The following is a 144,179-nucleotide window of genomic DNA, read 5'->3' on the forward strand; positions in this document are numbered from 1 at the left end:
CCTTCGAAATGAGACCTCGAAAAACTTTGACTCGGCCCAGAACGAGTAGATCTATCGAACCTCTGGCCTGAAAATCGTGGAGGCGTACTAGTTATAGAAAGGCCTGAATGCCTACAAAACTGATGTCTATGCCCGTCTCTAAACTCACTCATCGGACCCGAAGATCTGGCCCTCTTGCTATTTCTCCTATCATGCTCGCGTTCACTTCTTTACTGCTGTAGGATTTTGTTCTAAGTTCTGAGCATGGGCCTGAATGCATGAAATATCCATATTGTCTTGAAGGGATGCAGTCAAGCACCTATCCATCAAATGTGGCCCTGGGCCTTTCACAAATCGGTGTACCCGGTCACCCATATCCGCTACCATGGCCGAAGCATACCTAGCCAAAGAGTTGAAGTGAAGGCTATACTCTAGAGCACACATGCTACCTTGCCTAAAATTCAAGAATTTATCGGATCTAGCTCGCCGAACTTCTGGAGGCATGTAATGTCGGAGGAAAGCATCAATAAATTCTTGCCATACTGAGGGAGGTGCATTGGCTCCCCGTGAAGCCATCAAAAATGTGTACCAATGGATCGAGACATCCCTCAATCTATATGGCGCTAACTCTACCGATTCGGTGTCCGAAGCATGTATCAAATGAAGCGTCCTTAACATCCCATCAATAAAGTCCTGAGGGTCCTCATCCGGCTTTGACCCAAAGAATTCCGGAGGGTTCAAGCTAATGAATTCACGGGCCCTTGCACTAATAGCCCTATCACCTTGCTCTGTACCTTGCCGCTGAGTCTGGGCACTAACCAATTGAGTAAGCAAATGAATGGCCTCTTTTACATCGTGGCCTGAAGCATCCAGTGGAGGTGCCGGAGGTGCTGGAGCTGGGGCTGAGGCTCTCTCACGCTCCTTGGAAATAGGTACGGACTGGGAGGACTGAGATTGAGTCGCATTCTGGGACTCACCTTCCTCTTTCAGTCCTCTTTTCTGTCACTGTCTTGCCCTTTTGGGCTGCTATAGCCTTTCTCTTTACAGGCATCACTGAAATACACAATACATTATTAAGGAGAACGAAGTTCTTATATCATAGCTCTATCACACAATGTTATGAAGAAAGAAGGTCAATCATTCCTAAAATGCCTGCAAATCCGCAGCGACCCGTCTTTCTTTCTTACAAATAACACCGGCGCTCCCCAGTGTGACGTACTGGGTCTAATGAAGCCTTTTTCTAATAAGTCTTTCAGCTGTTCCTTCAATTCTTTCAATTCTGCAGGTGCCATTCTGTAAGGGGGAATAGATATAGGCTGAGTATCTGGCAGCACATCTATCGTAAATTCTATCTCCCGTTCAGGGGGAAGACGTGGAAGCTCGTCCGGAAATACATCTGGAAATTCATTAACAACCGGAACTGACTGAAGAGTAGGTATATATTCTTTAGTATCATGCACACGGACCAAATGATAAATATACCCTTTCTGAATCATCCTCCTGGCCTTGAGGTATGAAATAAACTTACCTCTCTGCGATACTGTATTTCCTGCCCATTCTATAACTGGTTCCCCTGGAAACTGGAAGCGAACTACCTTTTTCTGGTAGTCTACATTGGCATAACAAGAGGCTAACCAGTCCATACCCATAATAACATCAAATTCCATCATATCTAATTCTACCAAATAAGCCTTAGTGCAACGGCCACATAGAATCACAGAACAATCCTTATATACCTGCCTCGCTATAACAAAATCCCCGACCGGCGTAGCTACCTCGAATGGCTCTATCCGTTCAGGTGTTATCCCAATTTTACTAGCAACGAGGGGAGAAATATATGATAAAGTAGAACCTGGATTAATCAATGCATATACAGCTCGGGAAAAGACCAATAATGTACCTGTGACCACATTTGGCGACGCCTCCTGATCCTGTCGGCTGGCCATTGCGTATATGCGGTTCGAAGGACCGCTAGAATCAGAAACCCCGCCACAGCCTCTACCGCGGCCCGCTGGTGCTGGTATACTTCGCCCCGCAAGGCGCATAGCTGAAGGAGTGGAAGACGAACCAGCATCTGATCTCGTCGGTTGAGCTGCACTACAAGAACCACCCGCCAACGGACAGTCTCTCATAATATGGCCCTGGCGGCCACAAGAAAAACAGGCACCCGTCACTCTATGGCACTCTCCTGGGTGCGATCTCCCACAATAAGAACACCGGGGCATGGGTGGCCTAGACTGACTGGGACCCATGCTCGCCTGCAAACCCGAGGCTCTGGAACTCTGGCCCGCTCTAGAATGCCCTGCACCGTCAAATCGTCTACCTGTAGACTGTGGACGTGTACTCTAGCCTGACTGAGGGGGATATCTACTAGACTGCTGCTGCTGAGGCTGCCCGTCTCGGAACTCTCCTGAATAACTGGCTGATCTAGTCCTCTTGGGCTGCCTCCTGTCACGATCTCTACCCGACTGATCCTCTCTGTGTCGGTCCTCCATCCCTTGCACATAAGACTGTAACCGGGCAATGTCCATACCAGTCTGCGATGCCATCGCCATACAACTGTAAATCAAGTAGGGGTCCAACCCTATCATGTACCGGTGCATCCGGTCAGCCATCTCAGCTACTATGGTAGGTGCATATCTGGCCAGAGAATCAAACTCCAAGCTGTACTCTCGGACACTCCTGCCTCTCTGCCGCAGCTGCAAAAATCTGTCAACTCTCGCCCGCCGCAACTCTTGGGGAAAAAAGTAGCTGAGAAAGGCGGCTACAAACTCGTCCCACACGGCTGGAGGAGCATCCTCGCCTCTGGACAGCTCCCAAGACTCGTACCAATTAGTCGCTACATCTCGCAATCTATGTGAAGCCAGCTCGACAAACTCAGTCTCAGAAGCCCTGACCAGTCTCAGTGTGCGCTGCATCTGTCGAATGAAATCCTGGGGGTCCTCTTCGGGCTTCGACCCGTAGAACTCTGGGGGATTACAGGTCAAGAAATCACGGACCCTCAAACTGTCAAGTCTGTCACCATCATCACCCCCTAGCCCACGTCTGCGAGCCTGTCCTGCTACTAATGTCGTCAACAACTGAACAGCCTCTGTCATCGCCATGTCCTCCGCCCCTGGCTGAGGAGCTGGAGGCTCGGACGCTGGAGCCTCTGGAGCTAATGGTGGAACTGCTCCAGGCTCCTCTGATGGGGGTGTAGCAGAACCCTCTGACTGGGGTGCAATATCGGGCATAATCTGAGCAAGAGCCCGAGTTACTCTCTGTATCTGACTGGTCTCTCCTGCCACCGGTTTGCCCTTCTGGGCCGCCGTCGTTTTCTTCGGAGGCATCACTGTAAACATGACAATCGGTCAGAAAGAAGTTATCCTAATAGCATAGCTCTATCGCACGATCTAAGATTCAAAGAAAGGTAACACCCTAAATGTGTTGTAGCCTCCTGTTTATAGATGTGGTGCACAACACACCGATAAACAAGACTCTACTAGATACGGCCTGTAGACATTCCGAGGAAAAACTGATCTGATACCACTTTTGTCACGACCCAGCCCCGTGGGCCATGACTAGTGCCCTAACTGGACACCCATTCAGACTTACTCACCAGATCGACATATCAAAGATTTATTCAAATTTAGCATACGTTATTCTGAACAAATACTGAAAACAGACATCATCTTAAGCGGTCACCTGTACAGACATATCATACCAAAACCGGTAGGCTGGCGGAATACACATCGCCCCGATATACATACATATACAAACATATGGGCCGTTTTGGCCATAATAGCAAACGGGACCGCTTAAGGCACAAACCACAAACATAATCGAACAAACATGACCCATGACCCACATACATGTCTACAGGCCTCTACAAACCATAACAGAAACATATGACGGGACAGGGCCCCGTCGTACCCCAAATAGTCATATATACAGAACATGTATAACAGAAGGTATGTACCAAGAATATGAGCTCCGGATCAAAAGGAGTACTCCAAACAACAGAATAAGTATCCTACACTGGCGGGTCACCTGAACGAACGTATGCACCTGCGGGCATGAACGCATCCCTCAAAGAAAGGGGGTCAGTACGAAATATGTACTGAGTATGTAAAGCATGAAATACAGTAACCCGAATCATAACCGAATTGAGAAGTACAGAAAATGGATACAGAATTAGTATATCAAAACCTGTGCTGAATATATATATATATATATATAATGCAAACAGAATCATGTATAGGGCTCAGGAACGTGGTCGCCACTCCGACGCTGGCGCCACAACACATCATACTCCAGAAGGTTTGATATCTCCGTACAATCCCCGAACATATCGTATCATCATAACATATCACAACATCAAAACATATCATATGCCATATCACATCATAACACCGTATATAAGCGGTACCCGGCCCTATGGCGAGGTCTCGGGAACCGTAACACATCATACTGTCGAATATAACATAGTGCGCACGATCACAAAACCGGCCCAGGATCCGGCGAACGATATCATAGTAGTATGCATGAGCGGAGTAGTGCGGAAACCATATGCATATAAGTACAAAATTAAATTTCAAAACTCGATAGCCAAATATATTTACAAACATCTGAAGGCTCAAAAATAAGATTCGGGTCAGTCGGAATTAGTATGAGAGAGTTACGAAATTTTGAAGTACGGAACCTTTCGAAAATATTTCACATGTCATGCTTGGAAATTCAAGTATCATTCATATTAGAAGACTTTCGAACATCATTATGGATCACATATTCATATTAGGAAACTTGCGGATGACATTATGGATCAAATCAAATGGGGACTTTAAGACCATATTTTCATATCGAAGTATTCATCAAAGGCTTTAGTCTTCTCGTTTTTCTTTCGAACAACATTCGGAACCTAACAAATAGAATCTTTGAACATCATAAAATATGTATCCAGCCATATGGAATAGCTTATGGAGGTCAAAGATGTTAGCCATCCTAGTGGCTCTAAGAATAGGATTTTATTTAGGAGCATACTTATACGTTATTTGTTCATTCCAAAAAGGTCACGCCAAAAGAAAGAAAGGTAGGCTTTACATACCTCAATCGCTCGCTAATTAAATCCCGCATCAAATCTCGGGCTCTCCAATAGCTACAATAATATTATCAATTACCAAACATTAGCTACAAGTACTTAGAAATTCAATTCTAACTAGTACTTGTCTACAGAAATTTTGGCAGCATCTCCCCTGTAAATTCAACATCCCCGAGAATTTAACTCGGCCAAATTCATCAACAACCTCACCAACAATACCAACAACCATAATAATAGTCATCAAGAATCAATTTAAACACATTCTAACATTAATAACTTTCTTCTCTACATAGCGTATCATATTCGATTCAACTTTCGTACGTTCAAGCCGATATCGACACTTACATATTCACTACTAATTCAAGATTATTCAAACACAATTCCAAGACATTTCAAACAATCTACACAATATTCCGACAATCCCATCAAAAACCATACATCACCCGAAACCTCCAATCTTTGATACGAACATGCACAACCCATTTTTATCTTCCAATTTCATCAACAACAACAACAATTTGCACCTTAACAACTCCATTCCCATAATTACATAAAACTATAATAAAATCACATAATTTCCTACAACAACTTACAACTAATTTTCATGCCAATCTTGAATCATTATTCTTCCATTTACATCACAAGGCCACAACAACATAATTAACATACAAAATAAATTTAATTCCTCTTCCTTCACTAAACCCACACACACGGCCACACACCCACACACCCACAACACACAAATTTCATACTTCACATTCATTTCCATATACTACAATATATATATATATATATATATATATATATGTCTTCCATAACAAAACAAAAAAGATAGAATTTTTACCTTTTCTTCAAATTCTTCACTTGCCACCAAAGTGATTTTCTTGCCTCGAAAATTATACCACGTTAAAGAGGGTCTTGAACTTAGTAGGAATACTAGAAAATTACAATTTTTGGATCAAAGTTGGAAGCCCTCAATTCTTTTCTTTCTTTTTTTCTTTGGCCGAAGGCCTTTCTTTTTTCTTTCTCCTCTCTTGTTTTCTTGGTTGTTCTTGAAACTTCTTGCAAATGAAGACTTGTGACCCTTTTTATTATTTAACACATGGATTAATTTAACACTTGGGCTTGGGCCCCTTATTTTTGACCATGGCCGGCCACCACACACAGATTGGGCCTCATATTTTTTTTCCAAGCCCAATTACCTTGGTTAATATTTTATAAGTCATGAAACTAATTTTTCCAAAATTCCCATTTTGCCCTTAGCCTTCCTCCATATTTCCGCGTCAATATTTTTATGAACAACATATATATTAAATAAAACCAAAATATGGCCTTATTTCTTACAAGTCACAATTATTTCGAATTTTTCGAATATGCAAAAATACGGGATATAAAAGCCTCTGCCGCAGGTTCAACTCCTTTTGCTTGAAAATGTGTTGAAGACTTTTTTGATCTGTATAGATATCAACATGCACACCATACAAATAATGCCTCCATATTTTTAAGGCATGAATAACCGCAGCCAATTCGAAATCATGAGTTGGATAATTCTTTTCATGTTTCTGTAATTGTCTCGAAGCATATGCAATAACCTTACCATGCTGCATCAATACACATCCTAATCTGACACCCGAAGTATCACAATATACCACGTAGCCATCTGACCCTTCTGGAAGTGTTAAGACCGGGGCTGAGGTCAATCTGCCCTTCAACTCTTGGAAACTGCGCTCACAAGCATCATTACTCTGAAATTTGGCTGACTTCTGGGTTAGCTTCGTCAATGGGGCTGAAATGGATGAAAAAACCTCTACGAATCTTCTATAATATCCCGCCAAACCCAGAAAACTACAAACTTCAGTAGGCGTCGTAGGCCTTGGCCAAGTCTTCACAACTTTAATTTTCTGAGTGTCGACTCGAATGCCATCATCTGAACTAACATGGCCCAGAAATGTCATAGAATTTAGCCAAAGCTCGCACTTTGAAAATTTTGCATATAACTCCCGGGCTCGAAGAATGCCAAGAACAATTCGCAAATGATCTGCATGTTCGGATTTCGTGCGAGAATACACCAGAATATCATCAATGAATACTATCACAAATAGATCCAAAAGAGGCTTGAATACATTGTTCATCAAATTCATAAATACGGCCCGAGCATTGGTCAGCCCAAACGACATCACTCGGAACTCGTAGTGGCCATATCTCGTTCTGAAGGCTGTCTTGGGAATATCCGCTTCCCTAACTCTCACTTGATGATAACCCGACCTCAAATCTCTTTTAGAAAACCACTTGGCACCTTGCAATTGATCGAATAAGTCATCAATCATTGGAAGAGGATATTTGTTCTTTATCGTCACTTTGTTCAATTGCCTGTAATCGATACACATTCGTAAAGAACCGTCTTTCTTTCTCCCGAACAATACCGGTGCTCCCCACGGTGATGAACTGGGCCTAATAAACCTCTTTTCAAGCAAATCTTTCAACTGTGCATTTAACTCTTTCAACTCTGCCGGAGCCATTCGATAAGGAGGAATAGAAATAGGCTTAGTGTCCGGCAACACATCAATGACGAAGTCAATCTCTCTTTCTGGAGGAAGTCCTGGAAGTTCACCTAGGAACACATCTGGGAATTCATTCACTACCGGAACTGATTGGAAAGTTGGCGATTTTGCCTCGGTGTCATGAACCTGAACTAGATGATAAATATAGCCCTTGGCTATCATCTTTCTTGCCTTAAGGTAGGAAATAAACCTACCCTTTGGAGATGCTGCATTAACCTTCCATTCCAGCACGGGCTCTCCTGGAAATTGGAATCGAACCACTTTTAATCGGCAATAAACATTAGCATAGCACGACGCCAACCAATCCATGCCCATAATTACATCGAAATCTATCATTTCCAACTCAATCAAATCTGCTGTGGTCTGGCGATCACATATCACAACTACACAATTTTTATACACTTGTCTTGCTATCACGGGATCACCAACCGGAGTAGATACCTCAAAAGGTTTGATTGGATCAGGTTTCACCCCAATACAACCAGCAACATATGAAGTAATATAAGAGAATGTATAACCCGGATCTATCAATGCATAGACATCACGGGAAAATATAGACAATGTACCTGTAACCACATTCGGAAAGGACTCGAGATCCTGTCATCCAGCCAAAGCATAAACACGGGGTTGAGTGGCACCCGAAATAGATGCTGCCCCTCTGCCTCTACCTCGACCCGCTGAAATCTGAGAGGTCTGCCCTACCGGGCGTACTAATGAAGAACCAGCTGCTAAGCTTGTGGGCTGAACCCCACCTCTACCATACCGCGAGGGACAATCTCGCATCAAATGCCCCGTTTGTCCACAAACATAACAAGCATCCGTGTCCTGACGACATGGCCTTGAGTGCAATTTTCGACACTGGCTACATCGTGGAACTGGTGGTCTCCTCTGATTGTAATCACCCCCAAACTGAGAACCCGATGTCACACCCTAACGATGATAGGGCATGACGGGCACCCGACTCTCATCAGAGTCGAGCGAACCCTTAGACATTCGCTCTATTAAAACCTGTCATTTCAAAAACTTTTAAGAACATAAAAATTTTCCCATTTGAAAATCATTATCTCTAAATGATTCAACTAATATCACTTTATCGACATCTCGACAAATATACCACAGGAAGTCTCTAAGAAGTGAACTGAACATTATGAGTCAGGACAGGGCCCTGACATACCCATAATCATACATATCTATACATGACTCAGCACAGCTTCAGAATGAGGTGGAACTTGCCAATCCCAGCAGACGTCCGAGCATCCTAGCTATATACTTAACCTGCCAAGCAATCTGGGGCTGCGGGCATGAACGCAGCGTCCCCAGGCAAAAGGACGTCAGTACGGACAATGTACTGAGTATGTAAGGTGGTGACAAATCATAATCATAATTTGATTTAGGATAGAAGAAATAACAATCTAACTCAATACCTGCAGCCTTCGCTGGAAGAAACATAAATGTATACATGAAGTCTCAAAACAACATTTAAGTAAATAATGCAATCCAACACACATGCCGCTTCCGACATGTTAACAAAATGGTCCCTTCGGACAGCCGCTTCCGGCTAGTATCACAATAGTCCCTTCGGACGGCCGCTTCCGACATAATAATACTGGCCCCTTCGGGCAGCCGCTTCCGGCTTAGTAATGATGGCCCATTCGGGCAGCCGCTTCCGGCTTAATAATGATGGCCCCTTCGGGCAGTCGCTTCCGGCTTAATAATGATTCTATGGAATGTAAACATAAATCGTAAATGAAATGAAATAGTAAAATCTCGCACCCCCTTTGGAGTGGTTTTGAAAATCGAACTTTATGTTCCCTTTAGTATAAAACTAATTTTGTCGAAATCATTAGTAAAACCATATACACAACTCAACTGGCACCTTATGGATGTTCCCTTCGGAACAGAATAGGAGTACAATATCAATAAACCATCACGAGGAACATATAGACCTTACTCGTCTAAGAATTGAGTCATATGGAGTACATATAGAACGAATAGCACAAGAATCATGCAAAAGAAAGAAAGGTTTGCCTTACATACCTTTAGCGCTTATTTGTCACACAATATGTATACGCTGCCCAATAATACTTCAACCTATATTAAGACGCCAACAACTATGGTTAAGCTACGGGGAGATTCAAAACGTATTCTAACGTTAGTAACTCCTTTCTAGATGTTTAGACGACGTTTTCTCTTGTAGTCAAACCAACTACATACAACCAATCCCACATCAATAAGTATACATTCAACACCAATCCGGACAGCCCACACAATATTCTAAAGAACCCACATTCATAACATGCAATAACGATTCACATACGGCTACGACATTCTCAAGTTACTTCTAATAGTTTGTAGCCTTAACGTTTGCATGTAACAACTTATAACAGCCCATCCAACATACAATATGATGTATACTCTTAACTTATAATTAGTCTTTCCAACTTAATGAAAACACAAGTCCAAAACAGTCCCTAACCAACAACACATTCAAAACAGTCCCTAACCGACAACATAACAATGTTCGGAATTCTTGCAAACATTTACGAACATACTAAGCCAACCACATACGATTTTTACACATCATTTCATGTCTTATTTTCATATAATTTCAGTAAGTTATGACCAGCTATTCACACGACAAGTACGACATCAATTCATACGCAACTACGCTATATCGTCATTTCTATAATCCTTACAAAAATTCTCAAACGACTTTAGTTTCAAATCCAATCATTAAACACCTTCATTTCCATCATAAATTTCATGATAATAACAATAAAAATATCAAGTAAAACAGTTCACTAACTTCCTCACAAAACAGTCCACACACTGTTTCAACATGCTTCAACATCACTTCACATAAAACCATAGATTCACTTTATTTTCATACTAACACAACTTCACCTTTAACCTTCCAATTCTTTTCATTATTTTTACCATGAGATCTATGATAGTAACATCCATATTTATTAAATAAAATTAGTTCATTAATTCCACCAAAACAGTCCCCTCGGTCACAACAACATTCCAACACCAACATTCATGATTTTATGCATGCGATTCATGTTCTTCAAGTTACAACCATACTTCAACATCAACACATATAACCTCATGGTTACTATCATGTTCCAACATCATCACACCTTATTTAATACATACAACTTATATCTACTCATCTACATCACCCTTAATACATGAAAAAGAAAGTTAGATCATACCTTGACAACTTGACTTCTCTACTTGGCTAGAGTTGGTGACTTGAGATGAAAATGGTTCTTGTTGCTCCAAAGACTATCTTCACGTTTTAGGGACCTTCTAAAGGGTTGAAAAAACTTGGAAAGTAATTTTTGGATCAAGACTCAAAGAGCTAAAAAATCAGCCCCTTGGCCGAATGCTCTCTCTCTCTAGGCTTAGGTTTTCTTTCTTTGTGTTGTGTATTTGAAATGAATTGTGATGGCTGATTTCTTGGTCATTATTTGGTTCAACTTTTATGCCTACAAGTTGGTCACATTCTCCACTTATGGCATGATTCATTCCATTAACTTTACACTTAAAATTTTCTAATTTGTTTTCTTCAACTTTCGGCTAAGTGTGTTGGCTGATTTTTCATCTTTGTTTCCTTTCTTCTTTCTTTTCAATTGTTTACAAGACTATCTCATGTGTGGTGAATGATTCACACACCACCCTTTGTCCATTGTAATCATTCCAAGATGAATGATCCATATTTAATGTGAAATGATCCCTCCACCATGTTATGTCTTCCTAAAATAATGTATACTTTTATAAAGTAATGCATGCTTCAATATTCAATTGCATGACTAACCTTTTACTCCTCCAAATTTCAGCTCCTTGGCCGAATATACATGTATATTTCTTCCAATTTAATTGTCCACAATATAATGAAAGTGTAGTGGATGAATCAACAATTAATGCATATTTGTATGTCTTCCATAATAGCCTTATTTTGGATGACTTTGAGTCATCTTTTGGACATGGGATGTTAATGTTCATATTGACTCATTGTTTCCACTAATTTTTACTTAACACTATAATTAAATAATTCCTAATTTCCAACAACATTCTTATACTAAGTAAATTTATAACCGATTAGTTCTAGTTTAGAAATTAAAATCTGAGGTTTCTATCTCACGTCGATTCTTTCGCAAATAACTCGATGTATAACAATACGGGGTCTAACATTCTCATGTAATATATCACTAGTCCATAACTTCATTTTCCACACATAAATTATCATTCCCAATCACCGTCGTCACACTTTTTCGTCTTAAATAATTGTGGGACTTCATTCCTTGTACACACCAAGTTATTCGTTTCATGCTTGAATATGATCAAATTCTCCGAGCTTGAGTAAATTTACTCATGTTGGATGGTCCAATTTCCTAGTCCAAATATACGGGGTGTAACACCCGAAGCTCTCGAACTCTGACCCTGTCCCGAAGGAAAAGAGCGATCAAATCCCCTATCCGCGAATCGGGGAGGCGCACTAGTCACTGACTGACCTGAATGTCGGGAATAGGTCTGCCTCGATCCCCCTCTATAATCACTGCCCGTACCCTTTTGCTTTGTCTTCTATCACTGTCGCGATCACCCCTTTGTCGTTGATGTCGTCCCTCTAAGTTCTGGGCATGGGCTTGTATTCAGGAAATATCCATCCTTTTTGCAAAGAGGCCGTCAAGCAATCCTTGAACAAATGTGGCCCCAACCCGCTCACAAACCTATGTACACGATCTCCCGTGTCGGCCACCATAGTCGGGTCATATCTAGCCAAGGAATTAAATTGCATGCTATACTCCCGGCACTCATATTTCCTTGCCTCAGATGTAGAAATCTATCCGTTCTAGCTCGGCGGACCTCGGGTGACAAATAGTGACGAATAAATGCATCCACGAATTCTTGCCAAACCGGAGGAGGCGCATTCTGTCCTCTTGATAATACCTAGTTGTTGTACCATAAAACTGCCACATCCCGGAGTCTATAAGATGCCAACTCCACGGATTCGGTCTCGGAGGCATGGACAATCTTTAATGTCCTCAACATCTCATCTATGAAACTTTGCGGGTCTTCATCCGGCTTTGACTCGAAGAATTCCGGAGGATTTAGACTCATAAAATCACGGGCTTTGGTGCTTGCTGCCAGATCACTTGGGCCCGCATTTTGTCGTTGTGCCTGCCCAGTGACCAATTGTGTCAATAGATGTATGGCCTCGGTCATTTGTTAACCCGAAGCAACCGGTGGAGGAATTGGAGCTGGAGCTCCTCCTTGCTCTTCCACGTTACGCGGGGTAGAAGAAGTATTAGACAAGGCCTTATTATGCAATTATCCTTCTTCTATATTCATCAGAGGCTCTCTTTCTACCTGCCTTTTTGCCGTAGTCTTGCCCTTCTGGGCGACTGTAGCTTTTCCATTTGGCGGCATTCTGAAATCATATCACACTATTAGGGAGGATAAAATCTTATACACGGCTCTATCGCACGATCTCATGAGAAGAAAGATGGTCCTTTTTCCTAAATGCCCTGTAGCCTCTTGTTTATTGATGTGGCGCGCAACACACCATAAACAACACTCTACTAGACACGGCTCGAAGACACTTCCTAGGACTGAACTGCTCTGATACCACTTTTGTCACGACCTAGTTAGGGGCCGCGACGAGTACCCGGGGCTAACCACCGAGCACCGCTCATTCTACTACTCATCATGCTCATTAATTACTCTTTTATCGATTTTTATACTCAAATCATAAGAAAGTCAAGTTTCATTTGTAAACATAAATAGTTTCATATACATATGCCCTTTAGGCTATCAAAATAATATATATATATACAATTATACCATAGTGACTTTATCCGACCACATAACCCACACTGTGTATCTACGAGCCTCTACTGAAGTACAAAACGCATAGACGGGACAGGACCCCGTCGAGCCCAAAATATACAAATATGCACAAAAGAATAATCAAGCACCTCCGGAACAATGGAGTGCTTTCAATCGACTAACAGCTTCTACGAGTCTGGCTCAAGCTCGCCTCCCTGTCTACCTGTGGGCATGAACACGGCGTCAAAAGAAAACGGACGTCAGTACGAATATAGTACTGAGTATGTAAGACAAGAATGAAATAAATATAATAGGAGGATCATGAGCCATAAGAGAAAGATATAAGCTGCAAGAGTGTCATAAGCAAATACATTTTGTACATATATCATATTTTACATAATCATGGTACATATGTCATCACATCACATATCTCGCCACATTACATATCTCGTCACATCACTTATCTCGTCACATCACATATCTCATCGTTATCCCACGTCCGGGTAACCATCATATGTTGCCCACTAGGGGTGATCATGCCCGGCCCTCTAGGCTCGGTGTAACATTGCAGCCCGTCTTAGCGGTGACATGCCCGGCCATCTAGGCACGGTGGAATCATATGCAGCCTGCCTTAGCGGTGACATGCCCGGCCATCTAGGCACGGTGGAATCTCATCATCACAAAATCAATCATAACCCATCATTATAGCACATTTCATGAACATATCATAATCTTATCATAGCTTTGCAATTTCATACATAACATGGGCATATTATAAGCTATCATCATTAATCGTCTTATAAACATATCATTATTTAGCATTATTTCACATTTACCATTAGGAGCACACATTAGACATTGAAGACAACCATGGCTATGTCGGGGTGACGTAAGGTCGTAAACCCTCGATTATATTATGAACGTTTATGAGTATTTTGCCTCACCTTGAAGGAAATAGTGCATAAGGTGAGTGTTAACAACAATGACATCATTAGCGTTATGGGATCATCATTTCATGAACCATCGAACCTCTATACTTTAACTCATTATCATGCTCGTATGTAATTTAGTATATTTAAGGACTCATAAGTTCCGCCATATAGGAGGATCATGGAAAGTTTGAAAGATTCATCAAAACCTTGAATGGAATTACTCCTCTAGCATCAAAACCCTACTTCACTTCTTTTGAGTTTTCTTGAGAGAGATGAACTTTAGCTAGGTTTCATAAACTTTATTTCATGGATTTAGTGTTATTGATCTTGGATTTCCTTTGGTTTTCTTGTGATGAGGAGTAGAGAGCATTCTAGAGTGGTGATCATCACCCTACATCACATCACATACCTCATCACATCACATGTCTCGTCATATCACATATCTCGTGACATCACATAACATATCTCATTGTTATCCCGCGTCCGGGTAACCATCATATGCCGCCCAATAGTGGTGATCATGCCCGACCCTCTAGGCTCGGTGTAACATCGCAGCCCGCTTTAGCGGTGACATGACCGGCAATCTAGGCACGGTGGAATCTCATCGTCACAAAATCAATCATTACCCGTCACTATTACACATTCCATGAACGTATCATATTCTTATCGTAGCTTGGCATATTCACACATAACATAGGCATATTATAAGCTAGGGTCATTAATCATCTTATAGACATATCATGACTTAGCATTATTTCACATTTAGCATTAGGAGTATACATTAGACTTTGAAAACAACCATAGCTATGTCGGGGTGACGTAAGGTCGTAAACCCCCGAATATATTATGAACATTTCTGAGTACTTTGCCTCACCTTTAAGGAAATAGTGCATAAGGTGAGTATTAACAACAATGACATCACTAGCGTCATGGGATCATCATATCATGAACTATCGAATCTCTATACTTTAACTCATTATCATCATCATCATGCTCGTATGCAATTTAGTATATTTAAGAACTCATAAGTTCCATCATATAGGAGGATCATGGAAATCTTAAAGATTCATGCCTTTGAAGGAAGGGATAGACCTTACATATCTTTGACGTTTAACTAAGCTATCGCTTGCGTGTTCTCCTTTAATGCACATGTTCTACCTTCAAGAGAATTTATACCGTCATTAGCTAAGCAATTATAAGAACAGGCTTTCTAAAGCTATGGAAAATTGGACAGCACTTCCTTTTTTTATAATACTCTCCCCATATTCTATATCAACTCCCAACACTCACAATATAGCAATCAACAATCATCATTCATATACAATGACCATAATCCACCATTTCTCTTCATTACTCCACATTCATGGTTTTTTAGCTTACTATGGCGTTTTCTCATATATAATACGTATTTCATGGCCTAAATGTCAATTATGACATATTCATACTCACAACACACCAACATTTATGATTCAATCCAACTACCATCCAAACATGGCACTATTCACTCATTAATGATCCATTTCCTATGTCTTTCTACAATTTAAGTATCTTAATATTCCATTACCTTAAAAAACTTTGTTTAGTCATGAAACTTACCTTAGATGATGGTTGAACAAGTCTTGAGTGGAGTTTCCCCTCTAGCACCAAAACCCTATCTCACCTCTTTTGGTTTTCTTTAAGGAAGATGAACTTTACCTGGGTTTCATACACTTTGATTCTTAGATTTGGTGTTGTTGATCATTGATTTCCTTTGATTTTCTTGTGGATGGATGTTAGAGAGTATTCTAGAGTGTTCTTGTCTTGTGGAGTGGAGGATAGAATGAAAATGAAATAAGAAGGGTCCCTTATATTAAAAACACTAGGCTGGCCATATAATCTTTACTGATCGTATGTTAGGACCGTATATTTGGTCCAGTGAGCCATGTTTTTCTGGACTAGATCTACGGACTGGACATACGGTCCGTGAATATTATACGGCCAGTATGTCTGCCCGTATGTTGTCCAGTTCTCCGGAACTTGTTTTCGTCGACTCGTTTGATCTCCAATCCTTATGGAACCTCCTTGGCACTTGTTTAACATCTCATTACCAATCTAAGGGATGCTATTACTTGTCTCCAAGACATCATTATGCCATCATAGATTCGTTGCTCGAAATTCTTATCCGATACATAACATATGGTTCACTTTCCTTGGCAACTTTCTTTCTTTGCATTATATGCCTTTGGAATCTCGTCGAGGGTCTTCAAATACTATTTCTTACTCATCAAAATATCGTGTATGCTATGTCCTTTGTTAGCCTATTCACTGTACATATACAAGGGATTTTCCAAGGTGTAACATTCTTCCCCCCTTTTGGAGCATTCATCCTCGAATGTTAAACACTCGGTATTCTACGAAAATTTTGCCAGAGTTTTCCCTGTAATTTGGCACTACCAACCTGTCACAGCAACCCATAATATCATCTCCTCACAGGGCTGCATCACCATATCAACATATCTATGGCCACACATGACCAAAAGCATAAAGATAAAGCGTACATACCTTATATCGTTGGCGTTTCATCTTGGATCTCCGCTGGGGGTCGAAATAAGTGCGGGTACTCGGACTTCATCTTCTCCTCCGCTTCCCAAGTCATTTCTTCCCGACTGTTGTTTCGCCATGAAACTTTGACTGAAGCTACCTCATTATTTTGAATTCTTCGCACCTGCCTGTCTAGAATAGCAATAGGCACCTCTTCATAAGTCAGCCTTTCTGTCACTTGCACATCATGTATCGAGACAATATTTGTGGGATCTCCAACCCACTTGCGGAGCATCGAAACATGGAAAATTGGATGAACTGATTCAAGCTCCGAAGGCAAGTCCAATTCATAGGCCACATGACCCACCTTGTGGATAATTCTATAGGGTCCAATGTATCTAGGACTTAGCTTCCCTCTTTTGCCAAATCTCATCACCCCTTTCATTGGCGATACTTTCAAAAATACCCAATCATCAAACCTGGAATTCCAAGTCTCGTCGGCGATTGTTTGCATAAGACTTTTAACGGCTTTGGGCTGTCAATAATCGATCTCGGATCACCTTAACGTTTTCTACTTCCTGCTGAACTGATTCGGGGCCTATTAATCGTGCTTCTCCTGTTTCAAACCATCCGATTGGAGATCTACACTTCCTTCCATATAGAGCTTCATAAGGAGCCATTTGAATGCTGGAATGGTAACTATTATTTTATGCGAATTCGATTAGCGGTAAATGGTCATCCCAACTTCCACCGAAATCCAGCACACATGGCCGTAGCATATCTGCCAAGGTCTGAATAGTACGCTCGGCTTGTCCGTCAGTCTGCGGGTGAAATGCCGTGCTAAGCTTCACTTGAGTGCCTAGACCTTCTTGAAAGGACTTCAAAAACTTGGCTGTAAACTGTGCTCCTCTATCTGTAATAATAGATAATGGTATCCCATGGAGTCGCACAATTTCTTTGAGATACAACCTCGCATAGTCTTCTGCTGAGTAGGTAGTTCTGACTGGAAGAAAATGAGCTGCCTTTGTTAATCTGTCCACGACGACCAATATAGAATCATACCTATCCCGAGAACGAGGTAACCCCATGACGAAATCCATGTTGATCACTTCTCATTTCCAAGTAGGGATTTCTATTGCCTGAAAGAAGCCTCCTGGCTTCTGATGTTCAACTTTTACTTGTTGGCAATTTGGGCACTGCGCTACAAATTCCGCTATATCTCTCTTCATGCCATCCCACCAATATATTAACTTGAGATCATGATACAGTTTGGTTGCACCTGGGTGAATAGAATATCGAGAACAATGTGCTTCCTCAAGAATTCGCCGACGCAATTCTGCCACATTCGGCACACATAGTCTGCCTCGGTACCTAAGAATTCCACCAATAGAGACTTCAAATGGAGACTTCTCCTTTTCATGAGATAGGTCTCTGTAATGGTGTCACGACCCAATCCCGTGGGCCATGACTAGTGCCCAACCTGGACACCCGTATACGTACCTGTTGGACATAGTCAAACTGAATCTAAGAACAATATGGAAACTTGCAAAAGAACTCCAAGGTTCATGATGACATCACATATATATATATCCAGATAGACTGTCTCCTGAGGAGTCACAACTAATCAAATCATAAAAATGATACGCAAGCCGACAAGGCTGCCACTATATATCAATATCATACGTAAGCCGACAAGGCTGCAGCTACAGACGAACATCATATCATAACACATCGTATAGACACAGCTGAACAAAACTTATACACAACCCACACATATGTCTACAGAACTCTAAGAGTATCAACAGTGAAATATGACGGGACAGGGCCCCGCCGTACCCCTGGATAAACATATACATATACAATATAAGATCTGAACCAAAGTCTAGACTCCGGAACAACGGAGCTCTCCGAGACAGCTGAGTAGAAGTCCTATGCTGAAGGGTCACCAAACCGACTGTCTGTACCTGCGGGCATGAAACGCAGCCCCCCGAAGAAATGGGGTCTGTACGGAATATTTACTGAGTATATAAAGCATGAAATACAGTAAAAAGGATCATAACTGAAATAGGGAGTACATGAAACAAGTACAATTTCCATAATACTAAAACACTTGCCCTTTTGAAACATAAATCATGCATGTCAATATCATATATCATACCCGGCCCATTATGGGACTCGGTGAACATGGTCGCCACCCCGTCTTTGGCGCCATAACAAAGCATAACTCCATAATCACACACACACACACACACACACACACACACACACATATATATATATATATATATATATATCGTACCCGGCCCTCTAGTGAGGGACTCGGTGAACAATGCAGTGAAACTGTGCACGAGAACATACCCGGCCCGGGACTCGGTGAAGGACATATTTAGGCATGCACGAGCAGAGTAGTGAGCAACCATATGCAATTTAAAACATTATCAAGACTCAAACAGAATAAGAAGAAGGGATTAACACCTGAGTATCAATAGCGACAATCATATCAAATATCCCTCGAATGTCATCATAAATAATATCAAAAGAGCCTTAGGAATCATAGACATATGTCAATATAGTATGAAATAGCTTATAGAAGTCAAGGACATTAGTTATCGTAGAGTTTCTAAGAATAAGAGCTCATATATATATCGACTACTATCCAACGTATAGAAAACTGAAGAGGGAAGCTCAATCATTTTAAGAGTTCTAACATCAAGAAGTGAATAAGAATCATGAATCACACTCGAAACTTATGAATAGAATTACCCCAAAGCTCATATCATTCGTCACTTAAATCTAAGACATGCCAAAAGAAATAATGGACAGCTTTACATACCTGCTGAAGGTTATTTGTAATCTCGTTCACTTCTTTTATATCCCGTATTTTTATACATCGAGTTATTCGTAAGCTAATCGACATAAGTTCAAGGACAGGATTATTTATGAGATATGAGACAAGGACTTTTAATCCCGATTTTAATAATACACGATTGCTTAGTAATTACAATTAGTGGAGATATTAGTGAAGTGGGATTAATTGACCATGGTTAGAATGTTGAGTGCGGATTTGTTACATCCCACGTTTTCATGCATTGGAAAGCGTGCGAGTTAAATGACATTAGTAACGGAAACGAGGTTATCCCCCAAGCTTATAGGTGGTTAATGTGATGGTACACATGTATCGTAAGGATTAGAAGTTTATCAAATCGAAGAAAATAAGTTTCATCGAGGTTCGAAATTTATTTGAATGAAATACGGTCCAAGATATAATATCTCGTATATTTGGACTAGGAAATTGAATCGTCCAACATGAGAAAATTTACCCGAGCCCGGAGAATTTGATCATATTCAAAGATAAAAAAAAAAAAAGATAGAGAGCTCGGTGTACAAAGAGTTTGAGGTCCTGAAATAATTTAGGATTTAACAAGTGTGACCTCGGTGATTGAGAATAATATTTCATGTATGGAAAATGAGGCTATGGACTAGTGTTATATTACATGATTACGGTAATAGGTGTATGGAGTATGTTAAAGGTGATCACTGTTTAAGTGAATTGAGATAAAAAAAAATTAACTATGTGTATAATTGGCCAATGGGAGATTGTAGTAGAAGACAAAAATTAATGAAGATTATGGGATAAAAATTATGTTGGCATAATCCAGGTGTGCCATGGATAGGTGGGCAGCAAGTGGACTATGCAAAGGTTGAGGTGGCAACTTAAGTAATGAATGGCATTATGTAGCCTTTTATGAAGTAATGAGTCAACAACACTTAAAGTGCATGTTGACACGTGGAAATAGTGCATGACCATTAATAATACTAACACTTATCATTTATATGATAAAGAGGGATTAGCACACTAAGCTACATATATATATGTAGGGATATTGACGTGAATTTGTAGGCAGTGGAGTCATTTTTATTTTTACTCTTGAAAAGCACTCTTCATTGTTCATTTTCTTCCTTTAATACCAACCAAACGTTGCATTTTATCTCTTCGTCAATGAGGACGGATTTTTCATACCACTTTGGTCCCGTTGTTCCGTTTTGATTACGATGTTAAATTCGGGCTTTCTTCGAAGTGAAGTAAGGTGGAAAAAGATTATTTCTTGGCAAATAAGGGAAGAATTATCCTCTACTCGATATATTTAAAGTTCGTGCTGATCATGGCTAAATTGTGGGTTGAGGAATACGAAAGTAATATTGGAAATCGGATAAATTGTTATTGTTATCGTGTGGGCTATTTGGTAATTGTTATGAGTTCGTTTGTAGGCTGGAATATCATGGGGATTTGTTGTAGTTGTAGTTGTTGTTGTTTTATTGCCATTATACTATGTATATACAAAAATAAAGAAGTGTATACAAGCATTGGTATACAAACGTATGTTGGACTGTTTTGGAAGTGATTTAACAAGGGAATTAATTCTAGTTTGATATGAAATTGTTGGTATTGTTATTGTTAGTATTTTGATTGATGTTTTGGCTAAATTGGAATCTCGAGGATTGTTAAGTTTTCAGGGGAAATGCTGCCCGAATTTTGTTAAGTAACGTGCTAGCTTAGGCTTTGGATTTTAAGCGCGCTACAGTTAATATTTGATATCAATAATGTAGTTGTAGATTGGGAAGCCCGAGATCTGATTTGTATTTAGCCTTGGCGGATAAGGTATGTAAAGTTATCCCTTTCTTTCATTTTGGCATGATCCTTATCATATGAACGAACATAGTGAAAAAGGGAGTTCCAAAGACTCTATTCTTAGATAGTGCAGAGATATTTCTATCCTTGGCCTCCTATGTTTTATGTCCATAACTCCCAGAGACTTATCATACTAGCTTCTTATGTCACCAGAGGAGTTCAAAGTATCCTTTTCCCAGTCTTACATGCATTTATATATATTATATTATGTTATATATGGATCGGGCAGTACGTTCCTCGGCACTAACATATTATATTTATGGATCGGGCCGTACGTGCCTCGGCACTAACATATTATATTTATGGATCGGGCCGTACGTTTCTCGGCACTAACATATTATATTTATGGATCGGGCCGTACGTTCCTCGGCACTAACATATTATATTTATAGATCGGGTCGTACGTTCCTCGGCATTAACATATTATATTATATATGGATCGGGATGTACGTTCCTCGGCACTAACATATTATATGATATATGGATCGGGCCGTACGTTCCTCGGAACTAACATATTATACCTATGGATCGGGTCGTACGTTCCTCGGCACTATTATATTATATATGGATCGGGATGTACGTTCCACAGCGCTATCAGTTATATTATAATCTGTGCCTATCATACGCCGTAGAGTCAGTTTCTATCATATAGAGTTATGCAGACATTCTCAGATGTTAGCCACAGATGCATTCTATTATTGAGGCTGGTTTTCATGATTCATCTGTACTTGATGTTCTTATGCTTTATATACTCAGTACATATTCCGTACTGACCCCCTTTTCTTCGGGGGGCTGCGTTTCATGCCCGCAGGTACAGATACTCGATTTGGTGATCCCCCAGCTTAGGATTTCCAGTCAGCTGTCTTGGAGAGCTCTGTTGTTCCGGAGCCTAGACTTTTGGTACAGATCCTCTGATGTATTTATATATGGTTGTCCAGGGGTACGACGGGGCCCTGTCCCGTCATATTTCACTGTTAGTACTCTTAGAGATCTGTAGACATATGCGTGGGTTGTGTATAAGTTCTGTTCAACTTTGTCTAAACGGTGTGCTATGGATATGTTCGTCTGTGATGGCAGCCTTGTCAGCTTGCATATCATATGATATTGATGTGTAGTGGTAGCCTTGTCGTCTTGCGTATCATTTTATGATTTGATCAGTTGTGACTCCTCAGGAGACAGTTTATCTGGATATATATATATATATATATATATATATATGATGACGTTATGGACCTTCGGAGATCTTCGTAAGTTTCCATGTTGTTAGTAGTTTCAGTTTGACTATATCTAACAGGTACGTATACGGGTGTCCAGGTCGGACGCTAGTCATGGTCCACGGGGTTGGGTCGTGACAAAAGTGGTATTAGAGTAGTTCATCCTCGGAGTTTCTACAGACCGTGTCTAGTAGAGTCTTGTTTATCGGTGTGTTGTGCACCACATCTATAAACAGAAAGCTACAGGACATTTAGGATGTTATCTTTCCTTCTTATCCTAAATCATGCTATAGAGCCCAGCCATAAGAAGTGAAATTCCTTATACTAACCCTTGATTTCAGCTGAAGAACGGCATCGACAGAAGAAAGTGACTGATGATATTGAGAGCTACAAAGTACACAGGTAAGCAACGGTGCGAAAGATGCATGTCAGATAAGGTAAGAATATTGATGTATGATTGAAATGTTAAGTTGAAGAATGAAAGGGAAGGTAGATAGGAAGGTATAACAGGGCAGGTCGTTAAAGGATCAGGTACGTCTCGAGGTGTGATATGTGAGGTAAGTTTCAACATCTTTATACTTTTACTTGAAATTGGGAGCCCTATGTGGCTATGATATGATATGATATATACGTATATATGTTGGCCCTGTGAGGCATTGTTGGTATTTCCTGCGTGCAGGTTTTGGGATAAGTAAGAAATACAGAGGAAACTCTGCCAAAATTTTCCTAGAAAGAAAAAGAGGATGACATATAAGTTCCTAATATGTCTTGAAAAGTCATGTCAACAATAACGATACGATTTGACTAAGTTGCAAGTATGTCTGACTTCGAGAAATAAAGTTAACGGTTGAATTGATAGTAATAGTAGTTATGAGGTCGATATCGATATGGTAAATTTATCGTATTGGATTAAAGCTTTAAGAGATACCTTCCACGTCATCCGTAAGAGGCATCATTCTCATTTGGGAAACTTGATTTCGAAGAAGTATATATGAGCAGCAAAGTTTGGAATTCATTTGAATGGACCAGAATACTTTCCAGTCACATTTTACCTTAGGAGAGGCTCATGCCCACAATTAAGTTTCATTTTTATTTGAAGAGTACAAAGCATACAGCAAGCAGTTTATGAACTAAATAGTTCGTTTATGACTCAAGAACAAATCTGAAGGTAAACTATGTGAATCAAGCATTAGAAGTCCCGTGGTGTTTGTCGGATTCTAGTCCTTCTTCTTGTGGTGGTTTTGGAGGATGCTTCATGGTGACGTAATCTTGGAGTTGGAGCGTTCTTGTATTCTTGAGGTAACATTTCATTATATCTTCATGTCCTTGAGTTTATTAGTTCTTAATCAACTAATTGAGATGGAATTTGTAGAAGGAAAACTCAAACTTGTGGGCTGTCTTAGATCATGTGTTTCATGTGTTGTTGATGAAATGCTAGGATAACTTGGAAAGGGCTTGTGACAATAAGGTATGATTTAGGAAAGGTGGCAAATCTTAACAGAACGTTTTATTGAAGTATCAAGTGAACGGATAAGTAGGGATAAACTACGACGAGTTTATAGTTAAAAGGAGTAATAGTATGATTGAGACAAGAGTACGGAGGAGGAAGAATTGTGACAAATATGAAGGTATTGATAAGACAGCTTGTGAGATATTAAGGATAAGATTGACCAAAAAGGGTAAAAGAGCATAAGGCATAAAGGAGTACCGCGTGTATATGATTTCACCTCGGAAATAGTGAAATCCTTAAAGGATAAGGACTGTAAGCCTTGGATACTTATCATCAGAATATAAGTGCTACCTGATTGAGAATTTGGGATGACTACAAGTGCTAATTAATAGTTGATTGGAGTAAACAGAATGTGGCCTTGGGCGAGTTACTACATTGGTTGCATTACTCGAGTACAGATTATCAGATGAGATTTTATACTATATATAGAAAGTTTCTCGTCGCTTCGTGATTTTGTTAAGGTTTTGTACGTGGATAATCAAGTTATAAATTATGAAGAAAGGACATAGATATGGTACAGTATACCAAGTGAATTGGAAAAGAGATCAGATGAATTTGAGGTTGGAAATAGAGATATAGAGCAGAATATAAACAGATAATGGTATAAGTACACCCTTAAGGGGGGAAGCGGGTGAGAGAAATGCAAGTGTAAGCTGGAAACAATTGGTACTGCAATATATTTGATATGGATGCTAAAACTTCAAGCGAGATCCCTGGCTGAAACAAGTTGGTAAGATATGGAAGCCAGCGATGAACGGATAGTAGTCAAGATAGTATTTGAGACAGTGCTGAGAATTATTTATAAAGATCTTGAATGATGTGGCATTAAAAGGTATATGCTTATGAAAAGAAAAAGTACTACAAGAGAATGGCAACGAGTAATTTAAGCGTTATTACGAAGGATAGCAAAGCTATACTAGATTAGAGGCTAAGATTTGGCAATAGAATTGTGCGCTAATGATATTGCGACTTATAAGTAGCAAGGAGAAGGGAAAGGAAAGGAGTATGACAAGAAAGGCTACGAAGGAGTTTTAGTACGGATATGTAAAGCAGAATGAACCAGGAAAAGGGAAGACTCTGAATAAGATTAGATACACTTCATACAAATTTTACAAGAATGGTTATGCAACCTGCGAATATTTGTGTGGTAAGGATGAGACCAAGTAGTAACAACAATGCGGTTGCGATATTTTGGATACATTAAGGAAAGGTGTAAGGTGGTTTGAGCCAAATTACCGAGATAGAATTAGTACTGAGGGCAAATAGGACATGGCCATAGTTGAGCCCCGATACCATTAAAAGATACGAGAGAAGAATGCAAGGTAAAGCATGAAGACTAGTGAGACGACGCTAAGGTATTTCCCGGGCTGATTTGAACACCTACACATACTCTTGTAAAGATTCCAATATGATACGTGATAGGAGAACTAAGAGAAAATTTAAGTAAAGGGGCAATAGAAGAGTTTAAAGTAAAGATAAAGAAATGACACGAGATAATATGCCTAAGATGTTACAAGTTGGATTAAGGGAAGTTGTGAAATGGTTTAACCGAGGCGGTTAGAACAAGCGGGTTACTGGTTACTGGATGACATTGACGTTATAATATGAGGGAACTCTAGCGCTACTTGATGGCCAACCCTAAAGATCGAGATTAAGAGCTAAGCAAAATGACAGTTAAAAAGAAAGTCGAGAAGTGATACTTGAGGCTGAAGATTCCAGAATATAGACTGGAACAGCAGGGCAATATAAGGTTATTGAAGTAAAATTTCACCTTGGAAAATTTCATTTTACTCGTAGAGTCTATGAAGGGTCTACAAGTTACAGGAGGTATGAAATACTCTAAGAATTGTAAAGTCTAATAAACCGATGAGGGATATCTGCGCATTACCAGATCTTGTTAAAGATTAGAAGGTGAAGTGAAGTGAACGATACGTTATCTTAAGGGAGTAACTATAGAAAAAGAAAGAGTCGAGTCATGACTAAGTGCACCATGAATACAAGTCCGAATCAATCAGTGACAGTACAACTGAACAGTATGTAGACAAGGGAAAGAGTAACCCTTCAGTAGCAGAGCTCGCAATACAACTGACAACCGACTCAAAATGAGGACAAGAGTGAAGACAACGATGTGGAATTATTACCTCGCGAGGCGAGAGAAAGAGGAAATATTACAGGAATGGTTACTTAGAGACCTGGAATGCGTTATAGTGAATTATAGCGAATCGACCAATGGAAGAGGTATGTGAAGGGCATAATTAAATAAGAGAACACTTGAGAAAGTATTGGGAGTTCAGGACCAGTTTAACATTAGAGGACGAATGTTCTAAAGGTGGGAAGGATGTTATATCCCGTATTTTTATACATCGAGTTATTCGTAAGCTAATCGACATAAGTTCAAGGACAGGATTATTTTTGAGATATGAGTCAAGGACTTTTAATCCCGATTTTAATAATGCACGGTTGCTTAGTAATTACAATTAGTGGAGATATTAGTGAAATGGGATTAATTGACCATGATTAGAATATTGAGTGGGGATTTGTTACATCCCATGTTTTCAAGCATTGGAAAGCGTGCGAGTTAAATGACATTAGTAACGGAAACGAGGTTATCCTCCAAGCTTATAGGTGGTTAAAGTGATGGTACACATGTATCGTAAGGATTAGAAGTTTATCAAATCGAAGAAAATAAGTTTCGTCGAGGTTCGAAATTTATTTGAATGAAATACGGTCCAAGCTATAATATCCCGTATATTTGGACTAGGAAATTGAATCTTCCAACATGAGAAAATTTACCCGAGCCTGGAGAATTTGATCATATTCAAGGATAAAAAAAAAAGATCAAGAGCTCGGTGTACAAAGAGTTTGAGGTCCCGAAATAATTTAGGATTTAACAAGTGTGACCCCGGTGATTGAGAATAATATTTCATGTATGGAAAATGAGGCTATGGACTAGTGTTATATTACATGATTACGGTAATAGGTGTATGGAGTATGTTAAAGGTGATCACTGTTTAAGTGAATTGAGATAAAACAAATTAACTATGTGTATAATTGGCCAATGGGAGATTGTAGTAGAAGACAAAAATTAATGAAGATTACGGGATAAAAATTATGTGGGCATAATCCACGTGTGCCATGGATAGGTGGGCAGCAAGTGGACTATGCAAAGGTTGAGGTGGCAAATTAAGTAATGAATGGCATTATGTAGCCTTTTATGACGTAATGAGTCAACAACACTTAAAGTGCATGTTGACACGTGGAAATAGTGCATGACCATTAATAATACTAACACTTATCATTTATATGATAAAGAGGGATTAGCCCACTAAGCTACATATATATATGTAGGGATATTGACGTGAATTTGTAGGCAGTGGAGTCATTTTTATTTTTACTCTTGAAAAGCACTCTTCATTGTTCATTTTCTTCCTTTAATACCAACCAAACGTTGCATTTTATCTCTTCGTCAATGAGGACGTATATATATATATGATGACGTTATGGACCTTCGGAGTTCTTCGTAAGTTTCCATAATGTTCGTAGTTTCAGTTTGACTATATCTAACAGGTACGTATACGGGTGTCAAGGTCGGACACTAGTCATGGCCCACGGGGTTGGGTCGTGACAGCTTCGTCGCCCCTTTAGCCTATTTAATATAACAGTAACGCTAGCGTTAGTAACTATACTTCCTAGCTCATAAATCCGTGACCAATCGCCTATAGAACTTATTCTTTAATTTATACTTTCTCGATTAGGGTTTTTCATTAGTTAAGGACTTAACGGAAATCGGGCAGCATTTCCCCTATATATTCGCCTAACCCGAATTTTCAATTATTCTCCTGTTATCACAGAAATACAAAAAATAGAGATATACATACAAAATTCTTACAATTCAGCCTATAACAATTCTAAAAACTCAACAACCTTTTTGAATCCATTTCAACCCACAATTTCATATAACATCAATTTCATGCATTTTCTTAGTTCCAATTTCGTCCAATCCAGTTTTAATCCTTCCATTACAACACCACTAATATAATTATACTATAAAACAAGAAAATCTTACCTTAATTTTCTCGGAGGAATTTCTACACTTAATTGCTCCAATTTCACAATTTCTTCTTCCTCAATTCAATATCCAATGTTGCTATCACCGCCTTAAACTTGTAATTCACTTGAAACTAGATCACAACGTGCAACAAAATTATTTTTCCTCCATCCATGGCTGGCCGAGCAGCCATGGAAGTTGTTACAATTTTTTTTTTCTAAGTTTCAATAAAGAAAGAATGAACTAGTTGTTGATTCATTAATCAACTTTCATATATATGATTCTCCTTATAGTGACACATTTGTGCCACTAACCTTGACCACTTGATGCCAGGTGGCAGCCAACTTGGTGCCACGTGGCAGCCCATTATTATATATTTTTTTTATTATTATTTTCGGGTGGGGCCCACAACCAATAATTAAATTAATTAATCACTAATCCCTTACTTAATAATTTAATCATAATTAATTAGTTCCTAATCTCCAATAATATTTTTACATTAATTAAAATTTATAAACAATTTATGTAATAATTAAAATTAAAAATTAAAGGTTCCTATTTGATGTCCGAAAATAATTCCACCTTTAACTTGAGTCGATTTGCTTGCGAATAATTCGACGCATAAATATACGAGGTATAACATCCTTCCCCCCTTTAGAACATTCATCCTCGAATGTTAAACTGATCGTGAATTCCCAATACTTTCTCAAGTGTTCTCTTATTTAATTATGCCCTTCACATATGTCTTCCATTGGTCGATTCGCTATAAGTTACTATAACGCATCCCCGATCTTTATATAGTCATTTCTGTAATATCTCCTCTTTCTGTTGCTTCCCACGTCCTTTCCTTTACTCTCCTCTTTACTTCGCAGTCCGTTGTCAGTTGTATTGCGAGCTCTTCCGTTGAAATCTTACTTTCTTCTTTGTGCGCTTAGTCTTAACTTGACTCCTTCTTCTCCTATAGTTATTCCCTTAAGGCATCGTTTCCTGTATCTTACCTCTCAATTTTTAAATATGATTTTTATAACGCGCAGACGTCCCTCGTCGGTTCATTAGACTTTAATATCCTTGGAGTATCACATGTCTCTGATAACCTGTGGACCCTTCGCAGGTTCTACGAGTAAAACGAAATTTCCCAGAGGGTAACATTTTTGTACTCCAATATCCTTGCTTTACTCCGCTGTGACAGTCCGTATTGTGGAATCCTCAGCATCATGTGTCACTTTCTGACTTTCTTTTAAAGGTCTTTAACTATCATTTGTTTTTACTTCTTGATCTCGATCTTTAGGGTTGGCTATCAAATAGCGCTAGGGTCCCCTCATATTATATCCTTACATGATCTTCAATCTAGTTCTCTTTTATCAATGTTAACCAGCTTCTTTGCAGCTACTGGTAGTTCTTGAAAGTTATTATTGTCCAGTGTGCCTGCAAAATCAAAAATATGGTTAGCAAAAAAATTATCCAGTTGGTTTCCTTCTCTCATGACATGGCCAATGTGTATCAGTCCTTTCTTCCTCCATTCCAAGATGTTGTGAACCTCCATACGACCATGGCACTTCTCATTCACCTTCAACAATCTTCACCAGAGATAATGAATTTGTCTCTACATATAGTGGCATCAAATAGTTATTAACACAATAAACTATGGCATTGTACATTGCTTTTGCCTCAGCAACAAGATAGTGTGTATCTGCTATTCTCCTTGCACTAGCATGAATGAACTCCCCTACACTGTCCCTAACACAATATGCAGATAAGCTAGGTCCAGATTCCCTTTTGATGCACCATCACTGTTACATTTAAACCATCCTTGAGGTGGACTTGTCCACTGAATCAAAGTAAATATCATCTGAGGTCTATAATCTTCAAGCTGTTGCACTATATGAGGCCATGAATTGGACAAATTCTTCATCCAAGGGTACTTGGTTCTTGCCAGTTGGACTAAATTCAGATTAATGTCATATATCACCTTGTACTTAGACATGAACTTAGACCCATATTTTTCAAAAGTAGTAATATTTTCTTGTTTACCAAACATAGAAAGATTTTTGTTACTAAACGTATACAAGCAAAATAAAAGAAAAGTTACTGGTAAAATTTATACAAGCAAGAATCACGGTATTAATGGATATCGCGTGATCTTCTTCCCAAATGTTATCCCTAAACCAAAAATAGTCGATTATTCCCCTATTTTTCCCAGTTTTGTTCCACAATTCCAATCGCAATGAAGCTGCGTCTCAATCAATTTTGATGCATAATAAAACATCTCCCATTTTATTTCACATACACTATCGAAAACCCAACTAGTTTTCATACAAATTCTAGATGCAAATTCGATAAGAATAAGCTCTACGCAGAGTTTTGGATGGGAACCCACGAATCTGGGCCATTGTACGTTATGGGGGAAGGAGGAAGAACTAAGAATAAATATGTTAATGGTGGGGGATTCAAGTTTTCAATAAATGGTGAGTTGAAGAGTGATGTGTGCTTCAAAGCGTCTAACAATGAGAAGGGAGCTTGTATTTATAATGAAAGGTAATACACGAATTAACTCACTCATATAACTGGAAAGGAAAATTTATTTCCAATCAAAAGGAGATTCAGGATGGGCTAAATTTAAGGGTCATTGAAAAAAATTTATTTCAATCTTAAGGAAAGCTTTAAAAATCAAAAGAAAATGTCAATTCTATTTCAAACATAATTTCGGTTATTAACAAAAAATTAGGAGATGAAGTAAGGGTTTCATAAGTTAGGGCTTTTTCATTTTTTAAACATGTTGCCAGATATAAAGAGAGTAGATGTGAAAAAGAAAAGAAATCAACAAACATGGAGATGTATTAAAATCTAGACAAGAAAAGTTGACATATATGTAACTACTTGCTGTTTGATGAAATATGAAAAGGTCTTACCACATGCCACTCGGATCAACCTAGAATCGATTTGGTTTCAAGAGATCTTCGTCTTTTTCCCTTTTGATTTGGATTTGACTTCGGATTTATCGCATTCAATAGTTTCCACAAACTAACAAGGAGGAAGAGATGGATGGGAGAAAGGAAAGAGATCACGAATTTACCAGCGAAGGCGCCAAAAATCAAAGAGTGGGACGAGAGACGGCTAGGGTTCCGGGCGAGTGAAAGGGAATTGGGTGTGACTGGGGAGTGAGAATGAATTAGGCCTTAGGATTTCTAAATAAGGGTCATCTATTAAGATGAGAATGAATGTGGATCGTTAGAGCAATTGAGATGGAGGGTGGTGATTTAATGAGGTGTTTGGGTATCCATCGGGTTATTCAAATGTTGAAATTTGGGGCTCGAGATTAGGTTGAATTTGAGATTTTTGTGGATTAAATATTTACTTGTAACGACCCGTTTCGTCGTTACTGTGACTTTCGGGAAATTCGCAACCTTGACCCCCTTAAAACACTTTCAGTTCGTTGAGCCCTTAAAAATCGCCAACTTGATCGGACCAGTCGTGCGAATTATGTTGAAAATATGGCATTGGGCCACCGGGCCTAGTCATACCGTCGTGGTGACAGTCCTTCCATCCCAGCGCTGGCGCAACAGCAGTAGGAAGCTCCGTTGAAGCGGAGGTGTGGAATCATTAAAGGACCGCCCCAGCGGTGGCGGTGGGGCTACCGCTGAAGCGGTGCCTCCATAGCGACCGCTAGATCGCCACAGCAGTTGACGGGCAGTTATATCCCTATTTAAAGCTCATTTAATGACTTGACCTAATATTCATTTCCCCAAAATCTACAGCCGCCACTAAGAGCAAATTCCAGCCCTAGGGACTTAAATGTTGGGAAAGCAACTCTTTAAATCCCTCATTTCATCTTCCTTTAATTCTCTCTCTCTTCTTGCACCATTTATGATTATAGTAGAGAATTAAATGTGGGTTTTTTCCCTTATCTTAAGAGACCTTTGGGTAAATGTGGCAATGATTAACCTAGAACAATTAGTAACCTCAAGATAACTCTATTATTGCAAATCTAGACTAAATAGCAAGTTCTAAGCCTAAATCTTTCTATTTCCTAAATGGGTTAATTTGTTAGAGGCTAATAATGTCTTATGTGAATTAGTGAGGTAAGTTTTACTTAGGTAAATCTTGTTTTCCATAAAAGAGGTGAAATAGCATAATAGAGAATCTAGATTGATTATTGCAGAAATGACCCGGATAATATATATATATATACATATAGCTTACTTGATATACCCATCGTTGTTAGACCTCTCAGATCTACAAGTTCTTTGCAAATATGGAAGATGGAATCCAAGTGAATGCTCGCGCACCTGTTCGGCCTCGAGGTAGGTTACGACCTCCCTCTCATGGTAGACTTCTGTTAGATTTTCATATACGCGTGTTACATGAAATGGAGAATGCATGTATAGGATCTTGGAGATTGAGATGGATATTGTCTTAGGTTGGGCCTTGTTGTATGATTTGAGGGCTAGCCACCCCATTGTCCTGTTAACTTATTTGGATCTATTTGCTATTGGCTCGTTGCCACGTTGTGACATCGAATATTGGTGATTAGAAACATATCATGGCTATGATATTGCAGTACTTTACTTGATTGATATTGAGATGAGAATAGTGATTCCATTGTCTCTTATTGTGTTGCCTTATCATTGATATTACTTCTGTGCCCTGGGAGGAGGTACTGTTGAGTGTTGTGATTCCGCTGTGTCTTATTGTGTAGCCTTGTGATTGATATTCCTTGTGTACCCTGGGAGGTACTATTGAGAGTTGTGATTCCAATGTGGCTTATTGTGTAGCCTTACTATTAATATTACTTAGGTGTCATGTGTGGTACAGATTCAAATAGAATTGGTTGTTGATATCACATTTCATCATATTCATACGCATTTCCAAGATACACTAACATAGGCATGGTTCTAGTACTGATAATGATATGTGAGAGAGTGTAGCCTCCGAGGTTTTTATAGGAGAGCATAAAAAAGAGATGAATGTTCGTTGCCCAAGGTTTCTTGCTGGGAACGATGGAGTGTCTATGCCCGAGGTCTTTCCCGGGAGAGCGAGAGCATGCTCGTGATTCGAGGTCATATTCCGGAGCGAGTGGTACACGGACTTTGCGGTTCCCCCATGGGTCATGATTTTCGACACGTGGAGTCAGTCCATCCATGACATGTTGTTCAAAGCTGCATAAGCATTGCATTCATCCTACATACATTATTTCATTGCATTGTATCTCTGTTTCTATTGATTGTTGTGATACTACTATGATGTACTAATTCGGATTGCTATACTAAGACTTGGCATAGTTGGGTTTAGATGCTACAACATAGCTGATGACTTGTTGTGATATGAATTGTTGTACTAACTCAGATTGGCTATTCTTGGGATTCGTTTCTATAATTGTAGGATGTGAGGTAGGCTTTGGAAAGCGTGGTGTCTCTAAATATGGATGTGAATGACTGCTAGAATAACGTGAGGTTTTTCCTTAAAACCTAGTGATAATTGAGCATAATTGTTTATAAATTGGTAAATGAGCTAGAAGGTGAGTGGAATGTAGCTAAGTAGATGGATCTCTAAGGAAGAGTTAATGGAATTAAGAATCTTATATTGTTTAGGCGAGCGGTAGATGATGTGTTTAGTTGACTCAGCTTGCTTACCATGCTTATTTGTGTTTTCTATTACCGTTATGTCTTTCTAACCGTTGTCAGCCTATGATGCTTACCAGTACTAGTGTTGTACTGATATTACTTTTGCTACATCCCTTTAGGGGTGTAAAGTTTTTTAGGATATTGATTGATTGAAGTTTATCGGGAGATGCACGGTGAATATCTTGAAGGCATTTATCATTCTCATTCCGAGATAGAGGTTGAGTCTTTGTATTTATTATTCTATTCAGTTTTCAATCTTAGTCACTGTTCTACTAGTCTAGACCAGGTCATGGGAAAATGAGTAATTGTATTTATTAAATTTTTGTAAACACTTTCGCTTTATTTATATCCATTGGTCTTCATTTCGCATTTCGTCTATGTTATAACTTAAGCTTTGTGAATCTTGTTCTATTACTACAAATAAGTTTATTTTGGGGTTAAGGGTTCACCTACCGAGGTAGGAATGGTAGGTGCATGCGCGATCCTAAAATGGTTCACGATAAGTTGGTATCAGAGCCTAGGTTACTGGTCTCACAAGTACAAGAGCAATGTCTAGTAAAGTCTCGTGGAATGATACATACGCGTCCGTGCCCATCTACAGGAGGCCATAGGACATTTAAGATGAATTTCCCTCCTTTCGTTCTATTCGTGATACTTCGGTCAAAATGGTATCTCGTTGTGTTCAATTGGTATCTAGACAACTCAAATTGGTATCTAAGCGTGTAATTATTATTGTGTTACGGATTTGACCTAGTTTGTGTGGGGGAAATATTGGATTTAATTCTTAGTTACAAAAGTGGTTCAGGCATTGGGTGAATGCCACTGTTCAGTGATTGGCGCCACAGCAGCCAGTCAGTCGTTGTGACGTTACCGTTGCAGCAGATACCGTTATAGCGGTATCCTCTGTTCTTCGATGACCGCTCCTGTGAACCTCCTTACTGCCGAAGCGGGACTGCTATAGCGGTCTAAGAGATCGTAGAAGTGGAGGTACTTGAAACTAAGACCTGCAGTTTTCCCCTATTTTTCATCATACTCTTTTGTTCAATGATTCAGTAAAAAATAGAGCAAACCAGCAAAATTCTACAACCAACAGTCATATAAAACAAGCCCGACAAGGGCGAAAATCATCCAAATCAACATTACAATCCAAAACACAAGAAAAACCAACAAGAAATTGTTCAAACATCCTACCAAACAAGGCAAACCAAAAATAGAAATTGTTCACGAATAACAAGCCCTACAAGGGCAAGCAAAGCAATATCATAAGGAAAGAAGAGTCTCTAGGCAACCATCCTGCTAGTCGCACCCTCATCACCAGAGCTGCCGGCATCATCACCTAATCCACCCTGGCAACCATCACCCCGAGCTACGCTCTCGATGGAGTACTGCTTTGAATCGTCATCATCCTTCACCGGAATCGGCATACCTGGGTACATCGCAGTCCACATTCCCTTGATGCCCCTCCAAGCCTTGATGTGAAGCTTGTCACGGGACTTGTTCTTCACTTTCTCCCTATCAAAGTCCCTGTGATGGTCGCTGTGATTCTTGGCCAGAGTTGTATACATAGTTTGTAGGGTGGGACTCACCCATTTTCTTCTGAGTATCAAAGTAACCCCTCATCTCCTTCTGAGTGGGGAAACCAGTAGCAGCTCCTGATGAACTGGAACAATCAGAAGGCATGGACATCTTTTGAAACATCGATATCACCTCATCAAAGAGCGAGTCCATGCACTCGAAAGGACCCGGGATATGAGGGACCTCACTCCTAGCCTCATGATCAGCCCTATCCCCAGCCTTAGTACCGGCCCTAGCTCCACTCCCTCCCTCGCATACGTCGTCCACCTTCTCCTTCTTTCTACTGATTACCGTAGTGCCATGAACCTTCACCTATAGTGGATGGAACGGATCATTAGAGCTGACACAGTAATCATCACCCTCTCTTGGAACCTTGGCCCTCCGGCATAAGGAAGTGATCAGTGACGGGAAAATCAAGATAGATGCACCAACCTTCAAAAACTCCTTCAACTCCTCTATTATCTACGAGCCCACATTCATCGGTATGTCATAAAGGACGGAAGCAATAACGAGAGCCTTAGAAAAGGTCACATCATGGGAGACGGAAGCAACAACGAGAGCCCAGAATGACGAATCCGGCGGGAGATGATATTCAGCCATCTCTTCGCATCCGCAGTAAAAAGTTTGCTTTGGATCGCAACCTTTCCATGAACCCAAGGAACCAGCCATATGTCATCCTCATGCACCAATTTTGAGGCCAGCCACACAAATCCTTCTCATTTGCTTTGTCTGCTAAGGGCTCCTCTGGATGATCATCTAGTCTATATACCCGGTTAATCGTTCTTGACCCCACTTTCACTGGAACACCTCTTATAATGATCTCCAGCTCGGGAGAAACCGTAGGCAACATCACGTAGAACTCCCTCACCCATGTTCATTGCAGTCACCGAGATCCCTGACAAAGCGAGTTTACTTGACTCTTATCAATCTATCATGGAAGTTCGGAGCACGTGTGTCTATGTTGGTCATATCGAAACCTCGCTCCAACAGTAGGGGCATAGAAATCTGCCTCATGTGTAAGCATTTGTTTTGAGGGGTTGGAAGCTTCTCATATGTGAGAACCTCTTCGTCTTGTGGTACCTCTTCTTGGTTTTGAGCCATCTTCCCTGCAAAAGAGATTGAAACGTGTTAGATTTTGTTACACCCAAGTTCAGTATCAATTCTTGTACGTTACATTGGAATTAACTTAGCAAAACGACAAGTATATCATAATATTTAAGCTACAGTTTCAGGTGACTGATGTTGCAGGCACCGCTAAAGCGGTCACTCAGACCGCTATAGCGGTGCCACAACAGCGGTCACACAGACCGCTGCAGCGATCAAACCAAATTCCTCCCAACACCGCTTCTGTGAAGGCCTGAGCACCAAAGCGAGGTCGCTGTAACGATGGACTAACCGCTGTAGCGGTTTCAGCTTCTTCATGGAAGACAAAAAATTTCAGAATTCTACTTCGATTTTTGACTCAAAAACTTGTTTTTAGGTGCGGATCGCGCAGATATCAAGCAGGCATGATGTTTACAACCTGTGGAAAATAATTTCTAGCAACAAACAACCCTAAATTGATGAATACCAAACACCTTTTTTCCAAAACAAAAATTCTTTACTTTGCTTCAAATCTGTGCACTAACTACGCAACCTTCAATGTGAGGGTTATTCTAGCGTTAGACAAGTGGTGTATTCTAGTTTATCAACACCCATGAAGTTCATCAACCAAAACCCAAACTTTTGAGTTGTAAATGTTATGTCCCGTATTTTCGTATAACGGGAAATCAAGAAATAAATGAGACTTGTGTGTGTTGAGGAAATATTTTGATTCAAGTTGCTATGCTCATGTTGATTATGAAATCATTGACGTCAAGACCTCGGGGAAGGCCGAGGGTGAATTTGGAATTTCGGAAATTTGTTTCGGGAATTACAAAACGGGACTTTTAATGAATTGGGCCAAGAAAAAAATTAGAACACAAAATGAGGCCCAAGGTTAGTGGGTTGGCCGTCCAATTTAGAGGCCCAAACCCATTTTTAAATGTCATGTGCTATGCACATGACACTTAGTAATGGATATATATCATGAACACTTGATAATTATCAAGAAAATAAATCAAAAATTCAAGAACACAAGGAGAGAGGGGTTTCGGCCACTATAGAAAAAAAAAAGAAAGAAAATTTCCAAGCTTGATTGTTGATCCAAAAATCTCAAGTTTTACATAGTTGTGAAGTACTCAAGACGCTCTCCGACGTGATACAAGTAGTTTGGAGAAAGAGCGACGTTTGCGACAAGTCGGAAATTCAAGAAAAAGGTAAGATCTTTATGTTTTAATGCTATGAAATGGATACATATGTGTTAGTGATTGAATTGGCATGAAGATTTTGGAATGGTGTTGTGTTTGTGCATGGCGTGTGTGTGCAAAAAGAGTGTGTTTGGCCGTGGGTTTTATAAAGTTTAAGGCATAAGAATTTGATCTTATTTAGCTTGAATGATGTGTTGTTGTGGTCATTATGTTGTAAAGGATTGATTAAGGAATTGAGTTGGTGTTAGAAAATAATTTCGGACGTTATCGGAAAGTGTATACCTTTGGTATATTTGTGTATATCATAGTATATATATGATACTAAAGACTTTAAATATGATTTATGGTTGATGATAATGAGTTTGGAATGAAACGACGCAAGTTAGAACGTTCGTCGTAATTTTTGGTGTTTTGAATGAAAATTGGAAAGTAGTGAACTTTGGGGATGTTTGTATGTGGTTTGGAACTTGTTTGTTATGTAATGGAATAATCTTGAATGAATGAATACAATAATGTGGATATGAGTTGAAATTGTGAAGTTTGGAAATAGGATTACCAACTTATGAAATAAGGTGCAATTGTGAAGTTAGTGTGTTTGATTGTGATTCGTATTGTGTAATGATGTTTGGGCTGTTGATGTTATTATATTTTGAGCCGAGCTAAGTCTCGGGGGTGTTAGATTTATAGGGGAAGTGCTGCCGAAATTTCGGTAGCCAAATATAGCCCAAGGACTAAAATGTTAATTCTCATGAATAGTAACTGGTAAAAGTGACCATTTGCAGTTTCTGGACGAAACGGGAATTGCGATTTGGGGAGCGTAAGGCGCCAACCAGGTATGTAAAGCCTACCTATCATTCTTTTGGCATGTCCTAGTCCTACTAGGTTAATATCGGAACCTCGGGAATAATCCTACTCTTGGAAAACGAGGTTCAAGTTCGAGCACTATTCACTCAGCGCGATTGAACCCTCTTTGTCACCTTTGGTTAAAAGAATGTTCGTACCTCCATAACTTGTGCTGTTGTGTCCGAAACTCTTCGAAACTTTTGTAGATGGCTCTATGGAGCCGAAAGTCTGTGATTTGTGTCCGCCACCTCAATTTGACTCGAGGTGGGCCCGCGAGCCCCGAGGCTCCCCTTATTCGGTTTGTTTGATTCATTTGTGTCCGTTATGATCCGCAACCGTCTGTTTAGGACCCAAGGATGTGTTTGAAACTTTCTATGCCATTAATGTACGTTCTGTACTTGAATGATGTGAGATTTTCGGAAAATGACTTATGAACAGTTTTCTTGCGAATTTGGCAGTTTGGAACTTCGTAACTTTTATACGCATACTTTGATCAGTCTGATTCCTACTCCGATCCTTCGGGCGTCAGTATATACCTCTACGTAAACTATATGTTAAGTCCGACAAATTCTTTTTGATATGCATATGATTTCTGCACTACTCTGTTCGTGCTGCCTGCTATGACTTCGTTCGTCGGTACCCGGGCCGACTTTGTGATCGTGCGCACTATAATATATTCGGGAGTTATGATGTGTTACGGTTTCCGAGGCCTCGCCATAGGGCCGGTTACCGTTTATGGAGTTATGATGTGATATGGCATTTGATACGTTCTGATGATATGATGTGTGTGTGATATGATGTGTCTGGAGATTGTACGGAGATTTGAAACCTTCTGGAGTTATGATGTGTTGTGGCACCAGCGTCGGGGGGTGACCACGTTCCTAAACCCTATACATGATTTGATTTGCATTTGTACGTTCGCCTCCCGCACAGGTTTGCTTTGTTGCGATGTTGGTGTGTTTGTTCTTTCTGACTCTAGCTGTGTTTGTGATTTCTGTACCTTCTGCTTTACATACTCAGTACTTCTCCCGTACTGACCCCCGTTTCTTCGGGGGCTGTGTTTCATGCCCGCAGGTACAGAAGCTCGTTTGGGTGGTCCTCCAGTTTAGGCTACTCATTCTGCTGTGTTGGAGAGCTCCCTTTTGATCCGGAGCCTACTTTTGGTACATATCTTTTGTTGTGTCTGTATTCTGTATATTTGGATGAGTGGGTACGGCGGGGCCCTGTCCCGTCCTATGTTCTTATGTTCTGTTTTGTTTAGAGGCCTGTAGTCAGATTTGTGGGTCGTGGGTCCGGTGTGTTTGCATGTGAGTCTGTTTTACGATCTTAAGCGGCCCGTACGCTACTATGGCCAAGTCGGCCTCTGAGTCTGTATGTATGTGTATGCATTTGGGGGCGATGTGCATTCCGCCACCCTTCTGATGTGTGTGTGTGAAATTTGGCGATGTACATTCCGCTTCCTTTCTGATTTGTGATTTGTCTGATCTGTACGGGCGACTGCTTAGGATAAGTGTTCGGTAGATGTCTGATTACGATGTTGAGTTCGAATAACGTACGTTGAGTTTGGACGAGTCTGATTACGATGGTCTGGGTGTGAGTTCGTTTGGGGTGTCCCAGAAGGACACCAGTCGCGGCCCACGGGGCTGGGTCGTGACAAAAGTGGTATCAGAGCGGTTTGTCCTCGGAATGTCTACAGGCCGTGTCTAGTAGAGTCTTGTTTATCGATGTGTTGTGCACCACATCTATAAACAGGGAGCTACAGGACATCTAGGATGTTGTGTTGCCTTTTCTTTGGAATCTTAGATCGTGCGATAGAGCTGTGTTATTAGGGTCATTCTGATCTGACCCGTTGTTGTGTTTGCAGTGATGCCTCCGAAGAAGGCAACGGCGGCCCAAAAGGGCAAGGCGAAGGTGGGAGAGACCAGTCAGGCACAACGGGCTACTCGGGCTCGTGTTTATGATTTGCCTGAGGTTACACCTCATTCTGAGGGGTCTGCTACACCCCCATTAGTATAGCCTGGAGCGGGACCTTCAGCAGCTCCAGAGGTCCGTGTACCCGCTCCGGAGATTCCTCAGCCAGGGGCGGAGGATAGGACCCTGCGGGAGGCTGTACAGTTGTTGACCACGATTGTAGCCGGCCAGGCTCGCAGACGCGGGCGGAGGGACGATGATGATGAGCACAGGCGGGAAAGCCTGAGAGTTCGGGAGTTCTTGTTATGCGGCCCTCCAGAGTTTTTCGGGTCTAAGCCCGACGAGGACCCCCATGACTTCATTCGGGGGATGCGGCGTGCATTAGACTTGGTCAGGGCGTCAGAGACCGAGTCGGTTGAGCTAGCTTCGCATAGACTTCGGGACGTTGCCGCGCATTGGTATGAGACTTGGGAGCTATCCCGGGGTGAGGGTGCTCCTCCAGCTATGTGGGATCAGTTTGTGACTGCTTTCACCCGCCACTTCCTGCCCCCAGAGTTACGACGGGAGCGAGCTGATCGGTTTTTGCATCTGCAGCAGAGGGGTCGGAGCGTCCGTGAATATAATTTGGAGTTTGATTCCCTGGCCCGGTATGCCCCTGCCGTGGTGGCAGATATGACAGATCGGATGCATAGATATGTTATGGGGCTGGATCGTTACTTGATTGACGGGTGTATGGCGGTGTCATTGCAGACAGATATGGACATTGCCCGTCTACAGGCCTACGCCCAGGGGATGGAGAATCGGCACCGAGCAGATCGGCCCAGCCGAGAGTATGATGGGAGACGGCCCAAGAGGGCCAGATCAGCGGGGTATTCTGGAGATTCTCGGAGCGGGCAGCCGCAGTATCAGTCCAGCGGGCACTTTCCGCCGTCAGGCCGGGACACACAGTCTATTGGTAAGAGGTTTGATGGAGCAGGACCGTCCAGGGCAGACCAGAGTTCCAGAGCCCCAGGTCCTCAGTCGAGCAGGGGTCCCAGTCAGTCTAGGCCACCCATACCCCAGTGTTCGTATTGCGGAAGATCGCACCCAGGGGAGTGCTTCAGGGCCACGGGGGCCTGTTTTGCTTGCGGCCGCCAGGGCCATATCATGCGGGATTGTCCGTGGGCAGGCGGTTCCGGCAGCGCAGCACCGCCGATGAGATCCGTTGCTGGTTCGTCATCTACCCCTTCGGCCACGTGCTCTACGGGGCGAGGTATGCCAGCACCAGCGGGCCGCGGTAGAGACCGTGGTGGGGCTTCAGATTCTAGCGGTCCCTCGAACCGCATCTATGCTCTGACTGGTCGTCGGGACCCAGAGGCACCCCCAGACGCAGACCCAGGTATATTACTAACCTTTTTGTTTAATGAATATGTGCAATGGTAGGTTTGTACCTCAGTATTATGAGATATACTTTTTTTGTGTGTGTCAGTAAAGGTAAGGTAAGAATCCGAATTAATGAAAATATCCGAGGCAGTTATCTGTACATGTGGGAGGAAAATATATGGGATTTGGAAGACTGGAACGATAGACCTCACAGCCAGAAAAGCAAACGACCTCTTTGGGTCAGAATGGGACCCGCTACGAAAAATTTCCGAAAAATTTGCTAAGACCCCGTTTGGCCTAAAATTACGTGACAAAGGTCGTGCGAGGCAATTGGCGAAATTATATCAGCCCTAACGCGTCAAAATGTGTAAAAGTTTCAGGGTTAAGCGTGCTCAAGCCAGAGCAATTCTGGGATGGGTGACCCCTTGGGAAGTAACGCAAAATTTTGCACAAGTGTAAGTATGATTAACGTAAATGGGAATTTGGGGTAACCAAAGGTGAATAGAATGTGTGGAGAATAATTAGTGCCCTTTCGAGAGTCGCGCGGAACGAGGCGGACTAAATGGGCGAAAAGGAAAGGATACAACACCTCTTGGGAAATTGAACGAATTTGAATAACAGCCAGAGATGTTCGCCGGTAAGGTATGAGTAAACGTGTGTAGGTGTATATGTATGTGTATGTGTGTGTATGATTCTCATTTGGTGCCTAGGAGGGCTAAGAGCTGAGCCCGGCGACTAATGTTGTGATAAATAAAAGATAAGCAGTGTGAGTAATTGGAATTTTTGAAGGAGTCGATACGTAAGACGCAAAGTAAATTGTGTGACGACTTGGTGAGTGAGTTTGCAAATAAAGGAAAATTCTCATGAATTATTGGAGCCTTAATATGAATGATTTGATTCTAAATTGACATCCTATCTGTGGTGCTTCTGCACTTCCGATTCCGATGAGGCTCTACCTAGTACACCTCTGTACTTCTGCGTTCGACTAGGTTCCCGTCCGATGAACCTTTTGTGCGTTTGATTCTGAATCCGTTCCTGTCTGGCACGCCTCTGTGGGTCTGACTCTGGATATAAATCCGTCCGATATACGCATGCGCGTCCGGCCTAAGTTCTGAATCTGTTTAGCATGAAGTGTCTGATATGAAGTAGAGTGAGATTACGACGATGGGGTGAGGGAAACTCAAAAGTGTGACAAGAAAATGATATTGACTATGATGTCTGGAAAGCGTTCGTCTATTACAAGAATATAGCGTATGGTTCGGTGATTACGTAGAGTACGAGAAAATGGATTATGAAGGCATTTGGATTGGTGATGTGAGAAATCTACCCCGAGTATTGGTAAGGGAGCCATGTCGGAGAAATCAATAAAGGACAACTATCAAAAGAACCCCCCCCCAGAGTTGTACGACACCCATGAAGTCGATTCAACATTCGAGGACGAATGTTCTTAAGGGGGGGAGAATGTTATGTCCCGTATTTTCGTATAACGGGAAATCAAGAAATAAATGAGACTTGTGTGTGTTGAGGAAATATTTTGATTCAAGTTGCTATGCTCATGTTGATTATGAAATCATTGACGTCAAGACCTCGGGGAAGGCCGAGGGTGAATTTGGAATTTCGGAAATTTGTTTCGGGAATTACAAAACGGGACTTTTAATGAATTGGGCCAAGAAAAAAATTAGAACACAAAATGAGGCCCAAGGTTAGTGGGTTGGCCGTCCAATTTAGAGGCCCAAACCCATTTTTAAATGTCATGTGCTATGCACATGACACTTAGTAATGGATATATATCATGAACACTTGATAATTATCAAGAAAATAAATCAAAAATTCAAGAACACAAGGAGAGAGGGGTTTCGGCCACTATAGAAAAAAAAAAAGAAAGAAAATTTCCAAGCTTGATTGTTGATCCAAAAATCTCAAGTTTTACATAGTTGTGAAGTACTCAAGACGCTCTCCGACGTGATACAAGTAGCTTGGAGAAAGAGCGACGTTTGCGACAAGTCGGAAATTCAAGAAAAAGGTAAGATCTTTATGTTTTAATGCTATGAAATGGATACATATGTGTTAGTGATTGAATTGGCATGAAGATTTTGGAATGGTGTTGTGTTTGTGTATGGCGTGTGTGTGCAAAAAGAGTGTGTTTGGCCGTGGGTTTTATAAGGTTTAAGGCATAAGAATTTGATCTTATTTAGCTTGAATGATGTGTTGTTGTGGTCATTATGTTGTAAAGGATTGATTAAGGAATTGAGTTGGTGTTAGAAAATAATTTCGGACGTTATCGGAAAGTGTATACCTTTGGTATATTTGTGTATATCATAGTATATATATGATACTAAAGACTTTAAATATGATTTATGGTTGATGATAATGAGTTTGGAATGAAACGACGCAAGTTAGAACGTTCGTCGTAATTTTTGGTGTTTTGAATGAAAATTGGAAAGTAGTGAACTTTGGGGATGTTTGTATGTGGTTTGGAACTTGTTTGTTATGTAATGGAATAATCTTGAATGAATGAATACAATAATGTGGATATGAGTTGAAATTGTGAAGTTTGGAAATAGGATTACCAACTTATGAAATAAGGTGCAATTGTGAAGTTAGTGTGTTTGATTGTGATTCGTATTGTGTAATGATGCTTGGGCTGTTGATGTTATTATATTTTGAGCCGAGCTAAGTCTCGGGGGTGTTAGATTTATAGGGGAAGTGCTGCCGAAATTTCGGTAGCCAAATATAGCCCAAGGACTAAAATGTTAATTCTCATGAATAGTAACTGGTAAAAGTGACCATTTGCAGTTTCTGGACGAAACGGGAATTGCGATTTGGGGAGCGTAAGGCGCCAACCAGGTCTGTAAAGCCTACCTATCATTCTTTTGGCATGTCCTAGTCCTACTAGGTTAATATCGGAACCTCGGGAATAATCCTACTCTTGGAAAACGAGGTTCAAGTTCGAGCACTATTCACTCAGCGCGATTGAACCCTCTTTGTCACCTTTGGTTAAAAGAATGTTCGTACCTCCATAACTTGTGCTGTTGTGTCCGAAACTCTTCGAAACTTTTGTAGATGGCTCTATGGAGCCGAAAGTCTGTGATTTGTGTCCGCCACCTCAATTTGACTCGAGGTGGGCCCGCGAGCCCCGAGGCTCCCCTTATTCGGTTTGTTTGATTCATTTGTGTCCGTTATGATCCGCAACCGTCTGTTTAGGACCCAAGGATGTGTTTGAAACTTTCTATGCCATTAATGTACGTTCTGTACTTGAATGATGTGAGATTTTCGGAAAATGACTTATGAACAGTTTTCTTGCGAATTTGGCAGTTTGGAACTTCGTAACTTTTATACGCATACTTTGATCAGTCTGATTCCTACTCCGATCCTTCGGGCGTCAGTATATACCTCTACGTAAACTATATGTTAAGTCCGACAAATTCTTTTTGATATGCATATGATTTCTGCACTACTCTGTTCGTGCTGCCTGCTATGACTTCGTTCGTCGGTACCCGGGCCGACTTTGTGATCGTGCGCACTATAATATATTCGGGAGTTATGATGTGTTACGGTTTCCGAGGCCTCGCCATAGGGCCGGTTACCGTTTATGGAGTTATGATGTGATATGGCATTTGATACGTTCTGATGATATGATGTGTGTGTGATATGATGTGTCTGGAGATTGTACGGAGATTTGAAACCTTCTGGAGTTATGATGTGTTGTGGCACCAGCGTCGGGGGGTGACCAAGTTCCTAAACCCTATACATGATTTGATTTGCATTTGTACGTTCGCCTCCCGCACAGGTTTGCTTTGTTGCGATGTTGGTGTGTTTGTTCTTTCTGACTCTAGCTGTGTTTGTGATTTCTGTACCTTCTGCTTTACATACTCAGTACTTCTCCCGTACTGACCCCCATTTCTTCGGGGGCTGTGTTTCATGCCCGCAGGTACAGAAGCTCGTTTGGGTGGTCCTCCAGTTTAGGCTACTCATTCTGCTGTGTTGGAGAGCTCCCTTTTGATCCGGAGCCTACTTTTGGTACATATCTTTTTTTGTGTCTGTATTCTGTATATTTGGATGAGTGGGTACGGCGGGGCCCTGTCCCGTCCTATGTTCTTATGTTCTGTTTTGTTTAGAGGCCTGTAGTCAGATTTGTGGGTCGTGGGTCCGGTGTGTTTGCATGTGAGTCTGTTTTACGATCTTAAGCGGCCCGTACGCTACTATGGCCAAGTCGGCCTCTGAGTCTGTATGTATGTGTATGCATTTGGGGGCGATGTGCATTCCGCCACCCTTCTGATGTGTGTGTGTGAAATTTGGCGATGTACATTCCGCTTCCTTTCTGATTTGTGATTTGTCTGATCTGTACGGGCGACTGCTTAGGATAAGTGTTTGGTAGATGTCTGATTACGATGTTGAGTTCGAATAACGTACGTTGAGTTTGGACGAGTCTGATTACGATGGTCTGGGTGTGAGTTCGTTTGGGGTGTCCCAGAAGGACACCAGTCGCGGCCCACGGGGCTGGGTCGTGACAGTAAATCCAGTCCTTCCAAGTATATTTATTCGAAATTCTAGTTCTACTATCTATCTACAAGTTGAAGGGAATGATTTCTTACCTGTTGTTTGATTTTTGAACGGGATTTACTCCTGTTGTGTGTTACCTCAAAGATTCCTTTTCTTCATTTTTGGGAGCAAATTGCGAGTTGTGGGTTTATTTTTGTGGTATATGATGAAGTATTGGAGTAATGGAAGGGTTTTATTTGTGTTTTATGGAGAGTGGGAAGTTGAAGTGAAGAGGGCCTTTTGAGAAGATTTCGGATTTGAGTAGTGGGAGTGAAAGTGAAGAGGCAGAGTGGCACTTTATATATTTCTGATTCAGCGACTACTGCTGCAGCGGTTCCTCATCGCTGGTGCGCAACCGCAGCAGCGGGTTCTCAGACCGCTGAAGCGGTCTCTTACTAAATTTGTATTTCCGCCACAACGTCCCTTTTTATGCCCCAGTGACACCGCTCCAGTAAACTTCTAACCGCTGTAGCTGCTCTAACCTGAATGTTGTTATCAGATTATATTATTCATCACAAGGTGCCCCGAGCCTTACACCCCGACCATGTGGCCCCATGTGGGCCAAGAGCGGTGGACTACTCGATCTCTCGCTTATTGCTCTTTCAGTTTAATCTCAATGTTACTTTGTGAGACGCATACGATCCAACAATCCCTATTCATTCACAACGAAAACTTGCAGTGTGTCCCTAATATATCCGCAATTCGTAGACGTTTGATTTCTTTCACAAACCCGATTCCTTGAGCTATTACCCTTTCAAATTTCCTCGTTAAATATTAGCTGAGCCATCTCAAATTATATGTTGCCAAAGTTAATCTCGCGTATGATGATCCTCGCTGATAAAGTTCGGATAGGAGCGATAATGTAATTTTTGAGAAATTATTAAGTATTACTTCATTCGCGCCTTTTATCACTTGAGCTGATAAATACTCCTCATTTTATGGCTAGCACAGATTTCTGCGAAATAAGTTGTTCCAAATCAATCGAGGATTTTTTTTATCTATTTCACTGACCTAATTTTGTACGTTGCAGTACATATTTCTTTATTACTGACACAAATAATGCATACCGTTGAATTCTGCAAGTTCGATTGATAAGTCCATTTCATTTGCGTACTTTTCCTTTTGCCTTTCCCCGCCCTTGCTATTCGAGGACGAATGGTTGTTTGATCAGTATCTGATGTAATGACCCATTTCGTCATTACTGTGACTTTCGGGAATTTTGAAGCCTTGACCCCCTTAAAACACTTTCAGTTTGTTGAGCCCATTAAAATCGCCAACTTTATTGGACGAGTCGTGCGAATTATATGGAAAATATCAGATTGGGCCACCGGGGCCAGTCATATCGTCGTGGCAACAGTCCTGCCATCCCAGCGCTGGCGCAATAGCGGCAGGAAGCTCCATTGAAGTGGAGGTGTGGAATCATTAAAGGACCGCCCCAGCAGTGGGGCTACCGCTAAAGTGTTGCCACCGCAGCAACCGCTAGATCTCCATAGCGGTTGACGGGCAGTTATAAACCTATTTAAAGCTCATTTATTGACTTGACCTAATATTCGTTTCCCGAAATATGCAGCCGCCACTAAGAGCAAATTCCAGCCCTAGAGACTAAAATGATAGGAAGGTAACTCTTTAAATCCCTCATTTCATCTTCCTTTGTTTCCCTCTCTCTTCTTGAACCATTTATGATTATAGTAGAGCATTAAATGTGGGTTCTTTCTCTTATCTTCTGAGATCTTTCAGTAAATGTGGTAATGATTAACCTAGAACAATTAGTAACCTCAAGATCAGTGGCGAATCCAGGATTTTGACTCAGGGGGTTCGGAAAAAACAACAAAAGCTAAATATAAAAAATAATGTTGTTACTGGGAATCGAACCTAGAATGCTAGATTCAATTTGAACACCCTGAAACACTTGAGCTAACCTTTTGCATTTGTTCAGGGTGTTTAGAAGTTAATATATGTACATAAACACAAAAGATCTACCCTATACATACAGTGTAAATTTTGGCTGAGGGTGTTCGGGTGAACACCCTGGGCAGCCTCTAAATCCGCCCCTGCTCAAGATACCTCTTTTATTGCAAACCTAGACTAAATAGCAAGTTCTAAGCCGAAACCATTCTATTTCCTAAATGGGCTAATTTGATAGAGGCTAATAATGTCTTATGTGAATTTAGTGAGGTAAGTTTGACATAGGTAAATCTTGTTTTCCATAAAAGAGGTGAAATAGTATAATCAAGAATCTAGATTGATTATTGCAAAAATGATGATTTTACCCTTATGACCTCGAATTCCTCAATAATTACATACTTGATATACCCATCGTTCATAGACCTTTCGAATATACAAGTTCACTACAAAGAAGGAAGATGGAATCCAAGTGGATGCTTGCGCACCTGTTCGGCCTCGAGGATGGTTACAGATTCCCTCTCGTGGTAGACTCCAATTAGATTTTCATATACACGTGTTAGATGAAACGGAGAATGCATGTATAGGATCTTGGAGATTGGGATGGATATTGTCTTAGGTTAGACCTTATTGTATGATTTGAGGGCTAGCCACCCCGTTGTGTTGTTGACTTATTTGGATCTATTTGCTATTGGCTTGTTGTCACGTTGAGACATTGGATATTGGTGATTAGAGATATATCATGGCTATGATATTGTGGTAGTTTACTTGATTGATATTGAGATGAGAATAGTGATTCCATTGTGGCTTATTGTATAGCCTTATCATTGATATTGCTTGTGTGCCCGGGGAGGTACTGTTGAGAGTTGTGATTCCATTGTGGCTTAATGTTTAGCCTTATCATTGATAATACCTGTGTGCCCTGGGAGGTATTGTGGAGATTTGTGATTCCATTGTGGCTTATTGTGTAGACTTACTATTGATATTACTTGGGTGCCATGTATGGTACTGATTCAGATAGAATTGGTTGTTGATATCACATTTCATCATATTCATACGCATTTCCATAATACACCGTCATATTCATGGTTCTGGTACTGATGATAATATGTGAGAGAGTGTAGCCTCCGAGGTTTCTGTCGAAAAGTGTAAAAGAGAGATGACTATTCGTTGCCCGAGGTTTCTGTTATACCTAAGAAATTTTCCCGTGAACGTACAACGAATAGACTAACGAAGAATATGCGTGTACAATGTTTCACTAAGAAGGGAATGACTATTTATAGGCTTTGAAAATGTGAAAGTTGCAGATTTGCACTTTGGCCCAGTTGGTCGTAAAATAGAATACAACCCGTAAAGTGGTTTACGGACCGTAAACTGCCATCGTCCCTCAAACTTCAAAAATTTCAACTTTCTGCGAAATGTCTGAATGGTTAAATACGACTCAGAATACGGACCGTAAATTGAAATACGGCCCGTAAACTGCAACCGTAAACCACCATAACTCCAATATACCTTTCTGGTTCTGTCATGCTTAAATACGGTCGTGATGGACGGACCATAAACCAGAATACGGCCCGTAAACTGGGTTTACGGCCACGGTGCACTCCGAATACTGTTCATAAAAATCAGATTTTGTGATTAATAAAAGGGACCCTTTCTTATTCATTTTCATTTTATTTCCACTCTCCACAAGTCAATAAACATCTATAACTCTCTCTACTCTTCATCCACAAGAGAATCAAAGGAAGATCAAGATCAACAACACCAAATCCATGAAATCAAGAGTGTGAAACTCATCAAAGTTCATCTACACCAAGAAATTGCAAATGAGGTGAAATAGGGTTTTTGGTATAGAAGAGTATTGCTACTCAAGGCTCGTTCCTACAACATCTAAGGTAATTTTGATGATCTTCTCATGATGATTGAAGTATTAATACGTTGAAACACTTAGATTATAGAAGAGTGTAGTAAATGGGTCATAAAATGTGAATAGTGCCATAATTGAATGATAGTTGGATTGAATTATGAATGTTGATGTGTTGTGAGTATAGAGATGTTATAAATGACGTGTAGACCATGAAATGGGTGTGATATATAAGGAAATGTGATGATGAGCTAAAACCCATAAATGTGGAGAAATTGGAGAAAAATGGTGGGATGTGGTAGATGTAGATAAATGACGATTGTTGATACAATATTGTGAGTGTTGTTATGAATGTTTGGTAGTTGAAATGAAACATGGGAAAAGTAGTAGAAACAAAGGAAACACTGCCCAATTTTCCTTAGAAATAGTAGCGTGTTCTTATCGTCGATTGACTAACGATGGTATGAATTCTCTCTAGAAGGTAGAGATGTGACATCAAAGGAGATCAAGAAAATGATAGCATAGTTAAACGACAAAGGTATGTGAGGATCATATTTTCTTTCAAAAGGCATGAATCCTTCGAGTTTCTATAATCCTTCTACAAAACGAAGCCTATGAGTCCTCCAATATATCGAATTACATATGAATATGATGGTGATGATAATGAGCTAGAGTATAGAGATTCAAGAAATTGTGGCATGATGTTCCTATAATGCTAATGATTTTATCTTTGTTAACACTCGCCTTAGGCTCTATTTCCTTCAAGGCGAGGCACGATACTCATAAATGTTCATAATACAACCGGGGGTTCACGACCTTACGTCACCCCGACACAGTGTGGTTGCCCTTAAAGATTATGGTATGCCCTTAATCCTAATATATGATATGTCTAAAATATGATTAACAATTCTAGTTGTAATACGATGATGATATGTATAAGACGCTGAGAAATGGTAAAATAATGCTATGCTATTGTTATATCCCGTATTTTGTACGCTTGGATATTTCAAGGTAGTCGTGGTAAGTTAAGGGAATAACCATCATCCAAAATTATTTTAATGTACAACTTGGTTATGAATATTATTTATGAATATTATTGGTGTGAAAATATTGAGAAAGGTTAAGGGTAAAAAGGAAAATTCACAAAGTGGTTCATGGTCATATTCTGGAAAACTAGGGGCAAAATGGGAATTTCATAAAACATCAAGAATTTTTTTTTATTATGAAATGGGCCAAGGTGGCCGACCAAGGTAGATTTGGGCCTTGGCCCATATGGACCAATAATATATGTAGTCGAAAATGACAAATTAGGATATAATTATCCTTTATTTAAAGAAGTTTCAAGAAAAAAGGAGAAGGGGGTATGTGTCCCCTTATCATTTGTTGGAGCTAATTATAAATATAGGCCAATACTTACAAGGCAAGACAATTTCATCTTCCAACTTAGGAATATGAAGAGAGAATTATGGTAGGGTTCGGCCATGGCTCAAAAATGGAGGCCATGGAAATTGATCAAGAAAAAATATTTTCTCCTAGTATTCCAAGCAATTGGAAGCCCCTCATTAACATGGAGTGGTTGTTGGAGCAAGCAAAGCATTTGTTGTGCAAGTTGGAAACCTTAGCCAAGCCAAGAAGTTGAGTGAGAAAGGTATGGGTTCAATCCTCTTTTACATATGTTATGGATGGTTGTGTATTTTGTAGTGTGTAGAAATGGATAAAAATCATGAATTTGGTATGATTGGGTGTTGGTCAAATATAGTTGCATTGTGTAGAACAAATGAATTGATTCTATTTAGTAGTTTGATAGTTGTGTTGTGGATTCCATGATGTAAAATGAGGATTTAATGTCTTGAAATGAAGTTGTAATCATTGTGGTGTCGTTTTGAAAGTTAATGTGACACTAGCATGAATTCTTATATTTGTATGAGTGAAGTTGTTAATGTAAAATGTTGGTGGAATTCATGAATTCTGAACTGAGACATTTGTTTGGAAGATTGTAAGTTGGGTTGTGGTGATTGAATTTGAAAGAAGGAAATAAGTTGTTATTGTTCTTGTTGAATTTGGAAGGTGTCGGGTGAAGTAGTGTGTTGATTGAGTCGTTTTGAATGTTATGTGAATTGAATTGAATAAAAATGAAATGTCGTTGAATTGAATGACAGAGGTTGTTAATGTTAGAATGCGTCTTGAATTGATTGTTGATGTTGTTGGTATGATTGATGGTATTGTTGTTGATAGTTTGGCCGAGTTGAATTCTCGGATTGTTGATTGATGATTTGGGCCGAGTTAGATTCTCGGGGATAGTGTATTTACAGGGGAGATGCTGCAGAAATTTCGGCAGATCATAAGTGAATTTATTTGAAAGACTAAGACAAGTGTGTGTGACGATGAACCTAATGATTATGTAAATCTTCTTGGATGTAGACTAGCGATAACGAGCTTGGACAATTAAGCGTAGCTAATAGGACGTGGAGCAGGTATGTTAAGGCTCGTCCCTCTCTTTCAAAGGCATGATCCCTAGGTTATGACTTTATAAATGTTTCCATATTTTCTTATTATCAAAGGTTAAAAAAATCTAAGATTCCAAGGCATGATTTCTTTCCTATTAACATATAAATGTTTTCCAAAATATTCGTACTCTCCAAACCAAAGGTTGTGATTACGTGTTCTCTTATGATAACAATGATGGATATGTTTTTCAGTGACAATGATGATGTCAAGGATGAGAATATGTCTACGATGACTATGATGAAAATGATTTTATGTTTAAAGGTTTTTGTAAGGGACAATGTCCATGACTTTCTTATACTAACTCGGATTGACTCGAAACGTGATTTTGATCTTATTCTATGTTCACTTAACGCTGTTATTCGTTGCTAGTCTCATCTTATAATAATTGTTCCATCAAGGTGAGACAATGTCGGGATGGTTATTCCATAATATAATCGGAGGTTACGGACCTTACGTCACTCCGATAGATTTGTAGCTTTCACTTGGGCTCTCATGCAGCTTTAATTATGTATGTATTTTAATAACACCGTGCCTACATGTCCAGGCAGTATAACACCGCGCCGTCCAATAGGCGGCCGGGCAGACACACCACTGCAGTGGGCAGTTTATGATTACCCCGGACGCGGGAGGCCTGGACGCAGGCTAATGATGATCACACCGTGCCTAAATGGCCGGGCGACATTACACCGTACCTGTATGGTCGGGCAGTTTACTTGTAAATATTTATATGTTGTTTTTCGAAAGAAAGCTAGCATGCATGGCATCCGCCTAAAAAGGTACTCACATGTACAGGTTATTCTTTTACCTTACGATATGCTCTATATTTCCCTTCGGCTATTATTCATACTTTACATCCCTTATTATGTTACTATTCATGCCTTACATACTCAGTACATTGCTCGTACTGACCCCCTTTCTTCGGGGGCTGCGTTTCATGCCGCGCAGGTACACCCAGATGAGTAGAAGCTATTACAGAAGAGGTTCCAGCGGAGTTGGCAAGCTCCATTTGCTCTGGAGTGTTGCCGGGTCAAAGTACTATGCTGTGATGTCTTGTTCGAAGTTAGAGACTTTGCAGACAGAGTCGTGGGTGTAGTATGTCAGTCTTGAAAGCGGCTTCATCAACCAACGTGTCTTATTGTATTATGTTACCGATCCATGATGACTACGGATTATACTTGATCGGAGTATGATGAGAGAAAATTTTGAAAGCTTAACCATGTTTTTCATTTCTTATTGATGTAAGAGTCTAAGGAGATTAAGTATGTAATAAGAGTCAGCGGGTTCGCTCGGCTCCGAATATGGGGTCGGGTGCCCATCACACCCTAGTAAGGTTGGGGTGTGACAAAGTGGTATCAGAGAAGGTTGTCCTAGGGGTTGTCTGCAAAGTCGTGTCCAGTAGAGTCCTGTTTATGGGTGTGAAGCCGGCCACATTTATAACCAGGAGGCTGCAGGGCATCTAGGGATTGTTGACCTTCTTTCTGTCTTAGATCGTGCGATAGAGCCAAGTCATCGAAAAATAGAATTCCTTATACAAACCTTAGATACGACGGAAGGAGGTAAGTGATGATATAGAAAGTTAGAGAAGTAAGCCTTGATATATTCGTTCTGTTACTTGGAACTGGAAGTTCTGGATGGCTGGAATGTGTCATATAACCGTATGTTCTGTGAGGTATTGTCGATATTTGCTACGTACAGATTTTGAATAGTAAGAATGGTAAAGGAGATTCTGTCAGAATTGTTGGGTATGCTTAACAGGAAAAAAACGTGGAAAGGAAACATCGTAAATAGACAATAAGTGAGATGCGCTGTTTAGAGGAGTTATGGATTTGGATGTGGCGTGAAAAATTGCGAGAAAGACGATTAGTAGTCCGAAGGACCAAAATGGATAACGTTCGAGGTTTAGTAGGAGCAAGGTCTGCTAAAGGATTCAGAGAAAGTCGACAATTAGTTTTGCTGTGGATTATTAGGTAAGGATGGTGAGTGGGAGTCCGAACTGGCTGATAATCGGGTATGCATAAGTAACGGCGACGGAGGTATATTTGTTACCATCAGGAATCTGGGGATCTAGAACGAGAGGTAGTCATACACGAAAGTAAAAGGTGAATATTGAGGGTTAAAAGGGGTAAAATAGTAATTGTAAAGAGGAGGACGTGTTACGAGAATGTCTCGGAATCTGTAAGACTTCGACATGCTCCAGATTATATGATGAAGGTCATGCGAGGAAGTGGACGCGATTATATCAGCAATAATGCATCAGATTCCATCAGAGTTTCGAGGTTAAGCGTGCTAAGGTGGGAGCAATTTTAGGATGGGTGACCCCTTGGGAAGTATGCAAGAAATTCTATATATCCAAACATAAGAGACAAATGAGAAGTTAGAGTAACCTAAGGGAAATTAGAGTACACGGAATGGCTGGAAACCTTAAGAGGTCGCGTAAGACGAGGTAGGCTAGACTGGAGAAGAGACAGAAAGTGCGTCACAGTTCTAGAAATTTGGGTAGGCTTGAATAGCGTTTGGAAGTATTTGTGGGCTAATTGATAGTAAATATATATATATATATATATATATATATATATATATATATATATATATATATATATGAATGTGTAGGATATCCCACATATAATTGTATCGGTGGACATGGGAGTTCCAGCAACCGGCGCCATGGTAAGGAAGGCATTAATCAAGTAAGGGTACCGAAGATCGAGTGACAGCAAGAATAAATGATATAAGTGTTACAAGGTAAATTGATGTTATTTTCACTACAGGTTAAGAATGGAAAAGTCTTAGCACAACAATATAAAAAGAGAAAATAAAGAGTGTAGATGGACGATAAAGAGATCAAAGTGTCGGGAAAGGGTGAAAGGTAAGAAACCTCAGTGAGCGAAGTCCCTGAAAGAAACTACAGGCAGAGCACGAGACGATTTAGGTAAAACATAAAAGATAGACATGTGAGAAGGATAAAGTGCGGTCATGTGAAACAAAGAGGAATGGGTGGAGTTCGAGGACCGGTTCCAATAAGTAAGGCTAAGGGAATAGTGACCACGACAAGGAATATGAAGTAAGAGAAAGAATGATAAAGCCTTGTGACTTTGTTAGGAGGAAAGTAACCGGAAATATTTAACCATAGAAGTAAGAGGGATGTCTTGATAAGTTAGCGGTAGGAATCTGATCACGCACTAAGGAAAGAATAAGGATAATGAGTCGACACTGCTGATTGGGAAGTTAGTGGTATGGAATAAGAATTCAGGTGAGGTTTGAGAGATTTGATCTTAGAGGAAATGGAACGAAATGCAAGGAATGTACATGGGAGACCGCTCAGTCATAGTATCATAAATATAGTCAAAGGTTCGATAAGTAAGGATAGAAAAAGTGTAACCTGTAAGGATTCTGTGATAAGAACAAAAGTAGTGGGACGCTCGAAAAATATGGACGCACAGCTGCAACGCGAACGCGTAGTTAAGAAGCATCATGAGTAAGTGAGCTAAATGGATGAAAGGAACTGATAGTGGATAGGAAGATATGGGCATATTGACAAAAATTATGATATATGCGCAGAATGAAAGGAAAACTTATGATGAGAAGTTCCCGATACTTCCAGCACAGAGCTAGAAAGAGAGATGAGGAATAAGGTATAAACGAAGACTTCATAAAAGGATTGTTGGCACATAAGGAGCCCCTTAAAGGGTGGGGGGGGGGGAACCATATTATATTAGGCCAAAAAGGGATCACAATATTTTCAAGTACCGGAAAAGGAAAACCCATGATACGCATAAGGATTCATGTAAAGACCGAGAAGTTCGATTGTAAAAGAAATGGGGTAAAAGATAAGAAATGGGCGTGAAGGAAAGGACAACTATAAGAGAGACCTCCCGAAGTATTATGACACCCCATAAGATCAATTGAACATTCGAGGACGAATGTTCTAAAGGGGGGGAGGATGTTATATCCCGTATTTTGTACGTTTGGATATTTCAAGGTAGTCGTGGTAAGTTAAGGGAATAACCATCATCCAAAATTATTTTAATGTATAAGTTGGTTATGAATATTATTTGTGTCAAAATATTGAGAAAGGTTAAGGGTAAAAAGGGAAATTCACAAAGTGGTTCATGGTAATATTGTGAAAGACTAGGGGCAAAATGGGAATTTCATAAAACTTCAAGAAAAAATAATATTATGAAATGGGCCATGGTAGATATGGGTCTTGGCCCATATGGACCAATAATATATGTAGTCAAAAATGACAAATTAGGATATAATTATCCTTTATTTTAAGAAGTTTCAAGAAAAAAGGAGAAGGGGGTATGTGTCCCCTTATCATTTGTTGGAGCTAATTATAAATATAGGCAAATACTTACAAGGCAAGACAATTTCATCTTCCAACTTAGGAATATGAAGAGAGAAATATGGTAGGGTTCGGCCATGGCTCAAAAATGGAGGCCATGGAAATTGATCAAGAAACAAATATTTTCTCCTAGTATTCCAAGCAATTGGAAGCCCCTCATTAACATGGAGTGGTTGTTGGAGCAAGCAAAGCATTTGTTGTGCAAGTTGGAAACCTTAGCCAAGCCAAGAAGTTAAGTGAGAAAGGTATGTGTTCAATCCTCTTTTACATATGTTATGGATGGTTGTGTATGTTGTAGTGTGTAGAAATGGATAAAAATCATGAATTTGGTATGATTGGGTGTTGGCCGAATATAGTTGCATTGTGTAGAACAAATGAATTGATTCTATTTAGTAGTTCTATTGTTGTGTTGTGGATTCCACGATGTAAAATGAGGATTTAATGGCTTGAAATGAAGTTGTAATCGTTGTGGTGTCGTTGTGAAAGTTAATGTGACACTAGCATGAATTCTTATATTTGTATGAGTGAAGTTTTTAATGTAAAATGATGGTGGAATTCATGAATTTGGAAGTGAGACATTTGTTTGGAAGATTGTAAGTTGGGTTGTGGTGATTGAATTTGAAAGAAGGAAATAAGTTGTTATTGTTCTTGTTGAATTTGGAAGGTGTCGGGTGAAGTAGTGTGTTGATTGAGTCGTTTTGAATGTTATGTGAATTGAATTGAATAAAAATGAAATGTCGTTGAATTGTATAACAAAGGTTGTTAATGTTAGAATGCGTCTTGAATTGATTGTTGATGTTGTTGGTATGATTGATGGTATTGTTGTTGATAGTTTGGCCGAGTTGAATTCTCGGATTGTTGATTGATGATTTGGGCCGAGTTAGATTCTCGGGGATGGTGTATTTACAGGGGAGATGCTGCAGAAATTTCGGCAGATCATAAGTGAATTTATTTGAAAGACTAAGACAAGTGTGTGTGACGATGATTATGTAAAGCTTCTTGGATGTAGACTAGCAATAACGAGCTTGGACAATTAAGCGTAGCTAATAGGACGTGGAGCAGGTATGTTAAGGCTCGTCCCTCTCTTTCAAAGGCATGATCCCTAGGTTATGACTTTATAAATGTTTCCATATTTTCTTATTATCAAAGGTTAAAAAAATCTAAGATTCCAAGGCATGATTTCTTTCCTATTAACCTATAAATGTTTTCCAAAATATTCGTACTCTCCAAACCAAAGGTTGTGATTACGTGTTCTCTTATTATAACAATGATGGATATGTTTTTCAGTGACAATGATGATGTCAAGGATGAGAATATGTCTACGATGACTATGATGAAAATGATTTTATGTTTAAAGGTTTTTGTAAGGGACAATGTCCATAACTTTCTTATACTAACTCGGATTGACTCGAAACGTGATTTTGATCTTATTCTATGTTCACTTAACGCTGTTATTCGTTGGTAGTCTCATATTATAATAATTGTTCCATCAAGGTGAGACAAAGTCGGGATGGTTATTCCATAATATAATCGGAGGTTACGGATCTTACGTCACTCCGATAGATTTGTAGCTTTCACTTGGGCTCTCATGCAGCTTTATAATTATGTATGTATTTTAATAACACCGTGCCTACATGTCCAGGCAGTATAACACCGCGCCATCCAATAGGCGGCCGGGCAGACACACCACTGCAGTGGGCAGTTTATGATTACCCCGGAAGCGGGAGGCCTGGACGCAGGCTAATGATGATCACACCGTGCCTAAATGGCCGGGCGGCATTACATCGTACCTGTATGGTCGGGCAGTTTACTTGTAAATATTTATATGTTGTTTTTCGAAAGAAAGCTAGCATGCATGGCATCCGCCTAAAAAGGTACTCACATGTACAGGTTATTCTTTTACCTTACGATATGCTCTATATTTCCCTTCGGCTATTATTCATACTTTACATCCCTTATTATGTTACTATTCATGCCTTACATACTCAGTACATTGCTCGTACTGACCCCCTTTCTTCGGGGGCTGTGTTTCATGCCGCGCAGGTACACCCAGATGAGTAGAAGCTATTACAGAAGAGGTTCCAGCGGAGTTGGCAAGCTCCATTTGCTCTGGAGTGTTGCCGGGTCAGAGTACTATGCTGTGATGTCTTGTTCGAAGTTAGAGACTTTGCAGACAGAGTCGTGGGTGTAGTATGTCAGTCTTGAAAGCGGCTTCATCAGCCAACGTGTCTTATTGTATTATGTTACCGATCCATGATGACTACGGATTATACTTGATCGGAGTACGATGAGAGAAAAGTTTGAAAGCTTAACCATGTTTTTCATTTCTTATTGATGTAAGAGTCTAAGGAGATTAAGTATGTAATAAGAGTCAGCGGGTTCGCTCGGCTCCGAATATGGGGTCGGGTGCCTATCACACCCTAGTAAGGTTGGGATGTGGTAGCTATGAGATGTGTAATAGTGATGTGTTATGATTGATTTTGTGATGATAAGATTCCACCGCGCCTATTTGGCCGGGCATGTCACCGCGAATGCCTGGCTGCATATGATTCCACTGCGCCTAGATGGCTGTGCATGTCACTGGTAAGGCGGGCTGCTATGTTTACACCGAGCCTAGAGGGTCGGGCATGATCACCACTAGTGGGCGGCATGTGAGGATTACCTGGAAGCGGGTAATGATGCGGAGTATGATGTGATGATGTACGTGATGAAGTATGTGATGATGTATGTGATGAAGAATGTGATGATATATGGGATGTGATAACACATATACTATGATGATGTAAAATGTGATATATGTAAAAAGTATGTTGCTTATAACACTCAAGCAGGTTATATCTCTTCTTATGATTCATGGTGCTTCTATGACATTGTTCATTTCATTCCTCCCTTACATACTCAGTACAATGTTCGTACTGACGTCCGTTTTCTTTGGACACTGTGTTCATGCCCGCAGGTAGACAGGGAGGAGATCTTGCTCCGGACCCTTAGAAGCTGATAGCTGACCGAAAGCACTCCTTTGTTCCGGAGGTGCTTATGATGATTCTTTTGTGTATATTGGTATATGTCATTCCATAGAGGCTCGTAGATACTCATTGTGGGTTATGTGGTTTCACGACGTGGACATTGCGTAAATGTATTGATATATGTTATTGTATAAAAGCATTATGTTTTGTAATGAAAAACAGCTTCTTTTGTAAAATGAGCATAAAATCGATAAATGACTGTTGAATGGGTCTAAGAAGTAATAGTACGAGCGGTGCTCGGTGGTTAGCCCCGGGTACCCGTCGCGACCCCTAGCTGGGTCGTGACAATTTCATGCCGGGAAAGATGGTGTGGCCAATGCCCGAGGTTTTTACCAAGATCGTGAGAGTGTGCTCATGATCCGAGCTTATATTTTAGAGCTAGTGGTACATGGACTTCCCGGGTCCCTCATGTGTCAAGATCGCCGAGATGTGGAGTCACTCCGTCCGGGACATGTTGTATAAAGCTGCATACGCATTGCATTCATCCTACATACATTATTGGATTGCATTGTATCTTAGTTTCTGTTGATTATTTTGATACTACTGTGATGTACTGATTTGGATTGCTATACCGAGACTTGGCACTATTAGGTTTAGATGCTACAACATAGGTGATGACTTGTTGTGATATGAATTGTTGTACTGACTTAGATTGGCTATTCTTGGGATTAGTTTCTATAACTGTAGGCTGTGAGGTTGGTTTGGGAAAGTGTGGTGTTAGGTGCTCTAAATATGGATATGAATGACTGCTAGAATGACGTTAGGTTTTCCTTAAAACCTAGTGATACTTGAGCATAATTGTTTATAAATTGCTAAATGAGCTAGAAGGTGAGTGGAATGTAGCTAAGTAGATGGATCTCTAAGGAAGAATTAATGGAATTTAGAATCTTATATTGTGTAGACAAGCGGTAGGTGATGTGTTTTGTTGACTTAGCTTGCTTACGATGCTTATTTTTGTTTTCTATTAGCGTTATGTCTTTTTAACCGTTGGCGGCCTATGATGCTTACCAGTACTAGTGTTGTACTGATACTACTCTTGCTATATCCCTTTTGGGGTGTAGAGTTTTTCAGGATATTGGTTGATTGGAGTTTACCGGGAGATGCACGGTGCCAATCTTGAAGGCCTCTCTCATTCTAATTTCGAGATGGAGGTTGAGTCTTTATATTTATTATTGTATTAAGTTTTCAATCTTAGTCGCTCTAATACTAGTCTAGACCAGGTAATGGGAAAATGAGTTATTGTATTTATTAAATTGTTGTAAACACTTATGCTTTATTTATATATATTGGTCATAATTCTGCCTTTCGTGTATGTTATAGCTTAAGCTTTATGATTCTTGTTGTATTACTACAAATAAGTTTATTTTGGGGTTAAGGGTTTGCCTACCGAGATGGGAGTGGTAGGTGCCCGCGTGATCCTAAAATGGGTCGTGACATTACTACTAATATATATGTAGATATATTTACACATACATAGTAGTTATGGCATGCAAGCCAGTTTCTTGTTAGGTTTAACACCCTTTGAGGATCATTACACAATAAGATTTCATGTTCCTAAAAAGGTCCTAATATGCTTGCCCAAAAAATGTTATTCTCAAACACAGGAGGAACTTGTAGGATAATGATTTCTTCAAAAAGTTTCTGCCTTCAAGCTTCCTTAGCAAGCAAGTACGCCACTTTGTTTTGCTCCCGGTAGTTACGCTTTACTATCGGATGTCCTAGTTCTCTCATTAAGGACCTGCATTCAAAGATAATAGGGTTATAGGTATGTGTCCGTTTGTTATCATTGATATTACCTATGTTGAGTCAGTGTTGATCTCAATTAGAACCACGTTATGCTCCAGTGCTAGTCGAAGTCCCTACATAAGGCTTGTTACTTCTGTAAGATTTTTAGTTGTGTGGGGTATCCGTTCACTAAACTAAATACCTAATTCCCTTGGTTGTTTCTGATTACTCCTCCTATCCCACATTGCCCTGGATTTCCTATGCAGGAGCCATCAATATTTAGTTTGTATTTATTAGGCTCAAGAGGTTCCCATTTAGTGGAAATGCTAGTTCTAATGCTAGCATTGATATTGTGAGTGCAAACTTTAGAGAATTCAATAGCTTGACTATATAAGTTGGTGAAAGAAGGATGGTCATGCTTTCCGTTGAATAAGTTGTTTTTATTAAGTCGGATGGCCCAGAAACAAAAAGGTCGTAAGTTTACCCAGCTGATTACGTGGTAAAAATCTTTTCTTCTTAGCCTTTTCCAGCTGCTGATTAGATCACCAATATTACTAAAGGTGGTGCAGTGCTGGGTAACACACTGCCAGAGTTTTTTTGTTGGTATCACATTCAAAGAATGATTGATCTCTTTTTTATGATGTCTACATTCTTTATATTCAGGGTTGACATCAAGGCCAATACAGTGAACAAAAGACGTTGTAGGGAGCCTATTATGATTTAGTAGCTAGAAGAAGTATTTTATTTTGTTAGGGGATTTTCCAAATCCAACTAAAGTTCACAATGTGTGCTTGAGGCTTGTCAGTTAGATTATTGTCAAGGTGAGATTAAGCCCTTCTAGAGGTAAACATTCCATTATTGGAAATTTTCCAGTGGTTATAGTCTTCCTCAATGTTTATAGTGCTCTGATAAGTGTTAGAGATAAGGTCCCAAATGGCGTTTTGAGCTCAAAGAAAACTTCATCAAATTTCCATTTCCCTGTTGTCTCGTATCTAGGACTCTACACTGTTGATTAGTTCTATTAAAAGGTCCTGCAATAAGGTTCCTTAGCCTAGGGCTATTGGGGATCCAGTGCTTAGTACAAAATCTAACATTGTTACCCTTGTTTTCTATCCATTGAGTGGCTTCTCTACCATATTTGTAGCCTTTAAGAATATTGTTCCGTGTTTTGGAATGTAGTCTAGTGCTGGTAAGTCTACAGTTTCTAGCAATTAGAACAGAGGCTCAGAGTGAATAAGGCTTCCTGAGAAGTCTCCAAGCAAGACCTGTTAGGATAGTTTTATTCTTAACCTTAGCATTTTGCATACCTAGTCCTCCATCTTTCGTAGTTCTAGTGATGGTCTTCCAGCCTACTAAGTGCATCTTCTTTTTATCAAAAGTAGTCCCCCACACAAAATTCCTTTGGGTTTGTTATACCCCGCATTTTCAGAGCCTGAGCGTGACATGTGCTTCCTCAGACATTGACAATCACGTTGTTACTACATAATTTAAAGTCACGTTGATAGTATTATATTTCGTATTTTTGCACGTCAGATTAGTCGTAAGCGGAGGTGGGGCCCGCACATCGAGATTTTTTTAGAAACATGTGACAAGTTATATGAACCACATATGTGAAGTTAAACACAACTCAAGAAGAACCCATGAGCCAAATCAAAGTGGAAGCCCTCCAAACAAATATTTTTAAGTTACGTTTTTGGGTGATCTGACTTCGGGAGGCCATAACCCCATCAGCGTTTGGGAATTTGGGAAAGCTCCCAGAATGAAAGTTTTAGATAATTGAATTAGATTTCTAACCATAGGTCGTGGGTCCACAGGTGACATCGGGATAAGGAGATATAGACTTTTTAAGGCAGAAAGGTCAGTGGGCTAGGCCCAATCCGGGCCCAACCGGGTTAGGCCCATGACCCATGCCTATTTAAATGAGATTTCAGCCCTTTCTCCTCATTTTTCAGACCAAAACACCCAGAAAATTCTGGAAAGAGAGAGAAAAAGAGTCTTGGAGAAGATAAACCAATTTTGATCAAAATCTGAGCCCCGAATCCCGAAGCTCATGAAGAGAAAAGTGTTGTATGTCACGTTGTCTTCAATTTGAACTAAAAATCAACCAAAAAGAAGAGGGTGGACGTGGTGGCTGCACACTTGAGGTAAGATTAAGGTTCCTTTTCATTGCTAGCAAGTTTATTTAGAGTTTTAACGAACTAGAACGGAGAAAATAGTGTGATAAATTCGTTTATCGGTGTTGTTGGATTATGGTTTGAGGCATGAGGAGAATTTTGGATAAAATGTATATTTATTTATTCATCTTGTAGGATGTAAGTATTGATGTTATTGGTATTAACTTCGACGTCTTTACGGAAATAAAATTATGAAATAGCTATATCGCAAATTTGGTTGGTTGAGAAATTTAGAAAACAGTGTGCGAGCTGTTTTATGGCATACGTCGGTATTGGAAATGATGTTAATATTATTGGTATTGTTGTTGATGTTGTTGGTTGTTGAGTTGGAATCTCGAGCTAGGCATATAAACAAGGGAGATGTTTCCCGATTTTCGGTAGAATATAAAAGAGTTTAAATTGAAACTTGGGATTGTATGTGACTAAATTGTATGTAAATGAAATGTCGTCGGATTATGTAAAAGGAGTTACTAACGTTAGAATGCATTTTGAATTAATTGTTGAAGTTGTTAGTGTGGTTGTTCGTATTGTTGTTGATAATTTGGCCGAGTTGAATTCTCGGATTGTTGTTGATAATTTGACTGAGTTGAATTCTCGGATTGTTGTTGATAATTTGGCCGAGTTGGATTCTAGGGGTTGGTTGTATTTACAGGGGAAATGCTGCCGAAATTCGGTAGATTATAAGTGAATTTATGTGAAGAACTAAGGCAAGTGTATGACGACGAATCTAATAATTGTGTGAATTCTTTTGAATGTAGACTAGCAAGCTTGGATAAATAAGCATAGCTAATAGGACGTGAAACAGGTATGTAAGGCTTACCCTTTCTTTCTTTTGGCATGATCCTTATGAAATGAACAAATGACGTATATGTATAATTTCAAAGAAATTCCTAATCTTAGAGCCACTAGGATGGCTAATATTCTTGACTTCCAGAAGCTATTTCATATGGTTTGGGTGTGTATCTATGATATCCGAAGATCTATTTGATACGTTTCCGAATGGTATTCGAGAGATAAGTGATATGACCAATGTCTTGATTTTCAAATGATAACACGTTTGATTATTCCATTGAGTCTTTGATGTATTCTGCTACGTACATATGGTTCCAAAAGCTCTAATTGATCTGATCCATAACGATATTCGAAAGGTACCTAACATGATTGTTGCTTTGATTTTCCAAAAATGGCTTCTGAAACGTTCGTAGAAGGTTCTAGGTTCTGTACTTCAAACGCTCATAACTTTCTTATACTAAATCGGATTTACCCGAAACTTGTTTCTAAGCCTTCAGATGTCGGTAAGTATACTTGTCCATCGAGTCTTAGAATTGATTTATATGCATATGGTCTCTTACTACTCTGCTCGTGCATACTATTGTTATATCGTTCGCCGAGTTCCGGGCCGGTTATGTCATTGTGCGCATTATGTTATGCTCGGCACTAATATATGTATATATGGATCGTGCTGCATGTTCCGTAGCAATATATTTATGGATCGGGTCTAACGTTCCTCGGCACTAATATATTATATTTATGGATCGGGCCGAACGTTCCTCGACACTAATATATTATATTTATGGATCGGACCGAACGTTCCTCGGCACTAATAAATTATATTTATGGATCGGGTCGTACGTTCCTCGACACTATTATATTGATATATGGATCGGGCTGTACGTCCCACAGCACTATCAGTTATATGCATATATGATATAGGATGTCAGCATACATGATGACTCCATCCACCGCGTCCCTCACTAGAGGGCCGGTATTTGTTATATGTATATGTATATGATGACATATGATGTCGACACGCATGATCTGTGTTTGGAAAGTAAGTATTTTGGTACTCTGGGGGATTTACTCATTTTCTGTACTTCTTCTAACATATGACATCGGTATGCATGATTTACGTTCGGAAAATAAGCACCTTGGTATTCTGGCTAATGTACTTACTTTTTGTACCGTTGTTCCGGTTATGTTTCTGTTTTCTGTATTTCATGCTTTACATACGCAGTAAATATTCCGTACTGACCCCCTTTCTTTGGGGGCTGCGTTTCATGCCGCGCAGGTACACCCAGATGAGTAGAAGCCACTATAGAAGATGTTCCAGCGGAGTTGGCGAGCTCCACTTCCTTTCGGAGTGTTGCCGAGTCTGAGTACATATGTTATGATTTCTGATTAATGTTAGAGACTTTGCAGAAAGAGTCGTGGGTATAGAAAGTCAGTCTTGTAAGCGGCTCTGCAAGCCGATGTACTAATATGCTTTATGGTACAGATTCCATGTGATAACATATTTTACTTGACTTAAGAACGATAAGGAGAAAGTTTATGAAAGTCTTTCCTATGTGTTTCATTCTGATTTGATTTAAAAGTCCAAAGAGATTATGTGTGTACTAAGAGTCAGAGGGTTTGCTGCTCTAAATAAGGGTCGGGTGCCCATCATACCCTAGTGAGATTAGGGTGTGACAGGGTTCTATTAATTTCTTGGGTGATCTTGCTAGGAAATTGGATGCACTATATGACATGGTTTAGAATGCTACTCAGAGAGGCCTTAGCAAGAGTAGTCCTGCCAGCAATGTTTAGGAACTTGGTTTTCTAACCCGGTAATCTAGAGTTGAGATTATCAACGATGAATTAAAAATCAGCATTACAGGTTCTCTTATGAATGATAGGAAATCCAAGTTCCCAAGCTTGGACTTGCTTTTATAGTGCTACAGTTCTTTGAGAAGAAGACTTTAGATTTAGCATGGTTAATATTTGTCAGAACTATGATTAAATCTGTGAGGGTATTGGTAATGGTGTTACAGTTCTTAATATTAGCCTTTGTTTAAAAGAGTCAGATCATCAACAAAGAACACATTAGATAGTTTGGATCCATTTCTGCAGGTAGATATAGGAAACCCGTTGAGTAGATCAACTTCGTAGTTTATATTCCTAGATAGTATTTCAATGAATGAATAGGTATGGTGATAAGGGATCTGTTTATCTGATTGAAGGGTTGAAAGGTTTTGTCTTTCTTCCATTGACTAGCACAGATATAGTGGAAGTGTAAATGCATGATAAGATTAGCTTGATCATATTAGATGGGAAGCTAAATAGGTCAGAGTATCTCTAATGAATGACAATTCTAGTCTATCAAAGGCTATTTTCAGATCAATTTTTATGATCATGTTAACATTTCTACCTTTCATGATAACAACATTGTCAGCAACCCTTATCCTAACTAGGAAGTTTTTTTGATTAGGTCCAATAATATTTTGGAGAACAGACTTGATTCTTTGGACAATGATCTTAGTGATGATTTATACTGAGGGTTGCTCAAACCATTTGGCCTAATATTTTTAAAATGGTAGCCTTAACACACTTAGGGATAAGACAAAGGTAAGTGTGATTAAAATTCTCATCCTTACTTTTGGAGTTGAAGACTCTTTTGCAGAATTGTATTAGGGGTCTTTGGACAGTACTCCAAATTTCTTATAAAAAAAGGGTGCATCCCATCAGGTCCAGGTGCCTTTAGGAGATTAAAGGAGAATACTGTTACACCTCGTATATTTACATTGATTGCGTCATGAGTAAATTAACGTAAGCTCGGAGAGGTGAGGATACCTCTATAATGTTAAGGAAGGCTTTAAACAAGAATTAAGTATGTACCATAAGGTTTCGGGGTCAAACGAATCGAATATCTTATAATCCGTACTTTTGAGGTAAGACTAGGAATGATTAATATGATAAGAAGGTCATGTTATGAGGTATTTGAACCTTATAATAGTGGTATGTTAAGTTTTGATGTCCAGAAAATTGTAAAATAAAAGTCGGCAAAAGTTGTCAAGTTACGTTCATAAGTTTGCTATAATTTAGGTCTAATATCACCGAACTTTTCTCCCAATATACAGGGAGTTACGGGGTGATCTACCCACAAAATTGACGGTCTACAAGTTTAGTTTCAAATGCATTGAACCGCTTATCTATAGAACGTCGGAGTAAAGAGATATTCGTGTTTTTACGAGACTGCACAAGCAACCTGTTACACCCCATAGTTTTGTACGTTGAAATTTATAAGGATTGATGGTTATTTTAAATACGGTTACTGGAGTTACCTTCAAGGATATATAATATTATATGCGCCAACCTTATGGTTACGAGGGTTTAAGTTCATATAATAAGCTATGGGAGACTCCTGGACCAAGCAAATCGAAGAACATAAATTTGTCGAAAATTTAGAAAAAAGTTGGTAGAATTTTGGGAAGATTTTTAGTCAAATTTGGAGGGGTATATGCCCTAGTATATTAGGAGTTTTAAGGTGTTTCAAAAGCCTAAAATGAAGTTCGTCAAATCTAGTTTCCAATCCAACAAACCGCTCGTCGATACGACATCAGAGTAGTGAATTATGGACGTTACAAGTTAGGCGGACAGAGCAGAGAAACAGTGCTACAGTACCCGGATGCTACAGTAACCCGACCCAACACACAACTATGAATATCCCTCTAACCCATTAATTTTCATCAATTCTTATCATTTTCTCATCCTCCACACTTCTTGAGAGGTCGTTAATTTTCCATCACTTTCCATCATCTTCCATAACATTCCATAACTCTCCATAATTTTCCATAATCCTTCCATAATCTTCTATAACCTTAACATATTATAAAGTGAGAATATCAACATCAAAAACCTCAAAGAAAATCCATGGAAGGTAATTGTTCTTGTTTCTCTTCAAGGTGGAAATGAACTTGGTCTTGGGAAAGGGTGAATAAAGTGAACTTCTTCTACTATAAGGTATGTATTTCCTATTATTATTTACATGATTGAGATGATACAAAGGTTTAGAAATTCATAGAGAGGAAAGAATCATAGGAGAAAAATCATAAAGAGTTGAATTGAAGTTGATGGCCATGAGGTGAGTTTGAAAGATAATTTTGGATTAATTTGAGATTAAATTGAATATAATTCTTTGATTATGGTATTATAGATGTTGTTGTTGGTTGATGGATTGTGATTTCGGGCTTGGCATATAAATAGGGGAGATGCTGCCCGAATTTTGGCAGATTCTAAAAAGATTTCATTTGAATGCTTGAGACAAGTGTATGATATTGAGCCTAATGATACTATGGACGGTTTATGTGTAGAGTTGCGAGCTTGGAAGAATAAACGTTGAACGACTAAGGCGACCGAAAGGTATGTTAAGGCTAGTCCCTTTCTTTCAAAGGACTGATTCTTAAGCTAGGATTCCGTCTATATTTCTATGTTGTTCTTATTCCCAAAAGTAAGAATTCAAAATTTCCAAAGCTCTTATGATGTTAAATGAAAAATGTTCTATAAAGATCGTGGCGATGATGATTTTATTCTAGAAATTCCGAAGCTATGATTTGAGAGCATTATGAAATTATTGAGTCATTCCATGAATCCCTTGATCTTACTTATTGTTGATGGTCTCACCTCATGTTACTCGTTCCTTCGAGGTGAGATATAGCGAAGATAATGATTCAATTTTCTATGCTATCTAAGTTCATGATTCTCGAGGCTCCCATGACATCATCGACTTCACCTTAAGATAGTTGATATTTTAAGGAAGGATATAGTAATAATAATAATGCTAATTATGATGTTGATTTCATTTATGTATTTTTATGTATATGTATGTTTGTATGCATTGCACTCCCACTGATCAGTTGGGGATAACACTGAGTCCTGAAAGGCTGGGTACGGATAACATCGAGTCCCGAAAGGGCCGGGTACGGACAATATCGAGTCCCGAAAGGACCGGGTAAAGATAACACCGAGTCCCGAAAGGGTCGGGTACGGATGACATCGAGTCCCGAAAGGGCCGGGTTCGGATATGACATATGTATGTATAGTAGGTGTATGTGAATGCATATGTATGTGTGTTGTGTATGGATGTGTATGAAATGTTTTTCTTGTAGACTAGTAGTTTACATGATAGGGATCTTAAGAAGAGTACGAGGTATAACTACTTACTTTATCTTATGTTATCTTCATTCTGATATCATACTACTATTCATGCCTTACATACTTAGTACATTGTTCGTACTGACGTCACTTCTTATGGACGCTGCGTTCATGCCCGTAGGTGCAAGTAGATGGGAAGAGGATCTTCCATAGTAGGCTGCTTTCAGGTACTAGTTTTGATTGGTGGGCTCTATCTCTTCCTGGAGCATTGCCGAGTCTGAGTTGTATATGTTTTTTTTGTGACAAGAGGGTATGTCCGGGGCCCTGTCCCGACTTGTGTACTTCAGTCATGTTCATAAAGGCTTTGCAGACAGATTCCTGTGTACAGCTCAGTTATGTCTTGTTAGTGGATATGTAGACGTCGCAGGCCCATTACATATATACGTATGCATGATTTTATATTTGTAGTTGGCCTTCTTGGAATTATTTTGCCGTTTGAGAGATAGAGAATGTGAGTTATCAGTTGGTTCGCTCGGTTCCCGTAAAGTGCCGGGTGCTAATCACGCCTCACCAAGGTTGGGGTTTGACAAATTGGTATCAGAGAAGTTCTGTCCTTGGGTTGTCTGCAAGCTGTATCTAGCAGAGTCATATTTATGGTGTGCAGTACACCACACTTATAAACAGGAGGCTGCGGGACATTTAGGAATGATTGACTTTATTTCCTTATCTTAGATCGTGTGATAGATCTATGTCATCAGGATTCCTTTTTTCCTAATTGTGCGTTATGATTTTTGCAACGCCTATAAAGAGAAAAACCACAGCCGCCCAGAAGGGCAAGTCAGTAGTAGAAAGGAGAACGGAACGAGATTCACCTGCAGATATAGAGAAGGGTGAGTCTCAGAATGAGGTTCCGTCTCGGACCTCTTACGCTCCACCCATTTCAGAGGGGCATAAAGGAGCCTCAGCTCCCGCTCCATCACCCCTAGTTCCTCTACCAGATGCTTCAGGCCAGCAGATGAGAGAGGCCATTCAATTATTAACTCAGATAGTTGCCGCTCAGGCCCAGCGGCAGAGTGCGGGCCATTGTGACAGAGAAATCAGTGCAAGAGCCCATGATTTTATTAGTTTAGACCCTTCAGAGTTCTTTGGGTCGAAATCGTATGAGGACCTGCAAAGCTTAATAGATGAGATATCGAGAACGTTACTGTCACGACCCGACTCGGGGCCGCGACGAGCACCCGGTGCTAACCCACCCGAGCACCCTCTTAGCTTACTCTTATACTTACATCTAGGTGAGCCACATAATTATACATGCATTTCCATTCATTCGTCAACTAGTCCCATATGCACAACCACACATTTATATCATCATAGGCATTTATGCCACATCAATGTACATAGGCCAACGTGGCCAACAAAATGATATACAAAACATAGGCCGACAAGGTCAAACACATCTACCCACACACACACATGTCTACGAGCCTATAAGAGTATAACATATCACATTAGCGGGACAGGACCCCGCTATGCCCATAATTATATACACAAAAGAATGAGTACCCAAAAGATATGGCTACGAAGGAAATGGAGCTCTCTATGAATTCTCTGAATAGGCAGCTAAGGATCAAATCTGTCTCCCTGCGCACCTGCGGGCATGACGCAGCGTCCACAAACAAAAGGACGTTAGTACGAAGAATGTACTGAGTATGTAAAGCATGATCAACATCAATATAGAAGCATAATAGATACCATATGAAGATAGCATAGGAGGGGAGACAGTAATATCATCATCATGTCGCTTACTTGCATACACCGTCGTTCGTATCCCATAATAATACTCATACCATACTTGTGCTCATATTCGTATACATGTCCTTATTCGTATTCCTATACATAGTCTTTTCACATTCATATTCATATTATATACATAGCATTTACATAGCATACCCGACCTCATGGGATCGGTGTCTTATACATACTTGGCCAACCAAGGCTCAAGGTCATACATACCTGGCCCTACCAAGGCATCAGGGTTATCTGTATCCTCTGCAGAGGTGTGCGCGCGTTACATAATCGTATACATACTTTATACATAATCATATACATATATCCTACCCGGCGCTATAAGCTCGGGGTATCATTATAGCCCTTCATAGGCACATATACATATATCATAGCTCGTAAGCATCTTTAATCTTATTTTACTCTCATCATCATTTCTATCCTCATCACTATCGTTACATCTACATTATGGACTTACTCGTCAAGCGAGGAACATAGTATAATCATAGTACATATCAAGGGTCGTGAGCTTATGAGCTCGGAATGCCAACCATGTGGAGACAACATACTCATATAGAGGAATTTAGGAATTTGGCCAAGAACCATGCCTTATGAAAGAAGGGTTAGCCTTACATACCTTTCCGTCGAACTATTCTACACTTGCACGTTCCCTTCCAATGCTAGCGTTTATACCTTCATTAATGTCATAACAATGGCCATTAGTCATTCACATTATCCACATTGTCTAGATTCCTCAATTTGCCTCTAATCCACCCACATTCATGGTCATAACACCCATCTTCGTCCATTTGTCTAAAGTTTTTAGTTCATGATCTTAATACCATTTATAACACATTCATATCACAACACAACAACATGCATATCTCAATTCAAACTATTTCTCAAAATGTCACTATTCATCATTCATGACCTAGTTGACCACATTTTCTACAATCCATGTATTTTAATTCTCCAATACCTTAAACATCTTGTAAGAATCATGAATCTTACCTTAGAAGTTGTAGGAACAAGCTTTGGTTGATAATACTCTTCTTTGAGCAAAACCCTAGTTTTTCTCCATTTGGATTTCTTGACTTGGACGATCCTTGATGACTCCCTTATCCTTGATTCACTTGTCTTAATGTTATGGATGACTTATAATCCTTGGAAAATCATATAATAAATGTAGAGAGAAGTTCTAGAGAGAAGTGGTGTAATGTTGTAAATGAAATAAGACAAGTCTTGATCCTCATATTTAATGAATTGAAAAATCTGTGTTGGGTGAAAAGTGGTCGTCCATAGAGGTTTACGGTCCGTATTTCAGTTTACGGACCGTCCCTCGTGGTCGTTTTTAAGCTTAAGCAGAACTAGAAACTTTGGCCTGCATGCATGGTGATTTACGGCCATGGTTTACGGGCCGTAAATCACTTTACGGTCCGTCCACCAGGTCGTATTTTAGCCATTTCCTCAGCTGGCAGAAAGTTGAAGTTGGACATGCCAGTTTACGACGTCAAGTTTACGGACCGTATTGCACTTTACGGTCCGTATTTTGCACTATACGACCACTGGGCAGTTTTGGCAACTTTCAATTTTTCTCATTTCTCGACTTTTCATTCTAATCATTCTCGTCCATTTACACACCTTGATCATGAAACATTATACACTAACACTCCTAGCAGACATCATTAGTCCATTTATTGCGTACCAACGGAAAATTTCTGAGGTGTAACATTCTACCACCCTTAGGAACATTCGTCGTCGAATGTTAAAGGCTTGGGGAATTCTATAAAAATATCGCCAGAGTTTCCTCTGTAATGTGGCACTACCACTGTTATATCCCGTATTTTTGAACGTCAGATTAATTGCTGAGGTGGGACCCACACATCGAGATTTTTTTGGGACATTTGAAAATTCATATGAATCACATATGAGAAGTTAAACACAACTCAAGAAGGACCCTTGGGCCAAATCAAAGTGGAAGTCCTCCAAACGAATATTTTTAAGAAAACGTTTTCGGGTGACCTGACTTCAAGGGGCAAAAATGGTATTATAAGTTTGGAATTTGGAACAGTACCACGACATAGAAGTTGTAGATAATTGAATTAGCTTTCCAACCATAGGTCGTGGGTCCCCAGGTGACGTCGGTACAAGGAGATATGGACGTTTTAAGGTCGAAAGGTCAGTGGGCTAGGCCCAACTCGGGACCAAACCGAGTTGGCCCAAAACAATCAAAAAAATAAGTGGGCTAAGGTTTGGGCCTTGTTTGGCCGTCCATTTGGTGTGGGCTTAAGCCCACATCAAGGTTAATGAGTAAATAAAGAGATGACCAAGTCATCTTTTTCATCAAACTCTCTAGAATTTTCAAGAAAGTAAGAACAAGAAAAGGAGGAGAAAAACTTGAAGGCCATTTCGGCCAAGATCAAAAACCACCAAGAAAATTGATAAAAATTCTTCAAAAATCATTTTCTACCAAGTAAAGGGTGATTAACAAGGTGGAGTTGTTGTTGGAGAAAGAAAGATTCAAAATCATACAAGTTGTCAAGTTGTAGTCAAGTGAGAAGTAGAAGAAGAAAGGTGAGTTTTGATCTTGTTTTATGTGTTATATATGGTTTATATGTGTTGTAGTATGCTAAAATGGATGAAATTCATGAAGGAGAGAAATATAGTACATGGCCGTGTGTATGTATATATGTGTAGGAGTCATGCTTCAATTATTTTAATTAGTGTTTGGTTGTTATTGTTGTGAATGATATGTGGAAAATGGAAGTTGAATGAATTTTGAGAAGTTGTAGTGTGTATGTTGGTGTTGGCCGTGTGGTTATGGTGAAAAAATGGAAGAGAATGAGTCAATTTTATTTAGTATGATGTTGTTGGAATATAGATTATGAGGTTGTTATTGTTTTCATTAAAGTTAGAAAGTTTTTGGAAGAAATAGTAAGTTGATTGAATATGGAAGTTGTTAGTATTGTTGTTGTTGGAATTGTGGTTGATATTTTGGCTGGGTTTGAATACCCGGGATTGTTGTTGATTGAAATTAGCCAAGTTGAACTTGGTGGGATGAAGTATTTATAGGGGAAGTGCTGCCGAAATTTCGGTAGCCAAATGTTTCCTTAAGATTCTAACTCTAAGTACCTTAATAAGAGTTTTGGTAAACATGACCAATTTGCAGATTTTGACGAGATTGCGACGTGAATTTGGAATAGCAAAAGGAGCGGAAAGAGGTATGTAAGGCTTCACCCTCCGTTCTATGGCATGTCTTAGCTGTAATAAGTCGGGTACGAGCCTCGGGGAGAACCCTAGTCCCCGGGATCCGCACCTAAAGTTTTCCACTTTTTGTTCAATAGAATTGAACTAGAAAGTGTGCAAATGATGGAAAGACCTCTTAAACCCTTAGAACTTGCACGAGTGGGACCCGATTACCCTAGAACCCTCACAAGTAATGACATGACACGTAATATATGTAAATAACATACGCCACGCCATCCGGCCCGAGGTGGGCCCGCTACTCTCAGATTTTTCCTTACAGTGTTGCTTGACTTATTAGAAGTGAATCCAAAGGGAACTTTTGATCCCGATTTCGTTACCAAATGATAAGTACTATGACTCCTCCAACGAGGACCCTTCTATGACGGTAATGATAACAATGACGTTAGATAAGAGGATATGCCTATGATACGTGCTACCAGAACGACTCTATGACCAAGATAACTAAGCTAAGTATCTTATGTAAATATGAAAATGATAAATTAATTTTTGAATCTTATTTATATTTCCTAGCTATGACTTTATTTTCTAAAGATTTCAAAGTCTATGAACTGTCATCTATGATGCCCATAATTTCATTCTACGTTTACTTTAATACTATTCTCCATTGACCATCTCACCTCAAAATATTCGTCCCTTCGAGGTGAGACAAGAGCGATCACGAGTATTCCATAATGTAATCGGAGGCCACCGGCCTTACGCCGCTCCTATGGCTATATGATTTTTCCTTGGGATCCCTTGTGTGCTTATAGGATATATACATATAGAAAACATGTCTATGTATATAAGACATGTATATATAAATATATAACATGTACATGTATAAGTATATAAAAGATATATATGTATATAAGATACGTAAATGTATATAAGACATGTATATGTATGCAAGCTATGTATATGAACCTGGGTTGGGGGGAAGGGATACATGGGGGAATGGGAAGGGAAACATGTTTCATTGCTACCTGATAAGCTGGCTTATCATCCCGGACGCGGGGTGCCCGGACGCGGGATATATGGGTGAGCCGGTGTGGGTCGTAGATACACAGTGTGGGTTAGATGGTCTCACAAGACGTTTTCATATGCATGTATATTATTTTGACGGCCGAAAGGCAATTGTATATAAAGTATTTATGTTTGTTTAATTATGATTTTCCTACAACTGGTATGTAAATTGATAAAAGAATATTAAATGAGCAAGATAAGTAGTAGAGTGAGCGGTGCTCGGTAACTAGCTCCGGGTACCCGTCGCGGCCCCTAACTGGGTCGAGGCAGAAGTGGTATCAGAGCAGTTCGTCCTAGGAAGTGTCTGCGAGCCGTGTCTAGTAGAGTCTTGTTTATGGTGTGTTGCGCGCCACGCTAATAAACAAGAGGCTACAGGGTATTTAGGAAAATGACCATCCTTCTTCTCATGAAATCGCGCGATAGAGCCATGCTTAGGATTATGTTATTCCTAAAAGTGCGTTTTGGTTTCAGAAAATGCAGCCAAAGGGAAAAGCTATAGCTGCCCAGAAGGGCAAAGCTACGACAAAGAGGTAGGCGGAAAGAGAGCCTCCGGCAAATATACAGGAAAGCGAATCGCAAAGTGAGGCCGCGCCCAATGTAGGAGAGCAGGGAGGAGCCTCAGCTCCGATTCCTCCACCGGGTGCTTCGGGTCAACAAGTGTCCGAGGCCAGCCATTTATTGACACAATTGGTTGCCGCTCAGGCACAACGACAGGATGCGGGTCCAAGGGATCGTTCAGCTAGTACGAGAGCCCGTGACATTATGGCCTAAAATCCTCCGGAATTCTTTGGGTCAAAGCCAGATGAAGATCCGCAAAATTTTATTGATGAGATGTTGAGGACTTTAGAGATTATCCATGCTTCCAAGACCGAATCCGTGGAGTTGGCTTCTTATAGACTCCGCGATGTGGCGGTGTTATGGTATAAAAATTAGGTGATAACAAGAGGAGAAAATGTTCCACCTCCCGTGTGGCAAGAGTTTGTAGATGCCTTTATTCGTCACTACTTGCCACCCGAAGTCCGCCCAGCTAGAGCGGACAAGTTCCTAAATTTAAAGCAAAGGGGTATGAGTGCCCGAGAGTATAGCATGCAATTCAACTCATTGGCCCGATATGCTCCGACTATGGTGACCGACATGGGAGACAGAATCTATAGATTTGTGAGTGGTCTGGGGCCACATTTCTACATAGATTGTTTGACGGCCTCCTTGCAAGACGGGATGGATATTTCCCGGATACAGGCCCATGCACAGAATCTCGAGGAACGACAACGACAACAAAGAAGTGATCGTGATGGTGACAGAAGACAAGGTAAGAGGGCTAGATCTATGGGAGAGAGCAGTGAGTATAGAGAGGGATCGAGATAGACACATCCCAGGCACTCAGGTCAGTCCGCGACTAGTGCGCCTCCCAGATTCTCAGACGGAAGGTTCGATCGCTCTTTCCAGTCAGGGCAGGGTCAGAGTTCGAGGGCCCCAAGTTCTCAGTATCAGGGAGATTTTAGTCAGAGGATACCTCCAGTACCGCGGTGTAGCCAGTATGGCAAATTACATTCCGGACGGTGTCGTCATGGTTCGGATGCTTGTTATGCTTGCGGGCAAGTTGGTCACATGATGAGAGATTGCCCCTCAGCGAGAGATAGAGCTGGGACTCAGCCTACAGGTTCAGCAGCGGGTTCTTCTTCAGCACGCCCGACAACACAGACTCCTCAGACTACAGCAGGTAGAGGCAGAGGTAGAGGGGGAGCATCTACTTCAGGTGCTGTTCATCCCCGTGTGTATGCTTTAGCTGGGCGACAGGATGTCGAGTCTTCCCCAGATGTTGTCACAGGTACCCTGACTATATTTTCCCGTGACGTATATGCTCTGATTGATCCAGGTTCTACCTTCTCATATATTACTCCGTATATCGCTGATTGTGTTGGGGTGAGACCCGAGCCAATTAAACCTTTAGAAGTATTCACTCCGGTTGGTGATCCTGTAATAGCGAGGCAAGTATATAAGAACTGTGTAGTCATTATACGTGATCATCAGACAAAGGCTGATTTGATTGAACTTGAGATGATAGAATTTGACGTAATTAAGGGTATGGACTGGTTGGCATCATGCTATGCTAATGTTTGTTGCCGGACAAAGGTAGTTCGATTCAAATTTCCGGGAGAGCCCATACTCGAGTGGAAGGGTAATACAGTTTCCCCAAAGGGTAGGTTTATTTCCTACCTTAAGGCGAGAAAGATGATAGCCAAGGGTTATATTTGTCATCTAGTTCGGGTTCATGACACGGAAGCGGAAGTGCCAACTTTCCAGTCTGTCCCGGTAGTGAATGAATTCCCAGATGTGTTTCCTGACGAGTTACCAGGCCTTCCTCCAGAAAGGGAAATCGATTTTGCTATTGATGTAGTACCCAACACCGAGCCTATTTCTATTCCTCCCTATCGAATGGCTCCAGCAGAGTTGAAAGAGCTAAAGGAACAGTTGAAAGACTTACTCGAGAAGGGTTTTATTAGACCCAGTTCATCACCGTGGGGAGCACCGGTCTTGTTCGTGCGAAAGAAAGATGGGTCGCTACGAATGTGTATCGATTATAGACAGTTGAACAGGGTAACTGTGAAGAACAGATATCCCCTTCCCAGAATCGATGACTTGTTCGATCAATTACAAGGTGCTAAGTGGTTTTCTAAGATAGACCTAAGATCGGGTTATCATCAAGTGAGGATCAGAGAAGAAGACATTCCCAAGACAACCTTCACAATGAGGTACGGCCATTACGAGTTCCGAGTGATGTCGTTTGGGTTGACAAACGCCCCGGCGGTGTTCATGAATTTAATGAATAATGTGTTCAGGCCGTTCTTGGATCTTTTGGTGATAGTGTTTATCGACGATATCCTGGTATGTTCTCGCACAGAGTCAGAACATGTAGATCATCTAAGAATTGTTCTTGGCGTTCTTCGAGATCGGGAATTGTATGCAAAGTTTTCGAAGTGCGAGTTTTGGCTAAAATCCGTGGCATTTCTAGGTCATGTTTTTTCAGATGATGGTATCCGAGTCGACACTCAGAAAATAGAAGCTGTGAAGACTTGGCCAAGGCCTACGACACCTACGGAAGTTCGTAGTTTTCTTGGGTTAGCAGGATATTACAGGAGATTTGTAGAGGGCTTCTCATCTATTTCAGCCCCATTGACGAAGTTAACTCAGAAGTTGGCTAAATTCCAGTGGAATGAAGCCTGTGAGCGTAGTTTCCAAGAGTTGAAAAACAGGTTGACCTCAGCGCCAGTGCTAACACTTCCGGAAGGGTCTGATGGCTATGTCGTATATTGTTATGCCTCCGGTGTGGGAATAGGATGTGTATTGATGCAGCATGGGAGAGTCATTGCATATGCCTCGAGACAGTTGCGAAGGCATGAACAGAATTATCCAACTCATGATCTCGAATTGGCCGCGGTTATCCATGCCTTAAAAATATGGAGGCACTACTTGTATGGTGTACGTGTTGACATCAATACGGATCACAAAAGCCTCCAATATATTTTCAAACAGAAGGAGTTGAACCTGCGGCAAAGGCGATGGTTAGAATTACTAAAGTATTACGATGTGAACATTCTATATCATCCAGGGAAGGCGAATGTAGTGGCAGATGCACTTAGCCGCCGATCGATGGGTAGTTTATGTGGAGTTCCTTCGGAAAAGCAAGAAATGGTTCGTGAGCTCCATCAACTAGCAAGTCTCGGCGTACGTGCGACTTATTAAGGAGATGCAAGTATCAGCATCAATGACCCCACAGTTTCATCATTGAATCTAGAAGTGAAGGAACGACAATATGAGGATTCCCAGCTAAGCCATTATCGAGATCTAGCTCACGAAAAAGAAAAGTCTCCATTCGAAGTTTCCATAGAAGGGGTCCTTAGATATCGGGGCAGGTTATGTGTACCGAATGTGGCAAACTTACGCCAACGGATTTTAGAGGAAGCACATCATTCCCGGTATTCTATTCATCCAGGTGCAACCAAGATGTACCACGACCTTAAGTTGCTATATTGGTGGGATGGCATGAAGCGAGACATAGCAGGGTTTGTAGCCCAATGTCTGAATTGTCAGCAAGTGAAAGCCGAACATCAAAATCCAGGAGGTTTATTGCAAGCAATGGAAATTCCTACGTGGAAATGGGAAGGAATTAATATGGATTTTGTGGTAGGATTACCCCGTACGCGAGGGAAGTATGATTCTATATGAGCGATCGTGGACAGGCTCACAAAAGCAACTCATTTTCTCCCCGTCGGGACTACGTATTCAGCGGAAGACTATGCTAAATTGTATCTCAAGGAGATTGTACGACTTCATGGTATTCCTTTGGCCATTATCACGGATAGAGGGGCACAGTTCACAACCAAGTTCTGGAAGTCCTTTTAAGAAGGTCTAGGTACTCGAGTTAAGCTCAGCACGACGTTCCACCCACAGACCGACGGGCAAGCCGAGCGCACTATTCAGACCTTAGTAGATATGCTACGAGCATGTGTGCTGGACTTCGATGGTAGTTGGGATGAGCATTTGCCTCTTATTGAATTTGCCTATAATAACAGCTATCATTCCAGTATCCAAATGGCTCCGTATGAAGCCTTATACGGAAGAAAATGCAGATCTCCAATTGGATGGTTTGAAACAGGAGAAGTACAATTGATAGGCCCCGACTTGTTCCAACAAGCAGTTGAAAAGGTTAAAGTGATTCGAGCCCGACTGTTAACAGCTCAAAGTCGCCAAACGTCTTATGCGGACAACCGCCGACGGGATTTAGAATTTCAAGCTAATGATTGGGTATTCCTGAAAGTTTCACCAATGAAGGGAGTAATGAGGTTCGGCAAAAAGGGGAAATTGAGTCAAAGATACATTGTACCTTATCGAATCATCCGCAAGGTGGGAAGAGTAGCCTATGAGTTGGACTTGCCTTCAGAGCTCGAATCTGTACACCCAGTATTCCATGTTTCGATGCTCCGCAAGTGTATTGGAGACCCCACGAGGATTTTTCCGATTGATGATGTACAAGTGACAGAGAAGTTGACATACGAAGAAGTGCCCATTGCTATTTTTGATAGACAAGTGCGAAGGCCTCAGAATAAAAAGGTTGCTTCAGTCAAAGTTCTGTGGCGGAACGATAATCGGGAAGAAATGACTTTGGAAGCGGAGGAGAAGATGAAATCTATGTACCCCCATTTGTTCCAATCCCCAAAAGAGATTCAAGATGAGACGTCAACGATATGAGGTATGAATATTTTAATTTTATGTTTTTGGTCGTGGGTGGCCATAAATGTGTTGATATTGTGATATAGCCCTGTGAGGCGATGATATTATGGGTCGTTGTGGTAAATTGGTGGTGCCAAATTACAAAGGAAGCTCTGGCAAATTTTTTTTTCTAGAATCCCCGAGTATCGAACATTCGAGGACGAATGTTCCAAAAGGGGGGAAGAATGTTACACTTCGGAAATTTTTCCGTACTTGTGTGATGAGTAGAACAATGAAGGACTTGAGTGTATGGTGTTTTACTAAGTCGGGAATGGCTAATTTTGCATTTTTGGAAATAATAAAGTTGCAGAAAATTTTTCTGTCTGTGGTCGTATATGGCACTATACGGCCCGTAAAGGGATTTACGGACTGTATAGTGCAATCGTATTCCATCATTCCCAAAATCTCAACTTTCTGCCCAGCGTTGATATGGTTAAATACGAAACAATTTACGGCCCGTAAACCGGTTTACGGACCGTAAACCAGGTCGTAAAGTGCCATAATCTTCAGCCAAACATTCTGTTTCTTGGAATGCTTAAATACGTCCACAGTGGACGGGCCGTAAATCAGAATACGGTCCGTAAACTGCAATTTACGACCACTGTTCACCCGACGAGAATTCATTAAAGATCAAATTTTGGGATTATTAAAAGGGGCTTGGACTACAATTCAGTTCATTATTCATCAACACAACTCAAGAAACCTTTAGAATATTCAAAATTATTCCTCCACAAGAATTCAAGAGAATCAAAGGGAATATCAAGATCATCACCACTAAATTCATGAAAATAAGTGTAAGAACACATCAAAGGATCTTCTAAATCAAGAAATTCTAAAGAAGGGTGGAACTAGGGTTTTGGCTAAGTGAAGAATTTCAACTCAAGGGTTGTTCAACCACTATCCAAGGTAAGTTTCATGATCATTCTATGTTGGTTGAAGTATTGAAAAGCTTAGACACTTGAAATGTAGAAGAACATAGAAATGGACCATTACTGAGTGAAAAGTGCCATAAATGAATGATAGTGGGATTGAATTATGAATGTTGAAGTGTTGTGAATACAAATACGTTGTAAATGCTTCTTACATCATGAAACAAGCATTAAACGCATGAAAATGCAAGGACGAGTCATAAGGCTAATTATGAGGGAAATTGGAGGAAAATGGTGGATTTTGCTAAATGTACGTAAACGACGATTGTTGATTTCGATATTGTGAGTAATGCTATGAATGTTGGGAGATAATATAAAACATGGAAAAAAAATAGTATAAACAAGAGAAGCGCTGTCCGACTTCTCCTAGAATTAGCGACGCGTTCTTGTAGTTAGTATGCTAATGTTGATATGAATTCTTTATGAAGGTAACGACGCGATATTGAAGGAGAACGAGTGAGCGATCTCTTAGCTAAACGACCAAGGTATGTGAGGCTAGTCCCTTATTTCTGATGGCTTGAATCTTGTAGCACGAAATTCCTATTCTCTTCATGAGTTCTTGTAGTCCGAAAGGCTAAGAGTCTAACTCCTTAATGTCTATATAAGATGAGGAATACGATATGATGATGCTAGTATAATGATGATATTAATTATCGCTTACACTCACCTTATGTACTTGTTCCTTCAAGGTGAGGCAGAGTATCAATAGTTGTTCCATAATGGAATCGGGGGATCACGACCTTACGTCACCCCGATAGAGTAAAGTTGATCTTGAGCCTTATGCATGTATTACAATGAGATAAGTATTTTATGATGAGTATATATTATTATTATGAGCATTTATGATAAGCATGACATGAGCATTTCACACCGTGCCTAGTTGGCCGGGCAGTCACCGCCAAGGCGGGCAGCTATACGGATACACCATGACCTTCGGGCATGGGCAGACACCACTAGTGGGCGACATGAGATGGTACCCCGGACGCGGGAGGCCTGGACGCGGGCTAATATTATTGATTATCACACCGTTCTGACATGGACGGGCAGCTTGCATATGATGCATATATGTTATGAGGATGAGTACGAGTAAGATAGCACGCATGATTTCCTTTATGAATATCAGACAGATTCAGATATTTCATGTTGATGTTATCACTATATTGTTGATGTTTTCCTTCATTGTTTATGCTTCTCATACTCAGTACAACATTCGTACTGACGTCCTTTCTTCGGACGCTGTGTTCATGCCCACAGGTAGACAGAGAGGAGAGCTTGGCCCAGATCCTCAGTAGCAGTTAGCTGGTTGGAAGCACTCCATCGTCCGGAGGTGCTTAGGATTATCCTTTTGGTATATATGTATATTTTGGGCACGACGGAGTCTTGTTCCGTCCATGTATATACAGTATGTTAGTAGAGGCTCGTAGATACGCAGTGTGGGTTAGATGGTCTCACAAGACGTTTTCATATGCATGTATATTATTTTGACGGCCGAAAGGCAATTGTATATAAAGTATTTATGTTTGTTTAATTATGATTTTCCTACAACTGGTATGTAAATTGATAAAAGAATATTAAATGAGCAAGATAAGTAGTAGAGTGAGCGGTGCTCGGTAACTAGCTCCGGGTACCCGTCGCGGCCCCTAACTGGGTCGTGACAACTAGGATATCATCGATGAATACAATCACGAATAAATCCAGAAAAGGCATGAATACATTGTTCATTAAATCCATAAACACTTCCGGTGCATTAGTTAGCCCAAACGACATTACTCAGAACTCGAAATGGCCATATCTTGTTCTGAAAGCTGTCTTAGGGATATCCTTCTCCCTAACTCTTACTTGGTGATACCCGGACCTCAAATCAATCTTTGAAAACCATTTGGCACCTTGCAATTGATCAAATAAATCATCAATCCTCGGGAGGGGATACTTGTTCTTAATTGTCACTTTATTCAATTGCCGATAATCAATGCACATTCTCAAGGAGCCATCCTTCTTCCGGACGAACAATACGGGTGCTCCCCACGGGGATGAACTAGGCCTAATTAAGCCTTTTTCAAGCAAGTCTTTTAATTTCTCCTTCAACTCTTTCAACTCTGCGGGTGCCATCCTATAGGGAGGAATAGATATGGGTTTAGTGTCTGGCAACACATCAATCGCAAAATCTATCTCTCGCTCGGGAGGAAGGCCTGGAAGCTCTTCCGGGAACACATCCGGAAATTCGTTCACTACCGGAACTGACTGAAGAGTCGGTGACTCAGCTTCTACATCTTGAACTCGCACTAGGTGATAAATACACCCTTTCGTGATCATCTTCCTTGCCTTTAGATAGGAAATAAACCTACCTTTTGGTGATGCCGAATTCCCTTTCCATTCTAAGACTGGTTCTCCCGGAAACTGGAAATGAACCATCTTCATTCAGCAATCAACATTGGCATAACAAGAAGCCAACCAATCCATGCCCATAATAACGTCAAAATCTACCATTTCTAGCTCATGCAAATCAATCATGGTACGACGATCACAAATCACAATCACACAATTCCTATATACTCGGCTAGCTATTACCGATTCACTCACGGGTGTAGACACCTCAAAAGGTTTGATAGACTCCGGCTCAATTATAAATCGACCCGCAATATATGGAGTAACATATGATAATGTGGAGCCCGGATCAATCAAAGCATATACATCATGAGAGAATACCGATAATATACCTGTGACCACATCAGAACAAGACTCAAGATCTTGGTGTCTAGCCAAAGCATAAATACGGTGCTGAGGACCGCTAGTACTGGGAGCTCTGCCTCTACCTCTACCATGGCCGACTGGCGCATGTGAACCTGGCCCCGTAGGGCGTACAGATGCCGAAGATCCGGCTACCGACCCTGATGGCTGGGTCCTACCTCTACCCTGTACTGAGGGGCAATCACGCATAATATGGCCTGGCCGACCACATGAATAGCAAGTGTCTGAACCTGATCGGCCCGGACCCCAATGCAACTTTCCACACTGAGAATATCGTGGTACGGGTGGCCTTGGCTGGCCTGAATCACCTCTAAACTGAGACCCCGAATAACCCTGACTCGGCTCGGAACGAGTAGATCTGTCAAATCTCTGCCCCGTGAACTGTGGAGGTGTACTGGTCATAGAATAGCCTGAATGGCTGGGAAACTGCTGTCTGTGTCCGCCCCTGGACTCGCTCCTCGAACCCGAAGGTCTGGCCCCTATCCTGCTCACGTTCATTTCTCCGCTGCTGCAGGTGTTCCTCTAATTCCTGAGCATGTGCCTGAATGCGTGCAATAACCATGCCATCCTGAAGGGACGCAGTTAAGCATTTATCAGTCAAGTGTGGCCCTAGGCCTTTCACAAACCGGTGCACCCGATCGCCCATATCCGCTACCATGGCCGAAGCATACCTAGCCAAGGAATTGAAGCGGAGACTATACTCTGTAGCACTCATGCTACCTTGCCTCAGATTCAAGAATTTATCGGCCCTAGCTCGCCGAACTTCTGGAGGCATGTAGTGACGGAGAAAAGCATTGACAAACTCTTGCCATACCGGCGGAGGTGCATTGGCTCCCCGCGAAGCCATCCAAACCGTATACCACTGGATCGAGATATCTCTCAATCTATAGGACGCTAGCTCTACCGACTCAGTGTCTGAAGCATGTATCAACCGGAGCGTCCTTAGCATACCATCAATAAAGTCCTGGGGATCCTCCTCCGATTTCGACCCAAAGAATTTCGAGGGTTTCAGAGCAATGAAGTCACGGGCCCTTGCACTAACTGTCCTGTCACCTTGCCCTGCGCTTGGCCTCTGAGTCTGGGCCGCAACCAACTGAGTCAACAAATTAATGACCTCTCTTACGTCTTGGCCCGAAGCATTCGGTGGAGGAGCTGGAGCTGGGGCTGAGGTTCCCACGTGCTCCTCAGTAATAGGCATTGTCTGGGAGGACTGAGATTGAGCCGCACTCTGGGACTCATCTTCTTCTACTACCGGTGGCGGTGCTCTTTCAGCCCGCTTTTCTGCCACCGTCTTGCCCTTTTGGGCTGCTGTAGCATTTTTCTTTTTAGGCATCTCTGAAATACATAACACACGATTTAGGAACAAGAATTTCTTACATCATAGCTCTATCGCACGATTCTTATGAAGAAAGAAGGTCATATATTCCTAAAATGTCTGCAGCTTCTCGTTTATAAGTGTGGCGCGCAACACACCCATAACCAAGACTCTACTAGACACGGCTCATAGACACATCCTAGGACTGAACTGCTCTAATACCACTTTTGTCACGACCCGACTCGAGGCCGCGACGAGCACCCGGTGCTAACCCACCCGAGCACCCTCTTAGCTTACTCTTATACTTACATCTAGGTGAGCCACATAATTATACATGCATTTCCATTCATTCGTCAACTAGTCCCATATGGACAACCATACATTTATATCTTCATAGGCATTTATGCCACATATACATGAGCCAACGTGGCCGACAAAATGATATACAAAACATAGGCCGACAAGTCCAAACACATCTACCCACACACACACATGTCTACGAGCCTCTAAGAGTATAACATATCACATTAGCGGGACAGGACCCCGCTATGCCCATAATTATATACACAAAAGAATGAGTACCCAAAAGATATGGCTACGAAGGAAATGGAGCTCTCTATGAATTCTCCGAATAGGCAGCTAAGGATCAAATCTGTCTCCCTGCGCACCTGCGGTCATGACGCAGCGTCCACAAACAAAAGGACGTCAGTACGAAGAATGTACTGAGTATGTAAAGCATGATCAACATCAATATAGAAGCATAATAGATACCATATGAAGATAGCATAGGAGGGGAGACAGTAATATCATCATCATGTCTCTTACTTGCAAACACCGTCGTTCGTATCCCATAATAATACTCTTACCATACTTGTGCTCATATTCGTATACATGTCCTTTTTCGTATTCCTATACATAGTCTTTTCACATTCGTATTCATATTATATACATAGTCATTTCATATACATAGCATACCCGACCTCATGGGATCGGTGTCTTATACATACTTGGCCAACCAAGGCTCAAGGTAATACATACCTGGCCCTACCAAGGCATCAGGGTTATCCGTACCCTCTGCAGAGGTGTGCGCGCGTTACGTAATCGTATACATACTTTATACATAATCATATACATATATCCTACCCGGTGTTATAAGCTCGGGGTATCATTATAGCCCTTCATAGGCACATATACATATATCATAGCTCGTAAGCATCTTTAATCTCATTTTACTCTCATCATCATTTCTATCCTCATCACTATCGTTACATCTACATTATGGACTTACTCGTCAAGCGAGGAACATAGTATAATCATTGTACATATCAAGGGTCGTGAGCTTATGAGCTCAGAATGCCAACCATGTGGAGACAACATACTCATATAGAGGAATTTAGGAATTTGGCCAAGAACCATGCTTTATGAAAGAAGGGTTAGCCTTACATACCTTTCCGTCGAACTATTCTACACTTGCACGTTCCCTTCCAATGCTAGCGTTTATACCTTCATTAATGTCATAACAATGGCCATTAGTCATTCACATTATCCACATTATCTAGATTCCTCAATTTGCCTCTAATCCACCCACATTCATGGACATAACACCCATCTTCGTCCATTCGTCTAAAGGGTTTAGTTCATGATCTTAATACCATTTATAACACATTCATATCACAACACAACAACATTCATATCTCAATTCAAACTATTTCTCAAAATGTCACTATTCATCATTCATGACCTAGTTGACCACATTTTCTACAATCCATGTATTTTAATTCTCCAATACCTTAAACATCTTGTAAAAATCATGAATCTTACCTTAGAAGTTGTAGGAACAAGCTTTGGTTGATAATACTCTTCTTTGAGCAAAACCCTAGTTTTTCTCCATTTGGATTTCTTGACTTGGATGATCCTTGATGACTCCCTCATCCTTGATTCACTTGTCTTAATGTTATGGATGACTTATAATCCTTGGAAACTCATATAATAAATGTAGAGAGAAGTTCTAGAGAGAAGTGGTGTAATGTTGTAAATGAAATAAGACAAGTCTTGATCCTCATATTTAATGAATTGAAAAATCTGTGTTGGGTGAACAGTGGTCGTCCATGGAGGTTTACTGTCCGTATTTCAGTTTACGGACCGTCCCTCGTGGTCGTTTTTAAGCTTACGCAGAACCAGAAACTTTGGCCTGCATGCATGGTGATTTACGACCATGGTTTACGGGCCGTAAATCACTTTACGGTCCGTCCACCAGGTCGTATTTTAGCCATTTCCTCAGCTGGCAGAAAGTTGAAGTTGGACATGCCAGTTTACGACGTCAAGTTTACGGACCGTATTGCACTTTACGGTCCGTATTTTGCACTATACGACCACTGGGCAGTTTTGCCAACTTTAAATTTTTCTCATTTCTCGACTTTTCATTCTAATCATTCTCGTCCATTTACGCACCTTGATCATGAAACATTATACACTAACACTCATCGCATACATCATTAGTCCATTTACTTGCGTACCAACGGAAAATTTCCGAGGTGTAACAATTACGACTAATGCATGCTTCTGATTCTGAATCAGTTGACTTGGCTTATTATAGATTACGGGATGTTACGGTCCATTGGTATACGATTTGGATGTCCTCTAGAGGAGTTAATGCACCTCCCCCAGTATGGTAAGAGTTTGTAGACTTTTTCCTCCAACTTTATTTGCCGCTAGAGGTTCGACGGGCCAGAGCCGATAAGTTTTTGAATCTCAGACAAGGGAATATTAGTGCTTACGAGTATAGTCTCCGCTTTAATTCTCTGGCTAGGTATGCTCCAACCATGGTAGCGGATATTGGATACCGCGTACATCAATTTGTGAGCGGTTTGAGGCCACATTTGCTTAAGGAATATTTGATGGCCTCACTTCAGGAGGGGATGGACATTGAGTGGATGGACATTTCTCGTATTCAGGCATGTGTTCAACATTTAGAAGAGCAATGGCAGCCGCAAGAGGGTGAACGCGATTATGATAGAGGTGATAGTAAGAGGGCTAGATCTTCAAGAGCTATTAGTGAGTTTAGAAGAGGACAGAAGCTGCGGTATTCTAGGCAGCTAGGCCAGTCAGCGGCTAGTGCGCCTTCCCGATTTGTAAGTAAGAGATTTGATCGCCCTGTCTATTTCGAACCGGCCAGAGTTCCAAAATTTTAGGTATACAGTATAAGGGTGACTCGGGCCAGATGAGGCCACCTGCACCACGATGTACTCAGTGCGGTAGATTACATTGGGGAACATGTCGATTAGGTTTAGATGTTTGTTATGCTTGCGGCCGGTCAGGCCATATTATGTGTGAGTGTCCGTCCCGAAGTAGTAGGGATACGGCTCGGCCTACAGGATTAGTAATGGGTTAGTCATTATCGGTACACCCTCTGGGACAGGGGTCGTAGGTACTAGCAGGTCGTGGAAGAACCAGAGGAAGAGTGTTTAGTTCAAGCAGCCCTCAGAATCGTGATTATACATTGGCTGAGCAATAGGATCATGAGCTTTTCCGTAATGCTGCTATAGGTATATCATCAATGTCTTCTCATGATATATATGTAGTGATCGATTCAGAATTTATTTTGTCATATATATATATATATATATATTATTCCTTATATTTTCGATTGTGCTGGAGTAAAATGAAGCCTACGTTAAAGGTAGGCATTAATAGCATAAGATAATGGGCTTGGACTAGAGATATGGCTGTAAGGAAAGCAGGATGAATATACGAGGAGTAGACATACATGAGCATACGAGCAAGCTATGGTATTAAGAAGGAAAGTAAGAAATGAATGACAAGATGAACTTCATAGGTATTTCATGACGAAGACAAGGATTGACTAGATAAGGTAGTGGAGGAATTATGACACCCGACAATGGGGAAATCAAAAAGTAATAGAGAGCTATGGAGCAATATGAGCTAAGGAAATGTAAGGAGAAGTTATGAAACTAGACAGAGAGAAGATCGCAAGAAAAAGATTCATGGATATAAATAGAGAAGACGAACATTTACAGAATCAAGAGACCTGCTTGATTAATGAATCAAAACAACAGATAAGAGCTCTAGACTATGGGAATAGACTTATTAGGTGAGAGTTGGGCGAAGGCTAGGAGCAAAAGGAGAACTCAATGGAAATGATTAAAGATATCGTGTTGGATGGGAACAAGCTAGTGACTAAGACAAAGGTCGGGAATATCTGTGAAGCCTAAGAAGGATACGTAGAGATCGAAGAAAATAAGAATTTCTGCGCAATTCACACAAGTGCAGTTTTTAAATAAGCAGGTAAGACTACAAGTGATTACAGTAAATACCAGTAAATGCAGGTAATAATATCGACATTTCCCTCTGAACTAAATCTACCTCAACATTCGAGGACGAATGTTTTTGAAGGGGGAGAATGTTACACCCCGTAGTTTCGTACGTTAAAATTTATAAGTATTGATGGTTGTTTTAAGTATGGTTACTGGAGTTACCTTCAAGGATATATGAGATTATATGCGCCAAACGTATGGTTACGAGGGTTTAAGTTCATATAATAAGCTATGGGAGACTCCGGGACCAAGCGAATCGAAGAAAATAAATTTGTCGAAAATTTTGAAAACAGTTGGCAGAATTTTGGGCAGATTTTTAGTCAACTTTGGAGAGATATATCTCCTAGTATATTAGGAGTTTTAAGGTTTTTCAAAAGACTAAAATGAATTTTGTCGAATCTAGTTTCCAACGCAACAAACCGCTTGTCAATACGACATCGGAGTAGTGAATTATGGACGTTACAAGTTAGGTGGACTGAGAAGAAAAACGCTGCTGCAGTAACCGAGTGCTACAATACCCGGGTGCTTCAATAACCCAACCCAAAACACACCTATAAATACCCATCTAACCCATTAATTTTCATCAATTCTCACCATTTTCTCATCCTCCAGACTTGAGAATTCTATAATTTTCCATCACTTTCCATCATCATCCATAACATTCCATAACTCTCCATAATTTTTCATAATCCTTCCATAATCTTATATAACCTTTCCATATTATTAAAAGAGAATATCAACATAAAAAACCTCAAATAAAATCCATGGAAGTTAGTTGTTCTTGTTTCTCTTCAAGGTGGCAATGAACTTGATCTTGTAAAGGGGTGAATAAAGTGAAGTTCTTCAACTATAAGGTATGTTTTGCTTATTATTATTTACATGATTGAGATGATATAAAGGTTTAGAAATTCTTAGAGAGGAAAGAATCATAGGAGAAAAATCATAAAGAGTTGAATTGAAGTTGATGGCCATGAGGTGAGTTTGAAAGAGAATTTTAGATTAATTTGAGATTAAATTGAATATAATTATTTGATTATGGTATTATGGATGTTGTTATGGTTGGTTGAAAAATTGGACAAATTTCGTGTGGGACATTTTATGGAATATATTGGTGTTGATAGTATTGTGGTTGGTGTTGGTATTGTTGTTGTTGTTGTTGGTTGCTGGATTGTGATTTCGGGGTAGGCATATAAATAGGGGAGGTGCTGCCCGAATTTTGGAAGATTCTAAAATGATTTCATTTGAATGCTTGAGACAAGTGTATGATATTGAGCCTAATGATAATATGGATGGTTTATGTGTAGAGTTGCGAGCTTGGAAGAATAAACGTTGAACGACTAAGGCGACCGAAAGGTATGTTAAGGCTAGTCCCTTTCTTTCAAAGGCATGATTCATAAGCTAGGATTCCATCTATATTTCTATGCCGTTCTTGTTCCCAAAAGTAAGAATTCAAGATTTCCGAAGATCCTATGATGTTAAATAAAAAATGTTCTATAGTGATTGTGACGATGATGACGATTCTATTCTAGAAATTCTGAAGCTATGATTTGAGAGCATTATGAAATTATTGAGCCATTCCATGAATCCCTTGATCTTACTTATTGTTGATGGTCTCACCTCATGTTACTCGTTCGTTCGAGGTGAGATATAGCGAAGATAATGATTCTATTTTCAATACTATCTAAGTTCATGATTCTCGAGACTCCCATGACATTGGCGACTTCACCTTAAGATAGTTGATCGCCCGAGGAAGGATATAGTGATAATGATAATAATAATGATGATGTTGATTTCATTTATGTATTTTTATGTATATGTATGTATGTATGCATTGCACTCCCACTGATCAGTTGGGGAAAATACCGAGTCCCAAAAGGGACGGGTACGGATAACATCCTGTCCCGAAAGGGCCGGGTACGGATATGACAGATGTATGTATAGTAAGTTTATGTGAATACATATGTATGTATGTTGTGTATGGTTGTGTATGGTTGTGTATGAAATATTTTGCCTGTAGACGAGTAGTTTACATGATAGGGATCTTAAGAAGAGTACGAGATATAACTACTTACTTTATCTTATCTTATCTTCATTCTGATATCATACTACTATTCACGCCTTACATACTTAGTACATTGTTCGTACTAACGTCCCTTCTTGTGGATGCTGCGTTCATGCCCGCAGGTACAAGTAGACGAGACGAGGATCTTCCGCAGTACGCTGCCTTCAGGTACTAGTTTTGATTGGTAGGCTCCATCTCTTCCTTGAGTATTGCTGATTCTGAGTTGTATATGTTTTTTTTTTGTGACAAAAGGGTATGTCGGGGGCCCTGTCCCGACTTGTGTACTTCAATCATGTTCATAGAGGCTTTCCAGACAGATTCCTGTGTACAACTCATTTATGTCTTGTTAGTGGATATGTGGACGTCACATGCCCATTACATAAATACGTATGTGTCACGACCCGATTAGGGGCCGTGACGAGTACCCGATACTTGTACCGAGCACCCCTTATCTATCATATTACCTTTATCTCTTAGCAAGCCGTATAGACAGTGCCATTTTTTTTTCGAACATTAATGAACGTTAACATTAGCAGCGTCATTATGAACATAGACTAGTAAACTTCGTTATCACTTTTTACAACAACCATGCCAAAACACCATATATCTAACTGTACCTGACTGACTGCACATAACTGTCTACGAGCCTCTAGACATAGTACACTTATACATAGAAAGGGCCGAGTACTGTCGTGCCCGAATATACATACACAAAATAGTACCACTGGAGTGACGCTCCGAAACAACTGGAGCGCTGTCAAGTGCGGCTGGTAGAGCTTCTAAGGATCACGTTCACCTGTCTGCTGACCTGCGCGGCATGAAACGCAGCGTCCACAAGAAGGGACGTTAGTACGAATAGTGTACCGAGTATGTAAGGCATGGAAGATAATACGAGTAGTAACATAGAGTACGATTAATAGTATCATGGAGTCGTAGGACGTATAATGAGGTAAGAAAGTAACCTGCACTTAGGGAGGCCCTTTTTCAGGCTGGCTGCCATTTAGGCTTGTCCTCTTTTTTTGTTTTTTTTTTCCTTTGAAACATTTCTTTTTTCATAGACATGGAAAACAGGGTTTGAGTCATGTTATGTTTTTATCATATTGCATTCTGCACTATCACAGCGTGTCGTATCATATCATATCGTAGCGTCATGGAAGTATTATATCCTAGCGTATCATGTCATATCATAGCATAGCATGTCTGGTCATGACATGGTAGGTCATATCATAGCGCCGAACAATGTCGGCTCACCCACATAGCGCCGATGTAGATATGTACCGGCTCACCCATATATCCCGCGTCCGGGCACCCCGCGTCCGGGATGATAAACCAGCTGATCAGGTGGCAGTGAAACATATTTCCCTTCCCTTTCCCCCATATATCCTTTTTCCCCCATCCCAGGGTCATGTACATATTTTTAAATTCATATACATATCTTTCTATTCATATACGTAGCTTGTATACATAAACCTGTCTTATATACATTTACTTATCTTATATACATATACATTTCTTATATACAATTACTTTATCTTATATATATACATATCCATACACGTATACCCGTTTTATTATCATATAGGCACACAAGAGAGCCAAGGAAAATCAAGTATCCGTCGGAGTGACATAAGGTCGGTGATCTGCGATTACAATACGGGATGCTAGTGATAGCTTTGTCTCGCCTTGAAGGAACGAGTATTTTAAGGCGAGACTATCAACGAGGAACAGTGTTACAGTAACCGTAGAATGAAATCGTGGACATTATAGGTGACAGTTGTAGGCTTTGGAGTCTTAGAAAATAAAGTTATAACTAGGAAATATAAATACGATTTAGAAATTAGTTTATAAATTTCGTATTCACATTGGATCCTGAACTTAGAAATCTCAGTCATAGGATCGTTCCGATCGTACTTATCATAAGTACATTCTCTTGTCTAACATAGTCGTTATCATTATCCCCATTGAAACATTCTCATTAGGGTAGTCCTAGTACTTATCATTTGGTGGCGAGGTCGGGATCACAGGTCCCCTTTGAATTCAATTCAAGTACGTCAACCAAGACTATAGGAAAGTTCGGGAGTAACGGGCCCACCTCGGGCCGGATGAGGTAGCGTATACTATTTACATATGTTACATGTCATGTCATTACCTGTGAGGGTTCTAGGGTAATCGGGTCCCACTTGCGCAAGTTATAGGGGTCTAGGAGGTCTTTCTATCATTTTGCGCACTTTCTAGTTCAATTCGACTGAACGAAAAGTGGAAAACTTTAGGTGTGGATTCCGGGGAATAGGGCTGTCCCCGAGGCTCGTACCCAACTTATTAGATCTAAGACATGCCATATAAAGAAGGGTGAAGCCTTACATACCTCTTTCCGCTCCTTTAGCTATTCCAAATTCACGTCACAATTTCGTCAAAATCTGCGAATTGGTCATTTTTACCAAAACTTTCATTAGTATACTTAGAGTCAAAACCTTAAGGAAACATTTTGCTACCGAAATTTCGGCAGCATTTCCTTTGTAAATATACCATCCTCGACATTCAATTTAGTCAAATTCTCATCAAACACAATCCGGGAATTCAAACCCGGCCAAACTATTAACATAATTCAACAATCGCACTAACAATTCACATATTTCCTTCAATATACATAATCTCCCAAATATCAATACTTCACCAAAGTTATCAAACCTTTATTTGCGATATGAAATCTACAATGATTACAACTTCATTTTTATTATGGAATCCATGACCACAACAATCAAACACTACATAAAAATCAATTCGATTGTCCAACACAACAACACTACATTCGGCCACCATTATCAATCAACACAACAACCAAAATACTGACTAGCACTTGCTTACCATTTCTTCATGCTTCAACACATATACACTACTATACATACAATATACATGGCCATGCACACACCATACACCTCACGGCCACAATCACAACATCAATATTCTCCAAACTCATTCAACTTCCATTTTCCACATATAATTCACAACAATAACTACCAAATACTAGATGAAATAATTGAAACATAACTCCTACATATATACACACATGCACGGCTACATGCTATATCCACTCCCTTCATGAGTTTCATCCATTATGGCATACAACAACACATATAAACCATTCATAAGACATGAAAAGTAAGCTTGAATCATACCTCTCTTACATAGCTACTCAAGCTAGCTATGCTTGGCACCTTGAACCAATACTTGTTTCTACCACTCCAATAACTCCACCATGTTGTTATGCACCCTCCAAGGAGTAGAAAGTGATATTTGGAAAAATTGTTAGCAATTTTTCTCTTGGATTTTCACTATGGCCGAAAGCCTCAAGGGCTTTTCTCCTTCTTTCTTTGTTCTTCTTTTCTTGAATTTTCTTGAAGTGTCATGAGATAAAGATGACCTATCCATCTTTTATAATTTACAAATTAATCCCACATGGGCTTGGACCCATATCATTGGCCGGTTGGGCCTTTAATTTTTGCCTAAAAAAGACTTTCAAGCCCACTTATATTTTTGACTAGTTTATGTAATTCATGAAGCATTTTTTCCAATTTCCAAATTTGCCCTTCGTCTTCCTCCGTATTTCCACTTCTAGACTTTTCATAAGCAACTCATGTACCATACAACATAAAGGGTGGCCTTGCTTGTTGTCTTCCCGCGATTGCCTTGAATTATCCGATTGTACAAAATGCGGGATATAACAGTATGCATGATTTTATATTCATAGTTGGCCTTCATGGCCTTATTTTTCCGTTTGGGACATAGATGATGCGAGTTATATCTGTTGGTTCGCTCAGTTTCTGTAAGGTGCCGGTGCCAATCACGCCTCACCAAGGTTCGGGTGTGACACAACCCTTGGTGGGACCCACATAGGCGGTGGGAAACATTTTTTGATATATAAATCGGTGGCTTCAATTTCTCATTTAATTTTCAACACCACCAGATCCTAAGCACCCCAAAATACTCTGTAAAGGGTTCCTATATGATCCAAGGGCAAAACCAAAGGTAAATAGCATAAATCAAGTGTTGTAAATCCCGTGGTGCTCGTAGAACGTAGTTCTATCGCGTTGTGCTTTTGTTGGTTGTTATTCCAAGTTGATGAAACATAAGAAAAGTCTTGTTCTTGCTGGATTAAGGTAATATTCTACTTCTCCTATATGTATTTGAGTTCATACAATTTGTAGCTAGATTGTTTGGTTGAGAACTTGTGAAAGCAGGGTCGAAAATTGTATACGATGTAGTTGTGAGTTGCTGGACTACTTTGAAATTGTTCTGAGTTAATTTGTTGCTGGTTTTTGAGATTTAAGGTAAGAATCTTGTACTTCTTCATGTACAAGAGTTATTTTATGTTATTTATATGCTGGATGGTTGAAAACATGCAAGATGTTGACTAGAAGTTGTAAATTCGATATTGAATATTGTTGTGTTGTGTTTTTGGGTTGTGTTGTGGTGCTTGAAGTATATAGTTGAAGGTTGCATATGTTCTTGATCATTTTATGGACTTGGGAAAGTAAGGAAATCGGGGGAGATGCTGCCCGATTTTATATAGATGAGCTTGCCGCTCGATAGGGGATTGTGGGACTACTCGTAATTAAATTTAGTACCCTTATTGTTGGTTGTAGACTTAGGCGTGAAGGAGGCTGATTCCAGCTTGATATGCCATCATTCGATATAAGGTATGTTAAGGCTAACTCTCTTCTTTTGGCATGATCTAAGTTGAATGAAACATAACTAAACTTAACCAAATGTTGCTTTCCAGAGATAGCTATACTCTTAGTAATAGAGATGGTTATGCTCATTTCTCATATCGATGTTTCATAAGTAAATTATGTCTTGTTCACTTTGGTTGATGATGAGAAGTATAATGTCATGTTAGTCACATAAGGATAGTCAGAGGTGTAACGACCTTATGTCACTCTGAAATGCTCGTAATGTATCTTAATGGTCTTCAGTTAAATATACAAATGAATATATCTCGATGGCATTATATACAAGTATATGTATAAGACATAGCACTACTGATCAGTTGATTATTATTATTATTATGATGATGATGATGCCCACAGAGGCCCGATGCCGCTATATGCTCATATATATGGTATATGTATATTTATGGCATTATATGCGTGTATACGTTATATCTATGCATATCATAGCTCTTAGTGGCAATCCAGAGTTACAGGTTGATCCTTCTCGACTCTCATTCACATTGTTTTCTTTACTTATGTTCTTATCATGACTTACATACTCAGTACATTATTCATACTGACGTCCTCTGCCGGGGGCGCTATGTTTCATGCCCAGGTCCAAGCAGAATTACAGACGGACCTCCCCAGTATGCTGTCTAGTTCAGTGGTGGTTTGACATACTCCATTTATTCCGGAGATGCCATTTTGAGTCGGTATGATATTATGTATATGATATGGGTATGGCAGGGTCCTATCCCGACCTTATGATGTTATGGTGCTCTTAGGGGCTTATAGACATATGATGTCCTGTGTAAATATGTTTTGTATGGACTTGCAGGCCTTGTTTTGATGTATAGATCACCATGGCGGCCTCGTTAGCCCATATATATGCATATGTATGTCATTTTTAAATATCATTCGTTGGGACATTATCTGTTTTCATTAAGACTATCGTATGGCGGCCTTGTTGGCCTAGTTATATGTTAGGTTTATTGGTTAAGTGATATACGTTGGCGCTCGGGAAGTAAGGGTCGGGCACGGGTCGTGCCCTTTCTATTTGGGGCATGACAAACTTAGTATCAGAGCAGGTCTATCCTAGGGTTGTCTACAAGCCGTGTCTAGTAGAGTCTTGTTTATTGGTGTGTTGTGCCCCACAATTATAGTAGGAGGCTACGGGTCCTTTAGGATTGTCACCTTTCTTTCATGTTCAAGATCTTATGATAGAGCTGAGTTGTAAAAATTCAATTCCTAGTCCTTATCTTGTTTTGATATTACAGTGATACCCATGACGACAAGGAAGAAGTCAACAGGTAAGAGATTAGACGTAGTTGCGAGAAAGGGTACCTGTCAGGTGCCACCCATAAATGTGGACCAGAGTGAGTCTCAGAGTGAGGCCTTATCTCGGACAACTCAGACTCCGCCTGCTCTAGAGGAACCCAAAAGGGGTGCAATATTCCCAATTCCTCCACCTGATGCCCTTGACCAGGAGATGCAGGATGTCATGCGATTATTGACTCGATTAGTGGCTGCTCATGCCCAACGTCAGGGTGCGGGTGTTTGACCTGCTTAGAGGTTAGATAGTGCGAGGGTTCGTAACTTTATTAACCTGGATCTTCAGGTATTTACAGGATTTTATTCGGAGCAGGACCCACAAAACATCATAGATCAGATACACAGGACGCCGAAAGTGATGCATGCTTCTGACACTGAGGCAGTAGAGTTGGCCTCTTATAGATTGCAGGATATTGTTGTTTAGTGGTATGAGACTTAGGAGCGGTCCAGAGGACTGAATGCACCTTCGACAGTATGAAAGGATTTCTCGGAGGTATTTTTACATAATTACTTACCAGTGGAAGCTCAGATCGATAAATATTTTGCTCTCTGAAAGGGAAGTATGAGTGTACGGGAGTATAGTCTTCAATTTGATTCTCTAGCCAGGTATACTCCTTTGGTTGTGACTAAAATGAGGGACCGGGTACATTGGTTCATGATTGGGCTTGGACTACCCTTGATTAAAGTGTATGACGACCTCGTTGCACGAAGGAATGGATATTCTTCCAGACAGGCATACGCTGAGGGATTAGAGGAGCGCAAGCAGCAGTAGCAGGCAAACCAAGATCGTGATAGGGGTCAAAGTAAGAGGGACAGATTTGCAGGTTCTTTAGGAGACTCTCTAGGTGGCTTCAGGACACAATTCCCTAGTCTCCCAGTTAATCCAGCGGCTAGTACACCCTCAAAATTTCAAAGTCTGAGGTTTGATTAGTATGCATATTCGGGACCAAGTTAGAGCTCGCAAGCATCAGACTCCTAGTATCGTAGTGACTCTAGTCAGATGAGACCACCTTTCCCAAAATGTGATTAGTGTGGTAAGGCACATTCTGGACAGTGCCGACGGTGGTTAGATGTGTGTTATTGTTATGGATATCCCGACCATATAACGAGAGACTGTCCGACAAGAGGAGAAGGTCGCATGGCTCAGCCGATCTAATCTATAGCGGCTTCATCATTATCAGTATGCCCTCTTAGGAAAGATTCCCTGATGTTAGATGGATGATGTAGGGGTAGAGGTAGAGCGTCTAGCTCAAGCAGTTATCAGAACCGCATCTATGCATTGGCGGGTCGCCAGGACCTCGAGTCATCCCCTGACATTGTTACAGGTATATTATCTGTCTCTTCACATGATGTATATGCATTGATAGATCCAAGCTCCATTTTGTCATATGTTACTCCATTTATTGCTAGTTAGTTTGGTATAGAAATCAAGTAATTGAATAAGCCATTTATGGTGTCCATGCCAGTTGGTGATTCTGTGATTGCTAGACGTGTCTATCGGTGTTGTGCGATGGTAATTTGTAGCCGTCATACCCAAGTGAACCTAGTGGAGTTAGAAATGTTTGACTTTGATGTTATTATGGGCATAGACTAGTTGGCGTCGTGTTATGTTAACGTAGATTTTCAGACAAAGATTGTTAGATTTTAGTTTCCAGGTGAGCACGCCTTTGAATGGAAGGGCAATGCTGTGACGCCTAAGGGTAGGTTGGTTTCCTATCTTAAGGTGAGGAAGATAATCTCTAATGGTTGTATATATCATCTTTTTTGGGCTAGGGATGCTAATGCTGAACCACGAACCCTTCAGTTAGTTTCGATGCTTAATGAGTTACCCGATGTGTTTCTAGATGAGCTTCCAGGTCTTCCCCTAGAAGAAGATATTGAGTTCAGTATCGATGTACTTTCGGGCACCCAATGGATATCTATTCCCCCTTATAGAATGACTCTCGCTGAATTCAAGGAATTGAAAGAGAAATTGAAGGACTTGCTAGAGTAAGGATTTATTAGCCCTAGCAATTCACCTTAGGGTGCACTGGTATCGTTTGTACAAAAGAAAGATGGCTCGTTGCGGATGTGTATTGATTTTCGGCAGCTGAACAAGGTCACCATCAAGAACAAGTATCCCCTTCCCAGAATTGATGATTTATTTGACCAGTTGTGGGGTGCGAACTGCTTCTCAAAGATCGACTTAAGGTCATGGTATTATCAGGTAAGGGTAAAAGAGAAGGACACTCCAAAGACGGCCTTCAAGATGAGATATAGACATTTTGAGTTCCTAGTAATGTCATTTGGGCTGACAAATGCACCAACGATCTTTATGGATCTGATGAATGATGTATTATGTCCTTTTCTTGACGTGTTCATGATGGAGTTTATCAATGATATTCTGGTGTATTCTCGCTCGAAAGTATAGCATGCACCGATATTTTGGTGTTTTCTCGCTTGGAAGCATAGCATGCAGTGCGCATACGGAGGGTGTTACAGACACTTTAGAACCGTAAATTGTATGCTAAATCTCTAAGTGTGAGTTCTTGTTGAACTCGGTGGCCTTTCTTGGTCATACAATCTTAGGGTGGACACTAAGAAGATTGAAGCGGTAACGAATTGGCCGGCCCCCCGACTCTTTTAGAGATCTGTAGCTTTCTATGTTTAGTAGGGTATTATCGGAGGTTCATAGAAGTGTTTTCTACTATATCAACACCATTGATAAAGTTGACACAGAAAGCCATTAAGTTTCAATGGTCTGATGCTTGAGAGTGGAGTTTCCAAGAGTTGAAGGATAGATTGACGTCAGCACCAATTCTTACTCTTATGCTATATATAGTGATGCCTCAAGTACAGGTCTAGGATGTGTGTTGATGCAACATAGTATGGTGATTGCCTATGCTTCAAGGCAATTGAGGAAACATGAAAAGAACTGCCAGCACATGAATTGGAGATAGCGGAAGTGGCGTACACTTTTTAAAAATTTGGTGACATTATTTATATAGCGTTCATGTAGATATCTTCACGGACCATACGAGCCTTCAATAAATTCAAGCAGAAGTAGTTGAATTTGAGGCAACGAAGGTGGATTAAGTTATTGAAATACTATGACGTTGTTATCTTGTATCATCCCGGCAAATCCAATGTCGTAGCCGATGCTCTTAGCTCAAGTCCATGGGCAGTTTAGTGCATGCGAGATCCCAAAAGAAGGAATTGACTAGAGAGCTTTATCGATTAACTATTTTGGGGGTCCGATTGATAGATTTGGATGACGAAGTGTAGTAATTCAGAATGTAGTAGATTCGTTCCTTATAGACGAAGTAAAAGAGTGTTAGAGCGAAGACCCTGTTTTAGAGAAAATCCGACAGGGTATTCTACAAAAAAAGACCATGGCATTTGAGCTTGATAATGACGGGATACTAAGGTAACAAGGCCTACTGTATGTTCCAAACGTAGCTGGGCTACGGGAGAAGGTTATGACAGAGGTCCATTATTCACGATACTCCATTCACCCTGGATCAACAAAGATGTAGCATAACATTAAGGGGATGTATTGGTAGAACGACATGAAGAAAAACATTGCAGAGTTCGTGTCTCAACGTTCTAATTGTCAACAAGTAAAAATAGAGCATCGGAAGCCAGCCAGATTGATCCAAAACATCGAGATCCTCATGTGGAAGTTGTAATGGTTAACATGGATTTCATTACAGGATTACCTCGCTCATATCGTAACTTCGACTCTATTTGGGTGGTTGTTGACAGGCTCATAAAATCTGCTCAATTCTTGCCAGTAACGACCGCTTATTCAGCTGGAGTTCTAATTGGATGATTGGGTATTCTTGAAGATTTCTCTTATTAAGGGCGTAATGAGATTCAAAAATAAGGGCAAGCTTAGCCCAAGGTATATCAGGCCATATCGAATGATCCAGAGAATAGGTTAGGTAGCTTATGAATTGGAATTGCCTTCAGAATTAGAATCAGTTCATCCGGTCTTCCATGTTGCTATGTTGAGAAAGTGTATAGGAGATACTTCTAGGGTTGTGCCGATTGACGATGTAAAGATTACAGAAGATGTGTCTTACGATAAAGTTCCAGTCGCTATATTAGATAGACAAGTCTGCAAGCAGAGGACTAAAGAAGTTGCCTCGTTGAAAGTTTTATGGTGGATGAAGAATGTAGAACAAAAAATAGGGGAGGTAGAAGAGGAGATGAAGTCTATGTGTCCTCATTTGTTCTCAGCCGAAGATTCTACGTGTTTATGATCTGGTTGAGTATTCTGTTATTATAATGTAAAACCTTGCGCTAACCCTTTTATTTTATGATTACGTAACACTCTGGATGAGGCATAGCATGGCAAAAGGCAGAACTACTTTCATTCAAGGTGAGTTCCTATTGAAGTAAATAATACTTGATGCTTGATAACCATTTGAGCCCTGATTATACCATATAATTTGTGGTACGGCCTTATAGGGTAAGTTAGGACATTTTCTGCTTGTTAATAGGGTTAGATAGTCCCCTTTATAGGGGAGACTGTCGGCATAAAACAATGTGTGGGCTTTTGATAATTGATAAAGTAATTGAACAAAGCTTGACAACTGGTTGAGATAAAGCAAAGGTTCCAGACAATGAAAAAGCAAGCAGTACAGGATGGTTAAAACCGGTCCATAGACATGTTCTATTGTAAAAAAGCTACAGAAAAGAGCATGTATGTGTCTCATGTTGCAAACATGTGTGTTTATAAAAAGAAAAGTGCAATGATCAGATCAAAGAGAGTTAGCCATTACTTGATCAATCACAAGACAGATGCAGACAGAGCAAAAGAGATGAAGATGACTCAGTCACAGTGCAGTTCATCAAAGAATAGAACAACCATTAAAATATGTTCTATCTCAGAAGTCGTCAGGTGCAGTTGTTGAATGAATTAGAAGAAAAGAGATCATGAAGCTGAAAAGGTGAAGATGACTCAGAACTATTTTTTTTGAATTAAAAGAGTTGCAAATAAAGTACATGAACTAGGTCTGCGAACATGTTCTAACGCAGAGCATGAACAAGATCAGAGTCACAGAGCTGGACAAGGCTAAGGACATGATTTATTGCAGCAATGAAGAAATCTAAGTGAAGAAATACAGGCATAGAGCAAAGAGCATGATGCTATGAAACAGGTATATCAACATATTCCCTCATCCATCTCAAAACCAGGCTCAAGATAAAGTCGGAGGAATTAACGAGAAGGGGATGATGAAATAGGTTCGTGAACGTGTTCAATCTCAGAAAGACTAGAGATTCAGAGGCATACAAACAAGGTGGATGAAACAGGTTCGTGAACGTGTTCTAGCACAATTCCTACAGGAACTATGATTTGCAGATTTATTGTAAAGACTTGGCGGTCAAGTTGTAGGATTCATTGTGATAATTAAACATCGTTCTTCAGACTCTTACAAGGATAATGAAGTCGATCCAAAAGGTAAAAATCCTAATATTTCTCATAGGCCTATTTTGTGTTTGCCGACCTGATGTGCACTCAATGTTATAAAAATCTAAGTCTCGCCAAGAAGAAGGTTCGCGCACTCACGAAGAGAGAATTTTGAATATTGACCGATCAAAAGATATATGAAGAATACTCAAGAATCTAGAGTTGCATCCTTAGTGCAAGAAGATAGATGGAAGAAGATGTTCTACTGTATAATGTTTTCCAGTTCTTAAGTCTAGAAACTTGGATTAGGTTGTTTATCGAGTTGTACTTTATCTGATTTATTAGATGCAGTCAAGTTAGTAAAAAAAATGTTTTAAATTCAACTTCAAGTTGGTGATCAACTTGGAGGTTGCTGATTAGTCTAGGGAGATTAGTGAGATAGGGATTAGAGGTGAGTTCCTAGGCAACAGAGTTTGTAACTTGAATTTGCAGAGGCTCACCATTGTAGTGGAGCTTTGGGGAAAATACTACAGAGTTTTAGGTCGTGGTTCTTATCGCCCTTCTTAATCGGGTGGTTTCCACGTAAAAATCACCGTGTCCTTTACTTTCTTGTTCATTATTATTGTACAAACACATATGTAGAATATGCAGAGCAACGTGTTTCTTAGTCGAAAGTCAGGTACTGATCAGGATAAGCAGTTAGGTTGTGTAACTCCAAAAAGTGGTATCGGAGCAAGTTCCCCTCAAAAAGGCTAACACCTTGGGACAAGATAATAATGAATGTTGCACCACCTACAGGACACTCTAAGGGCCAATCAACAAGAAGACAATCAAAGTTCAATGGAGAATATTACTAATGGTGGAAGCCTCGTATCGAGGGTCACTTGCAAGCTGAGGATAACGAGTTATGGGATAGGGTAATCGAGGGACCTAAATATCCAACAAAGAATGCATAATATGGAACTAAGGTAATGAAAGAAAAGGCTGAATATGATGAAAAGGACTACAAGACCAAGAACACTCTAATCTGTGGTGTTAGACTTGAGAAATATAACAAAATCTTAGGATATACAATAGCCAAATAGATCTAGGATGCCTTAGAGACTACTATTGAAGGAATTAGCCAAGTAAGAAAATTTAGAAAGGCTATGCTATCCACTAATTATGAAAATATCAGGATGAAGCAAGGAGAGAAAATTGTTGAGATGTTCACTCGATAAACTTCTATTGTGAATGAATTAACCTCACTAGGGAAGGTCATCTGCAGTAAAGATTCAGTATACAAAATCTTGCAAACCCTACCAAAAGCATTCATATTCATATCCATATCCATATTCATATTCATATTCATAGCATACCCGACCATGAAGGTTCGGTGTTTCACATACCCGGCTATGACAAGGCTCGCTGATTATACATAACTGGCCCTACCAAGGCTCAGTGTTATTCGTACCCAACTGTTGTGGTGTGCGCGCGATAGGTATCATACCCGGCCATATAAGCTCGGTATTACATAATAGTCATACATACTTAGACACGTATACATAAGAGTCCATAAGTATCATCAACATCATTGCCATCATCGTTTTCATTACATCTATCCTTAGAGGATCAACTATCATATAAAGGAGGTACGAGTATCGTGAAAGAATCGAGAATCATGAGCTTCAGTAATTTTAGAGATAGAGTCATTTGGAAGACATTATGGAACTCATGAAAGGATATATATAGCAAAGGAACCATGCCTTAATGAAAGAAGGGTTAGCCTTACATACCTCTTTGGCTTCTTAACTAATTAACGTTCACCGTTGAAGCTTGAATAATCTACATTTAGAAGGATTCATACCATGGTTAAGTCTTAATGACACTCTTAAATTGAAACTAGAATAATTTATGATCTAATGAAAATTGGGCAGCATTTCTCCTATTTCGTCAACTTTCACCATTTTACAAAACAACTCCCAACAACCACAATAACATCTATAATACACTCATAATATCATAATGAAGTAGTCACACTTCATTAATCCTCTAGAATTCATCCTTATGTTCAACTTATGCCCACAACTTCACACCCATTTTAATGCATTTTCATATAATGCTTCCTTATCACTATTACTACCTTCCATAACAAGATTATATCCATATCATACTAAGAATCATAACTCAATATAGTTTACTACTCATAAACATCATAAAAGCTACATTTAGACTTCATTTTCTACTTTCTTCTTCTACCCAAGTTTTGCTACTACCAAACATTCTCATTAACACGAAATAAGAATGGAAACTAACCTTTTTATCCCATAAAAACAAGCTTTGGAGCAGCTATCAACTTGTTCAAAAACCCTAGCTTCAATGCCCAAGAATCTCTAGTAGTCTACTAACCCTAGGAAGACTTCTAACACATGAACACTTTGATTCTTGCCTCTTGATCTTTGTTTTCCTCTTAGATTGGGGTGGAATATGATTGGAGAAGGGTTTTGAGCTCTCAATACTTGTGGAAGATGAAAAATTAAATAAAAGAACAAAGGCCGTCTATTTATACAAAAACTTAAAATCTGCCCGATGGACTTTATATGGACCACTTATACGGTCCGTATAGTATTATACGGTTCGTATAAGTGGACCGTATAACACCACCATGGGAAATTGCATTTCTGTAATGGGTTGAGTTTTACGGACCCCCTTATACAGACCGTATAAAGTTATACGGACCGTATAAGTGGTCGTATAACTCCAGTTATGTGAAACTTTCTCTCGGTTATTCGTTTGACTTCTAATCCTCGTGGAACCTTCTTGACACTTATATAACACTTCATTAACCATAAAATAGGCCCTATAGCAGCCCCTCAAGATATTCAAAATAACCATTAGTTCAATTATAGCGAAAACCTCTCCGAACACGACTTATATTTCACTTCTTTCAACAAACTAAATTTCACATATTCGTATGACTTCAGAATCTTATGGTATGCTTCTCAAGTTATCTAATACCTTCCTTAATCTTATAAGGATTTCATAATCACCATATTCTCACATTAGCCCAACCACAAGGCAACAAGTCCAAAAATTTCCGAGGTGTAACATTCTCGCCCCCTTAGGAACATTCATCCTCGAATGTTAGGTTCTTGGGAATTCTATGAAACATTTCGCCAGAGTTTCCCCTATAATATGGCACTACCATCCTGCAACAACAACCCAAAATACATCGCCCCATAGGGCTACAACAACAACATCAATAGCCATGGCCACACACGACAGGGAAAACCTCAAGGAAAACACTACATACCTGAGGATAATGGCGTCTCTACCTGAGTCTCCTCTGGGGATGAAAATAAATGTCGGTACCTGAACTCATGTCTTCTTTGGCTTCCCAGGTCATTTCCTCTATATTGCTATTCCTCCATAAAACATTAACTGAAGCTACCTCTTTGGTTTTGAGCTTTCGTACTTGCCTATCTAAAATGGAAACAGGGACTTCTTCATAAGACAATTGCTTGGTAACTTGGACATCATCTATTGGTACAATTTTAGAAGGATCTCCAATGCACTTACGAAGCATCAATACATGAAAAACTGGGTGCACTGACTCCAGGTCAGAAGGTAGATCTAATTTGTAAGCATCCTGGCCTACTTTGCGTCTAATCTAATAAGGTCCAACGTACCGAGGGCTAAGCTTGCACTTCTTGCCAAATCTCATGACACCTTTCATTGGCGTCACATTAAAAAATACCTAATCTTTCACTTGGAACTCTAAGTCTCTTCGATGATTATTTGGATAGGATTTTTGGTGACTCTGAGCTGTTAATAATCTATCCTCTATAAGCTTGACTTTCTCTATAGCTTGTTGGACCAAGTCTGGCCTTATCAATTTGGTCTCTCCTACTTCGAACCATCCAATTGGAGATCTACACTTTCGTCCATATAAAGCCTCATACGGTGCCATTTGGATGCTAGAATGATAACTGTTGTTATAAGCAAATTCAGTAAGTGGTAAGTGATCATCCCAACCACCTCCAAAATACAATATACATGATCATAACATATCCTCAAGGTCTAAATGGTATGTTCCGCTTGTCCATCAGTTTACGGGTAAAATGCCGTGCTAAGACTCACCTGAGTCCCCAAACCTCTTAGAAACGTTTCCAAAAATTAGCCGTAAACTGAGTCCCTCTATCGGAGATAATAAACACGGGAACACCGTGAAGTCGCACTATCTCTTTAACATAAAGCTTTGCATAATCCTCTGCTATATATGTAGTTCAGACCAGTAAAAAATGAGCGGACTTCGTAAGTCTGTCCACAATCACCCATGTAAAATCATACTTACGTCGAGAACGTGGTAAGCCTGTAATAAAGTCCATGTTTATTACTTCCCATTTCCAAGTTGGAATTTCTATAGCTTGCAACAATCCGCCTGGCTTTTGGTGCTCGATTTTCACTTGCTCACATTTGGGACATTGAGCTACAAATTCCGCCATATCTTTTTTCATCCTATTCCACCAATATGTTGATTTAAGATCGTGGTACATTTTCATTGCTCCTGGGTGAACAGAATAACGGAAACAATGAGCTTCTCTCAATATTTAGTGGCGTAATCATGCAACATCCGGAACACATAACTTGCCTCGAAATTAGAGAACTCCCTCTCCAGAAATCTCGAATGATGACTTCTCCTTTTGTGGGAATGCATTTTTGTAATGAATTAGCATGGGATCCTCATGCTAACGCTCCTTCACTTCAACCACTAGTGATGAGACCGCTGAATTTTGAATGGTAGCTCCCATATTGCCTGAGTCCACTACTTGAACTCCTAGGCTAGCTAATTGCTGGAGATCATGAGCTAACTTTCTTTTCTCTAGATGAACATCACATAAACTTCCCATAGATCTACGGCTAGGAGCATCAGCCCAACATTTGCTTTCCCAAGATGATACAGGGTGTCAACATCATAGTCTTTCAACAATTCCAACCATCACCGTTGCCGTAAATTCAATTCTTTCTGCTTAAAGATATACTGGAGGCTCTTATGATCTGTATAAATATCAACGTGGACGCCATACAAATAATGTCTCCACATCTTCAATACATGAATCACTGCAGCCAATTCAAGATCATGGGTCGGATAATTTTTCTCATGTTTCCGTAACTTCCTTGAAGCATACGCAATCACCTTGCCATGTTGTATTAACACACAGTCTAGCCCAACGCCTGAAGCATCACAATAGACAACATAACCTTCCGATCTCTCTGGAAGTGTTAGGACTGGGGCAGAGGTTAATCTATCCTTTAGCTCTTGGAAACTACGTTCAGAAGCATCTGTCCATTGAAACTTAGCTGATTTCTGGGTGAGCTTCGTGAGTGGTGTAGAAATAGAAGAAAAACCTTCTATAAATCTCCTGTAATACCGTGCTAAGCCTAGAAAACTACGAACTTCCATAGGGGTTGTGGGCCTTGGCAATGTTTTCATGGCCTCAATATTCTATGTATCTACCCGAACACCATCGACTGAAATAATATGTCCTAGAAAGGTCACTGAGTTCGACCAAAAATCACACTTAGAAAATTTTCCAAACAACTCTCAAGTTTTAAGAACTCCAAGGACAGTACGCAAATGATCCACATGTTCTGCCTCGGACCTAGAATACACCAAGATATCGTCGATGAATACAATCACAAATAAATATAGGAAGGGCCTGAACACATTGTTCGTCAAATCTATGAATACTGCCGGTACATTAGTTAGCCCAAATAACATTACCCGGAACTCAAAATGGCTATATCTTGTTCTGAAGGTTGTCTTAGGGATATCTTTCTCCCTAACTCTCACCTGATGATACCCGGATCTCAAATCTATCTTTGAAAACCATTTGGCGCCTTGTAATTGATCAAATAAATCGTCAATCCTTGGAAGAGGATATTTATTCTTAATCGTCACTTTATTTAGTTGCCGATAGTCAATACACATTCGCAAGGAGCCATCTTTCTTTCGCACAAAAAACACGGGTACTTCCCACGGGGAAGAACTATGCCTAATAAAGCCTTTCTCTAGCAAGTCCTTCAATTGCTCGTTCAACTCTTTCAACTCTGCGGGAGCCTTTCTATAAGGAGGAATAGATATAGGCTTTGCATCCAGTAGCATATCTATAGCAAAATCCATCTCCTGCTCTAGAGAGAGGCTTGGAGGCTCTTCCAAGAATACATCTGGAAATTCATTCACCACGGGGATAGACTGAAGAGTTGGCGGTTCAGCTTCTACATCTTGAACCCAAACTAGATGGTAAATGCAACCCTTTGTGATCATTTTCCTTGCCTCTAGATTGGAAATAAACCTACCTTTCGGGGATGCAGTATTTCCTTTCCAATCTAAAATTGGTTCTCCCGGAAACTGGAAGCGAACCATTTTCATTCTACAATCAACATTGGCATAGCAAGAAGCTAACCAATCCATGCCCATGATAACATCAAAGTCCACCATTTTTAACTCATGTAAATCAACCGTAGTACGATGGTCACAAATCACATTTACATAATTTTTATATACTCGGCTAGCTATTACCGGTTCACCAACGGCTATAGATACCACAAAAGGTTTGATTGACTCCGGTTTGACCCCAAACCGACCCGCAATATATGGAGTAACATGTGACAATGTGGAGCCCGAATGTATCAAAGCATATACATCATGAGAAAATACCGATAATATACCTATGACAACATCAAGAGAAGACTCAAGATCTTGGCATCCAGGCAAAGCATAAATACGGTGCTGAGGACCGCTAGAACTGGGGGCCTTCCCTCTGCCTCTACCATGGCTGACTGGCACGTGTGAACCTTGCCCTATAGGGCGCATAGATGATGAAGACCCGGCTACCAATCCTGAAGGCTGGGTCCTGCCCCTACCACCTACCGAGGGGCAATCGCGCATAATATGGCCCAGCCGACCGCATGCATAGCAAACCTCTGAACCTAGTCGACACTGGCCCCAATCTAACTTCCCACACTGGGAAAATCATGGCACGGGTGGCCTTGCCTGACCTGAGTCACCCCTGAACTGAGAACCTGAAGCCCTAAAACTCTGACTCGGCCTGGAATAAGTAGATCTATGAAATCTCAGGTCTATAAAACGTGGAGGCGCGCTAGTCATAGAATGGCCTAAATGCCTAGAGAATTGCTGTCTTTGGCCGCCTCTAAAATCACTTGTCGGGCTCAAAAATCTAGCCCTCTTGCTACACCCTTTATCATGCTCACGCTCACTCCTTTGCTGTTTTTGACTTTCCTCCAAATTTTGGGCATGGGCTTGAATGCGTGAAATATCCATGTTGTCCTAAAGGGACGCAGTCAAGCACCTATCCATCAAATGTGGCCCTAGGCCTCTCACAAATCGGTGCACTCGGTCACCCATATCCGCTACCATTGCCGGAGCATACCTAGCCAAAGAATTGAAGTGGAGACTATACTCTAAGGCACTCATACTTCCTTGCCTAAGATTCAGTAATTTATCAGCTCTAGCCCGCTGAACCTCATGAGGTAAGTAATGTCAGAAGAAGGAATCCACAAGTTCTTGCCATACCGGAGGAGGTGCATTGGCTCCCCCTGAAGCCATCCAAACTGTATACCACTGAATCGCGACATCTCGCAATCTATAGGACGCTAACTCCACCGACTCAATGTCAGAAGAATGCATTAATCGAAGTGTCCTCAACATCCCATCAATAGAATTCGGAGGGTCCTCTTCCGGCTTTGACCAAAAGAATTTCAGAGGGTTCAAGCTAGTAAAATCACGGGCCCTCGCACTAACAACCCTTATCACCTTGACCTTTACCTTGCCGCTGAGTTTGGGCGGCAACCAACTGAGTAAGTAAGTGAATGGCCTCTTTTACATCTTGGCCTGAAGCATCCGTTTGAGGAGCTAGAGGCGCTGGAGCTGGGGTTGAGGCTCGCTCATGTTCCTTAGAAATAGGAACTGACTGGAAGGACTGGGATTGAGCCGCATTCTGCGATTCACCCTCCTCTACAACCGTTGGCAGTACTCTTTCATCCCGCTTTTCTGCCACTGTCTTGCCTTTTTGGGCTGCCGTAGCCTTTCTCTTTAAAGGCATTTCTGAAATACATAATACACGGTTAAAGAAAGAGAAATCCTTGTGTCATGGCTCTATCGCACGATCTTATGAAGAAAGAAGGTCATTCATTCCTAAAATGCCTGCAGCTTCCTGTTTATAAGTGTGGCGCGCAACACACCCAAAAACAAGACTCTACTAGACACGAATCATAGACACATCCTAGGATATAACTGCTCAGATACCACTTTTGTCACGACCCAACTGGAGGGCCATGACGGGCACCCGGTGCTAACTCACCCGGGCACCTCTTATCGTACTCTCACATTCACATCTAGGTGAGCCACATGGCTTACTCATAATTTACATACATCAAAAGTGCTAATCTTTTTGGGCAACAATGCATTTATATCATCATCAATAACAATGTCCATATCCATATACACAAGCCGATAAGGCTATTAAAATGATATACAAAATATGAGCCGACAAGGCTACAGGACATCTAACCATATAAAACTGTTTACGAGCCTCTAAGAAGAGTATGGGACATAGTATAGGCGGGATAGGACCCCACCATGCCCATATGTATGTACACAAAAGAATAATACCAAAAAGATGTACGTCCGGATGAAATTGAGCTCCTATATGTAGTCCCTGAATAAGAAAGCTATGGATCAAGCCTGTTGTTACACCTCGAAAATTTCCCCATGAGCGTACAATGAATAGACCAACGAAGAGTATGAGTGTACGGTGTTTTACTAAGCAGAGGATGACTACTTATGAGTTTTGAAAATGCGAAAGTCGCAGATTTGCACTTCGGCCCAATTGATCGTAAAATAGAATACGACCCATAAAGTGCTTTACGAATCGTAAACTGCTATCGTCTTTCAACATTCAAAAAATTCAACATTCTGCCAAATGTCTAAATGGTTAAATACGACTCAGAATACGGACCGTAAATCGAAATACGGCCCGTAAACTGTGACCGTAAACCACCATGACTCCAGGAAACCTCTCTGGTTCTGTTATGCTTAAATACGGTCATGAAAGACGGACCGTAAACCAGAATACGACCCGTAAACTAGGTTTACGGCCACTGTGCATTTCGACTACTGTTCATAAAAATCAGATTTTAAGTTAAGTATAAGGGACCCTTTTTCATTCCATTCATTTCATTTTTACTCCACACTTCAAGAAAATCTAGAATACTCTCTAATATTCATCCACAAGAGAAGCAAAGGGAAATCAAGATCAACAACACTAAATCCATGAAATCAAGAGTGTGAAACTCATCAAAGTTCATCTACACCATGAAATTGCAAAGGAAGTGAAGTAGGGTTTTTGGTATAAAAGAGTACTGCTACTCAAGGCTCATTCCTACCACATCTAAGGTAAGTTTTATGACTTTCTCATGATTATTGAAGTATTTATACGTTGAAGCACTTGGGTTGTAGAAGAGTGTAGTAAATGGGTCATAAAATGTGAATACTGCCATAGTTGAATGATAGTTGGTGTCACACCCCGACTTTACTAGGGTGTGATGGGCACCCGACACCATATTCGGAGCCGAGCGAACCCGTTGACTCACCTTACATAGATAATCCGTTGAACCTCTAAATCAGGTATATATAATAAAGCTTACTGAAGTATTTTCCCCTTTTTTTTGCTACTCTTAAATCAAATAAAATCTGTAGCTGTGTAAAACTTATATCATAATACAAACTGACACATCGGCTGATGGAGCCGCTGACAGACTGACTCCCGATACCCACGACTCTATCTGCAAAGTCTCTAACATCGACTCAGAAATTCTAGTACACAAGCTCTGACTCGGCAGCACTCCCAGGACCAAGTGGAATCTACCAACTTCACTGGAACCCCTTCTATACTAGCTTCTGCTCGTCTGGGTGTACCTGCGCGGCATGAAACACAGCCCCCGAAGAAGAGGGGTCAGTACGAGCAATGTACTGAGTATGTAAGGCATAAATAGAAACATAGTAAGAGATGAATATATGAATATTAACTGTATGGAAGCATAGCACATAGCATAAGGTAAAGGAATAACCTGTACATGTGAATATCATAAGATAAGGGAATAACTTGTACATGTGAGTGGCTCTGAGGGAGGATGCCATGCATGCTTATCTTTCCTTTGAAAGGCATTTCTTGTTCGTATATGTATGAAAATAGAACATGTCATGTTGCCGAGGCGTCGGCAGCCGATCCATTTAACCATAATTATTTATATATATCCCGCGTCCGGGATGATATCATGTCAAATACGGATACATGTACCGTGTGTATATCCCAGCGTCTATAGCGCTCTGCCCTTTTTCCCATCTTCCCCGTATACATACATATATACATATATCATATCATAACATGCAGGAGAGCCCAAAGAAAAACTACAACTCTATCGGAGTGACGTAAGGTCGGTAACCTCCGATTATATTGTAGAATCATCATGGTCGTCACGTCTCACCTTGAAGGAACAATTAGATAAGATGAGACTAATGGCAAATAACATAGGATAAGATCATAAATTTCATAAGACGTTGAATCATATGCTTTAAAGTTTTTGAAAGAAAATAGAATTGTTATCAAGGAGTAAAGTTGAGAATAAAGAAATAACTCAATATTCCCATATTCGTATCGAACCCATAACTTAGGATTTTCCAACATGGAACCATTCTTAACATACTAATCATAGACGTTTTCTCATATCTGGCATTATCATTGTCATTATAAGAATCATATTCGTCGTTCTAGTCATAAAAGTTTTCAACTTCTTAAAACTAGGTTTTTGGAAAAATATGGGTATTTTGGAAAACAGTTTGTAAACTATTAGGGAAAGACTTATACCTTAGTGTCATAGGCTTCTAACTTTTGAAGATAAGGAAACTATGGAAACATTCGTAAACTTGCGACATAGAGATCATGCCAAAGAAGGAGAGGGTCGAGCCTTAACATACCTGTGTCGCGCCTTACTAGCTACGCCTATTCGTCCAACTTGTTTGTCTACATTCAAGAAGATTGACATAATCATTAGACTCAGCATCATACACTTGTCTTAATCCTTCAAATGAATTCATTTATAATCAGCCGAAATTTCGGCAGTATCTGCCCTGTAAATACACTATCCCCGAGATTCTAGCTCGGCTAATTTTAATCAACAACAATCCGGGAATTCAACCCGGCCAAACCAACAACAATACCAACAATTATTCCAACAATATCAACAACACTATTATTCATACCAATATATTTCATAAACATCCCACACGATGTTTTTCAACATGCAACAACAATATGCACTTCCTTTCATCCCAATCAAGGAATATAATCTCACCACCACACCAAAAATGTTAGATACCATTTTTATACGCATAAATCAGTTCATCCACACGACCACAACATGTTCAAAACAGTCCATAAATGCAACAACTACAACACGACACTTTATGACCCTTCCTCCATAACTATTTTCATTTTTAAAGCTTGCTAGACCTTCAAATAAATTCAAAATAAGAGATGGAATAAATAACATACCTTAAACATGAAGAAACTCAGCCACATCAACCTTTTTCCAACACCAAGCGTAAGCAAAAGCAAAAACAATCACCTTTCACGGACTAGTTTGGCGTAATCTTGCCAAATTCTTGATTTATTAGACTATAATATTTGGGAGAGGTGTAGAGAATTTTCTAGGAATTTTTAGAAGGTTAATTTGCTGAAAATAACAGATTTATGGGGTATTTATAGGCCCCCTAGGTCGGTTTGACCGACCTCCCCTTGTGGGGCCCGCGGAGCTTCTCTTTTTTGTTTTTTTTGGCAACTTAAGGTCCGGTTACTAAAATGGCCATACCTTTTGATCCCGATATGGTGTGAGGGCCCACGACCTATGGTTGAAAATCTCTTTCAATTATCTACAACTTATATTTCTTGGTGTTTTTCCAAATTCCAAACGTATAATGCCGTTTTCGCCCCTCCAAGTCAGGTCATCCGAAAATGTTTTCTTAAATCATCCTTTTGGAGGGCTTACACTCATTTTGTCTTATGGGTCCTTCTTAGGACTTGCTCAACCTCGCATGTACTACCCATATATCTCTTCATATGTATTTTATAAAGTCCCGATGTGTGGGCCCCACCTTAACTTATGGTTACGAGTGCTATCATCAAGTAACTTGTTAACCGATTTACCCCGTACGATCTCCAAATGTCATATATATACATTCTTATACTCAGATAATATAATCTTTATTACTAATCCTTGTGTAACTTTTCTCTCCCTTGAGCTCATACTATGTCGTCGACAGTCTTGGTAACACAAAAATTTTCGAGGTGTAACAGTTGGATTGAATTATGAATGTTGACTAGTTAGGAGTATAAATATGTTATAAATGACGTGTAGACCATGAAATAGGTGTGATGTATGAGAAAATGTGATGATGAGCTAAAACCCATAACTGTGGAGAAATTGGAGAAAAATGGTGGAATGTGGTAAATGTAGATAAATGACGATTGTTGATACGATATTGTGAGTGTTGTTGTAAATATTTGGTAGTTGAAATGAAACATGGGAAAAGTAGTATAAACAAAGGAAATGTTGCCCAATTTTTCCTAGAAATAGTAGCGCGTTCTTCTCGTCGATTGACTAACGATGGTACGAATTCTCTCTTGAAGGTAGAGACGTGACATCACAGGAAATCAAGCAAACGATCGCATAGTTAAATGGCAAATGTATGTGAGGCTTATCTTTTATTTCAAAAGGCATGAATCCTTCAAGTCTTATATAATCCTTCTACAAAACGAAGCCTATGAGTCCTTCAATATATTGAATTACATATGGATATGATAGTGATGATAACGAGCTCGAGTATGGCGATTCAAGAAATTGTGGCATGATGTTCCTATATGGCTAATGATGTTATCTTTGTTAACACTCGCCTTATGCTCTATTTCCTTCAAGGCGAGGCACGATACTCATAAACGTTCATAATATAATCGCGGGTTCACGACCTTACGTCACCCCGAAATAGTGTGGTTGCCCTCAAAGCTTAACGTATGCTCTTAATGCTAATATATGATATGTCTATAAGATGATTAACAATGCTAGTTTGTAATACGATGATGATATGTATAAGATACCATGAAATGATAAGATGATGCTATGTTGTGAGATGTGTAATAGTGATGTGTTATGATTGATTTTGTGATGATAACATTCCACCGTGCCTATTTGGCCGGGCATGTCCCGCGAATGCGGGATGCGTATGATTCCACTGCGCCTATATTGCCGGGCATGTCACCGCTAATGTGGGCTGCTATGTTTACACCGAGCCTAGAGGGCCGGGCATGATCACCACTAGTGGACGGCATATGAGGATTACCCCTACGCGGGTAATAATGCGGAGTACGATGTGACGATGTACGTGATGAAGTATGTGATGATGTATGTGATGTGATGACATGTGTACTATGATTATTTAAAGTATGTTATATGTACGAAATGTATTTGTTTATTACACTCTTGCAGGCTATATCTTTCTCTTATGGCTCACAGTCCTATTATATTTATTTCATTCTTATCTTACATACTCAGTACAATATTCGTACTGACGTCCGCTTTCTTTGGACTCTGTGTTCATGCCCAGAGGTAGATAGGGAGGTGAGCTCGAGCCAGACTCGTAGGAGTTGTTAGCCGATTGAAAGCACTCCTTTGTTCCGGAGGTGCTTGGTTATTCTTTTGTGTATATTTGTATATGTTGGGCTCAACGGGGTCCTGTCCCGTCTATGCGTTTTGTACTTCATTAGAGGCTTGTAGATACAGGGTGTGCGTTATGTGGTCTCTTAGGGTTACTATGGTATAATTGTATATGTATTGTTTTGATAGCCTAAAGGGCTGATGTATATAAAACTATTTATGTTTACAAATGAAACATGACTTTCTCATGATTCGAGTATCAAAATCGATAAAAGAATAGTTAATGAGCATGATGAGCAGTAGAACGAGCGGTGCTCGGCGGTTAGCCCGATGGAGCCGTGTATAAGATTTTATCCTCCCTAATAATGTGTTGTGATTTCAGAATGCCGTCAAAGGGTAAGACTATAGCCGCCCAGAAGGGCAAGACTACGACAAAGAGGCGGGTAGAAAGAGAGCCTCCGGTGAATATTGTAGAAGGCGAGTCGCAAAATGAGACTCCATCTATCACTTCTTCTACCCCGCCTAACGTGGAAGAGCAAGGAGGAGCTCCAGCTCTAATTTCCGCGCCCGCTGCTTCGGGTCAACAAATGTCTGAGGCCATTCAGTTATTGACACAGTTGATTGCCGCCCAGGCACAGTGGAAAAATACGGGCCCGAATGATCGATCAGCCAGTACTAGAGCCCGTGACTTCATGACTTTAAACCCTCCGGAGTTCTTTGGGTCAAAGCCGGATGAGGATCGGCAAGGCTTTATCGATGAGATGTTGAGGACTTTAAAGATTATTCATGCCTTCGGGACTGAATTCACGAAGTTGGCCTCTTATAGACTCCAGGATGTGGCAGTCTTATGGTATAATAATTGGGTATTATCAAGAGGAGAGAATGTGCCTCCACCCGTATGGCAGGAATTTGTGGATGCTTTTATTCGTCACTATTTACCACCCGAGATTCGCCGAGCTAGGGCGGATAGATTCCTAAATTTGAAGCAAGGAAGTATGAGTGCTCGGGAGTATAGTATGCAATGTAATTCTTTGGCCAGGTACGCCCCGGCTATGGTGGCCGACATAGGAGATCGTGTTCACAGATTTGTGAGTGGTTTGGGACCACATTTATTCAAAGATTGTTTGACATCTTCATTGCAAGATGGGATGAACATTTCCCATATACAGGCCCATGCCCAGAACTTAGAGGGGCGACAACAACCATCGAGGAGTGATCGTGATATGGACAGGAGGCAAAGCAAGAGGGCTAGATCTATGGGAGCTAGCAGTGAGTACAGAGGGGGATCAAGGCAGAATTATTCTACGCAGTCAGGCCAGACGGCGACTAGCGCACCTCCCAGATTTCCAGATAGATGATTTGACCACTCCTTTCGCTCGGGACAGGGTCAGAGCTCGAGGGCTTCAGGTTCCCAGTTTGAGGGTGATTATAGTCAACGGAGACCCCCAGTTCCACGATGTATTCGGTGCCGCAAATTACACTCAGGGCCATGTCGCCAGGACACCGATCCCTGTTATGTTTGTGGGCAGACTGGGCATATGATGCGAGATTGTCCCTCACGGTATGGTAGAGGTGGGGTTAAGCCCATAGGCTCAGCAGTTGGTTCCTCGTCAGCGCGCCCGGTAGGGTAGGGTCCCCAGATGTCAACAGGCCGAGGTAGAGGCAGAGGGGAGCATCTACTTCAGGTGCCACCCAGCCCCGCATATATGCTTTAGCCGGACGACAGGATCTCGAGTCCTCCCCGGATGTGGTTACAGGTATATTGTCTATATTCTCCCGTAATGTGTATGCATTGATAGATCCTGGTTCTACATTCTCTAATATTACTCCATATGTTGCTGGTTGTATTGGGGTGAAACCCGAGTCAATCAAACCTTTTGAGGTACTCACTCCGGTTGGTGATCCCGTGATAGCAAGGAAAGTGTACAAAAATTGTGTCATTGTGATATGTAATCGTCAGACCAAAGCTGATTTGATTGAGCTGAAAATGATAGATTTTGATGTAATCAAGGGTATGGATTGGTTGGCATCGTGTTATGCAAATGTTGATTGCCGCACAAAAGTGGTTCGATTTCAATTATTGGGAGAGCCCGTACTTGAATGGAAGGGTAACACGGCATCCCCAAAAGGTCAGTTTTTTTCCTACCTTAAGGTGAAGAAGATGATAGCGAAAGGCTATATGTATCATCGAGTTCGGGTGCATGACACAGAAGCAAAGTTGCCAAAATTTCAATCTGTTCCGGTGGTGAATGGATTTCCGGATGTATTTCCAGATGAACTCCCAGGTCTTCCCCCAGAAAGAGAAATTGATTTCGCCATTGATGTGTTACCGGACACCGAGCCCATTTCTATTCCTCCTTATCGAATGGCTCAGACAGAATTGAAAGAGCTAAAGGCACAACCGAAAGACTTGCTTGACAAGGGGTTTATTAGACCCAGTTTATCACCGTGGGGAGCGCCGGTCTTGTTTGTGAGAAAGAAGGACGGTTCCCTACGAAAGTGCATTGATTACAGACAGCTGAACAAGGTGACAAATAAAGAACAAATATCCTCTTCCAAGGATTGATGACTTATTCGATCAATTGCAAGGTGCTAAGTAGTTTTCTAAAATAGATTTGAGGTCGGGTTACCATCAGGTGAGAGTTAGAGAAGCGGATATTCCCAAGACTGCTTTCAGGACGAGATATGGCCACTATGAATTCCGGGTAATGTCATTTGGGTTGACTAATGCTCCGGCCGTGTTTATGAAAACTTGATGAATAATGTGTTCAGGCATCTCTTGAACTTATGCGTGATAGTATTTATTGATGATATTCTGGTGTATTCTCACACGGAATCAGAACATGCAGATCATTTGCGAATTGTTCTTGGTATTCTTCGAGCCCGAGAATTGTATGCAAAATTTTCCAAGTGCGAGTTTTGGCTAAATTCTGTGACATTTCTGGGCCATGTTATTTCAGATGATGGCATTCGAGTCGACACTCAGAAAATCGAGGCTGTGAAGACTTGGCCAAGGCCTACGACACCTACAGAAGTCCGTAGTTTTCTGGGGTTGGCAGGTTATCACAGAAGGTTCATAAAGGGTTTCTCGTCCATTTCAGCCCCATTGACGAAGCTAACCCAGAAGTCAGCAAAATTTCAGTGGAACGATGCTTGTGAGCGTGGTTTCCAATAGTTGAAATACCGATTGCCCTCAGCTCCAGTTTTAACACTTCCAGAAGGGCTGGATGGATATGTTGTGTATTGTGATGCTTCCGGAGTGGGATTTGGATGCGTATTGATGCAACATGGGAGAGTTATTGCATATGCTTCGAGAAAACTGCGGGAACATGAAAAGAATTATCCGACTCATGATCTTGAATCGGCTGCAGTGATTTATGCGTTGAAGATATGGAGACATTATTTTTATGGTGTGCACGTCGATATCTATATAGATCACAAGAGTCTCCAACATATTTTCAAGCAAAAGGAGTTGAACCTACGGCAGTGGCGGTGGTTAGAATTGTTGAAAGATTATGATCTGAACATTTTGTACCACCCCGGAAAGGCGAATGTAGTAGCCGACGCGCTTAGCCGCCGATCCATGGGTAGTCTATGTGAAGTCCCTCCGGAACAGAAAGAAATGGTTCATGAGCTCCGCCAATTAGAAAATCTTGGAGTGCGCATAATCGATTCGGGTAATGTAGGGATTGACATCAATGGCCCCACATCTTCGTCTTTGGATATAGAAGTAAAAGAACGGCAATATGAAGATCCTAAATTGCGTCGTTACCGAGACACATCTCATGGAAAAGAAGAATCCTCATTTGAAGTTTCTATGGACGGAATTCTTAGATACCAAGGCAGGTTGTGTGTGCCGAATGTAGCGGAGTTGCGCCGACGAATTCTAGAAGAAACACGTTGTTCTAGGTATTCTATTCATCCAGGTGCAACTAAAATGTATCATGATCTCAAGATGATGTATTGGTGGGATGGCATGAAGAGAGACATAGCCGAATTTGTAGCACAGTGTCCAAATTGCCAACAAGTAAAAGTTGAACATCAAAAGCCAGGAGGCTTATTGCAAGAAATGGAAATACCTACTTGGAAATGGGAAGTGATCAACATGGATTTCATCGTGGGGTTACCTCGTTCACGAGGGAAATATGATTCTATATGGGTGATCGTGGACAGACTCACAAAAGTAGCTCATTTTCTTCCAGTCAGAACTATGTATTCAGCGGAAGATTATGCTAGGTTGTATTTAAAAGAAATTGTGCGACTTCATGGTATTCCGTTATCTATTATTACAGATAGAGGAGCACAGTTTACAGCCAAGTTTTGGAAGTCCTTTCAGGAAGGTCTTGGTACTGAAGTCAAGCTTAGCACGACGTTCCATCCGCAGACCGATGGACAAGCTGAGCGTACTATTCAAACCTTGGAAGATATGCTACGAGCATATGTTCTAGATTTCGGTGGTAGTTGGGATGATCATTTACCGCTAATCGAATTCGCATACAACAATAGCTATCATTCCGGTATTCAAATGGCTCCGTATGAAGCTTTGTATGGAAGGAAGTGCAGGTTTCCAATTGGGTGGTTTGAAACAGGAGAAGCACAATTAATAGGCCTCGAACTGATTCAACAAGCAGTCGAAAAAGTTAAGGTGATCCGAGACCGATTGTTAACAGCCCAAAGTCGCCAAAAGTCTTATGCGGACAACCGCCGACGAGACTTGGAATTCCAAGTTAATGATTGGGTATTTCTGAAAGTATCACCAATGAAAGGGGTGATGAGATTTGGCAAGAAAGGGAAGTTAAGTCCAAGGTACGTTGGACCCTATAAAATTATCCGTAAGGTGGGTCGTGTAGCTTATGAATTGGACTTGCCTTCGGAACCTGAATCAGTTTATCGAGTCTTCCATGTTTCTATGCTCCGCAAGTGTGTTGGAGATCCTACGAGGATTTTTCCAATTGACGACGTTCAAGTGACATAAAATCTAACCTACGAAGAAGTGCCTATGGCCATCCTGGACAGGCAAGTGCGAAGACTTCGAAATAAAGAAGTAGCTTCAGTCAAAGTGCTGTGGCGAAAAAACAACAGGGAAGAAATGACTTGGGAAGCGGAAGAAAAGATGAAATTCAAATACCCGTATTTATTCCAACACCCAGGAGAAATTCAAAGTGCAACACCAACAACATAAGGTATGCATGCATTAAATGAAGTGTAATAATTAAAGTATCTGAACACCCCTACTCCCATCATTTCTCAGAATTTTATTGTGTTATGGCCCTGTGAGGCAGTGATGTGATATTATGGGTTGTTGTGACAAGATGGTAGTGCCATATTATAAAGGAAACTCTGGCAAATTTTTTCTAGAATTCTCGCTCACTTAACATTCGAGGACGAATGTTCCAAAAAGGGGTGAAGAATGTTACACCTCAAAAATTTCCCCGTGAGCGTACAATGAATAGACCAACGAAGAGTATGAGTGTACGGTGTTTTACTAAGCAGGGGATGACTACTTATGAGTTTTGAAAATACGAAAGTCGCAGATTTGCACTTCGGCCCAGATGGTCGTAAAATAGAATACGGCCCGTAAAGTGGTTTACGGACCGTAAACTACTATCGTCATTCAACATTCCAAAACTTCAACTTTCTGTCAAATTTGTAAATGGTTAAATACAACTCAGAATACGGACCGTAAATCGAAATATGGCCCGTAAACTGTGACCATAAACCACCATGACTCCAACAAACCTCTCTGGTTCTGTTATGCTTAAATACGATCATGAAAGATGGACCATAAACCCGAATACGGCCCGTAAACTGGGTTTACGGCCACTGCGCATTTCGACTACTGTTCATAAAAATCAGATTTTAAGTTAAGTATAAGAGACCCTTTTTCATTCCATTCATTTCATTTTCACTCCACACTTCAAGAAACATCTAGAATACTCTCTAATATTCATCCACAAGAGAAGCAAAGGAATATCAAGATCAACAACACTAAATCCATGAAATCAAGAGTGTGAAACTCATCAAAGTTCATCTACACCAAGAAATTGCAAAGGAAGTGAAGTAGGGTTTTGGGTATAAAAGAGTATTGCTACTCGAGGCTCATTCCTACCACATCTAAGGTAAGTTTTATGACTTTCTCATGATGATTGAAGTATTTATACGTTCAAACACTTGGGTTATAGAAGAGTGTAGTAAATGGGTCATAAAATGTGAATAATGCCATAGTTGAATGATAGTTGGATTGAATTATGAATGTTGATGAGTTGGGAGTATAAATATGTTATAAATGACGTGTAGACCATGAAATAGGTGTGATGTATGAGAAAATGTGATGATGAGCTAAAACCCATAAATGTGGAGAAATTGGAGAAAAATGGTGGAATGTGGTAAATGTAGATAAATGACGATTGTTGATACGATATTGTGAGTGTTGTTGTGAATGTGTTGTAGTTGAAATGAAACATGGGAAATGTAGTATAAACAAAGGAAATGTTTCCCAATTTTTCATAGAATTAGTAGCGCGTTCTTCTCGTCGATTGACTAATGATGGTACGAATTCTCTCTTGAAGGTAGAGATGTGACATCAAAGGAAATCAAGCAAACGATAGCACAGTTAAACGACAAAGGTATATGAGGCTTATCTTTTATTTCAAAAGGCATGAATCCTTCAAGTCTTATATAATCCTTCTACAAAACGAAGCCTATGAGTCCTTCAATATATTGAATTACACATGGATATGATAGTGATGATAATGAGCTCGAGTATAGCGATTGAAAAAATTGTGGCATGATGTTCCTATAAGGCTAATGATGTTATCTTTGTTAACACTCGCCTTATGCTCTATTTCCTTCAAGGCGAGGCACGATACTCATAAACGTTCATAATATAATCGGGGGTTCACAACCTTACGTCACCCCGACATAGTGTGGTTGCCCTCAAAGCTTAACGTATGATCTTAATGCTAATATATGATATGTCTATAAGATGATTAACAATGCTAGTTTGTAATACGATGATGATATGTATAAGATACCATGAAATGATAAGATGATGCTATGTTGTGAGATGTGTAATAGTGATGTGTTATGATTGATTTTGTGATGATAACATTCCACCGTGCCTATTTGGCCGGGCATGACACCGCGAATGCGGGCTGCGTATGATTGCACCGCGCCTATATGGCCGGGCATGTCACCGATAATGCGGGCTGCTATGTTTACACCGAGCCTAGAGGGCCGGGCATGATCACCACTAGTGAACGGCATATGAGGATTACCCAGACTCGGGTAATAATGCGGAGTACGATGTGACGATGTACGTGATGAAGTATGCGATGATGTATGTTATAACCCGTATTTTGTACGTTCGGATATTTCGAGATATTCGTGGCAAGTTAAGGGTAAGACCATTTTCAAAAATTATTTTAATGTACAAGTTGTTATGAATATTATTGGTATGGAAATATCGAGAAAGGCTAAGGGAAAAAAGGAAAATTTGCAAGATGGCTCATGAGAATATCGAGGAAGGCTAAGGGCAAATTCGAAATTTGGAAAATAATTTTTTTTCATGAATTGCAAAAAAAAAAAAGTGGGCTTGGAAGAAAAGGGGCCTTGTGGCGTCCAAGTTATAGTGGGCCTTGGCCCATATGAAAGTTTAAAATAAATGGCCCAAAAGATGATAAGTATATCATCTTCAACATTTGGGAAGATTCAAGAAGCTTAGAGAAAAAGAAAGAAAAAGAAAGAAGAGGAGCTAGGTTCGGCCATGACAAGAAAATTGAGTGCCATGGAAATTCATCAAGAATTTTTTTTTTCTCCTAGTGTTCCAAGCAATTGGAAGGTCCTTATTAACATGAAGGAGTTGTTAGAGCAATTAAATCATTCATTTGTGCAAAACATACCCCTAGCCAAGTAAAGATATAAGGGGAAAAAGGTATGTGTTCAACCTTCTCTTACATGTCTTATGGATGATTTGTGAGTATTGTAGAAGGTAGAAACTGATGAAATTCATGAAACATGAATATGGTGGTTGTGGCCGAATATAGAGTAATGTTGTATAGATATGATGAGTTGATTTTATTTAGAATTTTGATTGTTGTTGTTGAGGATTCCATAATAAAAATGAAGATTTGATGGCTTGAAATGAAGTTGTAATAGTTGTGGGAGTGTTGACGAAATTAATTTGACATTAGTATAGTTTCTTGTCATTATAAGAATAAAGTTGTTAATGCATAGACTATTATTATAGTTCATGAATATGGAAGAAAGAATGTGTATGTTATAAATATACTTCATGAATATTGGAAATGAGACATGTGTTTGGAAGATTGTAAGTTGGGTTGTTGTAATTGAATTTGAAAGAAGGAAGTGTGTTGTTATGGTTCTTGTTGCTTTTGGAAGGTTTCGGGTGAAATGGGATATTGGCTAGATTGTTTTGAATATTGTATGACTTGTTTGAAGTATTCTTGACTTGTGTTTGTATGGTCTTGGGCAAGTATTTGACTGTGTAAGCATTGATGTTGGCTTGACTTCATATGATTGAATTGAGTATAAATGGAATGCCGTCGGATTGCGTAGAAAGAATTGTTAATGTTAGATTTTTTTTTTTTGAAATAATTGTTGAAATTGAAAGATATGTTTGTTGGTATTGCTATTGATAATTTGGCCGAGTTGCATTCTCGGGTTGGTTGTTGATAAATTGGTCGAGTTAGATTCTCGGGGATGATGTGTTTACAGGGGAAATGCTGCCGAAATATAGGTAGAATATAAGTGAACTCATTTGGAATACTAAGACAAGTATATGTCGATGAGTCTAATGATTATGTAAAATCTTCTTGAATGTAGACAAGCAAGTTTGGGACAAATAATCGTAGCTAATAAGGCGTGGCATAGGTATGTAAAGTTTACCCTTTCTTTCTTTTGGCATGATCCCTATGAAACGAGTATATGATGTATATGTATGATTTCAAAGAGATTTCTATTCTTAGAGCCACTAGGATGGCTAACGTTCTTGATTTCCATAAGCTGTTTCATATGGCTTTGATACGTATCCATGGTTTCCAAAGTTCTATTGGATATGCTTCCGAACGTGTCTATGATTCTTATTTGCCTATTGATATGAGCATACTTAGTATGGTTGAGGTTATGGCCTGATTGGATAACGAGCCTGGTATAAGAGTTCATTTCCTTAAATGGTTCTGTAAGTATTAATGTTTCTAACCTTTGCATACAGTCTTGGATCGGGCTGCACGTTCCGCAGCAATATGTTTATGGATCGGGCTGCACGTTCCGCAGCAATATATTGTATGGATCGGGCTGCACGTTCCGCAGCAATACACTGTTTGATGTTCTATTAGTATGCATGTATGAATCTGTTATATGTATATATGATATATGATGTCGGCATATTGATTTGATCCATAATGATATTCGAAAGGTACTTAACATGATTGTTACTTTGATTTTCCAAAAATGGCTTCTGAAACGTTTGAAGAAAGTTCTGTACTAAAAGGTCCATAACTTTTTCATACGAACTCCGATTGACGAACCTCAAGTGTCGGTTTATGTACTTACCTATCGAGTCTTGGTTTGTGTGCATATGGTTTCTCACTACTCTGTTCGTGCAAGCTCAATATGTCTATTCACCGAGTCCCGGGCCGGGTATGTTATCGTGCGCACTCCTCGGCATTGTTCACCGCGTCCCTTAATGGGCCGGGTACGGTATATGTATATGATGATATGATGATGATGATGATGTGTTATGGCGGCCAGGAGGGCATATGATGATTTGATTCATCAAGTCCCTCACTAGAGGGCCGGGTACGGTATGTGTATGATATATGATGTGCACGTGCATGATTCTATCTACCGAGTCCCTTAATGGGCCGGGTACGGTATGACTTCATTCACCGAGTCCCTCACTAGAGGGCCGGTTACGGTATGTATATATATGTATATGTATATGCATGCATAATGATATGAAAGTATGATGACATGATTTTATCCACCGAGTCCCATAACGGGCCGGGTATGGTATGGGATAACGATATGCATTATTTATGTTTTAAAGGCAAGAGTTTTGATATTCTGGACATTGTACATATTTCTGTATTCTTACTGTCAGTTCTGCCCCTTTTCTGTGATCTCTGCCTTACATGCTCAGTACATTTTCCGTACTGACCCCCTTTCTTCGGGGGCTGCATTTCATGCCACGCAGGTACATATAGATGAGTAGAATTTTCGTCAGAAGATGTTTCAGCAGGATTGGCGAGCTCCATTTGCTTCTGGAGTGTTGCCGAGTTAGAGTATATGTATGTTCTGATTTCTGGATTGATGTTAGAGACTTTGCAGACAGAGTCGTGGGTATTGGAAGTCAGTCTGTAAGCGGCTCCCTCAGCCGATGTGTCATTTTGTGTTATGTTATAAATTCTATGTGATTACAGATTTTGTTGGATTTGAGAATGATAAAAAGAATGTTTCTGAAAAAAAAAATGTACCATGTATTCCATCTTTATTTGATTTAAAAAGTCTAAGAAGATTATGTGTGCACCAAGAGTCTGAGGGTTCGCTCGGCCCTAAGTAAGGGTCGGGTGCCCATCACATCCTGATCGAGATTAGGGCGTGACAAAGGGGTATCAGAGCAGGTTTGTCGTAGGGGTTGTCTGCAAAGTCGTGTCCGGTAAAGTCCTGTTTATGGTGTGAAGCGCGCCACATTTATAAACAGGAGGCTACAGGGCATTTAGGGATTGTTGACATTCTTTCTGTCTTAGATCGTGCAATAGAGCCAGGTCATAGGAACAAAAATTCGTCATATAAGCCTTACATACGACGGAGAAAAGTGAATGGTGATATGGAAAGCCACAGGGGTAGCTATTGATATTTTGTTCTTTACCTGAAATTGGAAGCTCTGAATGGCTAGAATGTGATATATAGCCGTATGTTCTGTGAGGTATTGTCGATATTTGCTATGTACAGATTCTGAATAGTAAGGATGGTAGAGGAGGCCCGGTCAGAATATTTTTTCAAAATCAGGTTATTTGATCTGGTACGCCTAATGGGAAGGAGCGTGAAAAGGAAATATCGTAAAAAGGATAATAAGTGGGATGCACTGTTTCAGAAGAGTTATGGATTTGTCATGACAGGAAGAATACTAGCGAGAACGAAGATTAGCAGTCTGAAGGATTAAAATGGATAACATTCGAGGTTTAATGGGAACAAAGTCTGTTGGAGGATTCAGAGAAAGTCGACAATCAGTTTTGCTGTAAATTATTATGTAAGGATGGTGAGTGGAAATCCGAATAGGCTGATACCCGAAGCATTCACAAGTAACGGCGATAAAGGTATATGTGCTACCATCGGGAATCTGGAAGCCCAGGACAGGCAGTAGTCATACACACAGGTGGGAGGTGAACATTGGGAATTGAAAAGGGTAAAACAGTAATTGTAAAAGAAAGGACGTGTTACGAAAATGTCTCGGAATCTCTGTAAGGCTTCAATTTGCTCTAGATCATGTAATAAAGTTCATGTGAGGGAGCGGACGCGATTATATCAGCATTAAGGCACCAGATTCCACCAAAGTTTCGAGGTTAAGCGTGCTAAGGTGGGAGGAATTTTAGGATGGGTGACCCCCTGGGAAGTATGCTAGAAATTCTATATATCCAGACATAAGAGACAAATGAGAAGTTAAAGTAACCTAAGGGAAACTAGAGTATACGGGGTGGTTGGGAACCATAAGAGGTCGCGTAGGACGAGGCAGACTAGACTGGTGAAGAGACAGAGAGTGCGTCACAACTATAAAAATTTGGATAGGCTTGAGTAGCGTTTGGAAGTATTTTGTGGGTTAGTTGATAATAATTATATATATATATGAATGCGTATGATATCTTATATGTGATTGTATCAGTGGAGATGTGAGTCCCAGTAACCGGCGCTACGGTAAAGAAAGCCTCAATCGAGTAAAGGATACTGAAGCCTGAGTGATAGTAAAAAAATAAATGGTGCAAGTGTTATAAGATAAGCTGCTATTTTCACTACAGGTTAAGAATGGAAAAGTCTTAACACAACGATATCCGGAAAAGAAGGAAAGAATGTAGATGGAAGATAAAGAGATCAAAGTGTCGGAAAAAGGTGAAAGGTAAGAAACCTTAGTGAGTAAAGCCTCGAGAGAAATTACCGGCAAGGTATGAGACTATATGGATAATAATTCAAAGATAGGCATGTGAAAAGAATATAGTGTGGTAATATGGAGCAAAAAGGGAATGTGCGAGGATCGAGCACCAATTCTAAATAAGTGGGGCTAAAAGAATAGTGCTTGCAACAAGGAATGTAAATTAAGAGAAACGAACGATTAAGCCTTGTGACGATGTTAGAAGATTCCGGCTCTTGAAAGGTATATAAAGGAATAAAATGGACAGCTATATTAATATGGTTGCCTCGGATGTGGAAGAGCTTTCTTGAAAAGGTGGCTTAAGAATAGGACGGATTTGTGCATTAGGAGGAATATTTCACGAACTTCAAGTTGATGCTGCAAACAACAAGAAAGGAAAAAGTACAAACCGTAAGGATTATGTGCTAAGAAGAAGAGTAGCGGAATGCTCGAAAAATATGGATGCGCCGTTGCAACGCAAGTGCATGGTTAAGAGGAATTACGAGTAATTTAGCTAAATGAGTGACAGGACTAATAATGGATGGAAGGATATGGGAATGATTGACCAGACTGATGATATAGATAGGAGAAGAAAGAAAAACTTATGGTAAGAAGTTTTCGATATGGTATGCGTAGAGTTGGAAAGAAAGACGAGAAATGAAGTATAATCAAAGACGAGGGTACTCGAAGATTGTGACATATAAGGAACCCCTTATAAAGGGGGGGGGGAGAACATATTATATTAGACTTAGAAAGGACTCGCAACATTTTCAGGCTCCAGAAGAGGAGAATTTATTAGCTCGGGACTAGAGTTCAAAATATATCGGCATATCAAGTGAATACATGAAAGGAATAGAAACGAGTTGACAATGAAGTGTACCATGAGGCCGACTTGAGGAAAAAGGGTGGAAGACACCTTAAAAGAATGCTTCATGCCAACGTGAGGTATGATATGCTTAGAATATAACTTGAATCCCTCCGATCGGGCAAACTGGCGTCGTACCTAACTACGCAGTGATATGTTTTAAAGGGTAACAAAGAGAGCAAGAAAGGTCTACAAGCTAAGCGCACAAAGGATATTGCGGACAACAATGATTATTATAATAAAAGTACCAATGCTTGGTAGTTTGGAAATTCTTGAAAGAAAGAAAGGACGCAGTGCCTATGAATGAAATAAAAGAGTTCGTAGATGCTAGAAAACAGTTCATGGACCACTAATTATATGAAACATGAGAAGATACGCTATGAAACTATATGAACCATCGATGTGAAGTGATGCTCGATCATATTTATAAGGATTCCACGCCGAAGAGCCAACAAGGAATAACGACGGATGAAATGAGTGCCAACACAAAGAAATTAAAGACAAAGTATACCTGAGTGGAGAAATGCGAGGGGAGGAAGTAAAGAAAAAGTTGTAGTAAGAACTTAGAGATGTTGCGAACTAAGAAGTTAAGTGAACTTGGATCATAAGTTACCATAAGGGTAACTAGACTGCGAAGGATGATAAATGGTGAAGTAAACACCAAAGGCAGACGAATATTTATAGCATGATAAGCGAGATTGCGATACGGTAGATCAAATGAGAGCAAGGAACATCCTGTGGCCATAACGGGTCGTCAAGTAAAGATTACGTAACAAAGATGTGGCTTTTGTTAAGGTGTGGTAACGAAACAATAACAGAAAAGAGATGATCTGCAAAAGACAAGGATAATGAGTTGGCGCAGCGGATTAGAAAACTCATGATATGGAATGAGGACTCATGTAAAGACCAAGGAGTTCAATTATAACGAAGATAGGGGGGGGGGGGAGATAAATAATGGGCATGAAGGAAAGGACAACTATAAAAAGGAACCTCCCGGAGTATTATGACACCCCATAAGGTCAGTTGAACATTTGAGGACGAATGTTCTAAAGGGGGGGAGGATGTTATAGCCTGTATTTTGTACGTTCGGATATTTCGAGATAGTCGTGGCAGGTTAAGGGTAAGACCATTTTCAAAAATTATATTAATGTACAAGTTGTTATGAATATTATTGGTATGGAAATATTGAGAAAGGCTAAGGGCAAAAAGGAAAATTTTCAAGATGGCTCATGAGAATATCGACGAAGGCTAAGGGCAAATTCGAAATTTGGAAAATAAATTTTTTTCATGAATTGCAAAAAAAAAAAAAAAAAGTGGGCTTGGAAGAAAAGGGGCCTTGTGGCCGTCCAAGTTATAGTGGGCCTTGGCCCATATGGAAGTTTAAAATAAATGGCCCAAAAGATGATAAGTATATCATCTTATTCATCTTCAACATTTGGGAAGATTCAAGAAGCTTAGAGAAAAAGAAAGAAAAAGAAATAAGAGGAGCTAGGTTCGGCCATGGCAAGAAAATTGAGTGCCATCGAAATTCATCAAGAAAAACTATTTTCTCCTAGTGTTCCAAGCAATTGGAAGGTCCTTATTAACATGAAGGAGTTGTTGGAGCAATTAAATCATTCATCTGTGCAAAACATGCCCCTAGCCAAGTAAAGAGATAAGGGGAAAAAGGTATGTGTTCAACCTTCTCTTACATGTCTTATGGATGATTTGTGAGTATTGTAGAAGGTAGAAACGGATGAAATTCAAGAAACATGAATATGGTGGTTGTGGCCGAATATAGAGTAATGTTGTATAGATATGATGAGTTGATTTTATTTAGTATTTTGATTGTTGTTGTTGAGGATTCCATAATAAAAATGAAGATTTGATGGCTTGAAATGAAGTTGTAATTGTTGTGGGAGTGTTGAAGAAATTAATTTGACATTAGTATAGTTTCTTGTCATTATAAGAATAAAATTGTTAATGCATAGACTATTATTATAGTTCATGAATTTGGAAAGAAAGAATGTGTATGTTGTAAATATACTTCATGAATATTGGAAATGAGACATTTGTTTGGAAGATTGTAAGTTGGGTTGTTGTAATTGAATTTGAAAGAAGGAAGTGTGTTGTTATGGTTCTTGTTGCTTTTGGAAGGTTTTGGGTGAAATGGGATATTGGCTAGATTGTTTTGAATATTGCATGACTTGTTTTAAGTATTCTTGAATTGTGTTTGTAAGGTCTTGGGCAAGTATTTGAATGTGTAAGCATTGATGTTGGCTTGACTTCATGTGATTGAATTGAGTATAAATGGAGAACGTATTTTGAAATAATTGTTGAAATTGGAAGATATGGTTGTTGGTATTGCTATTGATAATTTGGCCGAGTTGCATTCTCGGGTTGGTTGTTGATAAATTGGCCGAGTTAGATTCTCGGGGATGATGTGTTTACAGGGGAAATGCTGCCGAAATATCGGGAGAATATAAGTGAACTCATTTGGAATACTAAGACAAGTATATGTCGATGAGTCTAATGATTAAGTAAAATCTTCTTTAATGTAGACAAGCAAGTTTGGGACAAATAAGCGTAGCTAATAAGGCATGGCATAGGTATGTAAGGCTTACCCTTTCTTTCTTTTGGCATGATCCCTATGAAATGAGTATATGATGTATATGTATGATTTCAAAGAGATTTCTATTCTTAGAGCCACTAGGATGGCTAACGTTTTTGATTTCCATAAGCTGTTTCATATGACTTTGATACGTATCCATAGTTTCCAAAGTTCTATTGGATATGCTTCCGAACGTGTCTACGATTCTTATTTGCCTATTGATATGAGCATACTTAGTATGGTTGAGGTTATGGCCTGATTGGATAACGAGCCAGTATAAGAGTTCATGTCCTTAAATGGGTCTGTAAGTATTAATGTTTCTAACCTTTGCATACAGTCTTGGATCGGGCCGAACGTTCCTCGACAGTAATATATTATAATTGTGGATCGGGCTGCACATTCCGCAACAATATATTTATGGATCGGGCTGCACGTTCCGCAGCAATATATTGTATGGATCGGGATGCACGTTCCGCAGCAATGAACTGTTTGATGTTCTATGAGTATGCATGTATGAATCTGTTATATGTATATATGATATATGATGTCGGCATATGGATTTGATCAATAATAATATTCGAAAGGTACTTAATATGATTGTTGCTTTGATTTTCCAAAAATGGCTTCTGAAACGTTTGAAGAAAGTTCTGTACTAAAACGTCCATAACTTTTTCATGCGAACTCCGATTGACTTGAAACGTGTTTACGAACCTCAAGTGTCGGTTTATGTACTTACCTATCGAGTCTTGATTTGTGTGCATATGGTTTCTCACTACTCTGTTCGTGAGAGCTCAATATGTCTATTCACCGTGTCCCGGGCCGGGTATGTTATCGTGCGCACTCCTCTGCATTGTTCACCGAGTCCCTTAATGGGCCGGGTACGGTATATGTATATGATGATATGATGATGATGATGATGATGTGTTATGGCGGCCAGGAGGGCATATGATGATTTGATTCATCGAGTCCCTCACTAGAGGGCCGGGTACGGTATATGTATATGATGATATGATGATGATGATGATGATGTGTTATGGCGGCCAGGAGGGAATATGATGATTTGATTCACCGAGTCCCTCACTAGAGGGCTGGGTACGGTATGTGTATGATATATGATGTGCACGTGCATGATGCTATCTACCGAGTCCCTTAATGGGCCGGGTACGGTATGACTTCATTCACCGAGTCCCTCACTAGAGGGCCGGGTACGGTATGTATATATATGTATATGTATATGCATGCATAATGATATGAAAGTATGATGACATGATTTTATCCACCGAGTCCCATAACGGGCCGGGTATGGTATGTGATAACGATATGCTTGATTTATGATTTAAAGGCAAGAGTTTTGATATTCTGGACATTTTACATGTTTCTGTATTCTTACTGTCAATTCTGCCCCTTTTCTGTGATCTTTGCCTTACATGCTCAGTACATTTTCCGTACTGACCCCCTTTCTTCGGGGGCTGCGTTTCATGCCACGCAGGTACATACAGATGAGTAGAAGATTCGGCAAAAGATGTTTCAGCAGGATTGGCGAGCTCCATTTGCTTCTGGAGTGTTGCCGAGTTAGAGTATATGTATGTTCTGATTTCTGGATTGATGTTAGAGACTTTGCAGACAGAGTCGTGGGTATTGGAAGTCAGTCTGTAAGCGGCTCCCTCAGCCGATGTGTTATTTTGTGTTATCTTATAAATTCTATGTGATTACAGATTTTGTTGGATTTGAGAATGATAAAAAAAATGGTTCTGGAAAACAAATTGTACCATGTATTCCATCTTTATTTGATTTAAAAAGTCTAAGAAGATTATGTGTGCACCAAGAGTCTGAGGGTTCGCTCGACCCTAAGTAAGGGTCGGGTGCCCATCACATCCTAATCGAGATTAGGGCGTGACAATGTATGTGATGTGATGACATGTGTACTATGATTATGTAAAGTATGATATATGTACAAAATGTATTTGTTTTTGACACTCTTGCAGGCTATATCTTTCTCTTATTACTCACAGTCCTCCTATTATATTTATTTCATTCTTGTCTTACATACTCTGTACAATATTCGTACTGACGTCCGTTTTCTTTGGACGCTGTGTTCATGCCCACATGTAGACAGGGAGGCGAGCTCGAGCCAGACTCGTAGGAGCTATTAGCCGATTGAAAGCACTCCTTTTTTCCGGAGGTTCTTGGTTATTCTTTTGTGTATAATTGTATATGTTGGGCTTGACGAGGTCCTATCCCATCTATGCATTTTGTACTTCAGTAGAGGCTCGTAGATACACGGTGTGGGTTATGTGGTCTGATAGGGTCACTATGGTATAATTGTATATGTATTGTTTTGATATCCTAAAGGGCTTATGTATATAAAACTATTTATGTTTACAAATGAAACATGACTTTCTCATGATTTGAGTATAAAAATCGATAAAAGAGTAGTTAATGAGCATGATGAGCAGTAGAACGATCGGTGCTCGGTGGTTAGCCCCGGGTACCAGTCGCGGCCCCTAGCTGGGTCGTGACACCTGTCTCCCTGGCCACCTGCGGGCATGACACATCGTCTACAAAAAAAGGACGTCAGTACGAATAATGTGCTGAGTATGTAAAGCATAATCAACATCACAGTATGAGCATAAGAGACAGCCTAAGGATTAGCATAAGGAGTTGCATAAGATGGGAGAATCAGGAGGTAATAGAGTCATTTGTACCTCTAGTGGCCTTCATCATATCTACTTACTTATCTTTCGTAGGAGCCTTCAAGTTCTAATGCTTACTCATGTACATACATACACACAGATATATATGTATATATATATATATATATATATATATATATATATATATATATATATATATATATATATCAAATCCATATTCATATTCATAGCATACCCGACCATGAAGGTTCGGTGTTTCACATAACCGGCCATGACAATGCTCGGTGATTATACCTACCTGGCCCTACCAAGGCTTAGTGTTATTCGTACCCAACTGCAGTTGTGTGCACGCGATAGGTATCATACCCGGCCATATAAGCTCGGTGTTACATAATATTCATACATACTTATACACAAATACATAAGAGTCCATAAGTATCATCAACATCATTGCCATCATCGTTTCGTTACATCTATCCTTAGAGGATCAACTATCATATAAAGGAGGTACTAGTGTCATGAAAGAATCGAGAATCATGAGCTTTAGTAATTTTAGAGATAGAGTCATTTGGAAGACATTATGGAAATCCTGAAAGGATATATATAGCAAAGGAACCATGACTTAATGAAAGAATGGTTAGCCTTGCATACCTCTTTGTCTTCTTAACTAATTAACGTTCACCGTTGAAGCTTGAATAATCTACATTTAGAAGGATTCATACCATGGTTAAGTGTTAATGACACTCTTAAATTCAAACTAGAATAATTCATGATCTAATGAAAATTGGGCAGCATTTCCCCTATTTCGTCAACTTTCACCATTTTACAAAATAACTCCCAACAACCACAATAACATCCCTAATACACTCATAATATCATGATCGAGTAATCATACTTCATTAATCCTCTAGAATTCATCTTTATGTTCAACTTATGCCCACAACTTCACACCCATTTTAACGCATTTTCATATAATGCTTCCTTATCACTATTACTACCTTCCATAATAATATTATATCCACATCATACTAGGAATCATGACTCAATATAGTTTACTACTCATAAACATCATAAAAGCTACATTTAGACTTCATTTTCTACTTTCTTCTTCTACCCATGTTTTGCTACAACCAAACATTCTCATTAACACGAAATAAGAATGAAAACTAACCTTTTTATCCCATAGAAACAAGCTTTGGAGCAGCTATAAACTTGTGCAAAAACCCTAGCTACAATGCCCAAAAATCTCTTGTAGTCTACTAACCCTAGGAAGACTTCTAACACATGACCACTTTGATTCTTGCCTCTTGATCTTTGTTTTCCTCTTAGATTGGGGTGGAATATGATTGGAGAAGGGTTTTGAGCCCTCAATATTGTTACACCTCGGAAATTTCTCCGTGAGTGTACAATGAATAGACCAACGAAGAGTATGAGTGTACAGTGTTTTACTAAGAAGGGGATGACTACTTATGAGTTTTGAAAATGCGAAAGTTGCAGATTTGCACTTCGACCCAGTTGGTCGTAAAATGAAATACGGACCGTAAAGTGGTATACGGTCCGTAAACTGCCTTGTCATATTTCAGCTTCCAAAAACTTCAATTTTCTGTCAAATGCTGGAATGGTTAAATACGACTTGGAATACGGACCGTAAATTGAAATACGGCCAGTAAACTGAGTAGTAAACCACCATGTCCTCAGCCTGACTTTTTGTTTCTGTAATCCTTAAATATGACCATGAAATTGAGTCCGTAAACTGGAATACGGACCGTAAACTGTGTTTACGACCACTGTGCACTTTCGACGACTGTTCATTTAAGATCAGATTTTGGGTTATTAATAAGAGACCAAGTTCATTATTTCATTTCCACATGACACCCCCTTCTCTCTAAAACCTCTCTCTACATTTATTCCACAAGGATTCAAGGATTATTAGTGAACAACAACATAAACTAAGTGAATCAAGTATAAGAAAACCCATTAAAGATCATACAAGTCAAGAAATCTCATTGGAGATAAATTAGGGTTTTGCTCAAGTGGAGTATTATCAACCAAGGCTTGGTCCTACGACATATAAGGTAAGATTTAAGATGTTTCTATGTATTTTAAGGTATTTAAGGGTTGAAATACTTGTATTGTAGAGAGGTATGGCAAAATGGGTCATAAATGTGGAATAGTGTCATTTTGAGAAATAGTTTGAATTGAGTTATGAGTCTTGATGTATTGTGGTGTAAATGTGTTATAAATGATGTTGAGAACAGGAGATGAGCAATGTACGTGAATGGACATAGTTGTGTGTTATAGCCATGGATATGAGTAATTGAAAGTAAGTCTAGAAATGTGGATAATGTGGATGAATAATGATTATTGTTATGGTATTGTGAATGCATTAGTGACGTTTGGGAGTTGATATACGCTATGGAGGAATGTCATATAAATAAAGGAGAGGCTATCCTATTTTCTCTAGTTTTGGTCAGATATGCTAGCTATCGATTCTAATGATTGTATGACTTTAATGAAGGTAGAAACGCTAGCATTGGAGGTGAACACGCAAGTGTAAAATAGTGAACGGAAAGTTATGTAAGGCTATCCCTTCTTTCATAAGGCATGGTTCTTTGGCCAAATATCTAAATCTTCTATGAGACTATGATATCCTTCAAATGATTTAATCTTCCGAGCTAGTAAGCTCACGATTCGTGATACGCCACGATTGTACTAAATCCCTCGTATTACGAGTAAGCCTATAGAGATAAATGACGCTAATAGTAATAATGATGTTGATGACGATTATGATAATGATGTAAATAGTAAAAATTCTTATGAGCTATTATGTATATGTGTCTATGTATGACTATTATAGAACCCCGAGCTTTTGAGGCCGGGTAAGATATGTAAATAAGTATGTATATGATTAAGTAACGCGCGCACACCTCTGCAGATGGTACGGATAACCCTAACGCCTTGGTAGGGCCAGGTAGATGTGACCCTGAAGCCTTGGTAGGGCCAGGTATGAGTAACCTTGAGCCTTGGTTGGCCAAGTACATATGAAACACCGATCCTCCATGGTCGGGTATGCCGTGTAAATACTATGTATATGATATGATGATGTATATGATATAGAAATGAGTATGTATATGAATATGATACGATATGAATGTGAATAAGGTTATGTATACGAGTACGGGTACTAATATGGAACGGATACGATTGTGGATACGGATATTGATGTATGAGCACAAATACGCATTGGAATGGAAAGTTCCTATGAAAGGCAAGTAAGTGCCCATGACGATGATATTACCATCTCCCATCTTGTGCTACTTCTCATGATGTTCATTATGCTTCTATATTGATATTGATCATGCTTTACATACTTAGTACATTCTTCGTACTGACGTCCTTTTGTTTGTGGACACTACGTCATGCCTGCAGGTGCCCAGGGAGACAGGCTTGATCCATAGCTACATTCTCAGAGACTACATAGCAGGGCTTTACTTCATTCGGAGCTATAGCTTTTCGGTACTTATTCTTTTGTGTACATAGTTATGTGCATAACGGGGTCCTGTCCCTCTTATGTGATATGTTATACTCTTCTTAGAGGCTCGTAGACATATGAATATGGTTAGATGTGTCCGGCCTTGTCGGCCTATATTTTGTATATCATTTTGTTAGCCTTGTCGGCTCATCTACATTGATGTGGCATAGGTGCCAATTATGATATGAAGGCATTGTTGTCCAATGGGACTAGCATGATGAATGAATAGAAGTATGTTAAATTATGTGGCTCACCTAGATGTAAGTATAAGTGTAAGCCAAGGGGCGCGCGGGTGGGATAGCACCGGGCACTCATCGCGGCCTTCTAGACTGGTCATGACAAAAGTGGTATCAGAGCAGTTTAGTCCTAGGCTGTGTCTACGAGCCGTGTCTAGTGGAGTCTTGGTTATGGGTGTGTTACGCGCCACACTTATAAACAAGAAGCTGCGAACATTTTAGGAATAAATGACCTTCTTTCTTCATAAGAATCATGCGATAGAGCTATGGTATAAGAAATTTTTGTCCCTTAATCGTGTGTTGTGTATTTCAGAAATGCTTGTAAAGAGAAAGGCTACAACATCCCAAAATAGCAAGACGATGGCAGAAAAGCGGGCTGAAAGAGCACCACCACCGGTAGTAGAGGAACGTGAGTCCCAGAGTGCGGCTCAATCTCAGTCCTCCCGTTCAATACCAACATTAGAGGAGCGTGAGGGAGCCTCAGCCCCAGCTCCAACACCTCCGACTCCTCCACCGGATGCTTCAGGCCAAGATGTGAAAGAGGCCATACACTTGCTTACTCGATTGGTTGCTGCCCAGACTCAGTGGCAAAGTACAGGGTAGGGTGATAGGGTTGTTAGTGCAAGGGCCCGTGACTTCATTACTTTGAACCCTCCGGAATTCTTTGGGTCAAAGCCGGAGGAGGACCCTCAGGATTTTATCGATGGTATGTTGAGGACGCTACGATTGATACATGCTTCGGACACCGAGTCGGTGGAGTTGGCATCGTATAGATTGAGAGATGTCTCGATCCAATGGTATACGGTTTGGATGGCTTCACAGGGAGCCAATGCACCTCCCCCAGTATGGCAGGAGTTCGTTGATGCTTTCCTCCGACATTATATGCCTCTAGAGGTTCGGCGAGCTAGGGCCGATAAATTCTTGAATTTGAAGTAAGGTGGCATGAGTGCTTTAGAGTACAGTCTTCGCTTCAATTCCTTGGCTAGGTATGCTTCGGCCATGGTAGCAGATATGGGTGACAGAGTGCACCTCTTTGTAAAGGGCCTAGGGCCGCATTTGATGGATAGGTGCTTGACCACATCCCTTCAGGACAATATGGATATTGCACGTATTCAGGCTCATGCTCAGAACTTAGAAGAAAGTTTACAACAGCAAAGAAGTGAACGCGAGCAGGATAGGGGCCATAGCAAGAGGGCCAGATCTTCAGGTCCGATGAGTGAGTTCAGAGGTGGGTACAGACAGCAGACTTCCAGGCACTCCGGCTATTCTATGACTAATGCACCTTTACGGTTTTCAGGCTAGAGATTCGATAGATCTACTCATTCTGGGTCGAGTCAGAGTTATTCGGGGTCTCAGTTTAGAGATGATTCGGGTCAGGCAAGGCCACCCGTACTACGATGTTTCCAGTGTGGGAAGTTGCATTGGGGTCGATGCTGATTGGGTTTAGATGTTTGCTATTCATGTGGCCGACCAGGCCATATCATGCGTGATTGCCTCTCAGTTCATGGTAGAGGTAGGACCCAGCCCTCAGGGTCGATAATGGGATCTTCAGCATCTATACGCCCTATGGGGCCAGGTTCACATACGCCAGTCGGCCATGGTAGAGGTAGAGGGAGAGTTCCCAGTTCTAGCGGTCCTCAGCACCGTGTTTTGCTTTGGCTGGACGCCAAGATCTCGAGTCACCCCCTGATGTGGTTACAGGTATATTATTGGTATTCTCTCATGATGTATATGCTTTGATTGATCCGGGCTCCACATTGTCATATGTTACTCCGTATGTTGCGGGTCGATTTAGAGTCTATCTAGAATCGATTAAACCTTTTGAGGTGTCTACACCCGTTGGGGAATCGGTAATAGCTAGCCGAGTATATAGAAATTGTGTAATTGTGATTTGTGATCGTCCTACCATGATTGATTTGCATGAGCTAGAAATGGTGGATTTTGATGTTATTCTAGGCATGGATTGGTTGGCTTCTTGTTATGCAAATGTTGATTGTACAATGAAAATGGTTCGTTTCCAATTTCCGGGAGAACCAGTCCTAGAATGGAAAGGGAATACAGCGTCACCAAAAGGTAGGTTTATTTCCTATCTAAAGGCAAGGAAATGATCACAAAAGGGTGTATCTATCATCTAGTTCAGGTTCAAGATGTAGAAGCTGAATCGCCGACTCTTCAGTCAGTTCCCGTAGTAAATGAATTTCCGGATGTGTTCCCGGAAGAGCTTCCAGGCCTCCCTCCCGAGCAGTAGATTGATTTTGCCATTGATGTGTTTCCAGGCACTAAGCCTGATCCATTCCTCCTTATAGAATGGCTCCCGCAGAATTGAAAGAGTTGAAGGAGCAATTGAAAGACTTGCTTGAAAAAGGCTTTATTAGGCCTAGTTCATCCCCGTGGGGTGCACCCGTATTGTTTGTCCGAAAGAAAGATGGCTGCTTGAGAATGTGCATTGATTTCCGGCAATTGAATAAGGTGACAATTAAGAACAAGTATCCTCTTCCGAGGATTGATGACTTATTTGATCAATTGCAAGGTGCCAAATAGTTTTCAAAGATTGATTTGAGGTCCGGGTATCATCAAGTGAGATTTAGGGAAAACGATATCCCTAAGACAACCTTTAGAACAAGATATGGTCATTTTGAGTTTCGGGTGATGTCATTTAGGCTAACTAATATGCCGGCGGCATTTATGGATCTGATGAATAATGTGTTCAGGCCTTTTCTGGATTTATTTTTGATCGTATTTATCGACGACATCTTGGTATATTCTAGATCCGAGGCAGAACATGCGGATCATTTGCGTACTGTCCTCGGTGTCCTTAGAACTCGAGAGTTGTTCGCAAAGTTTTCCAAATGCAAGTTTTGGTTGAACTCAGTGGCATTTCTGGGGCATATTGTGGCAGCCGATGGTATTCGAGTGGATAGTCAAAAGATTGAGGCCGTGAAGACTTGGCCAAGGCCCACAACTCCTACGGAGGTTCGTAGCTTTTTGGGCTTAGCAGGTTATTACAGGAGATTTTTTGAAGGTTTTTCTTCTATTTCTACACCACTCACAAAGTTGACCCAGAAATCGGCAAAGTTTCAATGGACAGATGCTTGTGAGCGTAGCTTCCGAGAGTTGAAAAGTAGATTGACTTCCGCCCCAGTCTTGACACTTCCAGAGGGATTGGAAGGATATGTTGTTTATTGCGATGCTTCAGATGTTGGGCTAGGCTATGTATTGATACAACATGGTAAGGTGATTGCGTATGCATCAAGGCAATTACGGAAACATGAGCGGAATTATCCAACCCATGATTTAGAATTGGCCGCAGTTGTTTATGCGTTAAAGATATGGAGACATTATTTATATGGTGTCCATGTGGATATTTATATAGATCATAAGAGTCTACGGTATATCTTCAAGCAGAAAGAGCTAAATTTATGGCAACGGCGCTGGTTGGAATCGCTAAAAGATTATGATGTTGATATCTTGTATCACCTCGGAAAGGAAAATATTGTAGCTGATGCTCTTAGCCGTAGATCTATGGGAAGTTTGTGCGATGTACGACCCGAGGGGAGAGAAATGACTCGTGAGCTCCAGCAGTTAGCTAGCCTATGAGTCCGAGTAGTGGACTCAGGTAGCAGGGGGACTACTATCCAGAATTCAGCAGCCTCATCGCTAGTGGCAGAATTGAAAGAGCGACAATATGAAGATCCCATGCTAATGCATTACAGAGATACACTCCCTCAGAAAAAGGAGTCATCATTTGATATCACAGGAGACGGAGTTCTCCGATGCCGAGGCAGAGTATGCGTTCCTGATATGGCAGGATTACACCACCAGGTATTGAGGGAAGCTCATTGTTCCCGTTACTCTGTTCACCTCGGTGCGACGAAAATGTATCATGATCTTAAGTTTGTATATTGGTGGAATGGAATGAAGAAAGATATAGCCGAATTCGTTGCTCAATGTCCTAATTGTCAGCAAGTGAAAATCGAGCACCAAAGGCCGGGTGGATTGTTGCAAGCTATAGAAATCCCAACCTGGAAGTGGGAAGTGATTAACATGGACTTCATTACAGGCTTACCCGGTTATCGACGCAAGTATGACTCTATATTTGTGATTGTAGATAGGCTCACAAAGTCAGCTCATTTCTTACAAGTCAGAATGACCTATGTGGCAGAAGATTATTCAAGGCTTTATGTTAAGGAGATAGTGAGACTCCATGGTGTTCCAATGTCTATTATCTCTGATAGAGGGACTCAGTTTACAACAAATTTTTGGAAGTCTTTCCAAGGAG

Source organism: Lycium barbarum, chromosome 5 (assembly GCF_019175385.1).
Source record: "Lycium barbarum isolate Lr01 chromosome 5, ASM1917538v2, whole genome shotgun sequence".
Classification (NCBI taxonomy): Eukaryota; Viridiplantae; Streptophyta; class Magnoliopsida; order Solanales; family Solanaceae; genus Lycium; species Lycium barbarum.